General features: G+C 38.4%; 5 protein-coding genes and 2 long non-coding RNA genes across 18 annotated transcripts; 4 read left to right on the top strand and 3 right to left on the bottom strand.

The window, feature by feature from the left end:
• The first annotated feature begins 6,655 nt into the window (after positions 1–6,655).
• LOC126616821 (uncharacterized) lies at positions 6,656–11,362 on the top strand. 2 transcript variants are annotated; one of them, XM_050284949.1, is made up of 12 exons: positions 6,656–6,833; positions 6,938–7,027; positions 7,183–7,305; positions 7,564–7,728; positions 7,817–7,897; positions 8,031–8,167; positions 8,474–8,518; positions 8,824–9,594; positions 9,854–10,033; positions 10,134–10,265; positions 10,450–10,551; positions 10,644–11,362. In XM_050284949.1, the coding sequence occupies exons 1-12, from the start codon at positions 6,813–6,815 to the stop codon at positions 11,284–11,286; spliced, it is 2,490 nt and encodes an 829-aa protein (XP_050140906.1). In that variant the 5' UTR covers positions 6,656–6,812; the 3' UTR covers positions 11,287–11,362. The 2 variants fall into 2 exon arrangements, with proteins under 2 accessions (XP_050140906.1, XP_050140905.1); XM_050284948.1 differs by having other exon boundaries at positions 6,657–6,833; positions 10,131–10,265.
• A 2,337-nt stretch (positions 11,363–13,699) lies between these two features.
• LOC126616822 (protein PLASTID TRANSCRIPTIONALLY ACTIVE 16, chloroplastic-like) lies at positions 13,700–16,383 on the top strand. The gene is made up of 5 exons (XM_050284950.1): positions 13,700–14,471; positions 14,666–15,118; positions 15,225–15,293; positions 15,521–15,579; positions 15,670–16,383. The coding sequence occupies exons 1-5, from the start codon at positions 14,022–14,024 to the stop codon at positions 16,211–16,213; spliced, it is 1,575 nt and encodes a 524-aa protein (XP_050140907.1). The 5' UTR covers positions 13,700–14,021; the 3' UTR covers positions 16,214–16,383.
• Positions 16,384–38,383: 22,000 nt separating this feature from the next.
• LOC126616820 (zinc finger protein 11-like) lies at positions 38,384–38,989 on the bottom strand. The gene has a single exon (XM_050284946.1). The coding sequence runs from the start codon at positions 38,987–38,989 to the stop codon at positions 38,384–38,386; it is 606 nt and encodes a 201-aa protein (XP_050140903.1).
• Positions 38,990–59,855: 20,866 nt separating this feature from the next.
• Positions 59,856–62,458, bottom strand: LOC126616819 (uncharacterized). 5 transcript variants are annotated; one of them, XR_007621266.1, is made up of 6 exons: positions 62,212–62,458; positions 62,031–62,128; positions 61,850–61,947; positions 61,669–61,766; positions 60,851–61,493; positions 59,856–60,668 (listed from the first exon to the last, which is right to left on the bottom strand). It is a non-coding gene; the product is annotated as an uncharacterized LOC126616819 (long non-coding RNA). The 5 variants fall into 5 exon arrangements; XR_007621265.1 differs by having other exon boundaries at positions 60,851–61,766; XR_007621264.1 differs by having other exon boundaries at positions 60,851–61,947.
• Positions 62,459–68,486: 6,028 nt separating this feature from the next.
• LOC126616816 (tropinone reductase homolog At1g07440-like) lies at positions 68,487–133,420 on the top strand. 5 transcript variants are annotated; one of them, XM_050284942.1, is made up of 6 exons: positions 68,502–68,694; positions 69,191–69,398; positions 70,957–71,173; positions 71,650–71,756; positions 80,930–81,004; positions 133,049–133,420. In XM_050284942.1, exons 1-6 carry the CDS (start codon positions 68,621–68,623, stop codon positions 133,160–133,162), a joined length of 795 nt encoding a protein of 264 aa, XP_050140899.1. In that variant the 5' UTR covers positions 68,502–68,620; the 3' UTR covers positions 133,163–133,420. The 5 variants fall into 5 exon arrangements, with proteins under 5 accessions (XP_050140901.1, XP_050140899.1, XP_050140900.1 ...); XM_050284943.1 differs by lacking the exons at positions 80,930–81,004; positions 133,049–133,420 and adding an exon at positions 99,878–99,941 and having other exon boundaries at positions 68,509–68,694; XM_050284940.1 differs by lacking the exon at positions 133,049–133,420 and having other exon boundaries at positions 68,510–68,694; positions 80,930–81,369.
• LOC126616815 (uncharacterized) lies at positions 82,149–84,511 on the top strand. The gene is made up of 2 exons (XM_050284939.1): positions 82,149–82,439; positions 83,355–84,511. Exons 1-2 carry the CDS (start codon positions 82,322–82,324, stop codon positions 84,416–84,418), a joined length of 1,182 nt encoding a protein of 393 aa, XP_050140896.1. The 5' UTR covers positions 82,149–82,321; the 3' UTR covers positions 84,419–84,511.
• LOC126616818 (uncharacterized) lies at positions 88,811–90,436 on the bottom strand. 3 transcript variants are annotated; one of them, XR_007621261.1, is made up of 5 exons: positions 90,138–90,436; positions 89,677–89,743; positions 89,494–89,561; positions 89,157–89,283; positions 88,811–89,047 (listed from the first exon to the last, which is right to left on the bottom strand). It is a non-coding gene; the product is annotated as an uncharacterized LOC126616818 (long non-coding RNA). The 3 variants fall into 3 exon arrangements; XR_007621259.1 differs by having other exon boundaries at positions 89,157–89,259; XR_007621260.1 differs by having other exon boundaries at positions 88,813–89,047; positions 89,157–89,259; positions 89,677–89,726.
• Positions 133,421–144,179: the final 10,759 nt, after the last annotated feature.

Below are 144,179 nucleotides of genomic sequence, written 5' to 3'. Positions count from 1 at the left end.
TTCAAGGCGTACTAAAGATCAACAAAAGTTTGAAGAATGAAGTGGATGAGCTGTAGAGCATCCATGTTGGTCTGCTCGAGGAGAATGATCAGCTGAAAGGTGAAAAGGCTGGGCTCGGGGTTTCAAAACCTTCTCTATTTCTCCGGAAGACTTGCTTGATTTTACTTTTGAGGCTTCCATTGGTGAAATAGTTGGAGAAGTTAGTGCCCAGGCTGGGGCAGCTGAGAGTGAAGCGCCGGATGATACCGTTGCTAAGAGCGTCGCGGCTGCTGAAGGTGTGGCGACCGAGTAGTCATGGGATGTCCAAGCTGCTATAGTCTTCTAAGTAGCAGGATTTTATTTGTTTTTCCTTGTAGCTCTTGTTTTGCTTGAACTCATTCGGCCTTTGCTAGTTGTTTATAAACATGTTTTCCTTCATTTTTCTTCATCTTCGCTTCTTTTGTTCATGCCCTAACCTTTAGACTTGATAGACCAGTGACATGCATACTACTTTTTTATAAGCAGACAAGCCCGCGTAGCCTATGCAGTCGTAGGTGTTGGTGTAGAACTTTGCAAAGTTGTTAGCCATAGGGTTAGCAACCATATGCCTTACTTACAGAAGCAGACAAGTCCGCGTAACCACTAGGTTGTTAACCTTGACTTTCTTGAATTCCGTAGGTTGCGTAGCAAGTATCATAACACTTTAGGACTTGGTGTAGGTTGTTCCGCGCTTGGCAGAGGTGAAGCTTATCGACTACGTAACATGTCGGCAATGGATAAAACTTCGTATATGCGTGCTAACTTGTTTAACCTTTCACAAGAATGTGCAGTTGTATAAGTCTAGCGCGGCTTTACTGCTCGAAGGGCAAGCCGTAGGCAGTCTTCCGAAATCCGTAGGCTACCTTAGTGCACTCGGTAGCAGCTTTAGGGTTCCAGGGCAGCCGTTTATAAGGCGTACTGCGTAATGTGCCCTATCCGTCTCTAGGGCCCGGTTCCCTGCGGATTAGGCCAAGAGATCCAAAATCCTTCAGTAGCTAAGCCTTGAAAAAGACCATTGTGGCTAATTCTAGGAATCCCGGCGCAAGCCATCGTGCATCTAGTTATACTAGGGTAGCCAGGCTCATCCACGTCTGGATATTCGGAGTGTAAAGTTTATCCTCTCGTCTTGGAGAGCTGACCCATATGGGTGTCGGGGAATTAGTTTACCCTCTTGCACTGGAGAGCAATTAGTTTACCCTTTCGCACTGGAAAGCATGGTTGGTCACTCGGGGGGCGCAATTCCTGCGATGGGTCCCTAAGAAGGGCACAGTCTTCTTTTGAAGTACCAGAGTAATTAGTTGTTGTAAGCATGCAGCCGAGCCAAGTTGTGATTACTTCTGAATTCCTCATTGAAAAACGAGTGAAACGAATGAGAACTTAGTTGTAAGGTAGGAACTGCATAACAACTGGATAACCCTCGACTTGTGAGGTGGTGCCCATCGAGCTTCTTGAGTCTTCGGGCTTTGATGTAGTGGGAGGTCACACATGATACTTCTTCAAATTGTAGGCGCTCCACTACTTTTTGATCTTTTTATCGTTTCATAGTGAGGAGGGTGTAATTACTCTTGCCGCCTATTTTGCTGATCTTGTACGGACCTTCCCAGATGAGATCCATCTTTTTGGAGCCTTATTTGTGGGCAATGATGAAGGCTTTTCTTAGGACTAAATCTTTGGGCTGGAACTGCCGGATCTTGGCCCTTTTGTTGTAGCTGGAAAAGAACTACTGCTGGTAAGCTACGATGCGGGTGATAGTCTGCTCGCACTTCTCCTCTGCCAGATTTAAGCTTGCGGCTATCTCTTTTTTGTTGCTCGTCTTTTGGTGGTGCGATTGCCAAAGTTAACTTTTGAATTTCTAATAGCATCGATGAAAGCTTTTAAATTGTAGAATACAGGTAGTCGGGCCCCTAACTCTTCTCGCATGATAATAGAGCTTATTGCTGCTCTAAATACCGTTAAACACGTGAATAAGTCATCCGCTGCTTCTGGTTTGGATAGTAGGGATGTGACGTCGGGTACTTCTTCAAGTCTTTGAATGTGCATTGGCGAGCCTCGTCCTAAAGTGCATGCTTCTCTGCCAGAGCAAAAGAGTCTGCCAGAGTTAGATATGCTTTCATGATCAATTTTCTGAATAGCGGGTGGTCTGCTGGAAGTCCTTTTTGGAAGGTTGCTCTAGTTATCGAGTCGTTGCATCCGACTATCCTTGCCTTCTCTACTTTGAACCTCCTCACATAGTCGCGAAGCGACTCCTTTGGGTTCTTCTTGACGTCGAACAAATGGTCAGACTTCTTTTTGATCGAACGATAAGATGAATATTCTTTGGTGAAAACCAAAGAAAGTTTGTAGAAATTCCGAATGGATTGTGGCGGCAGGGTGTAGAACCAATCTTGCGCCTCGCCTTGTAAAGTGGTGGCAAATATCTTGCACATGAGATCATCGTTGTTTCGATAAAGGATCATTACACTTCGGTAGCGCTTTAAGTGTTTCTCCGGGTCTTCATCCTTTTTGAAAGATGTGAAATGTGTCATGCTGAACTTGTGTGGAGGCTTTACCTGCTTGATCTCGTCCGTGAAGGGTGACCTGGTTATGTTGGTCATGTTCCATCGTAGTGCCTCGTCGGTGACCTCGTTGCGTTGGAAATCGTGCAATCGCTTGGTCAAGAGTCTCTCTACTTCTTCCTGAATGTGCCTTTGTTGGGGGTAGCGGAGCTCTTAGCTGCCCCCAGCCATGACTTGCTGGGCTAGGCTGCTCTTCCATGTGTTTGGCTCGTCTATACCGCAGATGCAGTGTATGTGGTGCGTTCCTAGCAGGCGAGTGAGTTCTTTGTAGGCTGCTGGTTGAACTTGAGTTGGATTGAGTGACTGCTTCTCTCTGTCCGTCATGCTGCATACTTCGATGTGAGGTGGAAATGCTCATTGCGGGCTTAGCCACGAACGAACACTTTGCCCGAAAGGTTGCTCATGTTGACTATCGGAGTGTGACCCTAACCGTGAATGTATGCTCATTTGTGGGCCTCGTCGAGAGTGCACGCTCATCCGCGCGCTAAAACGGGAGTATACGCTATCTCGGGGGCCCAATCGGGAATGTACAGTGCCTGAACGCTTGGTTCGTGGCTGGTCGAATGGCTGCTTGCGGGGACGCTGCTGGAAAGGTTCGTTTGCCCTTGTCCTACTTCGGGATACCTCATCCAGGGCACGTTGGATCCCGATGCGTTGCAAAAGTTGATTCACCAAGGTTGTATGTTGTGCAAGGGCGCTCGTCAACTCTATGACTTGTCGAGACAAGTGTTGTTCGCCATTTGGATTGCAAGAGCTTGGAATGAATGCGCCTCTTTGGGCAGTGGAAGGGTGGTAGACTCCGTGCGCGAGATTTAAGTTGGGAAATGTTAAATCCGCGAAAAAATATGGTGAGAATGCCCCCGGCTCGATGGTAAGTTCGGATAGTTGAGATAGTCTTGGACCAACTTGGGCTGCTTGGAAATCCACGGGAGCAGACTAGGCCGCGGGAGTAGGCTGGGCCATGAGAGCAAGCTGGGCTGCGAGAGTGGGCTGCTCGTCGGGAGGAGGCTGGGCCACGAGAGCAGGTTGGGCCATGAAAGTAGGTTGGGCTGCGAGAGTGAGCTGCTCGGCGGGAGCAGGCTGGACCATGGGAGTGGGCTGCCTATCAGGAGCAGGCTGGGCCACGAGAGAAGGTTTGGCCGCGAGAATGGGCTGCTCGGCAGAAGCAGGCTGCTCGGAGTGTGATGCACATAGGTGCGAGGCTTGGGCTTGGCTTGGCAACGCATTGAGTTCACGTTGGGCTTGAAGTGACATGGCTTGGGTCGTGGCCTTGGTGCCGTGAACCTTGGATGGCACGGCTCGGGCCGTGGTGAAGACACCATGGACCTCGCCACGGGTGGCTACCGAGGTAGCCACCGTGGTGGTTCCCGTGGTGGAAACTCGTGGTGGTGGTGCCGCTCCACTTATTGTCGCATTTAGCCTCACGGATCTCCGTAATCCCATTTCTTGAATTTTAAAATTTTCACTTGTGGAATTTTCTAAATTTCTAGCCATTATATTTTGCTTATAAGTTTTATCAAAGAACATTTGCAAGTAAAAAATTCTAATAATAAGAACGTATGAAAAATATTCAAATGGACTAGAAAATAAAGAAAAAACCTTTTTGTGCGAGAGTCTTCTACGAGTATGGATTTCAACTCTCAATGAAAGTACCAATTTGTGGATGCAAATTTCTTCCTCATTGATCTTGGACAATTTTGCACCTTAGGTTAAGGCCAAGAGCCTCACGCGCCCACGATGAATGGGGGGGCTTTGGCCGAAGAACCTCCGATGCCAAAGTTAGAATTTAGAGAGAAAGAGTGTTTAGAGAATTTTGGGATTTTTGCCAAAGTGTTCGCCTTACCATTTGGTGAAAATAGGAGCCTATTTATACGGCTAGGTTGGTTCACTTTAGATAGGAATGTGGCTTGCCACTTAGTAGGGTTTTTAGGTTTTGTTTTTGTTTAATTAGGCAATTAATTGGCTAATTAAACATAAAAGGAAATGTTTTGGTGGTTATGGAATTTATTGGCTAATAAAAATGAAGAAATGGCGAAAAAGGTAGAAAAAAGTGGTAGGCTCTTTTTGGATGGGAATGGTCGGCCCTTGGTGTGATTTTTGGGGTATAATGGGTGATTAATTTGGTGATTAATGAATTAATTAGGAATTAATTCATTAATTAGCCAATTAATCTCTATTTTTATGGGATAATTTATAGGTTATGAAGTAATTACCTATAATGAGGATGGATGAGATAAATTGGAATTGGTTACCTTTTTTGGAGCATTTTTGACTTGGTTGAGGATGATTGTCCGCCGCTCATGTGTAGGAATCTTGGTATGCCTTAAGGGTATTTTTGTCCTCTTTTACCAAAAAATCCACGTGTCGCCTTGTGATTATTTTTGGTTCCACACTCTCCTATTGCCATGATAACTTCACCGATCACACAAAGAGAGAAGGTATCCTCCAATGCATGAGGTATTATAAAACAATGGAGCATCATTTGAAAACTATAGTGAGTGAGGTACCTCATGCCCGTCGTGAATGCTTTGAGGGCTTTCTTGTCATCTGCTTCCGAGAGTACTCGTGGCTGAAGCGCTTTACATATTGAACGCAATTATTTGTCTCGCTACTAACGAATGGGGTATAAGTTGTCTACATATAACTCTGGAAGATATGTGAGGCAACAAAGAAGGAATCTACTGTCTCGAGTTGCAGATGGTAAAACCAATTGAGGGATCTACCAGAGGGGCAAAATAAGACAATGTCCTTCATCATTGTGTCTTCAATATCGTCACGCTCTGGATCCAAAATCGGTGAAAAATATAACCCGCATCCAGTTCGCAAATAAAAAGTAAAATAAAAACAAAAATAAATGAAATACGAGATTGAAAAGAAAACAAAAATATATAAAAAAAAATCTTATACAAATAACCAAAAATCCTTATAGGTGTACATAAAATAGTAGAACTCTCAAATCCCACATCTAACACAATACCATCTCGTCTAGCCCTAGTTTTGTCAAACAACCACTATCGCCCAATGAGTATAATATATAATATATCACCCAAGCGATGCCGTTTGACACACTCTAGAAAATAGAGTACTTATATAAAACCATATATCATATAATTCCATATCTCATTATCTTTTCACATGTTAGTTATACTTCATAATATGTTAATGCAGGGTCCTTTTCAACCCCAAGAGTCCAAGGAACACCGGCCCAAGGACACACATGCCCAAAGGAAGACAATGCTCGACAAGATTGAGAGGACGATCTTGAGGCCTATAGAAGACCGCTAACATTCTAAATTGTCTATCAACAACAAGGCCAAGTGCTTCCCATAAAGTACCTTTTGACCGCCAAGGGCAAGGTGGTGTACATACATGAGGTCCTAGGAATAGAGAGACATGCCTACTTAGAAATCAACTCCAGGATATATGGAGGCTATCCAAGAGAACAAAAGCCTATGAAAGGACATAAAGGCTGACAGATAGGTCATTTAGGTGTGGGTTCCCACCAACTTCATATTTGAGCAAGGCGTTCGACATGAGTGGTCCCAAGAAAGCATGCAAGTGAATCTGAACAGATTTCACTTCGTTGCCATGTGCTGGCCAAAGAACGAAAGGGCATCTAGCATATTAGGTTTACGTATTCAGCGCGTTAAATGTAAAGGCGGTGAAAGGTTTGAGCTCAGGAACTTAGGGCTCTTTGAGGGCTTATATAAGGACAATGGATACTCTTTATAATGGGGTTGGACAAATTGAGAGAGAAAAGAGACTGTGTTAAGCCCTGAGTCCCTAATAAAAGAAGAATGATACTTCTTTGAACTCGTGGCTAGTTGAGTTCTTAATATACACCTAAATTTAATAAAAAAATAGACGGCATTAATGAAAAACGCCATGGTACAACACATTATTAAATTCGAAGTCTTAAAAAAAACCTAATACATAAGAACTCAAATTAAATTACGGATAAAATTCAGAAATCATTTCTACAGTTAGAAGCATTGGTAATGGTATACTTTCTCCCAACTTTCTCAATTTGGGCCGTTGGCCCAATACAGTCTCCCAATTTATGAGGTCTCTCTCGAGTCTCTCGTACCGACCCTATTCCCAACCGTGAGAATAAGTTCCCCCACTACCCACAAACATGGCGTAAAGCTCAACTACACACCGGCCGCTCTGCTACCATCTTTCTCTCTCCCCTCAATCTTCACAGAAAGCCTTCAGCTTTCATTGTCGCAGACCCTGAAAATGTCTGGTGGGTTCTTCAGGGTAAGTCGAATTGTATCGGATTTCGACTCAATTAACTAACCCAGATCTTCTAATTCAGAAGCTCTAATTTTGCTGATTGATTTATTTGGATTGTGTTTGTTCAGGGTACGTCCGCCGATCAGGACACTAGGTTTTCCAATAAGCAAGCCAAGCTACTGAAATCTCAGAAATTTGCACCTGAATTGGAACATTTGGTTAGTCTCTTAATTTTTTTTTGTTCGAATATAATCGAAATTTGAATTTGCATATAAATTTTGTTAATTTTTGAGAATTGGGTATTGCTTAAGAGTTGTCGAAATCGGGCTTGACCAACTGGTGTGGTTAATTGTGGATGAATTATGTGTTGTAGGTCGATATGTCGAAGGTGAGTATGGATGTTATGCGCCCGTGGATTGCTAATCGGGCAACGGAGCTTCTTGGGTTTGAAGATGAAGTTCTTATCAACTTTATTTATGGTCTTTTGGAAGGAAAGGTAATTTATTGCTTAGCTGGTAGGTTTACTGTTAATTATGGCTTTTCGTTAGTGCATAAGTATGTCTAGTTAATAATGAGGGTGAGCTATATGATTTCCCATAGTGATAAATGTTGTCATGGCCCTTCACCTAGATGTCAACTTGTGTTCATTTTGATTATTTATTGGTAAGATTTGTTGGTATGAGATCCCTGGGTCTGTGCATTTGTGGTTAATAGTTATGTTGTTTGAACTGCATATGTTTGCTACAATTTGTAGGTGAATGGGAAGGAAATTCAAATATCGCTTACCGGATTTATGGAGAAAAATACTGTGAAGTTTATGAAAGAGCTTTGGACGCTGCTTATCAGTGCGCAAAACAATGCTAGCGGTGTACCTCAACAATTTTTGGATGCCAAACAAGAAGAAGCACGGAAAAAGAAGGTTATTATATTTTCAGTGTCAAATCGTGTTCCAAGTCTGTTGAGATGATACAGCTTTATTAATGATATTGTGTTATGGATTCTTGCAGGAGGAGGCAGACAGGTTTGCAAACGAAATTCAGAAAAAGAAAGAGAAGGAGAGGATAGATCAACAAGAGATGTTGAAGATGGTAATAATATTTCATGCTGGAGTTCCATTCTCTAGAGCTGGGTCGTTTTGTTTTAACTTCTGTTTGTGTTTTCATGCATTCAGCTAGCTTCTGCAATTATTTGGGTTCATTCCTTTTCCTCAAACTACTGTAGGAAGGAGGGGCTGGTAAGAAAGCTAACAATGCTGCATTGGAGCCAAACACAAAGCATATGTCACCAAGGGATTCAAATGATCGTTATGAGGATGAAAGAGGAGCTGAAAAGAGGAATGGTGTGAAGGCAAGGAACAAGTAAGAAATTTGGAATTGTTTTACCATTCATTAGTGTTGTTGTTACGTGTGCTGTATAACTATGCTTTGCACTTATGCTTGACAGACTTTTCTGTGCATGGGAATTGTTGAATTGTTTCTTTTCGGTACTAGTAACCATTTGTCTAATCATACTATGCTTCCTTGTTCTTCAACTATATGGAATACTGTAGCCATATTGTTTTGTTGTCTACACAATTCGATGTGAAAGTTCTCTCACTTCTTTTGTTAATTTTATTGTGTAGAACCCATAGTCGTTCTAAAGATTATATGTGTAATCTCCTGCAGGGTTTCCAGATCTCCAAATTCAGAAAATTCATCTTTGTCTCCTCGGTGATTATCTTGACTATCATCTTCCGTCATTAATCTTAAATATACTGCTTGGTTGCTATAAGCAAATAAAACTCTTGTAATTTATTCTCTTCTGGTTTAAATTTCCCTAGCCGACCTCACTTAGTGGGAAAAGGCTTTGTTGTTGTTGTTTGTTGGTTTAAATTTCCCGTTTTGATTTTCATTTCTTAACTAGACTAACATTTTTTTTAGATATTCCATTTATCAAGAGTTTCTCATGTATACATTGATAATTCAATTTCGATTTCTTGGCTTTTTTGCGTCTCACAATAATTATAATTATTTAGTGAAAGACACCGATCACGAAGTATTTCCAAGTCGCCAAAAGCATCGAGACGATCCATTTCTTCTGAAAGTGATCGCTCTCCACCAAGACGGCCTATTACAACTGTTCGGAGGCATTCACCTGAGGGTTCAATCTCCCCAAGAAGAAGATCACCTTATTCCAGGCAAAGATCTAGATCAAATTCCCAACAAAGATCACCCTCTCCGTATCGGCGTAGAGTACGTTCTCCATATTGGCGTAGACCCTCACTTGTCAGGCACCGCAGATCACCCTCACCTGTCCGGCGCCGCAGATCACCCTCCCCTGTGCGGCGCCGCAGATCACCCTCCCCTGTCCGGCGTCGCAGATCACCCTCCCCTGTCCGACGCCGCAGATCACCCTCCCCTGTCCGGCGCCGCAGATCACCCTCCCCTGTCCGGCGCCGCAGATCACCCTCGCCTGTCCGGCGTCCCAGATCACCCTCACCTGTGCGGCGTCGCAGGTCGCCCTCTCCTTTGCGACGTTGCAGATCTCGCTCACCTGTGCGTCGCAGATCACCCTCACCTGTACGACAGTCGTATCGAAGATCCCCATTGAATACACGGGATCGGTATGTGTCTCCCTTGCAGCATAGGTCACCAGTTCGTAGCAGGAGGTCACCAACTCCTCCGCATAGGTCTCCGTCTCCACATGATCAAAGTTCATCTCCTATTCAGCATGATTCCCCTTCGCCAATCAGGAGAACATCAAAGCTTCAAAGATCTCCCTCACAATCTCCTCAAGAAAGAACCAGGTTTATATAAGTCTGTTTTTTTAAGAATTCTGTTTTTTTTTTCCTGACCCATAGGCTTATGTTTGGTGCATTGCATGCCAGATTTAAGCTCATTAGAAGTTCTGTAGTGGTACTCATTTTGTGAGATTAAGTTATCGAGAGCTTTCCTTGTAGGGACTTCTGTTGCATATTGTCAATTAGTTCTTAGCTACCTGTTTAGATATTTTTTTATAAGGCATGTTGAGAAAAACAGCGATTTTATAAAAACCAGTGTTTACAGGTCCCTTGAAAAAACTTCTTCCGTGCCACACCGGTCTAGCTCGCATGGGTCATTGCAGAGGGAATTAAAGAATGGGAATGATTCGCGTAAAAGAGAAACAGATTTCTTGCCATCACCAGAGAGGTCTCGCATACTCTCAGAATCTCCACCAGGCGTAAGAAGTTCTAGTGAAGAAAGGAGGTATACATTTTGGCTGCTTATTTGATTCATATGATCTCACAACGTTAGTCTTTGATTATTTTGTTAGTTTTGTACTTACTATTTCATGCTGCATTAGAAGAAGTTTGTCTAGCCCAGATGAGAGTCCAGTTAGACGACCAAGGGAGCAAATGACACGTAATGTTAGCTCAAGTCCTCCAAGGAAACTAAGAGAACAACAACTTCGTCGTGGAAGTCCAGACACAAGTGAAGAGTAAGAACTGAACTATACTAGGTTCATTTGAATTTGAAAATTTATCAGAATATCGTGATATACTCTTTGTTATCATTTATCATGGTATTATTCAATTCAAAATAAATAAATTATCATAGCATTAGAATATTTTCATTCTTTCAATTTATCTTTACTAATTTTGGATTTTGTGGTGTGGTATCAGTAAGCCGAAAGTTTCTCCTGCTAAGGTTCGTAACAAGGAAGAGTACTCTAAGAATCGCCTGGGTAATAAGGACTCCAGAAACAAAGAGCAGGAGATGAAGAGGTAAATATGCCTGCAACACATTTTATAATGCATATATGATTTTACTTGGATGCACTTAATTTGTAGGTCTGACATGGTTACACTCCTGACAGTGGGAAATCTTCTGGGAGGGGGGTTCCTGAAAGTCCTGATCAACAACAGTCTCCGACCATATATAAGGACTCTCTACATGGTGAGACGCAAAATCCCGATGATGGTAGAAAGTCTGATGAAAAGAACCGCTCTCATTCAAAAAATTCCAAGGACAGTGATAGGCATCGTAAACCTGGATCTGTGCATTCATCAGTTGAAAAGGTTGATCATGGTAATCGAAGTGGTACTGTTGAATCTGGTTCCGAGGAAAGTGAAAAACACAGAGGTGGGGATAAGGGAAAAAGAAAGAATAAGAGATCAGAGAGGCAAGAAGTTACTTCAGAGGACGATTACAGCAATGATTCTGAAATAGACGAGAGGAAGGATGCTAAAAGGAGAAGGAAAGAGGAAAAGAGATCAAGGAAGGAGAAGAAGCGCCGAAGACGCGAGGAGAGACGTCACAGAAAAGAAGAACGTCGTGCAGAGAAGCTGAAAGGGAAGAATTACAGTGGTGCTTCTGCTTCAGATTGTGAACATGTAGGCAGGAGGGAGCTTCATTCAAGTGACAATGAAGAGACGGAGGCTATTCAGAAGAAACTTGAGATTGAGTTACGAAAGAAGGCTCTCGAATCACTTAAAGCAAAAAAGGGCATTAGTCATTAAATTTGTTGCTGTGTTTGGATACTGATGTTTAAACTTTTCAATTATATTAAGCAATAACATTTCAGATTTGGTATGAGTATAATTTGTTTGAATGCGAGTATTTCTATGTTTTTATTACTGTTTAATGTAATCTGTGTTTACTGCTGGCAGTTTAAGTGGATAAATGAGGATTTCCTGAGCTATTCCCTTGAGTTCAATTTTATGCAGACCTTGCTGCTAGATTTTCTGGTAATGGTTGTCTTTTGTGAATTGTGTATATGCTTTGTTGTTTTATAGGATGTCATCATCATATGGATATGGAGTATTGGCTTTTGTCTGATTTTGATTTTGAATTGGGTTTTAGTTCTAGTTTTTTTAATTGTCGAACACTTGATTAAATTTTGTATTTGGGCATTGTTAGCTTGTTTGATGTGCAAAGTTGGTTATAATTTTGGGTAGAATTTGTTCTGGCAGTATGATTGGTTTACATTATTTGTTTCTTACAACGTAAAGAACCTGAAGGTCTTGTCTGTTTCATTGATGAGCATTTACTAAAACTAGCTTCCTGGTTAATTGGTAGATGAAATTTATGTCAACTAGGTGTGAACTACTTGAGCAGATCATGTGCAGATTCACATTTTGACCATTGATTCAGGTAAGCTTTTCTATGCCTTTATGGGCTTTTTTAGAGGAACAACTCAGTGTCTCTAGGGGAATCCTCTTTCTACCTCTTTCAATCTAATAATCTCTCTCTTTTCCCCTCCTAGTTTGTATATTGTTGTTTCTTTCTTACTTCATATGTGTTTAAATTTTAAGGTTGGCAGCTTGAGAGTTGTTCCTGGGACTAATTTATCTAAAATTGTCCATGGTGCTGTGGTCTGGATTTGTCCGGTCCTGATGTTGATACCAGCTATAAGGTTGATTGGGATGGTAGTCGCATTTAATTTTGATAGGAAAATTTGTTGCTTGGATAATATTTTTCTGTCGTTGGGCAGTACTGTTGAAAAATTGTGATTTTAATTGTTCATTTAGACATATGGTATGTGAATCTTTGGCTGCAGTTTTTACTCTCATTTCCTTTCAATAGTTAGTCATAAGTATTTTCTGCATCTTGGCATGGATTTCTATTCATTTTCAGAACTACAATGACACATCTATTTTGATGTATTACCGCCATTTGCAAAAGGATTTGTTTTGCGGTATATGATTAACTTTGAGGGTGCGAGATGATTTCCGTTGCTAAAGTAAATAGTTTGTTACCGTGGATGCTAGTAGTCTATGCTTAAGAAGCTTAAGAATTAGCATTTAAATAGCAAATTGATAGTGTGAGTTTTGTTGGAGATGTGAAGCATGGAGTTGTATTTGTAACGTGTTGTCTGACTTAAGCACAAGTAGATGCGGCTTATGGTTATGGACTTGGATGCTGATAGCAACCCTCATGGAAGGGGAAGGAAGGATGAGAGCTCATCTGTTTTGTAGTGAAGATCTCGGTGAGCATGCTAGTACGCGAGTATATTTTGCTTGCCAGGTTGTGTTTAGGTTTTAGGTGGGCTTCGACTGAAAATTTGTTTTTGTGTTCCCTGAGTTAATATGTTTTTCTGGGTTGTCCTTTTTGGTTTCCCACCCTCACCCGTCCATCCTTCACTTTTCGCAGGTAGTCCCGAGCAAAACTCCCATTCAATAGGTTGTAATATGTGGCATCCCTAGAAAATTTTCAGGTTATTCAATATTCTTTATTTGATTTACTAGCTTCTTTAGGAGTTCTCCAGCTCCCATCTTTTTTATTTTTCCGTTGATTTTTTAGTGAGTATGGTTGATTGAAATCCTCTGTTTGAATACGATTTTTGTCGATTTTAATCTATTTGTAGTTGTTACCAGTATGGCATGGCTTGATTATTGTTGTGAGGTTGTGCATGCTGCAATACCATTCTGTTTTGTTAGCTTGGATTCCTTGTTACTCCCTAGAATTTACCACGGCTGAATGCCCTTTATGGCGTGCCGTTGAATGTCGCTTTTCGGTTGTTTTGCCAATGAATTAGTCCTGGGTTACATCGACCTACTTGCTTTAGGCTTCGAGTCTTTTGGTACTTCTGTTAAAGAGCAGATAACCTCTCGCCGGAGATTTTGCTCAGTAACTAGGAAAACACACCCGTGTGTTGGCATCTCCGGTGAGAGACATGGTTTTTGCTATCCCACCGGCGTGTTGCCATTAAAGTTCCCGAGATCTCTGCTTGCACACTCTCTTATGGTGCTTCAACGACACTGACAAAATTATGGACATTGAGTTATTTAGACCATATTATGGAATTCAAATCCCCTTCCGACTCTGTCTGGAGGTGACGGACTAAGGAATTCGGGCTGTTCAAGAGAGAGAGATCCGAGTTGTTCAAGGGCTTGGTTTTGTAGGGGCTAGTGGAATGCGCCAATGAGAGAATTTTCCGGTCCATTGGGTCTGGATATATTCGGAGAGGATCTGAATTCCATACTATGCATCCGCGGGCCATCCCTATCTTATTATTTCTTTGGAATGTAGAAATATCATGGCTGTATGTCATTTTCTGGAGGCCGCCATTAAAATCCTTGGTGTCCAATTTTCCTCAAGTAGATAGACCGTGCCACGTGGCGCCGTTTCATTCGCCTGCTCCCATACCCTCCCATCCAGATAATATTCTTGCCCAAGGCTCGTACTGTCCTGGAGCCCGTCATGGATATGCAAAAAATCTGAAGTGTGAGGGAAAGAGCCACTCTTTGCATCAATGGCTCCAACTCTCACTTCCAATTCGTTTCTTCTAACCTCCACACCCAATCCATCAAGAGCAACAAACCTCAAGAACCCGAGGCTCTCGGTCTTCGCCAAGAGGGCAGGACCCTTGTGTGCGTTTCGGTTTGGTAAGTCCGGGGACGATGGTTCAGTGTCGGACGAAGGACAAGCTGATGGCTCCACCAATTCCAGCCCTTTCCGGTTTAATTTCGGCAAAATGCCCGACGTAAAGTCTTTGGTCCCCGTTGTGAGTCGGCCTTCGTTAGGTCTGTCATTCGGGAACCAAAGAGCAAAGGACCCTGGAACTGTGTTTGTTGCTGGCGCAACCGGGCAGGCTGGGGTTCGGATAGCGCAGACCCTTCTACGTGAAGGTTTTAGCGTACGGGCTGGTGTGCCTGAGCTTGGTGCTGCTCAGGAGTTGGCTCGAGTTGCTTCTAAATACAAGGTTAGCTTCTCAAACCAATTTTATGAACAATGTCAGTTGCAACACTTTCGTACCAAACTTTCTAAAATTAACCATGATGATTTTTTTGACGGGAATTATAACGCCTTCTTAAACAATGAAATCAACATTATTCGTATCGATTGCTTTAGTGGTAGAAGACTTATCTTTCGCTATGCAAGCATTTTGTACACTAGATCATATCGAATGAAGAATCAAAACGCCTCAACGCGGTCGAATCCGTCTTCCAAGATGCTGAGTCCATTGCCAAAGCCATTGGAAACGCCAGCAAGGTAGTCGTCACCATTGGCCCTGCCGAGAATGGTCCAACGACGGAAGTCACCCCATTTGACGCCTTGCAGGTGATTCAAGCTGCCCAACTGGCCGGCGTTGGCCATGTGGCGATAATCTATGATGGAAACTCAGTGGGATCATCAACGAACAATGTACTAGATGGCATATCTTCATTCTTCAACAACCTCTTCTCGCAAACTCAGTTGTTGACAGTCGCTGAGTTTTTGCAAAAAGTCATTGAAATGGACGTTAGCTACACCTTTATAAAGACAAGTTTGACGGAAGATTTTTCGCCGGAGAGCTCTTATAACATTGTTATGTCAGCTGAAGGAGGCGGAGGTGCAAACGACTACAAAGTAATGTAATGTAATGTATGCAATATTAGTGTTATGCTTTCGTTTTTATTTTTTGACATTAAACTTTCGTAGTTTGTCCTGATAATATTGAACATTACACAACTAGGTAGCCAAGTCTCAGATTGCAGCCCTGGTGGCAGATGTTTTCTCAAATACTTCCATGGCGGAAAATAAGGTACACAAAACTGAACACGTTGCAGATCACATCTTTTGCCAATTGGGCTCTATCTATCTCAGCCGGTTTGACCGTTGTGATAAATGTGATCGATCAAACATTACTTCTTTTTTTTCTTCCCATATGTATATTCAAAGTTATTACATACATTGATTGGTTACTAGTATATAGTATTTTTCTGTTGGCTTCCCTATTGATTTAAATTATTTATTTTTATGATTGGCAAGGTTGTGGAAGTATATACCGATCCATCTGCACCCATGAGGCCTGTAGATCAGCTTTTCGGGTAGAACCCTAGTCATGTTTTCTTATTCAAAAAATTACTTTATATGGAAGATTTTCTAACTGTGGTGCATGCTTTACTGGCTTTATATAGTACCATCCCTGAGGATGGAAGAAGGAAAGCTTATGCAGAAATGATTGCGAAGGCAAAGGTGGAAGAAGAGGCAATAATAGCTGCTGAGAGAGCCCGCGAAGCAGCTGAGGCGACGAAGAAACTTGAAGAAGAGGTAAAAAAGCTGACCGAGCAAGAAGCTCGCGCCTCAAGTTTAGCTGAAGATGCTCAAGTGAAGGCTGATACTACAGGGGCCTCAATAGATGGCCTTTTGAACAAGGCAAAAAACATTGGCACAAGGATGTCGTGGGAAAAGTTTAGCACACAAGTTGTGGATACAGTTCAAAAGTCCATAGAGACGCCAAAATCAAAAGTGCAGATTGCGACCGTCAGAGGACAGTCAAAGGCTCGGACTTTATCTCCGCAGAAAGCAGTTTCCAAGCCAGTTTCAACTCCAAAACCAGCTTCTTTGAAACCTAAGGAGCAGCCAAAGCCTAAAGCTAAACAAACAGATGCGAAGAAAGAAGTGAGGAAGGTGTTCGGGGGCTTGTTTACGCAGGAAACCGTGTATGTTGACGATGAGTGAGACGATTAATTACTTGCCAAGTAATAGTCTTTTCAGACTATTTTGGTGAAAGAATGTGTAGTAGATTGTGGTGTAATTGAAATTTGGAAGATGTTTAATTTTACACGAGTTCTAGCAAATAATTTTTGTACTGGTTAAAGTCTTTTCTCAATGAATAATGAATTACTCTCTTTCGACTTCTTAATAATCCAAACCTTAATTAAGTGAACATTTGCAAAAACACCATATGAAAAACTAATTGCAGAAACTTATGACCTAAGTTACACTAAACTTAAAGCAGACGCGGTCCGTTTAAAGCACTTAAAACACAAAACTAAAGTGAAACATAACGAAATGATTCAAAACACTTACCAAATGATCCCGGATCAATCTCAAAACTTGGAATACATACGGTGACGTATATATTAAGATCACATTTCCAGTCGTCTGGTGCTGATTGTAAACCATTGAAAGATTTGGTAAGAACTGTTATGCAGAGAGTGAGAGAGAAGAAGAAGATTGGGAGATTTTAGAGAGAGAAGAGATCTTTGGAAATGTATTCTTTCTTGTTAGTTACAACTGTTTATTAAAAGCTGTATTTAATATCTATAGTAGCTTGCACTCTAAGCTACAATCACAACAAACTTAACTAACTTTGTAATCTATTGACACATGTCAATTCCATAGCCATAGGATCTTAATACTCCTAATATCCCCCCTCAAGCTCAGGAGAAGAGAAATTGAGCCTGAGATTGGCACAATGTGTCTGAAATAGTGGTGCAAAGAGCCCTTTAAGTATATCATCAAATTGTTCATTCGAAGACACGAAATGCACCTGCAGTTGCTGTTTTGCTACACTCTCCCGAACCAAATGCACATCAATCTCAATGTGCTTAGTGCGTTGATGCTAAATTGGATTGCAAGTAAGGGCTATTGCAGATAAGTTGTCACAAAAGAGGTGAGGTTTATCAGAAATTGGAACATGCAGAAAAGCCAACAATTGTTTGATCATATCGATTTCAGTTGCTGTAGTCGACAAAGTCAGATATTCAGCCTCAGTTGATGATCGAGAAACAATGTTTTGTTTCTTAGATGACCATGAAATGTGATTAGACCCCAGAAACACAACCATTCCAATGGTTGGTCTTCTATCATTAAGGTCCCCTGCCCAATCTGCATCACTATATGCAGTGACATCCAGTGAACCTTTGACATAATGAATACCACATCCTTGAGTAACTCTTAAGTATCTGAGAATTTTTTTAATAGCCATGAAATGGGACTCCATAGGGCTTTGCATAAATTGACATAGCTAATGCAATGTCATGCCTAGTGAATGTTAAGTATTGGAGGACACCAACCAAGCTTCTATATAATGCAGGGTTATTGTAAGGCTTTCCATCATCTTTGAGTAATATGTTGTAGGGCAAGCATGGAGTAGCACATGGTTTAGACAACAACATTTCAGACTTGGTTAACAAATATGTGACATACTTGTCTTGAGATAGGAATACACCATCCTTCTTCTGCATAATTTGGATCCCAAAAAAATATTGAAGTGGTCCAAGTCTTTTATATCAAATTCCTGAGTGAGAGATTGAATAACCTCAGTGATTGCTTGTGTTGCACTTCCTGTTATAATGATGTCATCAACATATAATATCAAGATCACCACAGAACTGCCAACTGCTTTCACAAACAATGATGAATCTGCATCTGTGGATTTAAACCCCAAAGATGGTAGAAAATTAGTGAATTTCTCATTCCAGGCCCTTGGTGCCTGTTTCAATCCATATAAGGATTTATGTAATCTGTAAACATAGTCTCGATGTTTAGTATCAACAAATCTACCATGTACACCTCTTCGTGCAATATGCCATGTAGAAAGGCATTTTTCACATCCAATTGTCTCAATGTTCAGCCAAAGTGTGTAGATAGGGCCATAACTAATCTCACTGTTATAGGTTTAACAACTGGACTAAAAGTCTCTCCATAGTTAATACCCTTTTTCTTGATTAAACCCTTTAGCCACCAGTCCTGCTTTATATCTCCCAATTGAACCAACAACATTCTTCTTGATCTTAAAGACCCATTTACAACCTACTAAGTTCTTGTGCTTTGGTAGAGGAACCAATGACCATGTACCTTGGTTGTGTAAAGCTGAAATCTCATCTTTCATAGCCTTATGCCATATTGGGGATTTTAATGCAGACTTATATGTTGTAGGTTCAATTTGATTCAAATCAACTCCTCCATTTTCATGTATAGCAGCAAGTAGAGCAATTTTCTTTGGGATGCCACTCTTTGACCTTGTATGCATAGGGTGAAGATTGATTGAAGGAATAGATAAAACCACTTCTAGTTGTGCATGTTGGAATTCAAGTACCACATAGAGTGTAGGAGACAAGGGCTGTGTTGTTGGTGCAGCAATGGATTGACTAAAGCTTGAATCTTCTGAATTTGAACTTGAAACTGTAACTGGAATTGTAGTGGAGTATTTTGAAGCTTGATTGATAACAATATTTGGCATGAAACTAGGTATAGGGACTGAACCTAATTGTGTGGGACCTGGTGAGGAACTCAATGTGGAGTGATTTTGTGGTTATGGCAAAACAAGGACATTATTGTGATCTGGTATTGGAATTTGTATTTGTATGAGTGATGGTAGTGGTGTAGTAGTGACAGAGTGATGTTTGGGAACCAAAGATTGGTAAGGAAACTCTATCTCATTAATTATCACCTGTCTAGAGATATATAAAAAAAATTCTAGATACATCATAGCAGAGATACCCTTTATACTTAGATGCATACCCCAAAAAGACACACTTTGTTGCTATGGGTTCTAATTTGGTGCTGTTATATGGTCTTAACCAAGGGTAACAAGAACAACCATATACCTTCAAATGTTGGATCTTAGGTATTGAATTATGCAGCAATTCAAATGGTGATTTATTGTCTAATGTAGGGGATGACATTTTGTTGATTAAGTATACTGAGGTTTGACAAGCAACAGACCAAAACAAGGATGGTAATGAAGCAGATTGTAACGAAGTGATGGATGTTTCAATAATATGTCTATGTTTTCTCTCTGCTATCCCATTCAGTTTTGGTGTATGAGGACATGACATTTGATGGCTCACTCCTTTATCAAAAAGAAACTTTGGAAATGCTTTACTTATATATTCACCACCATCACTTTAGAGAGTTTTTATGGATGTATGAAACTGGTTTAAAATGAAATTGTAAAAGGAAACAAATGTTGCAGAAACATCATTTTTATTGCATATGGGGAAAATCCAACAATAATTGGTACAATGATCAATGAAGGTCACATAGTACTTGAATCCTTTTAAAGACACACAAGGAGTAGGGCCCTACACATCAATATGTACAATATCAAAAGGTTTTACACACTTTGCAACTGAAGGAGAATATGACAGTTTACTGAATTTACCCTCTAAACATGTTTGACACAGTGAAGGTGTACTATCAGCAACACATGAGACATTTGAAGTTCTTAAAACTTAAGAGATTATTGAATTAGAAGGATGACCTAGTCTCTTACTGATTGTAACTTGTTTTCCAAGAAAAGCTGCAAGTTGCCCTTTATTGATTACTCCATGAGACCTTGGTGAGATGATAAGGTACAATCCATTGTTACATAACCCTTTGTAGAGTATCCTCCATGTGGCTTTGTCATGATTCCAAAATGAAAATGCATTGAAAATCAACCAACAATTATTATCCAAATAGATTTTATGCACATACAATAGGTTTTGAGACATTTTTGGTACATAAAGAATAGAATTAAGCTTAATAGGCTTCATTGGAGTTGTGAGGAGAGTTGAACCAATATGAGAGATGACTAAACCTTCACCATTATTTGTCTAGATTGTCTCATTTGATGGATATGGGGTTGCTAATGTGAGATTATTCAATTCTGAAGTCATGTGATTATTGGCATCTGAATTAGTAAGCCAAACTTGTTGATGTGATGGTGCAAATGGCACTAAGAATGGAGAGTAATGACCATTAGATGTGGTAGCATACATGGCATTCATTGGAGAAGGAGAAGGAGAAGTCTTCTGAAAACATGTTTTTGCATTGTGATATGGATTCCTACATATTTGACAACATGAAGAAACACCTATATTTCTATATCTGCAAGTATCAACAAGATGGTTGTTCTTGCCACAAATTTGACATCCCTGTGATGAATTTGTATTTCTGAATCGGCAAGTAGAGGCCAGATGATTGTTTCCCCACAAATTTGGCAAGTTTGAGCTTGAAAGCCATATTTTTGTGATTTTGGTGGCGATGTACCAAGAATTCCAGGAGCAGGACTTGAATGAAAATTCTTGTTGTTGCTAAATTTCGGATTGAAGTTGGAATTGAACTGATTTCTACACCTATATTTCTATATCTGCAAGTATCAGCAAGATGATTGTTCTTGCCACAAATTTGACATCCCTGTGATGAATTTGTATTTCTGAATCGGCAAGTAGAGGCCAGATGATTGTTTCCCCACAAATTTGGCAAGTTTGAGCTTGAAAGCCATAGTTTTGTGATTTTAGTGGCGATGTACCAAGAATTCCAGGAGCAGGACTTGAATGAAAATTCTTGTTGTTGCCAAATTTCGGATTGAAGTTGGAATTGAACTGATTTCTACCTTTGTTGTTGTTATTAAAAGACTTGTATGCATTAGAGTTGGGACTAACATGATTGCCACAAGAGTTGGAAAAAGACTGATTCTTGGAAGTAAAACCATTGTTTTGTGCCATGAGTACATATAACACAGGTGATGTAGATACATTTTAAAGCAAAGTTTCTTCAACAAGTAGTTGAGATCGAAAATCTTTCAATGATATCACAATCTCACGACCCCTAATCATAGATCTTATTGTATTGAATTCAGCAGACAAACCATTTAGTGTAAGAATCACAATATCATCATCATCAAATAATACATCAGCAACAGTCAAGAAATCTCTTGCCTCTTTAATTTTATGCAAATATATTGTGATGGAATCATTACCCTTCTTTATAGTCTGAAGCTCAAATTTGAGTTGAAAGATGCTTGTTCTTGTGACTGTAGAAAATTGTCTTTAAGCCGAGTCCACAAATCTTTGGAACTAATACTGCCAATTGCCCAGGAAATTGCAGTAGGAGACAAAAGTTGTAGTGATCAACTGCATTAATGCTTTATCATGCATCTTCCAAATCTTGTATTCATTTGATAGAACCCTTATGGTAGAATCACCAGATAAGACTGCAGAGTTATCAAAAGATTCTTGACTGAACTGGGCAAGATAGGGTGTTGAACCATCCACAAACCCCATTATGCTATGACCTTAAAGAAGTAACTGCATTTGGAAATGCAAGGCCAAATAATTGAATCATCCAATTTCATGTTTATCGAGCTGGAAACAGATGAAATCAATGATGTGATTGGAGATTGGAGAATATGTACGTAATTGAGAAGTTGTCACCATTGTTGCAGATTGTGATGAAATCGCGAAGTAATCTTGACAAAAAACAAACCACAAACATTTGGTGTGTACACTTTGTAGAAAGCAGAATCAGAAGAAAGGGTGAAGACGAAACACCCAAATTTACCATAAAGAATCACAGTATTACAAAGGAAACTTGAGATGTTAACGGACGCAGATGAAACCAAGATCGAAGAACTGTCAAGTTGCTATGCTTGTTCCGATTATGATACCATGTAAACCATTGAAAGATTTGGTAAGAACTGTTATGCAGAGAGAGAGAAAGAGTAGAAGAAGATTGAGAGATTTTAGAGAGAGAAAGAGATCTTTGGAAATGTATATTCTTTCTTGTTAGTTACAACTGTTTATTACAAGCTATATATAATAGCTATAGTAGCTTGCACTCTAAGCTACAATCACAACAAACTTAACTAACTTTGTAATCTTTTGACACATGTCAATTCCATAGCCATAGGATCTCAATACTCCTAACACTGATTAGGTGCCACTGAACTCAAGGAAAATGTTTTATTAGTCATAAACATTATGTTATACAGTTGGCTCTTCCATATCAATATCTTATAATGCATCACCACGAAGATAACTTCCTATGATTAATCTGTACTTGTAGCACTGCCTTCTCCAAATAATAATGACTTTAGTATTAATCGACCCTTCCTTTGGGGAACAAGAAATTGTAGCTTGCTAACAAACCCTTTAGCCGGAAAATGGGCTTAAAATTCGACAGGAAAATTATATTTTCTTGTAGTGATAGAAAGATTATTGTACTAGGAAACACTTTTAGCAAACGATACTTAATTGCCATGGTAGTAAAATTTTAGCAGATTTTTACTTATAAGTTTTGTGTATTTAAGTGTTGACACACACGCACAAAAAAATGCTACGAAAATATTTACAGATTGGTCATCGGGAACTCAGTCAAAAACAAATTAAATAAACTGAAAAAGTTCATAATTCTTTGAAACCCTAACCATAATAAGGTTCATCAGAGCACTCAATCACATTAGTTGTGGTATAAAATGTTTTACGTTAGTGCCTCTAGTATTACTCATTAAGAAAATAAACCAAACTTATTCCTCACGCCGACTCCAATGGTTGGATTAAAACCTAAATTTTTAATCCAAAAAATTTAGGTTCTAACACAAAAACAATGTTTCTCCTCCAATGCTTTTCACTAAAAACTTTTGTTTGAAATTATTAAAAGACAATTTAGCCAAATTTATTTTGGGTCTTAAAAAAAAAATTATGTAGATTATCCTAATTTATTTTTAGGAATTTTTTTACCTAAAAAACATTTAAATTTTGATAAATAATGAAAAATCACTTACCTACCACATTCTTACACATATGCACCACATGAAAGGTAATGGAAAACCACACATCCTACTCCATTCTTAAACACAAATGCATAGGTTGGTAGAGAGAAGAAAAAAAGGAAGAATTGTTTGATGAAAGTGAATTTTGTGTGGATGTTTGAACAAATATATAGGTATTTAAAGAGTTTTTGGGTGGATTTGATCTAAATATTTTTTTAATTGTTTTAGCCATAGGATTTGATTTTGGGTTGTTAGATCTTTTTTTTTTAATTTTTGAATTTGCTCATATTCGATCTCAACCATTGGATTTAATGCATTTATAAATTTGACTCTTAAAAAAAAAAAAAGATTCTAGACCATTAGTTCAACCAAAGTGGGTCTTTCGATAAAAAAATAGTTGTTCGTCTTTCCGTAAGTGGCCAACATCATTAGAAATTGAGTCTCAATTGTCACATCCCAGCCCGGGCCCCCACCACATCCCGGGCTCGACTCCACCGTAGCACGATATTGTCCGTTTTGGGCCCCGACCATGCCCTCACAGTTTTGTTTTTGGGAACTCACACGAGAATTTCCTAATCGGTCACCCATCATGGGATTGCTCTCGTGCGAACTGGCTTAACTTCGGAGTTTCGATGGAACCTGAAGCCAATGAGCTCCCAAAAGGCCTCGTGCTAGGTAGAGATGAGAATATACATATAAGGCTTAGAGGATTCACTCCCCTGGGCGATGTGGGATCTAACACTAACCACTAACTTCGGCTCATTTGCTAGGTTAAATTTGGCCTAAAGATAAGTTTTAACCCAAACCCTTTTTTAGCCTAGTAATTGGAGAAGCTTTGAGTGAGTTTAAAACTTAAATTTTGAGTTTTAACCCAAAAATTGGAGTTTGTCTCACAAAACTTCAAAAGATATCTAAGTCATGAAGTTGAAGTTAATAAGTTAGCTCCAGCCTCTAGGGCTCCATATATATATATGTGTGTGTGTGTGTGTGTGTGTGTGTTTACAATGAATTCATTGAGATATCACCAAATAATTAGCTCATTGTTGTAAAATCGACGGTATGTGTGCAGTGGAACATAAAGTAGATAAGACATAATATTTACAAGGTTCGGCAACTATGCTTACGTCCTCGGGGCAGCAATAGTACTTTATTTCATTATGTGAAATAATAGGAGTACAAAGATAACTCTTACTATTTTCTCTCTTCTATCTAATTCAGCTCACTGGTATTTTATTCTGTTTCTCTCTTCTTTCTCTTCTTCTTCTCTTCTCTTCTTTTCTTTCTCCTTATGTTTCTTCCTCCGTATGCTTTTATTTTATAGGCAAAAGCTTACTGTAACAACACTATTTGCTTTACAAACTTTCTTCATATGAATGATAACCCATTTGATTTTTCTTTGGATGAATAGTAACAAACTATTCATGTGGGCTATCCACATATTACATTACAACACTCCCCCTTGGATGGCCATATGTCAAGTTCGGTTGCCTCGTTAAAACCTTGATCTGTTTTGGATGCTCCCCCTGATGAGTATTTTCCCCTAATTTTGAATTCTTTAATCTGATTGACTACTATGTTGATGTAATCTGATATTATTCATGGTAGTTGGAGTGTTTGCTTTTAAAGGTGGTTCACATGCACTCCAAATTTTAATGACCATAGGTTTTAACCAAACTCCTGTATTTCTGAGAGATATGAAGATGTAGCAATGAATGTTGCTTCCTTGATCGTTGTAGGATCAATTTATTTCCATATGTAAATACAAATCATTTCTAAGAGCGATTTGTATGCAGGCTAGAGAGATATTCAGATTTTTGCTTGCCCAATAAGACCATGGCTATTAGTGAGTTCTTTGGAATAGAATAAGCACATGTCTATAATTTCCTGGAGTTATCAAAAGATAAACTTTACTTCATTCCAATACCATATGTTGGTATTGTGTTTCATAGAAAATGTAACATCTGACTCAGTGTATAGTACTAAATACTGTAAGACATATACCTTACTAAGATATGGTATTCCTAGACCAAATATCAATTCATCATTTCCCTCACGAGGATGAATGATCTTTCTTAGTGTCTTAATATTGGTTAATCATTTGAGTATTCAACTTGTTGATGCACAAAACCGGAGGGGTCTTGGAACAACGTAAATCCGACTGTGAATCTGCAAGAAAGTAAATAACACAAGATGTATTGTGGTTCACCCCAATATTTGAGCTACATCCATACTGATATTGTATTTATCTGAGAGGATTGTGAAGGAAAGAGCCTCTGTAATGTGAGAGTGAGGCTATGAGAAGGTCAGGGGGCTTCTGAGGGTGAAAGAGCTCTTCCCTATAGCCTAAGAATTGGCATCTCCCAATGAGGAGAGTGAGGAGTCCTTTTATAGAATAAGGGCTCCTCACTTATTACATATTTGCCCCTTCATTTATTACATAATTATATTTGAGTCATCCGAGTATTTATACGAGGTCTAAATACGGAGGCCCTAAGTATGGTATAAACAGTAGTCCCCCAAGTCTTCAGTCAAGAGAGTCTTTTGGCTGGAGACTTGAAATTCAGTCCATGTGTGGGCCAAAGCAACTAGATGTCGTCTAGAATTGATACTCGATATGAGGTGGTACCCAATCTGAAATGATGCTCAACCAGAAGTAGTACATGTTGCAAGGTTGCTCTGCTTGTGGCTTATGTTGCCTTGATTGGTTCGGCTTGTGGCGTTGAAGGTGAGGGATTCCCTTTTATAGAATAAGGGCTCGCTCCTCAATACATAAGTGATGGGCTAAGAGTTGATGCTCACAGCGAGACGGTTGCTCAGTAGGCGACGATGTTATCTAATGATGGTGAGGGAGTCCCTTTTATAAAATAAGGGCTCGCTCCTCAGTACATGAATAATGGGTTAGGAGTGATGCTCGCGGCGAGGCGATTGCTCAGCTGACGACGATGCTCTCTAATGAAGGTGAGGGAGTCCCTTTTATAAAATAAGGGCTCGCTCCTCAGTACATGAATAATGGGTTAGGAGTGATGCTCGCGACAAGGCAGTTGCTCAGCTGGCGGCAATGCTCTCTAATGATGGTGAGGGAGTCACTTTCATAAAATAAAGGCTCGTTCTTCAGTACATAAATAATGGGTTAAGTCCCCCAAGTATTTTTCATGAGGCCCAGTTGAGGCCCAATATATGGTACATAATGTAGTCCCCCAAGTCTTCGGTTAATAGAGTCTATTGGCTGGAGACTTCAAATTGAATCCATGTATGGGCCAAAGTGGTGGTTGTTCGGAGGCGGTATTTGTATACCCTGCATTGAAGCTTTGTAGGTAAAGCTTTGCAAGTGAAGGTTTTGAAGCTAGAGCTTTGTAAATTAAGCTTTTGAAGTTGGAGCTCTCGAAGCTGGAGCTCTGTAAATGAAGTTTTCGAAGCTGATTGACATGAGCAAGAGCTCTGTAAATGAAGCTTTCGAAGCTGATTGACATGAGTGATGCTCATAAATATTTATGTTGATTGACATGAGTGATGCTCATGAATGTTGATATGAATGATGGTTATGAATGTTTATGTATGATTGACATGAGTGATGCTCATGTGTAATTTTGGAGTACTGGACGTACCTTTGATCACCTAGTGGGTGATAATAGCGGCAGGCTGACGAATAATTTTAGAGTACTGGGCGTACTTTTGATCACCTGGTTGGTGATAATAGCGGCAGGGAGCCAAATAAATTTGAAGCCATAGGGCTTGGCTCTTTTGGGCTTGTCATTTTTTTTTTATATATTTTTTATTACCCTGATGGGGTTTATTCAGATGTCTCCCAAAGATAAGAAAAATAAATTACATCATTCATAAATAAATTTGACCCTCTGCTCAATAGGTCACGCCCATAATTCCTTTTTTTGCATGTCATCACCACCGTAATTATGTCTGCTTCTTTTTATCTTCTTTTGCTTTCTGCTTTTGCTTTTTGCTTTTGCTTTTGTTTCCCTTTTTCTAAAATATTCTTTCAACAACATCATGATCTTTTTCTTTTTCTATTCTGCTTTACTTTTGTCTTCGAGCTGGTTGCTGCTGGGACCTTGTAGTGGGATGGCAAACAGCTTGGCATCATTAGATGTCTGAATTCCTTTATCATCGTGGTCGCCAAACCACTTTCCAGCTATGTGTTTAAAGGAACCTGCTTTACCTTCACTGCTTTTCTAGTCAGATGTCACCCAATAGCTTCGAAATCCAACCCGGAATTTCATACTCCCGCCTCTAAACCTTCTTATACATGGCGATCAAATTGCTATCGTCGAACGACAGGCGCCCGGCGAGCAGAACGAAGAGGATGATGTCGCACGACCACGCATTGGCTTTTGAACTGTTGTAGCCGTGCCGGTAAACAGTTTGGGTGCCGTGTACGAGGGGGTTTCACAAACGACACTCAACACTATTCTTAGACCTAGCACTTGGTCGTGCAGGCCTTCGATGGGTTTCACCAGAACTAACTCCACGGCCTCTGTTAGGTTGATGTGTTGATTCACGAGAATTTCTGCGCTGGGCTGGGGAGTTGGCAAATCTTAGGTTATTATTCTCCCAGTTTTTTCTCTGTTCATGAACTGGTTTTTTTTTGTTCTGCTCTAACTTTTGGAGGAGAAGATGCAGATATGTCAGAAACTGCAAATCTCTGACAATTCTAAGACCTCACCACCACCGTCAATGTTGTTGCAAATAGGTACTTTCTGCTCAATCTTTTCCGGGTCGATTTTAGTTTTCAAAGAAATGAAAACTGGTAGCTCTTCTTCCTTGAAGCTGCTTTTTTTTATCTGGATCTAGTATTGGCTCGTGTTTGAATAACGACGGCGTCGAAGACTAAGGTGGATGTTTGGGTTTTGGTGTCTCTGAAAGCACTTCTTTCACTGTCTCTTCGTTTATTGGCGGCGGCGCTCTGCTATCCCCGACTGCGTCAGATCTTAACTCTTCAGTTTCCGCCAACGAATGGTGGTGCTTCTGAGGAGCAAAAGCGGGGGACTTTCTGGCGTCTGTGGTACTCAAACAATAACCCATTTAAAAAATACAAACTTTCAATCGAGATTGCAATCAGATGCTAAATTGGAGAAGGCATTGTGGGGTTTCTGTTGCTGGAATTTAGGGTCACATGGCATGCAACAATGGTGGGTGAAGGTCTTAGTTTGGTAGTTATACAAAGCAGGAGAGACAGAAAGAGGGAGTAGAGAGAGAGTCTTTTCCGAATATGGAGTTTTTAGAGAGAGAAAGTAAGAGGGAGGGACAAGCGGCTTTGTGTTTGTGGGGCTTTTCTGGAAAAGCCCAAGGAGGGAGGTTCTGGGTTCTTGCAGATTCATGGTGAAGGTGAAAAAATGAAAGAGAACCGACATAGCTTTTCGTGCCGTTTCCCACAGACGGCGCCAAATGTTGATGCATAAAACTGGAGGGGTCTTGGAATAACGTAAATCCGATCGTGAATCTGTAAGAAAATAAATAACACAAGATGTATCGTGGTTCACCCCAATGTTTGGACTACGTCCACACTGATATTGTATTTCTCTGAGAGGATTGTAAGGGAGAGAGCCTCTGTAATGTGACAGTGAGGCTTTGAGAGGGTCAGGGGGCTTCTGAGGGTGAGAGAGCTCTTCCCATGGCCTAAGAATTGGCCCCTCCCAATGAGGAGAGTGAGGAGTCATTTTATAGAAAAAGGGCTCCTCACTTATTACATATTTGCCCCTTCATTTATTACATAATTACATTTGATTCCTCCGAGTATTTATATGAGGTCTAAATACGAAGGCCCTAAGTATGGTATAAACACAACTCATAAGCTTCAATCCATATGGTTTTTAATACCATAAACATTTTTGATAAGATTTTTGTTGGCATATTGTTCGATCTGTAGCTCAAGACAATATTCCTTTCAACACTTTATAATCTTTCTAGACTCTTCAGGAGTCCCAATTTAATATCAACTCTTACAAGAGATTTAGTATGTTGCAACAATATCATAATGATAATACTCACTAAGGTAATTTATATCATCTATTGGTATTGAGTACATAATTTATGCTTTACCCTTCCATGGTTTTCTTCAAGCAATTTGAATCATTCAGGGATTTTTTACACTTCATGACACATTTTCCTTTGGAATTTATACAGAGCAACTTGCTTCCATGTATACTTGAGGGATCTACTTTTGGAGATATGCTTCGGGCATGTATAATTCTCCACTGAAATGAACAAGCTTCACAATGAGAAATCATGTTTTCAGGAGTGTATTACAATTTCAGGTTTCAATTGGAAACCTTGTGTCATATCATGTGAGTGTATTTCATTGTATTACAAATGCCCATATGTAACCTTCTAGGTTCAACATTATTTGGTGATTTGTATTATAGGTCAATTTTTCCATGTTCTTGATAAATTGTAATGGAATTGACTTCTCCATTTTTGGCCAATATTTTTTTTTTGTTGACGAACTAAAGAACGTGGCTCAATATCAACATAACTTATTGATGAATTTAGTAGCTATTGAAAACCAAAATTATCATTGGTAATCGTCAATTTGTGATCCCATAATTCTCATGTGCTTGTGCATGCATATTTATAAGTATTTTATTACTTTGGATATCCTTGCCTCTTCAGGGGCTTTACCTTGTCTCTTATAGGGCATTCATCTCTTATTAGATGAATTGTTTGAAAATTTGGATCATAACCTCCTCTAGAGCATTATAAAGCTTGAATTTTTAGTTTCCACTTCTGGGGAGTTGAATCATTGGAACCTACACATCGATCATGCTTTAGGCATAAAATATATTAAAATTGCCCTGTCCATGGAATATCCATTTTGGAACTTGAATCCATGTGCGCGACTGTCATGCTTCGGGCATGCAACATTTCAGTAGTGCCAAGTCTGTGGATAGTCTGACTAAGACTTTAATTTGTGTGGCATCTCTGTAACTTATAATCAATTAGTAATTTTCATTACCTTTTTGTACATCATGTGAATTATATAAACTGGTAGTGTTTGTTGGGGCTACGAGTAGGATTCCCATCATTGAACTTTTTTTCTTCCATTCACTCAGTCAGCCACCAATTTTCTCCTTTGGATTTCTATGGGCTCATTGTTGATCATTCTGCTTCAGTCTCTTGCCCAATAGAAGTTGTGTGCAACTTTTGCCCTTGGATGGTCCATCACTTCTTGGTGACTCATCCATGCTTGGCAGCTTCAATGTAAAGAGTCAACAGCGTACCAATTATTCTGCGGTGTTGGTGACTTGAGATCCGGCTTTAACAACAGTTGAAGATGACTACTTGAGAGAAATGCAAGGTAAATAATGAAGAAAGGTTCCAGGCAGTCGGTTCTGAGCGAAAGTTTGATTTCAGGTTCCGACTTATTGCTTTCTTTCTCTTTGCCTTGCATGTAAGAGTAAGGGCAAAGGAAAAGACAGGGAAAAAGCATGATATGAGATGCTCTTGCTCTCGACCCTAATGATATGAGATACTTTTGCTCTTGAAGAAAGACAGTAGAATGATATGATGTTGATGTAAAGCTTCTCGATCAAAAATATTTCTTGCTGAGAAAATGAGTTTGGCATTTTGAGAGACTTGGTTGAAGATGTATTTTCAGAGAGAAGGAAGACTGAATATGTTGAGAGGTTTGGTTGCACATGCATTTTCGGCAAGGAAGATGAGCTAGGTATTTTGGAGGTATGCCTTGCCATGAAGGACGAAGGTCGACATATATGGGGATTTCCTAATAGCAGGTAGTGGTGCGAATGTGGCCTATCACCCACGCTTGTCGGCAACAGTGGTGTAGTTGGAATAATGAACTTTACTCGTTTTAACTTTGCCAGAGATATTTTGACAGAGTTGTCCTTGATATCCGGAAAGCTAAGATTGCGTATGAGAAATGTTGACGAACTTTATTCAGGAAAATCCAGCTTTTGAAATTCGGAGAGCAGCATCTTGATTTTTTTGAACAAGCGGCTGTGTTGCCTCTCATTTTATAGAGGTATCAATTGTATCCAAAATGCATGCTTTGAAGATTGCTCGCCTGTGAAAATTGTCTCCATTGTATTTCTGAGATTTCACTCTATCCAACCCTTTTGTTTCATGATTTCTGAAAATGGCTTGCCCATCTAACATTTTTTTTCAATTTGCGTCTCGAGGAGATGCACACGAGTCACGTCAGGATAATATATGACGCCCATCATTTTTATCTTCTAATGGCCATCTTACAGTTGAAGACTCTGTGATGAGGGATGATATAACTGCTATAGTAGTAGCTAGGAACCTTCTCATTCCTAGAGATAATTGAATACTTTCAAAGAGGTTTGATGAATTGGTTGTTCAAGACTTTTTAACTTTCAATGTTCAATGTGTGGGTTCTGTATCCAACATAGGCTATCGTCTACTTGCTCGAACTCGCCAAGTCAAAACATTAATAGCTGAGGTGGCAAGTTTTAGACAAGAAATTAGAAGGCTCAAGCACGAGAATAAAGATTTGTACAAACTTGAAAATATTTACTCGACGAGCATGAAAAGAAAGCTCGACCAGATGCTGGAATCCGAAAGTCGGATTCAAAGTGATCACCAGAGATTCGTGGCTAGATTCCCTAGGCAATTGGTGCCTTCCCCTTCTGGTGTTTTGCCAAGTTTTAAGGCATCACATGATCAATCTCCAGTGTCTCCTCCTTCTAGGGTATTGCCAAGTACTGAGGCTTCACATGAGCAACCTTTGTGAAGGCCCTCCCTATTTGTTTGTTTTGTAGTTGTAACTTAAGTGTATGTATAAAAAAAAATATTTCTCCCATTTGATTTTATACATGTCAGAAAGCTTCTACTTTAGCTTGTTATATATGGGAACCCATGGAAACTTCTGGTTCCATGAATATGATTCAATGAGCCTTTAAATATAGATATTTTCTAATGTCATATGTTTCCACATGAGTTTTTCAGCATTACGAATTCATGAAAGTATCTCTTGTGTAAGTTGTTGATGATCACATAATCGAGTTTTGCTAAGTTCACCTTTTTCTTATTCCCAAGAGGAAGAAATTCAAGTATGATGGAAATTGCGATAATTAACTCATACCACATATAACATATGTCTATACAAAATGTTAGAACTTCAAGTTCTTAACATTATTCATATTTTGAACTTCAGGTCAAAACATTATTCATATGTACTTGAAATTTATTCTCAAAATCAACATCATTAGAACCTTTAGGTTCTTATTTTTGGAATTCATACCCATACTTAATCTATACATGGATTAAGGAACTTATGGTCCTCATTTACATGAATCAAGGAACTTTTATCCCTCATTTAATGGTTTGTGGACTAAGGCACTTATGGCCGTCATTTTAATTTAATTGAGGAACTGCTGCTCTCTCAGTTGATTCAAAAACTTCAGGTTTAGATTTGATCGAGGAACTTTGGGTCCGATCCTTTTTTAATGGTGGAACTTCAGGTCCAATCATTTTACATGACGAGGATCAAGAAACTTCAAGTTCTAATCTGATCAAGGAACTTCGGGTCCTTTTATATACTCATCATAAAATGTGGTACACTAAATAAATTAGAGCAATATGTGGTAATTCTAGCCATGGTAAATAAATTGCTTTTAAGTAAATAAAGCTTGTGACAAGAGTTTTAATTAAGCACCATTCACATAAACATGCCAAAACAGAATAGGCAATGATTAAGTCTCCATTTTTTTTTTCTTTTTCTTTGCATGCCACTTTCTTTTGTTTCATCCTTTTTATTTTATTTTCATTTTACAGTTCTAAGTCCTTTTAGTTACCCAGGAAGTAATAGTAACAATAAGTCCCAATTGGTGTTCCTCCTCCGGTGAGTTTCGAAAAAGTTGAAACGGTTCCCATAAGTTTTGGAGTCAAGAGTAGTGTCTGCAACTTATGAGAAGATCTAACCGTTAGATTTAACTCAAAGTTTAGTATGATATGGATAAGAGTATACTAAACAACTTTTTGTGAAGAAACAGTTTCGATCTGAGCTACTGAAAATTGAGTTTTTGTACTCATAAGATGGATGTCCAGTTTTTTTGCGGAATTGGAAACTGAGTTGATGTTTAGACATCTGCAATGATCGCACTATTGGAATTTTCTGAAATTTTGATATAGGTACTGGGTAGATGAACAACTTTCAAGAAGGAAATATCTCAATCCAAGGTTAGCAAGTTGAAGTTCAAATGATATTTACATGGCTGTCAGATTTTCTGTCAATAATAATGATAATAATTATATAACCAAGTGTATATTTACTTTAAGAAAATAAGTTATAAAGCGTTATGAAGATGAAATGAAAAGATTTTCTTATCTATGAGATTCCAGACGACAGAGGTGAGAGGTAGGTAGTGCTTCACTGGATTTATAACGTTGTGATTTCCACCGACACAAGAGCTTCTCGTACTGATAACGTGTTGTAAAATTGATGGTATGTGTGCAGTGGAACATAAAGTAAATAAAACACAATATTTACGAGGTTCGGCAAGTGTGCCTACGTCATCGGGGCAATAGTAATACTTTCTTTCATTATGTGAAATAATAGAAGTAAAAAGATAACTTTCACAATTTTCTTTCTTCTCTCTAGTCCAACTCACTGGTATTTTATTTTGTATCTCTCTTCTTTCTCTTCTTCTTCTCCTCTCTTCTTTTCTTTCTCTTTCTATTTCTTCCTCCGTATGCTCTCATTTTATAGGCAAAAGATTATTGTAGCAACACTATTTACTTTACAAACTTTCTTCATATGAATGATAACCCATTTGATTTTTCTTTGGATGAATAGTAACAAACTATTCATGTGAGCTATCCACATATTACATTACAACATCTTTTGAGATGCTGTAAAACAACAAAAACTTTATTTTAAAGAGCCAAATTCAAAAAGTTTATTTTCAAGAAAGGAAAATGAAAAGTCACTCTTTAAATTTAGATAGCAATTATTCACTTACTAAATATTAAAAAAAAAACATAAATGGACCCTTGAGCAAGGAAAAAAGAAAGAAAGAGAAAGGTGTTCTAGAAAATGAGTGGGTTGGATTTAAATTGTTAATAATAAAATATTCAAAGTTTGTTAAAATTTAAAATTTCTCTGGGAAACGCTCTTACATCAAAATACTATAGTCTCTTACATCAAAATACTATAGTTTGCTTGTCAAATGGGTTATCATTCGGGTGACTTCATTTCTCTAAAATTTGGTTCCTCCAAAGAACTATTAGGAGTCAAACGGAGAGTGTTAAATAGCACTATAAGCAATACCCTAACTACACACAGATACCTAATCCTACTGTAGGTTTTTGGGTCTGATTTCCGTCCCTGATGTGGTTTTGGTCGGTGCAGCTATGAATGCCTTATCAGTTTATTGTATAATGACAATAGTTACTTTCTTTTCTTATCAGTCCCCATCTATTTCGAAATTAAAACTATTCATATTCAATCCCAACACAGTTTCCCATGTTTTTACTTCTTACTCTTCCATATATTATATTTGTTTACCAACCAGATCTTATCTTCTGATTTGAACACTAACATATAATAGGATGCCCTTTGCTTTGATAACTTAAAGTCAAAGCTCTTGTTCTATTGGGATGGTTCTTGAATTACATCACTATTTGCTATATGTATAAGGGGTAATGTTAGGGAGATTAAATTTGTAGACAAAATTTTTTAAACTAAATGACATAGAAGTTGATGATTGAGTTTTACTTAAGCGTTGACAAACGTACTTATTCCTATTGATGACAAATCATATAGTTTGCAAATTTAGTCTACAAATTTAGTCTCCCTAGCATTACCCATGTATATTTGTATAAACTGTGTACTTTCTCTATTGGTGTTAGGTGTAAGAATATTGTAATATTTTAATGTGGCTCACGTGATACGGTTTATGTTTGATATACTCAGTTAATGAATATTGTTTTGGAAGCAATCTTATTAGTCAAATTATGAGAAATGGTTTCCTATTTTATTACTGTGATGGGTGGTACTTAGTTACGGGCTTCATTATAAAACATTTCATCTATTTGCATATAACACTGCACATACCCATCTAATGTGTACACTAATGAAAAACATGTATTAGTGTTTTAACGTGCAGGTAAAGATATATTGTAATATTTTAATGTGGCTCACGTGATACGGTTTATGTTTGATATACTCAGTTAATGAATATTGTTTTGGAAGCAATCTTATTAGTCAAATTATGAGAATTGGTTTCCTATTTTATTACTGTGATGGGTGGTAATTAATTACGGGCTTCATTATAAAACATTTCATCTATTTGCATAGAACACTGCACATACCCATCTAATGTGTACACTAATGAAAAACATGTATTAGTGTTTTAACGTGCAAGTAAAGATATATTGTAATATTTTAATGTGGCTCACGTGATACGGTTTATATTTGATATACTCAGTTAATGAATATTGTTTTGGAAGCAATCTTATTAGTCAAATTATGAGAATTGGTTTCCTATTTTATTACTGTGATGGGTGGTAATTAATTACGGGCTTCATTATAAAACATTTCATCTATTTGCATATAACACTGCACATACCCATCTAATGTGTACATTAATAAAAAACATGTATTAGTGTTTTAACGTGCAAGTAAAGATAGAGAGAGAAACCTATAATTTCCTCCATAATGGCTCATCTATAGATCGTTCAAGGTAGAGATTGTACATGACATTTAACAGCTAATTATCAAGGTATGTAATTTATGTATTCTGAAAGTAATCGTTTGTGAAAATCATGAAGTTCAAGATCTTGGCTCATAGATTAGGTCTTATGATTTTACCTAATTTTAAAGTTTACATCAGGTACAACGAGATGAAGTTTAGGAGAATGATTTACATGGAATGGATTTATTGTTGCCACAGTATCTCGATCTAATAATACAATGCTACATATAAGTTTCTCTATCCACATGACATTGAATTAGTAAATTAAGACACCGTGTGACAAAGCTATGTGGTGGTGAATCCATTTCATATAAGTAGCTCTCGAAGTCTAAAAGTGCTTGCAACGATCAAAATACATAGCATATAAACATAGTATACGACTGTAGATATGGGAGAACAAAGTAGGGAGTTTCAACATAAATGTAGGATATGTGCTCGACTATTGAGTATGAATATCATGGCAAGTATATAATGTGAGGTCGTGGAGTGTTGTCCCACATGAGAAAGTTAAGGGACATTGTACGTGTTCATAATAAGAAGTTCAATTAGTATTCCTTTTTTATTGCCAGTTGATTTTCAGGTGAATTGTAAACTTCTCTTTTATGAGATTGAGAGTATGTTTGTGCACATTTGAAGCCTAACGTCTGCATGTACTCAGTAGTTAAAATTGTTCACTACTAAGATCAATAATTTTGTCAAACATGAAGGGGCATTTAAAGATGTGGAGTGTTGTCCAACATTGGAAAGTTAATGGTCCTTGCATGTTCTTTTAAGAAGTTTGATTACTTTCTTATTGCTGATTAGCAATAAAATATATCAAAACTAACATTATTCTTGATTTAGGGTGGAATCTCAACATATTTCACATATTACATTTGCCTAGTTTCGTTCTTGATACTTTACTAATTACCTCTCCATGTCAAGATATGATACAAATTTTTACAAATTTTTCAATAAAAAAATAGAACTTTTTCTACTACAGACACTAATAAAACTTGTTTACAGCATGCTAGCTTTGTACTTTTCTAGATTTTTAAAAAGCTTATGTAAGCATATTTCCCAGTAATATGACCAATATCAAGAATTCATTCGTCAGACAACCGGATGATAGCTTTTGATGCTCTTCTGATCCCAATTCTTTCATGCTCTTCTTACATATTACATGGAGTTATTAGATCCTTTAATTGTTTGTGCAGAAGTGCATGTACACTCCATTGAGTGAGTGAGCAAAAGAAATCGAACAAGAATTATAGATTTGATTGAAATTTTCCTTTTAACAAGTGCTAAACAAAATAGAGGAAGAACATAGCAAAACAATGTATGACGAGCCAGTTCAATGTACCATGAAAAGACATTGAAAAATTCACTCCTTTTACAATGCATATAGTAAGTAATTGCTCGTTTAGAAATACATTAAAATGGTTGAAAATACTTTTGGTGAAAATATTTTTGAAACCAATTCTTAGTAAATATACAAGTAAATTCTGAAAAAGCGCTTAAAGTATTTTCAGCAAGAAGCACATAAGTGGTGTCAAAAAACAATTCAAGTGCCTTTAAAACCCAAAAACATTTTCTCAAAAAACACTTTCAGTCATTTTAAAAATACTTTTAAACGAGCCTTATATCCTTTTCTGTAATCCTACTATAAGTACATATTCATGCTAACGGACTCACACACATATACAAACTGCTAATATGCTTGTCAATTAATTAAAATGATTAATGGCAAAAAAATAAAAAAAAAATTAACATCTCGAAATGTATATAAGTACACACACATGTATATATATAAAGAGAGTGAGAGAGAAAGAAGGTATTCAGACAATAAGATGCTGAGTATTTTAATTACGCCATATATATCGACAACAATATATTTGCACAATGTATGTAGTATTTGATATGTATGCGCCTAGAAAAAGAAAATCGATAAAACTTAAGAGAGGCATAATATCAAATTAATTAGTCCATGTATTGGCTACATTACTAAGCATATGACTCTAATTTTTCATCATCCAAAGCACCAACTGGGTCTTTCTCTTAATATGCATCCTTTTGCTTAATTTGAAGATAATAGAAATTTAACTCTTCCTATATCTCCTCACATCCTTTACAAAAACAAGAATTGGCAAGTCATGATTTTTTGAGATGCGGGCAAGCATACAGCGCGCATAAGCCTTGGCTACATGCATCTGGCTAGGGTTCTGTCAAATGTCTTCAGCAACATCAGACATTTGTAAACCCTAATTTCTACACAACAAAGGCATGCGTATATATAGCTTTTTCATATTTCCTTGCATACTGATTCAATGTATTTATAAACACGGTCTATCAATCACTAAAAGGGAGTTTTATTCGCTTCAATTACTACTTTCAGTTCCTCGACCGATCATTAAGGCTAAATAAGGTATATAATTCGGTCAAGGTGCATGCGCCTTGAAACTCATAAATATATAAAATCTGGAAAATCTTCAGTTTCTTTATTAATTTTGAAGATTTGAACAATCAAATTGAACCCTTCCCAACAACACAAGGTTAATTATGTACGAACTCAAATGAAAATTCGATACACAATACCAATAAATTATGAATCAACAACATAATGAATAAATAAATTAAAATGTATAAACATGAAAGAAATTAAGATACCCGGATTGAAATAGAGTAATTTCAGATTCATCAGAAGAACTTTCTTGTAGTATTTGCCGTTGATGACGATGAATTTTGAGGCTCAGGTCCTAGTCTAAGCTCAAGGTCTAACTCCGAACCAGATAACTGCAAACTGTTTTCAAGTTGATCCCCGTGAACTTGTGGTGTACCTGGATTTTGATGATCTTTGTTATGTGATGGTGTCTGAGAAAACAGTGCGAGTTGTTGCATAGTGGTGTCACTTTTTTCACTGATCAACCAAGGCCATGGTGCCCTTATTGTGTTTCTATCAATATCACGACCAATAGGCTTATTGTGTTGCAAAGAATTGATGGTAGGGAGTATTGGAGAGTCCAAGGATGGCATCTTTGGGAAGTCCAAAACGTTTTGTTTTTGTTGTTGTTGTTGGTGGTGTTTAGTTTCGATAGTATTAGATGAGGAGACTTGCTTGAGCTTGGCCTTGTCTTTTCGGTGAATGTTCATGTGCCCTCCTAAAGCTTGTGCATTAGTAAACCCTCTTTTACAAAAATTGCACTCATACGACTTTGCTGCTTGTTTGCTTGCTCCTTGTTGTTGTTGATCATCCGATGTCATCACCTGGTCTGAATTTTCTTGATTTGCCTGACTAGAATCCATTGCCAAAACCAAACAATTAACCGAGAGAGAGAGAGAGGGAGAGAGAGAGAGAGATAGAGAAAGGGGGAGAGAGAGAGGGAGAGATGGGACAACTTGTTGGTGGCGAAGAATAATATTTATTTGGGGAGGGAAGGAAGGCCTGCATTCTAGATATTAATTACTTGGAAATTATTTAATTTCTTTCATAGTCATAGCATGTTATACAATTTAAATTGTACCAAGGACAAACAAATTACAAAACTTAGTCATGTTAAACTAGACTTATTACTCTCTAATTACATATATACAAACACTTCTGAAAAACAAGTATTTTGGTTATCATTATATGTTTGGATACCTGTAAAGAAACCAACAAAATTAATTTGTATCTTTTCTTTTATATTTATTTCCAACTTGTTTTGCCTTTGGTGTTTCATAGTGGAACTAATTTAAGCAGATATGCCTTACATTACACTATATGTAGAATCTAGCTAGAACACATATAAAAAACACTAGTCACTTTTTCTTTCTTCACTTTTCTTTTCTTTCTATTTTGGATGAAGTGATAACAACTCTTGGACAATCCTCACAAAATGATAAATAAGATGATTTTAAATAAGCTTGATATGATGACTTCAGTCTGGTTCTTTGTTTTTCTTGTTATATCGATCATGGCAAGAAGTATTACTAAAAATAAGTTCCATTGTTTGTTTTGGAGGGGAAGGGGGTGGGGGATTGTTTAATAGTTGATACTTGATAATTCAAATTACATAAGATCTTTCTCTATGAGATTATAAAGAGAACAAAGGATTTATTCTTATTGTGACATGAGATTTTAACTACCACTTTTCGTGCGCGCCTAAATTTTCATGAAAATTATATCTATAAATATTATTGAGAAATATCTTAAATTTATCATGCACGCATGCCAAAATACGTCTTTTCTTAATATTAAAATTTGAATTCTACTTATACATACCTTTTTTTTAATATTACTGGTGCCAAATTTGAATTCTAAAATAAAACTGTAAGAATACATGCATGCATGAATTATCAATGGATTAAGACTAATTGTATGACCTAATAGTATTAATTAAGAGAATTGTCATTCATGATGACAAACTTGTCTAAAAACATCACCACCTTAATGTTTGATTGATTCGAACTTTTCCATTCCAACAATTGTTTACTAATTGTGAGGTCCTAGGAGAGATTTTTCAGTGTGACCGGTACACGGGGTGATACACCACGTGTCACTATACAAATGGTGAGATATGTGTGTTAAAAAGTTAATAACTTAAAAAATAAAATTTTCCACCACTCCTATTAAAACATGTGGTGTACCACTTGTATTCCCATCACAACTAAAAATTTCTCCATAATTAGGGTTTTGGCCGACCAGGCTGCAGCCATATGGTATCTACAGTGTTATAAATATTTATATTGCCATTTGACAGCCAAAGCCTTGGTAAGACTTTGAAGGTAGAGATAATTGTGAGCAAGTCGGCCAAAGTCCGACTAGTGAGTCCAACCTGGTAATAAGGTTTCATGTGTCATATAATGTAATTAGCACTCGCAGAAATGAGAAAAACGAAGCTGGCAATTAGATTTAAGTCTTCTTAATAAGAACCAACTGACATCATCTCAGCCCTAGATATTTGCCACGTGGAAGCATAAGAACGATAGCTGCTTGATTTTTCTAATCAATTCTTAACGAATACAATTAAACTTTTATAAACTCTTTGCATGTTTACTTGTTTGGTAAGGAATGTGAATATGAAAGATTGAGATTGAGAATGAATGAGTATGAGATAAACATCTTCTCCTAAAGAGATTTTGAATTTTCAGGTGTCTCTAAAGTGTTAGTAAACAAAGGATATGAAATCAATAGAATTTTACGGGCTCTTAAATCTTAAATGAATGCACTATAAAAAATTATTTAAAAATCTGATTAAATACTTGTAAATTTGTTAAAACAAAAATAAATATATAAGGTCCCTCAAAAAGCCCAATTCAGTACCCTGATTTGATTTTTTTATTTTTTTATTTTTTTTTCTGTCTTCCAAAATTTGGACCCTATAATTTCGTTTGTTTGAAAAGGGGTTTGGGAAGCACATTTGTTTGAAAAGGGGTTTGGGAAGCACTTAGAGAATGTAGGCTTTTTATTTAGGCTCTTTCATGGGCCATGGGTTCATACTTAAGAGAATTATGGCTTTTGTTTGCGCTCTCTTTTATGAGAAATTCATGAGTTAAGTAATGGTTCTTACTGGAGGAATTTCACTGGCCCTTGCTGAAGTTGTTTTTTTAAATTTTTTTTTTATTATTATTAGGGGGATTGTTCAAAATTATTACAATAATTCATGAGAAGGACGATTTTTGAATGATAGAAACTTTAACACCCTATCTACTAGAATATTGTACCACATGCTCCTTTGCTAAGTTGATCCAAGGCATATTATGGAAAAGCACCAAAGCTAACCTTTTATTTCATTGTTTTACAACTAATTGTGTGACAAGTTCAATAAAAAAAAAAAGATTCTTCAGATATAGGGTTTAGGGTTAAATTGAATTTGAAGGGAAAAGTTGTATTTGCCATATATGCCATCATAATTCTGAGAGGTAAAGTAACCGGATCGTAATCGTTCATTTTTCTCATATTATGGTTATCAAACAATTAAAGAAAAATGGAGAAAATTTGACAAAACAGAGATGGTGAGAAGAACCGAACATTAAACGGAAACAAAGAGATGAGTTTGAGAAAAAAAATGATCCTTATTTTGGATAAGCTGTTGGGTTTATAGTGATAGATATAGGGACAATCTTGCTTATTTAGTGTCCTTTAGCTCTAAACATTTTAGGATTACAAATAGAATACGAATTAAAGAAATAGAAATTTCCAAAAATACTCGGTCTTAAAATTTCGTTTTGCGCTAGTAAACAATGGAATTCAAATATTTTCTGCTAAGGGAGCGTTGCATCTTGTTTGCATTGTCCTTCTCTTTGAAACGGTGTGTCAAAGGGTCCAAATTGAAAACCGGAGCTCAAATTTGTAATGTTTTGACTTTGATGCTAATTTTATGTCTTTTTAATTGTTCTTTTTGTCCTTTCACCGTCTGATTTATATCAATAAGTGTTAATGCCTCAAAATACAAAGTCATGGCTAAACTTGGTTGGTTCAAGTCATAGCACTCGTGTTAGTGACACACTCAGATTTGGATATCCAAGTGGACACTACAATCGAGGCATGTTGGCAAACATCCGAAAGGGACAAAGTCATAAAGTGAAAATGATGAAAAATACGAATAAATTAAAGCTAAGTATAAAAATAAAATAAAGAGGTATTCATCAATTTCCCCCTGAACTTGTGACTATTGGCCAATTTCCCCCTCTCAACTTTAATTTTGGCCAATTTCCCCCCTCAACTCTCATAATTAGTCAATTTCCCCCCTCAACTTTAATTTGGCCAATTTCCCCCCTCAACTCTTATAATTAGTTAATTTGCACCATACTGTTAATTTTTTAATTTGATCATAATTAAACAAGTGTGTGTAAGAAACTAAATAGGGTGTATGTTAATCATTTTCCTATGTCTTTATCCTATTACAAATAGATTAAAATTTAGAATTTTACAATTTATCATAGATAGTATTATTAGTCATAATAAATCAGTATGGAGTAATTTTATTTGATTTTTTACTATAAAAAATTGATAACGAAAAGGATTGATGTGTACATTTTTGTATGTGAATACAATTTTCTTTATAAAAGTGAAAGCTAAGTTCAAGTAAATTGCGGAGAATCGAGCTTTAGTGCAAAAATGGCTAGTCAATTCATAATTTTCGACTCCTTATTAAGAATAACCAATTTTATTGAAATAGGTCTGATCCATGAGTTTAGGATTATTATTTCTTCTTCTACATGCTTTAAACCCGATTCATAACTTTTTCTTATAATCAACCCATATCACATACTAATTGTATTATGTTTTTGTACATTTTACCCTATATTATGTAGGTGAGTTTATGTTAATTTTAGTACTTTGTTGGAAGTTATTAGAAAGATTGAAAGAAAAAAAAAAAGAATAGATGGAAAATTAAAAAAAATTAACAGTAAGGTGCAAATTGACTAATTATGAGAGTTGAGGGGGGAAATTAGTCAAAATTAAAGTTGAGGGGGGAAATTGGCCAATGATCACAAGTTCAGGGGGGGAATTGATGAATACCTCTAAAATAAAAGAGTAGAGTATGCAGTGAGTGTGATGAACCATAAATTAATATATTATGTATGTAATGGAATCTAGAGCATCTAAATATCTACATCAGAAGTATACCACGTAAAACATCCGAAGTTGTTACTTACAAAGTAAGAATAGTCCCTCCACTAATAAAGGAAGATTATGCGACCACGCCTTGACGTCAAAAACTCCAACACTTACTAAAAGGGGTGTAACCCAAAAATGTGAGTAGGCAAAATAAAAATTTCTAAAAATTATTTAAAATTTTCAAACATACTAACTTCCCGTTGCAAAAACCCGTATAATAGTAATATAAGTATGAAAAACCAAGCATTAATTTGGAAACAGTTATTTCAAGAAATCAAGTAAATCTCCTGAATCCTCAATATAAAAAAATCAACATGAAATATCTAATAGATAGAAATCACAGTTCCAAAGTATCATATTGTAAACCGTATACATACGGAATACTATGGTATCAGTGAAAATCAAGTATAACTGGAAGTTGGTTTAACACAATTATCAATAAAACAGATATGTTATGCTTATCATATAATGTAGACAACCGAGCTCATGTAGAGTATTTTGACATGAACATGCTGGGTGTATAAATCTACACTCTAGTAGTATATACACGTGAAGTTTGAGCTAAGCACATTAATACAAGTCCTAGTTGCCTAATGCAAACTATTACAGACTAATGCCTATAATGAATCTAGTGTGTAACAGTGCATGTGAACATACACATGCAGTTTGTCCTGGCACTCGACAGTACTGTAGACATCATGTAAGTATTCATGATGAGCGGATAAACCACATGAAAGCATGCCATGAATAATCTCTCAAATCACAAGTGCACAAACCATAATATCGCATGAAGGATTTCATAGTAGCAAAATGTTCCAAGGTGGGGTTGACAAGATTATAAATCGCATCACCGTCAACACATAAAAGATTTGCATTATCTGAGTAAAAGTAAAGCATGATATAAGCCCACTTACAAATACACGTGGTAACCGCCATGCCTTGCACACTCTTGTAATACTCGAGATAACTTTCCAAAAATTAAAAACAACTTTTATCTAGAGCATCTTCAAATGAGATGTCAAATTATCCAAATCAGTACTAAGGGTAATAAAAGACAGCATTAATGTTTTTCAACCGAAAAGCCAAATCTGATGTGACATGATATGGATTGACATATTTCCCCCTTGCTGCCAAATTTGACAGCACCTTCAGATTTTTTAATTAATTATTAAATGCTTTTTATTAATTTTTTTTTATTGGTTTAAAGCATTATCCTTTTGTTTCTTTTCATTCCCAATGCAAAGAAAATTCATATGAATTATTATTTTATGTTTAAAATTTGACATATCAGTTGTAGAGTAAAAATTTAAAAGATGCTAAAGTACCACGTAAGCCTTCAAATTTAAAATTTAAAATTTTCTTTGGAGATAATCTTAGTAGCTTAAATACTACAAAGATTATTGAAAAATGGGGCTCGAACTACCATTTCTAGCCATGAAAACTCCTGTTCGATGCCACAGCCCCGTGCAAGCAAAAGGTCGGCACGCACCGCCACACACCTGCATGCATTGACACGTGCCGGGAGGTGGTCGCCTCCTCCCATCAATTTGGATTTGAATCCCACATTAATGGGAGAAGGGATCTTGCATGCATGGGATATAAATAAGTTAAGCTACTCCGCATATTGTCAATTGTTTTTAAGGAAAACTAATGAAAAGGGCTTGAAAACTTTGAGTTTTAATGATAAGGACAAAATAAAGGGTAAAATGAATAGTACCAGGATTGACTTTTTAGTGTAAAAATGTGGTTTTTCGTTAAAGTGAACAGTACCGGGTGCTTTTCGTTAAAGTTCCCTTGTTTTTATGGTAGAATCTCAGCTTTCTTTACGATCTTAGAGCAAATTGTCTCACGTGTGAAGCCTAACGGCCACCCGTGTTCCATGTCACTCCATTTATGTTATCCATGTGTTAGACTTGAAAATTCATTACGTGAGAAGGCGTGTCGAGAGTGAATCCCACATAGATGGGAAGAAGAACCTTGTAAGGACTTATAATAGGTTATACTACTCACCATATTATCAAGAGTAGCCAAACTTACTTATAAGTCCATACAAAGTCCCTCATTTCATCAATGTGGATTCATTCTCAACAATGATAACCATTTCTTGAAGTTTGTATATCGAAGCCTACCCAATCCAATAGTGTCATGTAAGAAGATTGTGACCAAAAGCCTTCGTTCTTAGCATGGACAACGGAGAGGTCTCTTTGACGGTTAATGCATGTGATGTTAGACAAGTATTTCATAAAAGACAAAAAATCATGTTTAGAGTTAGACCACTATTGCAAATCATTTCAATTAGAAAACAATTACCAAATACAAGTTTTTACATCTCCTTACGCTTCCCAGTGCCTTCACCTTCTACAGTTTTCAACTCTACATCTCCTTATCCATGGTGGTGGTTGCTCAGTTTGTTCCTTGTCTCTTTATGTATAATTTAAGGACCTTTGCTACATTTTAGAGCAGTAAGAGCTATGCAGACATGTCTCTCAAGTCGTTAGGCGTATTTATTTTTTTATGCATTCAAAGTTATAGGTTCGATTCTTTGTTCTTATATTCGCTTGTATAAAAACCATTAAAAGTGATTTAAACTTGAAATTTCTTTCAAGATGAAAAGTTCTTTATGTGCTCCAAGTATACACCTGTTTCACCTTAAAATTAAGCCAAGCGTAATGCTAGAGATACCATTTATTTGAATGAGTAAATTACACAAAATTACCTCAACTATAGATCGAACGATACTATCATATCTCATCTTTTAAAAATAATAATGTTATACCTCATCTTACGAATTTGTACCAATGTCAAACTTCCGTCAGTTTTTCTATTAATTTTTCTGTTAAGTGATAACGTGGCTAAAGACGGGGCCTATTCACTAATCCAAATGGATTTAAAAATAATTAAATATTAAAAAATTAAAATTAAAATTATTTTTTTAAATAAAATTGTGGAATCCACCTCTCTCCTCTCTCTTGCCTCTCTCCCTTCTCTATCTCTCTCTAGGCAATATGCATCCCCAAAATCCCAAAACCCAGAAACCCTTCCCACCTGTCCCCCCTCAACTTTCCTCCACCACCCCCTCTCTCTCTCTCTCTCTCCTCTCTCTCTCTTCTCTCTCTGGGCAACCTGCATCCCCAAAACCCAGAATCCCATTACAAATCTCAAAACCCAAAATCCCATCAAACCTCCCAAAACCCATTTTTCAGAGTTCCCCCAAAACCTATTTTGCAGTGCTGCTTTTCCCACAAGTGCTTTTGTTCTGTTTCTTGAAGACGCTCAGGGGTTCTCCATGGACATAGTCAGACTTCGACCCCTCTATTTAATCCCAATTTGTACGTTTTTTTTTCCCAGCAACAATTCTTTCTCTGAATCTTTGTTTTGTTTTTTTTGTTTTTTTGGGTTTTTGTGGTGGATTTTGAATCGTTTGTTGAAGAATGTGGTGCAGAGAGGGTGGCGAGGACGGTCCTCAAAATTCTGAGAGAGCAAATGGATGACGCGGGTGGAGCGAAGGGAGTCTCTAATTTAGGGCTAAGGATTAGAGAGAGAGGGATGGAGTGTCTCTAATTTGGGGGTGGGCTTGGGTGGAGAAGGCAGTGGGGAGAATGGGTGTGTCTGATTTGGGAGTGGGCTCGGGTGAGGAGAAGGGGGTACGGAAGACGAACTGGTTTTTTTTTTTTTTTTTTTTTTTTTTTGACTTTTCTGCTTAGGTCGAGGGCCGATTTCGGCTCTAGTGTCATCCTCAGCACCTCCTCAGTCACCCACGATGCACATGAACAGGTGAGGGCGGCGGCGGGGAAGTGGATTCTGGTTTTGGTGGTGAAGGAAGGTTAGGGGAGACGGGTGGGGAAGAATTTGTAGAGGTTGATCCCACATTTTTATATAAAAAATAATTTTATTTTTAATTTTTTAATATTTAATTATTAAAAATATATTTAATTATTTTTAAATCCAGTTGAATTAGTGAGTGGGGCCTCGCCTTTAGCCACCTCATCACTTAACAGAAAAATTAACAGAAAAACTGACAGATGTCTGATGGTGATACAAATTCGTAAGATAAAGTATGACATTGTCATTTTTAAAAATTGAGGTATGATAATGTCGTTCGATCCGTAGTTGAAATAGTTTTGTGTAATTTATCCTATTTGAATCATATTTTCTAGACCACATAATCTGGTAGTTGATGGTTGAACTCCTTTAAATCATTAATAAAGACAGAATCCAACTATCAACCGGTACGTCATCTAGATTACAAAATATAATCTAAAAGAATAATCTCCCTGGCATTTTTCTTAAGACAAACACATATGTTTAGGCGCCTAGTCTCCCTGTCAAACTCAAAGCACAGCTAATCAAACTTGCCGATGTTGGTGAATCTTAATAGAATTTTTTTATACTTAATGAATTGGCTATAACTCATGGTTCTTTATCGGGTTTGTGGAGTTTAACAAAAATCATTTCAAAATCATCTTGAAATGAGTTAGACATGCATTATTGCACACGCGTATGATCTTGCGAATACTTTAATCAGTTTTGCAAAGTTATACAAAAAATAATGTTAGATCATATTTTTGTGTCATTTTGTTGCATCATGGCATTCCGAGAATGCTTTGGCACCCAAAAGTAATTTAATTTATTGTTTTTATTAGCATTAAAACTTCAATAAATTTGAGCTTAAAAAAACTCCCATAAATTTACTTATATACAAGACTCACTAAATGGTAAGGATGCTTATTCACTTATTAGAATTTTCTAACTTACTGGACAAATCACGACCACAATTATATTATCATAAAAGCTGTGAACTATAATTTGTAGTTTGATTTTCTGAATCTGATTTTCGTATTTTTGGTATGAGTAATAGTAGATTAAACTAAAATTGCAAACTAAATGATGTGTCACAAATAAAAAATGAGCTTATTTATTAATATTTAAGTAATAATATAATCATCAATTTTTATATCATTTAGTTTATCAAATCATCGTAATCAATTAAATGGCTGTGTAAATCCCTAAGGGCGCCCACCTCATGACTCTTCCAAGTTCCAAGTATCCATTTTTTATGTAGAAGATTTGATCTATAGTAGGTTGCGTTGACAAATCAATATTCCTCTCACCTATCTTTTCATCCACATATTCTCTTCTTTTCATCTCTTTCTCAATGATTTTTTTTTCTTTGAATTTGGCCCCATTCTTTTACTCACAGCGTATTTCAGATGGACCTCAACATATAACTGTTTTTGTCTGTGTCGGATAAACTATTGTTGATCCTAAAAACTATCAAGCTTATGTGGCATGCAAGTCGAGTAATTAAAAAGCTAACTACGTCATTCGGTTGTGTGTGGGGCGTGCCAACTCGATTGCCGAGCTCGGCCGGAAAGTAAAATGTGTTAATGTTGCGTTGGGCGCGCTGCTGACTTCTTGATCTTGCGACTGTGGCCGAGGAAGGAACACGTCTCAGCCTTCGGGTTCTAGAGCCTGAAGACAAGGCTGCTAGTTCTGCGAAATTCAATATCAAATTCGGCTTTCAATGTGCCGAATGTAGTAACCTATAACACATCACTTCGCCGAGAAGGCTAATGAGATGACATTTGCCAATAAGGACTTGAAAATCCTTCTTAATCGAGACTTGGATAGATAACCAGTCGGTTTCGACGCAATGCTGTTTATCCAAACTGAAGGTACTTCGCGGTTGAATGGTTATACGACTACAGTGTTGTTTATCCAAACTGAAGATGCTCACCGATTGCCTTCACAATGATGTTTATCCAAACTAAAAATGTGTTGGCGAAAAAAGAAAATAAAAATCTCAAGGTTGTTGCGAGGTTTCGTATACGAGGGTTTGCGTATGACAGTTTGTGTGTTGAATTGGAGAGAGCTTGAATGTGGTCCGTGACTCTGCATTTAAAAGCAAATGTTGTGTGGCGCGGCCAGATAATTTTTTAGAGTCCAACTACAACTCTAATTCGCGGAACTGAACTTGATCTGCATCAGAAGCCAAGGCATATCCTTCAAATTGATCCGTGGGATTTGTTCCTTAACTTTTCAAACCTAATAAAAGTTAGGCTTATCACATCACATTAGAAACCAAACCTATCTAGGCTTCTTCATAATCTTTACCATCATAATCTTTACCAATGCATGCATCGTGATCCCCATCATACTTTGAATGGACAATAATCAGTTTGCAATACACCACTTGTCAGTCAACCAAACTAATCCCACCCACACATTCACATGCCAAAACATCCAAATCAGCTTGAATTGTGCTGCCATGTATATCTCATCCTTCATAATAAATTATTATTAAAAGATAATTATGATAAAACACCATAACATTATCCTTTAATACTAACAAAATGAATTATCTCCACTTTTCATATGACGGTGTGAAACTATGCTCACTCAACGACCTTGATTGCACGGGCCGATGATGTAAATTTGGGTCCAAATATTACCCCCCAGTTTCCTTCAGCTTCGGCTCGTAAGCCAAATGTTTAAGGAAATTAGCGCAGTCCAAAAATCCCCAGTACCATCGAAAATGAAGTGATTCAGTGAAGCAAAGGACTCTCATTCCCTGACTGCTGAGCACCTCGAAGTGACAACAAGAAATATATGGTCGAGGAAAAATTCACCCCCCCCCCCTCGCGCACGCGCGCGGATGCGTAGTGTATCCATCGAGAATCATCACCAAAGCTCCATTCATAATAGCGTACAAATATTTCAACCAATGATTTTGGTCAAACTTTTATGCCTTAGTTGAATTTGGCACATTCACCTCACACATACTGCCTTTGACCGAATGCACATATCCTGACAATTCTCGAAAGAGACATCGAATTGTTTTCTTACCATTTGAGTTCCTCGAGGAACTCATGATTCCTCACGCCACATCATGTCCTCAAAAGACTGAAGCAGATCATGAAACTGATGGGCCGAGAAAAACCAAATGGGGCCGAAAGCTTGGGTTCGAAGGCTTGGGAACACCTTGGTAGCATGGTTGCCTGATGGGCCAAGAAAACTGCTATATATATATATATATTAATCCCAAAAATCTCAACCACCTATTATAATGTCCTCCTTTATTTTCTTATGCATCAGCCTGAAAGGTCTAATGGTTAAGAAAATAATATATAAAAAAAGACTCTTGGAGCTCGGCTTGCCACCAATCATAAACGTTGCAATCACTTCTTGGTAGTGACATCCTGAAGCAAGCCAACTTGTAAGCTAACCTTACTCCCTGACATCATGATCATGCTTTTTTTTTTTTTTTTTTTATAATTTTTTTAAAGGAAAGCAGCCAAAGGTGGGAGAAAGTATGCACCATTTGTTTTCAACAACCCATCTATGAGATGGCAGAAAAGTTAGTGGATAGCAGAGAGCAGAAAAGGGGAGAGAGATGCTGAGGTTGAGAAAAATTTGGAGGGTTGCGAAAAATTGGGTCGAGATCGAGAAAACCATTCTTGGCAGCTCGGCCTATCATCAATTAAAGTATTGGTTTGGTACTGAGGTATTTTTATAAAAAGTGGATATAAAAAAAGCTTAGCTAAAAAATGTGTTTGGTAAACATTAAAAAACAGCTTATTTTCATAGTTTTGGGTGAAAAAAAAAACTGAAAACATGAAGCAGCAAAAATGAGCTTATTTTCACAGCACAGCAGAAGCATTTTTTTTTTCAAAGCACAACAATACCAAACCAACCCAAAGTCAGCAGTTGCAACAAATAATCTCATCCGCCGATCATACCAATGTTGCCCCCTTATTTTCTTATGCATCGGCCTAAAAGGCCAAATGGTTGAGAAAATATTTTATTCATCTGTTTTCTTTTTCTTTTTTTTCCTTTTTTTTAGCAAAAGAAAATAAAAACGGCTAAATCATCATCAGGAGGAGGCCAACGATGCTTTATTCCAAGTCGAAATCTTTTTATATCAAAATGCTCAATTTGATTTTGCTCTAGGCCGAATAAAGAATCACTTCCAAATACTTTTGATTTGGAAAAATATTTCTTATTTTTGACTGCCGAATGTATTGAAAAATTAAGCTTCCCGTGCATAATTATTTCACCAATTTCGACTTTTAACTCGAGCAACTTAGCTGAACGGGATTTCTCCATATTGGCAATCAATTGGCGTGGCTTTTTCAGCTAGGCCTATGTCTCGGCCTTGTTCGTCATTGGAGCATTCCTTTGACGAATCATTTTCTCAGTCAATTTTTGTATTTGGCTCAGGAACTTTTTCTTCTAGGCCTACCAAACTTGCAGTCTCGACCGAAAAAACAGGTGGCCTAGGTTCTTCTTCGGTCGTCTTGACAATCTTCTTAGGCTGAATGTTGGTTGTGGTCGAAGCGAAAAATTGCCCCCTAGCCTTTTGCCTTTCAAGAATTATACACCACTTCTCAAGGAGTTTTTCTTGCTTCTTTAATAGGCGACAAATCTCATCCAATGAAGCCTAATCGAGATATATCATGTGAACTTTGTAGTTTTAGCATTGGGTCCCACTAGGCGTGCCAAAATGTTGACCTTAAAAACTACCACGCCTATGTGGCGCGCAGGCCGAATAATTAATAAGCTAACTACGTCATTCGGTTGAGTGGGGGCGTGCCAACTCATCGGCCGAGCTTGGCCGGGGAGTAAAATGTGTTGATATGGCGTTGGATGCACTGCTGACTTCTTGATCTTGCAACTACGGCTGAGGAAGGATTACGTCTCGGCCTTCGGGTTCTAGAGCCTGAAGACAAGGCTGCTAGTTCTGTGAAGTTCAATATCAAATTCGGCTTTCAATGTGCCGAACGTAGTAACTTGGTAATACCTCACTTTGCCGAGAAGGGATGAGATGACCTTTACCAACAAGGACTCAAAAATCCTTGTCGACCGAGACTTGGATAGGTAATCAATTGGCCGAGAAGCAGTGTTGTTTATCCAAACTGAAAGTGCTCATTAATCGGTTGATTCTACGGCTCCAGAGCTGTTTATCCAAACTGAAGATGTTCACCGGTTGCCTTCACAGTGATGTTTATCCAAATTGAAGATGTGTTGGTGAAAAAGGAAAATAAAAATCTCAAGGTTGTTGAGAGGTTTCGCATAGAGCGAGAATTTGCGCAGGGCAGTTTGTGTGTTGAATTTGAAGGACACCCTTCCCTATTTATAGCAATCTCTCATAGCCGAGCTAGAACCACATTAGATTAGGATTCCCTAACCTAATCTAACCAGGACTCGGCCAATCCTAATTCAACTGGGACTTTGAACCCACCTTTTAAACAAGCCAAATTCATTTCCTAAGTCCTAGCATCCCTAGGACTCCTTATCATACCAGGTCTCGACTACTTCACCTTTATCCGAAAACAAACCTCCTCATAGCAGGAGTCGGCCAACCTTGATAAGGCCGGCCCATGACAAGATTCTAAACAAACGCCTTTGGGCCGAGGATATTTTTGAGCTCGAGCTCGGCCCAAAATAACATTTTGGATCCAAACAACCATATATTGTTGCATATAAAGTAGCAAATAATTATAGATTAAAGTTGGCTTGCATAGTGGTAATTTATTTTGGCATATAATTCAAAATTGCAGCACCGTTCTTGATAGCAGTACCATCTATACTTCCAAGCCAGGTAATAAGAGGTCAATATACACATATAGGTAGTAATATTCACATTATTTAGAGCAAATGTGCTTTTTAAACTTGAATTTCTATTTCAATACAGGATTTCCAATCCTAGCAGGAAAAGGAGGGAAACAAATACTCAATTTAAAGTGAGTAAATAGAATTTCATACTCTATCTCATAGATACATATAGAATTCTGTATCGCTATATTAATAGGTATGTTCTATAATATTCAAATATCCAATATGTTTGGAAACTATAAAATTCTATTTTCTATTCTTCCTTATTTTTTATATTTATATTTTTCTATATATCATATTTCTTATGAAATAGCTAAGAATGAACAGTTAATATCTCAGTAGTTTACTAATGCTTGTATAAAATAAAATAAAAATATATCTTTACTAATTTTTTTTTCAACATATATGATAAAATTTGATTCGCTAACATTAATTTTCTCAACATATACGTCAAGTTTTCCACATCAAAACAAGCAAATAAAACCGTGTGCTTTCTTTTTGGGTAAATTATATTTTATCCCCTCAGGTTTGAGGTTGATTGCAACCTCATATAATATCTTTAAAACATTTCAATTTCATACATTTACTTATTGTTTGTACCATACTTGACCAATCCCGAAACTACCGAGCACCGGCCAACGTTATACTGTCAAGGACCCAGAAGAGTTCCCCTCCGACCAGGAGGCCAATCACTACTCGACACGTGTCAAGATTAGAAGCCAATCAGAGCGCAGCATGTGTCAACATCAAGAACCAATCATAACATGACACATGTCAATGTGACAAAGCTACAAGTTTTTCTATAAATAGGGGTCATTCCCCCACAATATTTCCTAATGCCATTTTGTGTTAAATCATTCACAAGAACTCACTAAATTGAGAGCTTGATCCTTTGTACTTGTGTAAGCCCTTCACTACTAATAAGAACTCCTCTACTCCGTGGACGTAGCCAATCTGGGTGAACCACGTACATCCTGTGTTTGCTTCTCTGTCTCTATTCATTTACGTACTTATCCTCACTAGTGACTGAAGCAACCAAGCAACCAAGCGAAGGTCACAAAACCTGACACTTTCTGTTGTACCAAAGTCTTCGCTGATTTTGTGCATCAACATTTGGCGCCGTCTGTGGAAAACGACACTTATTCCTACTCTCTTCAGCTGTGTCAAGCTGGTTTCTATCATTCGTACACTTTCTTTTGATCAGGCATCCCTCTCCAACATGGGAAGCGAAGGAAGCCACAGCACACAGAATGACACCCCCCTTGCACATAGTGCGAAACAACGAAAGAAGGAAGGAAAACGAGTTCTTCTTCAAGCTAAAGTCGATGAGTTGGAAGCTCAGAACAACAAGATAGCAATGAGGAATGAGGTCCTCCAGGAGCAATATGAGAAGCTCTTCGAGACACTCCACAAAGCTAGGCAAGCTCAGACACGCGAGCTTGTTGCCCCCGTGGGAGAGCTTGTTGCCCCCGTGGAAGTCAACCATCAACTGGGTGCCCTCCAACATGGAGTGTCACATGCATTCGACATAGATATCCCTGATGGGGAACAGATTACCCCTCGACTTGATAATCAACATGAGGCTTCTCTTAACCCAGTTGCTTCGACCCGAACCATGAGAAGTGGAGGGAGACACCTCTTTGCTGAAGGGGCAGAAGGATCGAAAGCCGTCTTTCGCGATTGTCGGGATTTCCTGAAGCAACGTCGAGAGAATTCCATCCATATAAGCTCAAAGATCAATGACCCAAGGATTTCTGAGCGACTCGGTCCCCTGCCACGGCCCAAGCCGGCCACCAATTTGGGGAAGGGGCAACAAGTCCTAGAGAGACATGAGGGTACAGGGGACTCAGAGGTGTTCCGACAGACATACCCTGGAAGCCAGTACAGCGAGTCCAGGGAAAAATCACATGCCCTTGATCAAACCTTCCTAATTCCAATAGGAGATGGAGATTTACGAAAGAAAGCTCCAGTGACACATAACTCCGCTCAGGACCCCCTTGTCCTACAACTTCTTGAGGAAGTAAACAAGTTGAAGGCTGAACGTCAGGCTAAAATACCTGACTGGAACCAACCCAGGCCTGGCCCTCTTACAAGGAGGATCCTCAACACCCCCCTTCAAGCAAAGACAAAGCAAAAGCTTGGCTTGCAACTTTATACTGGAAAAGAGGACCCGATTGAGCACCTTAACCTCTTTGAGTCCACCATGGCATACCGGATGCACACCGACGAAGAGCGATGTCTTCTCTTCCCCTCCACCCTCTCTAGTGGAGCTCTAAATTGGTATTGTCGTCTTACACCTGAGACGGTAGACTCATTTGAGGAATTGAGGAAACTATTTGTTTCCCAACACATTTTCCAAACCGATCGCTTGCACTCTGCAGATGACTTGTACACTATCCGCCAGAAGCCAGACGAGTCATTACGTATGTATGCTGGCCGCTTCAGCCATGAATACTCCCGGTGTGCCGAGGCAGACGACAAGACTGCCCTCAAAGCCTTCACGGCAGGCCTACGTGATTGTTTCTTTAAATACATGATCAATGCCAATACTTGGAAGACTTACTCTGAGGTGATGGCGCAGGCTTATAACCATGCCTCCGCCGAGGCAAAGACATATCAGGAGAAACCCCCTACAACCATCCTTTATCAACAAGTGGGAGGTGGAAGCCAGACTCACCTAAATGAGAAGACCTCGACTTTCCAAACAGCAGTGGCACCTCCCCATGCCTTGCATAATGCTTCACCGAATCAACAGACATATCAATTTCAAGGCAAGAGGAAGGATTTCCATCCTCACCACTCTCCTTTCAGTAAAAAGAGTAAGGGACACTATCCCGATAACCAAGGGTATCGCCACAATAACGCTCGCCCCCAGGCAGTCAATGCAGTGGGTCAAACCCGCGTCAAGATACCCCCTACCCCAAGGTATGAGACATACACGCCCTTGAATGCCACATGCGCGGCCATTTACCCCAGCATAGCTCACCTGATACCAAAGCCAAAGCCGAGGCACCCAGATTACACGCCCCCGAATAACGCGGGCATGTTTTGTTGCTACCATGAGCATAACGGCCATGATAGCGAGAAATGTATCATCCTCCGTGATCGTATTGAAGCTTTGGCACGAGAAGGAAAAATTGATCAATTCCTCCTTCACCCTCAAAGGGATAACCGTAACCAACGCCAGGTGAATGTCATATATTCCATAAGCGGCGGCACACCCATATCTGAATCTTCCAATAGGGCCATGAAAAACAGTGAACGAATTCTGAGGCCTGGTCACCAAGTGTTTCACGTGGAAGACATCAGGGGAGGGAAGTATCAAAAGCCTAACTGGGATCCGATATGTTTCTACCCTGAGGAAGAAAGAGGCATCATCTACCCTCATAACGACCCATTGATCGTGGAGGCTCACATAGCCAACTTTGATGTTCGACGAATCCTCGTAGACACAGGGGCTTCGGTCAATATCATGTTTGCCGAAGCTTTCAGGGCACTCAGTGTAGCTGAACACTTGCTCGATCGCTCGATTTCTCCTCTGATAAGCTTCTCCGGTGATATCGTGCAACCCTTAGGGAGCATACATTTACCCTTTACTATTGGTACAGGCCCTTACACGGCTACCATTACCACTAACTTCCTAGTGGTTGACTGCCCAACGGCATACAATGTCATATTTGGGCGCACAGGCATCAATGATCTCAAGGCTATGGTATCCACGCATATGCTGTTGATGAAATTTCCAACCCCCCATGGCAACGGCTACATCAGAGGAGATCAGCTTAGTGCACGATCATGTTACAACACTTCAGTTAAGCAACAACACTTGCCCGGACCCAAGGAAACCCTGTCTGTACATGACCAAGTCACAAAGACCAGCCTAGATGAAGCGAACTTGGATCTTCCTGATAGCAACAATCAACCCGATGATCCTCGAGATGACTCTTTCACCCAGCAAGCCCAACCTGCTGAAGAGTTGGAGAAGGTACCTATCTCAAGAGATTATCCAGATCGCATGGTGAAGATTGGCACCACATTGTCACCACCCCTTCGGTTAGCATTGATATCTTTTTTGAAAGAGAACACTGAAGTCTTCGCCTGGTCATACGAGGACATGCCAGGCATCTCTCCCGATGTCATCTGTCATCGTTTGAGTATTGACCCCAAGATCAAGCCGGTGAGACAGAAGCGAAGATCTTATGACGCTGAACGATACGAGGCAATGAAAGCAGAAGTTGAAAAACTCAAAGGCATAGGCTTTGTCCGCGAAGTCAATTACCCGACATGGGTAGCAAATGTGGTCCTTGTTAAGAAAAATCCGACCAAAGAAAGTCTTTTGCTTCAAAAGGTCTTGTGGAGAATGTGTGTTGACTACACCGACCTAAACAAAGGGTGTCCGAAAGATAGCTTCCCTCTTCCTCTTATTGACAGACTTATAGACTCTACGGCCGGGTGTGAACTCCTGAGCTTCATGGATGCTTACTCAGGATACAACCAAATCCTCATGAACCCTTCGGATCAAGAACACACAGCCTTCACTACCGACAGAGGACTATACTGCTATAAAGTCATGCCTTTCGGCCTAAAGAATGCAGGAGCGACTTATCAGAGACTAGTCAACTCAATGTTCGCCGAGCAGATTGGGAAGAGCATGGAAGTTTACGTTGATGATATGTTAGTCAAGAGCAAACATGCTGACCAACACATCACCAACCTATCTGAAACTTTCACTATTTTGAAGAGGTATCGAATGAGGTTAAACCCCAACAAATGTGCCTTCGGCGTAGGCTCTGGTAAATTCTTAGGTTTCATGATTAGCCAACGAGGCATTGAAGCTAATCCCGAGAAGATCAAAGCAATCCTCGACATGAAGGAACCGGTAACTTCAAAGGACATCCAGAGCCTTACTGGCAAGGTGGCAGCCTTAACCAGGTTCATTTCTAAGGCCACAGACAAATGTGCTCCCTTTTTTAAAGCACTTAAGGGAAGTAGGAAGTACATTACATGGACTGATGAATGTGCCGAGGCATTCAAAAACCTCAAGGAGTACATGAGTAAAGCCCCTCTACTCTCCAAGCCCGAGGTAGGAGACATTCTCATTATCTACCTATCAGTATCAGCTTCAGCCGTAAGTTCCGTTCTCATTCGAAAGGATGGGAATATTGAGCGACCTGTCTACTACGCTAGCAAAGCCTTACAAGATGCGGAGACACGGTACTCTAACATTGAGAAATTGGCTCTGGCATTGGTCATGTCTGCTCGAAAACTCCGCCCTTACTTCCAAGCGCACTCCATCACCGTGCTTACCAATTATCCTCTTCGACAGATACTCCAAAGTCCTGACACTTCAGGGCGAATGATCAAATGGGCAATAGCGTTGGGTGAGTTTGACATCTCCTACCAACCAAAGCCAGCTGAGAAGGGCCAAGCAGTGGCAGACTTCATTGCCGACTTCACATATCCGGTTGACATTGCTTCTACACCTGAAGCAGTGGCTTCATTACCCCCGGAAGCTCAGAAGATAGAACCAACAACCCCAGCATGGAGTCTGTATGTTGATGGCTCATCCAACCAACAGGGCTGTGGAGCGGGACTAGTCTTGACTACACCCGACAAAGTAGCAATGGAGTATGCTCTTCGTTTCAAATTCAAGGCATCAAATAATGAGGCCGAGTATGAAGCCCTTCTAGCAGGATTACGTTTGGCCAAACACCTCGGGGTTAAACAAATTGATATTTTCAGTGACTCCCAATTGGTGGTCAACCAGGTTACCAACAACTTTGATGCTAAGGACAGCTCCATGGCAGCATATCTTGCGCAAACACAACTTTTGCTCAAGCACTTCCACTACCAGATCACCCAAGTTCCTCGAGCGGCAAACAGTCATGCAGACGCCCTGGCTCGCCTCGCCTCGGCTGTGGAAGACAAGATTGGAAGAAAAATTCATGTCGAACTGTTGGCAACACCAAGCACCATGGCCGCAGAAGTATGCAACTTACAACAGGGGGATAGTTGGATCACCCCGATCTATAATTTCCTTGCTCATGGCACCCTCCCAAATGATAAAGTCCAGGCTAAGCAAATTCGATACAAGTCTACCCGCTACCTGATCATCAATGATCAACTCTATAAGCGAGGTTTTAGCCTGCCATACTTAAGGTGTCTTACGCCTGCCGAGGCGGAAATCGTCCTTCGGGAAATACATGAGGGAGTCTGTGGAGATCATGCTGGATCTCGGTCCCTAGCACACAAGACTTTTCGCCAAGGATATTACTGGCCAACACTCCACCAGGATGCCATCAAAGTATCCCGCTCATGTGACAAATGTCAACGATATGCGGCTATTCCTCATTCCCCTCCAGAGCCTCTTACTCCTATGATCAGCCCTTGGCCCTTCGCCCAGTGGGGACTTGATTTGATCGGCCCAATGCCGGCAGGGAAGGGCAAAGTCTGTTACGCAGTCGTTGCAGTGGACTACTTCACAAAGTGGGCCGAAGTAGAACCCTTGGCAACCATTACTGAGGCAAAGATAGAAGACTTCGTGTGGAAGAACATCCTTTGTAGATTCGGCATTCCCAATGCGATAGTCACTGACAATGGGCGACAGTTCGACAACAAGAAGTTCAGGTTGTTCTGCTCTAAGTTCAACATCAACTTATGCTTTGCCTCTCCAGCTCATCCCCAGTCTAATGGACAAGTTGAGGCCATCAACAAAATAATCAAGCGCACTTTGAAAACCAGCTTGGACAAAGCTAAAGGCTGTTGGCCAGAATTTGTACCCCAAGTTCTTTGGTCATATCGCACTTTATATCGGACTTCAACAGGAGAAACTCCATTCTCACTTGCCTTTGGCACAGAGGCGGTTGTCCCTGTTAAGCTCGAGCAAGCAACATTCCGAGTCCAGAACTACATTCAAAGTGAAAATGACAAACAACTCACCCTCAACTTGGATTTAGTCGAGGAACACAGAAACCAAGCTCACTTGAGGAATGTCGCCTACAAGCAGCGCATCTCCAACTATTATGACTCTAGGGTCAAGCCTCGTTCTTTCAAAATAGGAGACTGGGTCTTAAAGAAAAGATTACTCTGCGACAGAGTCCCGAGTGAAGGCACACTTAGTCCAAACTGGGATGGACCGTATGAAGTCATTGGCATCAGTCGCCCTGGCTCTTACACACTTAGAAGCTCCGATGGCAAGACCCTTGGCCATCCATGGAACGCTGATCACTTGAAGTACTACTACAAATAGACTCACGATGTACAAGTGTTGAGCTATAGCCGTTTGGCATCCTATGTAATGAAGGCCATTTGGCAATGAATTCAATAAAGAGGTAATTTAGCCAACTCAGCCCTCACTCTTTTACATTCATAGCCAACTCAGCCCTCACTCTTCTCAATCAGAAAGCAATCCGTCTTCCACAGTCACTACAAAACAAGCAAATGAAGACCGTGTCAAGCGCCAAAAAAAAAAAAAAAAAAAAAAAAAACAGCTTCATCCAAAAAGCTTCACCCGAAAAGCTTCACCTCCAAAGCTTCACCTAAAAAGCTTCACCCGAAAAGCTTCACCTCCAAAGCTTCACCCACAAAGCTTCACCTAAAAAGCTTCACCCACAAAGCTTCATCTAAAAAGCTTCACCCGAAAAGCTTCACTTAAAAAAGCTTCACCTACAAAGCTTCACCTAAAAAATCTTCACCTAGAAAGCTCCCTCTACATACTTTCACCATCAAAGCTTCACCCACAAAGCTTCACCCACAAAGCTTCACCTAAAAAGCTTCACCCAAAAAGCTTCACCATCAAAGCTTCACCTAAAAAGCTTCACCCAAAAAGCTTCACCTAAAAAGCTTCACCCAAAAAGCTTCACCTAAAAAGCTTCACCCAAAAAGCTTCACCCGAAAAGCTTCACCTAAAAAGCTTCACCCAAAAAGCTTCACCCGAAAAGCTTCACCTAAAAAGCTTCACCCACAAAGCTTCACCTAAAAAGCTTCACCCAACAAGCTTCACCCGAAAAGCTTCACCTCCAAAGCTTCACCCACAAAGCTTCAACACCAAAGCTTCACCTACAAAGCTTCAACACAAAACCTTGCTCCAAATAAACAAATTTTGTTCACAAAACCCAAGATGCCCTTGAACTTGTACAAAAACACTTGGGTAAACATAAACATTTTTTGTTTTACACCCACAAGGGCCCAAAATTTTCCTTCTTACTTATTCACTTATATATGTTCTCAAACATATTATAATAGATCCAACAACAAGCCAAAGTCCCAAATTTCATAATGGACAAAAGTACAAGCAATTCATCAATAATGAAGGTGCTACAAAAATTGGAATCTGCCCCAAAATAGAAATCCAACCCAGGAGACTTTTTCTCTCTCTCCCTCTTCCGCCTCCTTTCATCTATCAAATTTCTGCAACCTCTGCTCTTCTCCAATGGAGCTGAATTTTGGACACCCTATAGTTCTTGAGCATATGAACAACTTTCAAGAAGGAACCATTTCTGTTTGAGCGACGGAAATTAAAGTGTTGAAGCTCCAAACATGATAGTCGGCTTCTTGCAGATTTCGAAGCTGTTGTGATGTTTCGAAGATCTGGAAATATTTAACCGTTAGTTCATCCTGAATTTTTGATATGTTATGAAAGAGTCGATGAGGAACAACTTCAATGAAGAAAGCATACCGATCTGAACAAGAGAAAATGGAGTTTCGAAGCTCACAACAAATCTGACGGGTTGACAGACAAATAATAACCAGTCATTCATCATACCTGAATTTCTTGAGTTATACAGCTCCGAGGGATCTCAAATTTGGATATGTTATAGTTCACAAGCTGAGGAACAACTTCAATGAAGAAAGCATACCGATCTGAACAAGAGAAAATGGAGTTTCGAAGCTCACAACAAATCTGACGGGTTGACAGAAAAATAATAACCAGTCATTCATCATACCTGAGTTTCTTGAGTTATACAGCTCCGAGGGATCTCAAATTTGGATATGTTGTATTTCACAAGCTGAGGAACAACTTCAATGAAGAAAGCATACCGATCTGAACAAGAGAAAATGGAGTTTCGAAGCTCACAACAAATCTGACGGGTTGACAGAAAAATAATAACCAGTCATTCATCATACCTGAGTTTCTTGAGTTATACAGCTCCGAGGGATCTCAAATTTGGATATGTTGTAGTTCACAAGCTGAGGAACAACTTCAATGAAGAAAGCATGCTGATCTGAGCAAGAGAAAATAGAGTTTCAAAGCTCACAACAAATCTGACGGGTTGACAGACAAATGATAAACAGTCACTCATCATACCTGGATTTCTGGAGTTGTACTGCTCCGATGGCTCTCCAATTTGGATATGTTGTAGTTAAGGAATTAACGAACAACTTTCATGAAGACAACTTTGTGATTCGACCTACAGATGATGGTGTTATGTTGAAAAACAATTCCGGTTGTTAGGGGAAATGAAAAACAATTCCACCAAAGAAACATCATTATGATGTTTCATCATTATGGTGTTTTCATCATTATGATGCTTTCATCATTGTGATGCTTCCATCATTGTGATGCTTCCATATGATGTTAATGCACCAACGGTTACACCTTCTGCAATTCCACTTATTCGGGCCTAGCAACCTTCATAAACAAAATCTATGAAGAAAAAGTCCGGGGCTACCACTTAGAAAACAAAAGAATGAAGTTTTGGTACTTACGACATGGACTATTAGCAAGACACCTCATTCGTCAACTCCCTCGACTAGAGACTTGGGGGACTCCCACCATATGCTACTACGCCTTGGTACTCAAAAGTTCGTGACTACTCAGTGACTTGGATTTTTCAAGTCTCCAACCGAGAAGTTTTCCTCACTCGGGAAATTAAGGGAACACTACCTCAAACTACATGCTTTACTCACAAAGCTTCAACAATACAGGTTTCAACAAAAGCAAAAATTCAAAGAACTTTATGAAGAAGGCTTTGGTGTATTTAACACAATATGTTGAAATGAAGCAAAGCTTATTTATTAATATTTTCGATAAGCCACAAATATGTACATATACATGAGTCAAAATAAACAAACAAAAGGGAGCCTTCACAAAGGTTGCTTAGGGGAAGTCTCAGCAGTCGGTAGAGCCCCAGAAAGAGAAAGCACCGGAGGGTGGTTATCCGGAGCCTCAGTACTTGACAAAACCCCAGAAGGAGGAGGCATTGGAGGTTCATCATTTGAAGCTTCATTACCAGGTACAGCCCCAGAGGACGAAGGCAATAAATGCCTTTGGAACAAACCCACAAACCGCTGATGATCAAGTAAAACCTTACCATCAGATTCCTTCATCTGGTCAAGCTTCCTCTTCATGTTTGTAGCATAGTCATGGGCGAGCCGGTGCAACTGCTTATTCTCATGCTTGAGCCCTCTAATCTCCTGTTTGAGACTCATCACTTCAGCAGCCAATGATTCAACTTGGCGGGTTCTAGCAAATAGGCGTTGGGCCATATTAGACACAGAACCTGCACACTGAACACTAAGAGCCAGAGAGTCCTTAACAGCCAACTCATCAGACCGTTTGGAAAGTAGTCTGTTATCTTTGGGAGTGAGAAGGTTCCTGGCCACCACTGCAGCGGTCATATCATTCTTCATCACAGAATCCCCAACGGTAAGAGGACCAGTAGGGGATATGAAGGATGGGCGCCATATGTTGTCTGGAGAAGGCATGGCTGTCTCTTCTCCAAGGTTCAAGTCAAAACGACGGTCGGAGGGTCCAGACATTTTCAAATGTGTTGAAGAAGGAAGAGGTCAGACAAATCAAGATCTTAGAAGTGCAAGAAATGAGCTTCTACTGGTAGAGATTCAAGTGTGCTGTGGAACTTAATGCCAGCCTCTATAAAAATCTGCACTCGACGGAGCTTCAGAAATCGAAGAGGCGTTTGCTTTCTCAAAAGCTGGACTGCTCAGAGACCACGAGGGCCGATCTCAGAAATCGAAGAGGTGTTTGCTTTCTCAAAAGCTGGGCTGCTCAGAGACCACGAGGGCCGATCTCAGAAATCGAAGAAGCACCTGCTTTTTCAGCCTCGTCAGCACCTGTCACATGCACAATCAGCTTTGCGGAAATTACGGGCACTCTGTCGAAGATTTCTGGTGAAGTAGAAAGCACGTGAATCTTACTGATCAATCACCGCTCTCCATATGCACCATCAACTCCTCGGGTACCACATATAACTTTGTCAAAGATTTCTGACAAAGTTTAGGCACGAGAATTTCGAAGTTCCAGCTACCCTACTATTACCCATAAGGGTAAAGGAACAGCACCACTGCTTGACAACTGGAAAGTCCCTATGTGTGTCGACCTCCGTGTTTTGCGGCAAGACAGGTTGGCAAGAACGTCCAACCTTTACTCACATTCGAGAAAAGACTCCCAACATAATTACTTTCTCAAAAACCGGAGTAGCACCGCTTTCCGAATCTCGAGAGTCAGATCCTCGACGGGATTGCTTGTTCGAAAACCGAAGAGGCACAACTCTCAGAACTTCGAGAGCCAGATTTCCTTAGATAAAGCTTGTCTGTAATCTCCACACGTAATATCAGCTTTCCAGATACCACATACCACTTTTTCAAAGTGCTCTGACAAAATTAAAACACGTGAAGCTGGCAGCTCCCACTACATTGCTGTGACCAAGAAGGGTAAAGGAATAGCATTACTACTTGTTATTGGGAAATCCCTATATACATTGACCTCCCTCCTCAACGGACAGGCAAACCTGCAAAAATGCTCAACCCTTTCTCGCATTCGAAAAGGCACCCTCAACATAACCTCTCGAAATACTCAGCTTTATTTCCCCCCGATAATACCTCAGCAAATAAGCCACACCAAGAACAAGAGTATCTCATATCATCAGGGTCGAAAGCAAGAGTATCCCATATAATGCTTTCTCCCTGTCTTTGTCTTTGTCCTTGTCCACACCTGCAGGACAAGGAGAAAGAGAGCAGTCAGTCGGAACCTGAAATCAAACCTCCAATTTGGAACTGACTGCCTGGAGCCTTTGCCTGGTTGCTTACTTAGCATTGCTCTCGAGTACTCATCCTCAACTGCTGTCAAGGTCACGAATTCCACCGGCAAATACCTCATGACAGTTGATCAGATATTGGCTCTTTACATTGAAGCTGCCAAGCGTGGATGAGTCACTATGAAGGAATGTTCTGAAGGACCATTTAAATGCAAAGGTTGCACACCACTTCTGCCATGCAAAAGATTGAAGCAGAAGGTTCAACGGTGAGCTGAAACAGATCACTACAGCACGACACCTTTCCATACCACATTCATTATTCCGTCAACAGCAAAAGTATCCCATATCATCAAGGTCGAACGTACTCTAGATTTGATGGACTTGTTTTGACCCTCAAATTTTTAAGTCGGCCTTATACTCTGAAGGGCACCAGAACACCCTCCAGCACAGTTCAAGAATAAGCCTGTGGAAAGTTACTTCTTCAAAAGCAAAAGTATCTCATATCATCTCTTATCCATTTGCTTCTCCTTATCCTGGCAGTTGAATGAGAGACAAGGAGAATGAGAACAATCAACCGGAAGCCGACGTCAAACCTCTGATCCTGGGTTGCTTACTTGGAAGTTTGACTGCTTACCTTGTCTGTCACCTCTTTCGGCAGATCTCCTAGCTCGGCGACTTGGGGGACTCCTACTATAGGGTTTGTATCACACTTGACTAAGCCCGAAACTACAACTAAGCTTCAAGTGAAATTGATACATTACCTTGTGCGTCAACATCAGCTAAATACACCATTCCCGGATGGAGGAAAGGTACTTCCAGAGAAGGGCAGATGAAGATCAGACCACACTTCGGTACTTAGAAGTTTCGTGATTACTCAAGGGATTGGATCTTGCAAGTCCCCAACCGAGGAGTTTCCCTCACTCGGGAACTTAGGGGAGCACTGTTTGTACCATACTTGACCAATCCCGAAACTACCGAGCACCGGCCAACGTTATACTGTCAAGGACCCAGAAGAGTTCCCCTCCGACCAGGAGGCCAATCACTACTCGACACGTGTCAAGATTAGAAGCCAATCAGAGCGCAGCACGTGTCAACATCAAGAACCAATCATAACATGACACATGTCAATGTGACAAAGCTACAAGTTTTTCTATAAATAGGGGTCATTCCCCCACAATATTTCCTAATGCCATTTTGTGTTAAATCATTCACAAGAACTCACTAAATTGAGAGCTTGATCCTTTGTACTTATGTAAGCCCTTCACTACTAATAAGAACTCCTCTACTCCGTGGACGTAGCCAATCTGGGTGAACCACGTACATCCTGTGTTTGCTTCTCTGTCTCTATTCATTTACGTACTTATCCTCACTAGTGACTGAAGCAACCAAGCAACCAAGCGAAGGTCACAAAACCTGACACTTTCTGTTGTACCAAAGTCTTCGCTGATTTTGTGCATCAACACTTATCATTTTATTTCAATTTCATACATCCGTTAGAAAATCCATTAAGTGATGACGTGGCAAATATAGGATCCACATTTGTGCTTATGTGGCTGCCAACTTTGTGCCACGTGACAAAAATAATAATTTTTTAATGCATTTAAAAGATAGTAATTTACCCTATTAAAAAAAAAACCCAAAAACCCATCTTCCCTGACCCATATTCTTCCATCCCACTGCACCTGCCACGCAACCACCCATCCCACCCCACCCCCACCTCCCCTGCAACCCCCCATCCCACCCCACCCCACCCCACCCCACCCCACATTCTTCTCTCACTGATTTAATCGTAATGTGCAATATTGAACCCCAAGGCCGAGTCTCAAGGAGGAGGTCGTCTTCAAAACGTCACCGTAAGGCTGCCTCTTCTGCCTTCTGAATCCGACAATGGCGTCATTGTTCCTCACCGCCTCAAAGCTCGGGAGGTCACTTCTCAGTACATGTCATCCTCTTCTTCTTCTTCTTCCTCTACTTGTTCAAATTCAAGGCGGTGGTTGTCGCCGTTGCCGTCCAAAATCGGTTGTTCGACAGCGGCGACGCCATTGTCACAGTCTATGAAGTGCTCACAATCGGTGAAGAGGATGAGAGTTGTCAACCTTATCTCCACCTTCTCCCGTTGTCGACGAGGTCGTAGGTGGAGGTGACATTGGAGAGGAAGTGGTCGGAGTCGGCCTTTACGATGTCGAGAACCTTGGAGGACTTGCGGAGGGCGAAGATCTGCTTGTTGAGGTCGGAGCACTGGGAGAAAAGGTTGTCGAGGTCTAGATCTAGGGATCGCTGGGGTGAGGGGGTTACAGAGGAGGTGGGGGTGAGGTGGGATAGGGGGTTGCGAGGGAGGTGGGGTGGGATGGGAGAAGGTGGGTCAGGGAAGGTGGGTTTTGGGGGGTTTTTTTTAAATAGGGTAAATTATTATCTTCTAAATGCATAAAAAAAATTTTGTCACGTGGCACAAAGTTGGTAGTCATATCAGCACAAATGTGGATCCTATATTTTCCACGTCATCACTTAACGGTTTACTTAATGGATTTTCTAACGGATGTATGAAATTGAAATAAAATAATAAGTAAATGTATGAAATTAAAATATTTTAAAGATGTTGTATGAGGTTGCAATTGACTCCAAACCTGAATGGGTAAAATGTAATTTACTCTTTCCCTTTTGTTTTTGTTTTTGGTTTCCCTTGTTTCTTCTTGGCGAAATAATTTTGTCGTTGGACTCTAGCAACCCAAATTTGTTGTGCTAAGCGTCAAATATGAAACCAATATACTAATACATCAAAATATGACAAGACAAATAATCTAAATGACATAAGAATTTATACTAGTTCAACGCTTACGTCCAGTTCAGAGACGACAAGGAAATTCCACTAATATCAAAATGAAAATTACAAATAAAGTTCAACTCTCAAATCCTAAATCCCACATACACTCATAACTCACACTCAAACAAAGAACAAATGAAGATGAAAACATATACCAAATCTCTTCTCTCCCAAAAACTACAAAATGTAGCACAAATATCTTTAATTGAGTGATCACTAACAAAGAGGGAAAGCAGCAGCTCTATTTCAAATGGGAGAGCCGAATGCTCTCTCCTCTACTCACAAATTGGAGCTGTCAAGACAGCTCCACTTCTCTCATCTGCTGCCGCTCCTCTTCTTTCGGCTTCTCTTCAAACATATGGCAGTTGCTGCCTTTGAAAATACCAAAAGAAAAGCTCTTGACTTTTCTTCCCCGAGCCAACATCCTAACAAATTTCATCATTGCTGCCTTTTCTCTTTTTTGCTTGCTTTCGGCTGCACTTTCTTTTCTGCTACTTTTCTGCTGTTTTTCTGCAGCTTGTCTGCTGCAATCAAAGGCAGCAATTGCCTTATGTAAAACGGGTACCTTTTAATCAAACCCCAAAGCCACTCACGTGGCATTCAAATGGAAAATCGAGAAAGGTCAAACAAATGGGGGTTGTGACAAAACAAAGGGCCCAATTAGAATTGAGCCACAAAATCATCATTCAAAGTTCAACGCAAAGACTAGTAGCAGTGCTTATTGTGTTTGTATTCGGATTATCAGGATCCAGTCAGCAATCAAGTAGGTGCATGAAACAGCTGCCGCGTGTAGCTTGTCCTGGCTACCCACTATCTGATAATAATCAAAACCAGTGCTAATAGCAGCATGCAGAGAGATTAGAGATTAGAGATTAGAGAATAGAGAGAGAGAGAGAGAGATGAACAGAAGAGACAGAAGATGGTCGCTTGAGGGAATGACAGCTCTTGTCACTGGTGGAACCAAAGGAATTGGGTTAGCTTCTCTGGATAATTAAGACCACTAATCATTTTTAATTTCGATTTTTCTTTTGCATGCAATGTAATATTCTCTTTTATTTCTTCAATTGTCCCCTGTTTTCTTCGATCTGTTTTACAATTATGAGTTTGAATCAATTTTATGAGAAAATTAGAATATTAGTCTCTGAATTTTGACTAAATTAGAATTTTGGTCTGAATTTTGGCTCAACTCCTTTTAATCTCTAAACTTATCACAACATAAAGCAATTTTTTTATTTTGGGTAATACTGCTAGAACATGGGTCTAAAATGAAGGATAAGTAAGGGAAAATAAGTGCAAAAATAAAGGACAAGGAAGGGAGTTACCCATTAAGACCATTGCTCCACTAACAAGTTCAGAGATGGATGCCAACAAATGTTTAATCTCCAATTTAACTAAAATTCAGGGGCCAATGCTTCAGATTTTTCTTAATTTTGCTGCTCTATGTTAAAATTGATAATGTAATTATACAGGTATGCTATAGTGGAGGAATTGGCAGGGCTAGGTGCAATTGTGCATACTTGTGCCCGAACTGAAGTTGACCTCAATGACTGCCTGAGTCAATGGGAGAAGAAGGGTTTTCAAGTTACTGGTTCAGTCTGTGATGTGGTGTCCAAAACCCAAAGAGAGGAACTTATAAACAAGGTCTCATCACTCTTTGATGGGAAACTTAACATCCTTGTAAGTACAGGACTCCTTGATTAATTGAAAGTATTTTCGAATCTCACTTTACCTTCCAAAAGTCATTTTGACCCATTTGGCCTTTAAACATATTTTCATGTACCATTTTGCTCCCTTCCATTAAGTCTCTTAAATATTCTGTTAAAGATGTTGAAAGTTTTGGCAACAATTTCATCAAAGATAATGTTAGAAGTTAATTAATACAACGGTTGGCATCTAGAGAGGTCAATACATGATTAAGTTAGAAGATTAATGTGTGTTCATGAATTTGAAGGTTAAGATGAGTTTAGGGATGAACTCATTTGAAACAAAATGAATCAAATATTAGTCAATTCTCCACAAGAAGAGTTTTCAAGTAATTAAGCGAGTGTAGGAGCTATGTGTAGCCTTTGAAATTCACACTTTCTCCGACAATATACCAGTGTATGAGATGCACCGATATTTGAACTATCACATCCCGGCCCGGGTCCACCACATCCCGGGCCCGTTCCACCACCGTAGCACGTTATTGTCCGCTTTGGCCTCCGACTACATCCTTACGGTTTTGTTTCTGGGAACTCACGAGCAACTTCCCAGTGGGTCACCCATCATGGGAGTGCTCTGGTCACATTCTCGCTTAACTTCGGAGTTTCGATGGAACCCGAAGCCAGTAAGCTCCCAAAATGCCTCGTGCTAAGTAGGGATGAGAATATACATTTAAGGATCATTCCTCTGGGCGATGTGGGATGTTACAATCCACCCCCCTTAGGGGCCTGACGTCCTCATCGGCACACTTCCGGCCAAGGATTAGCTCTGATACCATTTGTCACATCCCGGCCTGGGTCCACAACATCTCGGGCATGTTCCACCACCGTAGCATGATATTGTCCGCTTTGGACTCCGACCATGCCCTCACGGTTTTGTTTCTGGGAACTCATGAGCAACTTCCCAGTGGGTCACCCATCATAGGAGTGCTCTGGTCACCTTCTCGCTTAACTTCGGAGTTCCAACGAAACTGGAAGCCAGTGAGCTCCCAAAAGGCCTCGTGCTAGGTAAGAATGAGAATATACATTTAAGGATTATTCCCCTGGACGATGTGGGATGTTACATGAATAATTAGATTAAAAGTATCAAACTGTACAACATAAAAGTAGGGAGAAAAGAAGAGAGAAAATTTGAGATGGGTGGGGTGGACGGAAGATATAGAAGATGGACAGGGACGAAAGAGTTAGAAAGGGCTGACGGATTAAGAGACAAAATTGGGAGGTTGATGGACAACTTGATTCGTTTTTCATCTAAGTTTTTAAAATTTTTTTCTAGTCTTTTTTTTCTTTGATTACAAAAAATATATAAGAGGAATAATTTTTAAATGGGCTTTTAAAGTCTTTTTATATAAGGTTAAATTTCGTATTAAAAATTTCATTAAAAATTGCGTGAAAAATAAGACTATGAGATGGCATATCAGCACTCAAAGTTAATTTGATAATTGTGATGATAATGATTGTGCTAATTAGTCGTCCAATCTATGGATAAAATTGTTGTGTATAAGCTAAACCTTTCCAAAATTGTGTGGCTGTAGATAAACAATGTGGGGGCTAACAGACCAAAAGCAACACTAGAGTACACAGCTGAAGATTACTCATTCTTAATGAGCACCAATCTTGAATCTGCTTACCATTTGTGCCAACTTTCACATCCTCTGCTCAAAGCTTCAGGATCTGCTAACATCGTTTTGTTGTCCTCCATTGCTGGTGTGGTCTCACTAAATATTGGAACTATATATTCTGCAACTAAAGGTGCTTGATTATTTTCCTTATATAGTTTTGAGCTTTATATGAAAACAAAATCAATGGATCTGTGTTCTGCATGCTGTTGAACAATTGATGCAATGTATTAAGGAGGTTGATTAAGTAGGGATCTTGATATTCGGGATGATCCTTTAAGTTAGTAATCAAGTATTTAGAATATTGTGTTTTTTAGTTATATGGTTCGGTTGGAACTTTGGTGATTATTATTTCCTATGTTGTAGTGGACTATGAGGTTGTGCTAGTGTTTAATTAGGTTGTTGCTAGGCCTATTAAAATGCTAGAATGGTTAAGTAAGGAGGAACTAAGTGTTTTGAATGATTCTATGTAAATAGAGACCAGTTCTCTATATATTCCTTAGGTCTAGTTATGCTTGATATTTCAATAATCCTCCCTCTGTTTTCCTCCCCACATTAAGTTAACAATCAAGCTTAAATTGTGTGGCTTTTCTATATTGTCTCTCTCAGGTGCAATCAATCAATTAGCAAGAAACTTGGCATGTGAGTGGGCAAAAGATAACATAAGGACTAACAGTGTTGCACCTTGGTTCATCGCCACTCCCCTCGGTGATATGGTAAGATCATTATCATCACGTGCTTATGCATGCTTTTTTATTTTCATTTGTTTTTAGTTTTTAAATACAACCGACATTGGGAAGAAAAATCGACACAGAGCATAAGGAATATAGGTGAATTCTCTTAATTACTTACGTTCCAAGTTTTTTACATCTAATGTCCTTAAGCATGCTTTAACTTCAACCCCGTCAACAATTCATTAATGGGATCTTTCAAAAGTCCGTAGTCAAATCAGAATAAGAAGTTGGATTGTGACTAAAAAACATGGAGGAATCACAACACTAGTGGGGCTCGTACACAATGAGGAATTCAACTCTTGACTTTGAAAGAATTGGATTTGTTTTTGGATGCCGTCTAATATTATAGTGGATAAGGTGTTGAGTTTCTACTCATGTATCCTGGATTTAAAATTCCCTTTTTCCTAAATTATTGTAATAGTTTCAAACTCTCCATTTCCCCTCACAACAACAACAATAAAGCATTTTCCCACTAAGTGGGGTCGGCTATATGAATCCTAGAACGTCATTGCGCTCGGTTTTGTGTCATGTCCTCCGTTAGATCCAAGTACTCTACGTCTTTTCTTAGGGTCTCTTCCAAAGTTTTCCTAGGTCTTCCTCTACCCCTTCGGCCCTGAACCTTTGTCCCGTGGTCACATCTTCGAACCGGAGCGTCAGTAGGCCTTCTTTGCACATGTCCAAACCACCGTAATCGATTTTCTATCCTCTTTCCTTCAATTTCGGCTACTCCTACTTTACCTCGGATATCCTCATTCCTAATCTTATCCTTTCTCGTGTGCCCACACATCCAACGAAGCATCCTCATCTCCACTACACCTACGTGTTGATGCTTCACCGTCCAACATTCTATGCCATACAGCATTGCCGGCCTTATTGCCGTCCTATAAAATTTTCCCTTGAGCTTCAGTGGCCTACGACGGTCACACAACACGCCGGATGCACTCTTCTACTTCATCTATCCAGCTTGTATTCTATGGGTGAGATCTCCATCAAATTCTTCGTTCTTTTGCAAGATAAATCCTAGGTAGCGAAAACGGTCGCTCTTTGGTATTTCCTGATCTCCGATCCTCACCCCTAACTCATTTTGGCCTCCGTTTGCACTGAACTTGCACTCCATATATTCTGTCTTTGATCGGCTTAGGCGAAGACCTTTAGATTCCAACACTTCTCTCCAAAGGTTAAGCTTCGCGTTTACCCCTTCTTGCGTTTCATCTATCAACACTATATCATTTGCGAAAAGCATACACCAAAGAATATCATCTTAAATATTAAGTTTGTGATCTTCGCTAGATTGCTCCGGTCATTAGTGTGGATAAGTATGTAAATGGATAGAGACAGGAAGCAAACACAAGATGTACGTGGTTCACCCAGATTGGCTACGTCCACGGAGTAAAGGAGTTCTCATTAATTGTGAAGGGTTTACACAGTATATAGGTTCAAGCTCTCCTTTAGTGAGTACAAGTGAATGATTTAGTACAAATGACATTAGGAAATATTGTGGAAGAATGATCTCGTAATCACGAAACTTTTAAGTACCGAAGTGTGGTATCGTCTTCACTTGCCTTATCTGTCTCATAGGTAGATGTGACATCTTCTTTGGAAGTACTCTTCCTCCCTCCAGGGGTGGTATCTTTAACTGGTGGAGATGCACAAGGTAATGTATCAATTTCACTTGACGCTTACTTGTAGTTTCAGGCTTGGTCAAGTGCGATACAAACCATGTAGTAGGAGTCCCCCAAGTCGCCGAGCTAGGGGATCTGCTGAAAAATGTGACAAACAAGGTAAGCAATCAGAGCTCCAAGCAATCAGTCCCAGATCAGAAGTTTGATTTCGAGTTCCAGCTGATTGTTATCCTTCTCCTTATCTTGCAGGTAGCATGAAGGATAAAGATAAGAAAAGGAGAAAAGGTGATATGAGATACTTTTGCTTTTGAAGAAGTAACTTTCCACAGGCTTATTCTTGAACTGGGCTTGAGGGTTTTCTTGTTTCCGCCAGAGTATAAGGCCGACTGAAGAATTTGAGGGTCAAAACAAGTCCATCAAATCTAGAGTACGTTCGACCTTGCTGATATGGGATACTTTTGCTGTTGACAAAGTAGTGGATGTATCGGCACGTGTTCTGTTGCGCTTGTCTCCACATGCTTCCTTGTATCCTTCTCACTTGCCCTATTTGTTCATCAGGCAGATGTGGTATCTTCTCGGGAAGCATAAGATATTGAAGATAAGTACTCGAGAGCAATGGGGTTCCAGGCAGTCAGTTCCGGACTGGAAGCTTGATTCCAAGTGCTGACTGATTGCTCTCTTTCTTCTTGTCTTGCAGGTAAGAACAAGGCCAAAGGAAAAGACAGGGAAAAAGCATGATATGGGATACTCTTGCTTTTAACCCTGATGATATGAGATATTCTTGCTCTAGTGTAGCTTGTTTGCAGAGGTATTCTCGGGGGGAAAGAAAGCTGAGTATTTCGAGAGGCTTCGTTGGGAGTGCTCTCTCAGATATGAGGAAGGGTTGAACATTTTTGCAGGTCTGCCTGTCCGTTGAGAATGGAGGTCGACATATATAGGAGTCTCCCTAACAATGAGTAATACTATTCTTTTACCCTGCTTGGTCATAGCACGGTAGTGGGAACTGTCAGCTTCACGTGTTTTAACTCTGTCAGAGCACTTTGAAAAAGTGGTATGTGGTATCTGGAAAGCTGATGTTAGGTGTGAAGATTACAAACAAGCTTTATCCAAGGAGATCTGGCTCTCGAAGTTGAGAAAGCGGTGTGAGGATTACAGACAAACTTTATCTAAGGGGCTCTCGAAGTTGAGAAAGCGGTACCTTTTCGATTTTTGAACAAGCAATCCTGTCGGGGATCTGTCTCTCGAGATTCGAAGAACGGTGCCTCTTCGATTTTTGAGAAAGCAATCCTGTTAGGAGTCTGGCTCTCAAGATTCGGAGAGCGGTGTTTCGTCGCTTTTTGAGAAAGTAATCATGTTGGGAGTCTGGCTCTTGAGATTCGGAGGACGGTGCCTCTTCGATCTTGAAGCAAGCAATCTTGTTGGGAGTGTTTTCTCGAATGTGAGTAAAGGTTAGGCCTGTTTGCTAGTCTACCTTGCCACGGAGCACAGAGGTTGACCCACAGGGACTTTCCAATTATCCAAAAATGGTCATGTTCCTTTACCCTTGTGGGTAATAATATGGTAGCTAGACCTTCAAAATTTATGTGTCTAAACTTTGTTAGTGCTGTTTCTTTGCTATTCTTTTACCCTTCTTGGTCATAGCGATGTAATGGGAGTTGCAAGCTTCACGTGTCTAAACTTTGTCAGAGATTTTTGGCAAAGTTATCTGTGGTACCCGTGAGCTGATGTTGCGTGTGGAAAGTGAATGATTGAACAATAACATTCACGTGCTTTCTACTTCACTAGAAATCTTCGACAGAATGCCCGTAATTTCCGCAAAGTTGAGTGTGCATGTGACAGGTGATGACAAGGCTGAAAAAGCAGGTGCCTCTTCGATTTTTGAGATCGGCCCTCGTGGTCTCTGAGCAGCCTAGCTTTTGAGAAAGCAAGCGCCTCTTCGATTTCTGCGATCGACCTTCATGGTCTTTGAGCAGCCCAGCTTTTGAGAAAGCAAACACCTCTTCGATTCCTGAGATCGGCCCTCGTGGTCTCTGAGCAGCCCAGCTTTTGAGAAAGCAAACGCCTTTTCGATTTCTGAGCAGGTGCCTCTTCGATTTCTGAAGCTCCATCGAGTGCGGATTTTTATAGAGGCTGGTATTAAGTTCCAAAGCACACTTGAATCTCCACCAGTAGAAGCTCCCTTCTTGTATTTCTAAGATCTTGATTTGTCCGACCTCTTTTCTCTTCAACACCTTTGAAAAATGTCTGGCCCCTCCGACCGTCGTTTTGACTTGAACCTTGTTGAAGAGGCAGCCACGCCTTCTCCAGACAACATATGGCGCCCATCCTTGTTATCCCCTACTGGTCCTCTTACCGTTGGGGATTCCGTGATGAAGAATGATATGACCGCTGCGGTGGTGGCCAGGAACCTTCTCACTCCCAAAGATAACAGACTACTTTCCAAACGGTCTGATGAGTTGGCTGTTAAGGATTCTCTGGCTCTCAGTGTTCAGTGTGCAGGTTCTGTGTCTAATATGGCCCAACGCCTATTTGCTCGAACCCGCCAAGTTGAATCATTGGCAGCTGAAGTGATGAGTCTCAAACAGGAGATTAGAGGGCTCAAGCATGAGAATTAACAGTTGCACCGGCTCGCTCATGACTATGCTACAAACATGAAGAGGAAGCTTGACCAGATGAAGGAATCTGATGGTCAGATTTTACATGATCATCAGAGGTTTGTGGGTTTGTTCCAAAGGCATTTATTGCCTTCGTCTTCTGGGGCTGTACCGCGTAATGAAGCTCCAAATGATCAACCTCCGATGCCTCCTCCTTCTAGGGTGCTGTCCAGTACTGAGGCTCCGAATGATCCCCCTCCGGTGCCTTCTCTTTCTGGGGCTCTGCCGACTGCTGAGACTTCTCCTAAGCAACCTTTGTGAAGGCTCCCTCTTGTTTGTTTATTTTGACTCGTGTATATGTACATATTTGTAACTTCTTAGATATATCAATAAATAAGCTTTGTTTCATTTCAACGTATTGTGTTAAATACACCAAAGCCTTCTTCACTAAGTTCTTTGAATTTTTCTTTTGTTGAAGCTTGTATGTTGAAGCTTTGTGAGTGGAGCATGTAGGTTGAGGTAGTGTTCCCTTAATTTCCCGAGTGGGGAAAACTTCTCGATTGGAGACTTGAAAAATCCAAGTCACTGAGTCGGGTCGGCTATATGAATCTTATAACGCCATTGTGCTCGATCCTGTGTCATGTCCTCCGTTAGATCCAAGTACTCTAAGTTTTTTCTTAGAGTCTCTTCCAAAGTTTTCCTAGGTCTTCCTCTACCCCTTCGGCCCTAAACCTCTGTCCCGTAGTCGTATCTTCTAACCGGAGCGTCAGTAGGCCTTCTTTGCACATGTCCAAACCACCGTAACCGATTTTCTCTCAGTTTTCCTTCAATTTCGGCTACTCCTACTTTACCTCGGATACCCTCATTCCTAATCTTATCCTTTCTCGTGTGCCCACACATCCAACGAAGCATCCTCATCTCCGCTACACCCATTTTGTGTACGTGTTGGTGCTTCACCGCCCAACATTCTGTGCCATACAGCATCGCCGGCCTTATTGCCGTCCTATAAAATTTTCCCTTAAGCTTCAGTGGCATACGACGATCACACAACACGCCGGATGCACTCTTCCACTTCATCCATCCAGCTTGTATTCTATGGTTGAGATCTCCATCTAATTCTCCGTTCTTTTGCAAGATAGATCCTAGGTAGCGAAAACGGTCGCTCTTTGGTATTTCCTGATCTTCAATCTTCACCCCTAACTCATTTTGGCCTTCATTTGCACTGAAGTTGCACTCCATATATTCTGTCTTTGATCGGCTTAGGCGAAGACCTTTAGATTCCAACACTTCTCTCCAAAGGTTAAGCTTCGCATTTACCCCTTCCTGAGTTTCATTTATCAATACTATATCGTCTGCGAAAAGCATACACCAAGGAATATCATCTTGAATATGTCCTGTTAACTCATCCATTACCAACGCAAAAAGGTAAGGACTTAAGGATGAGCCTTGATGTAATCCTACAGTTATGGGGAAGCTTTCGATTTGTCCTTCATGAGTTCTTACGGCAGTCTTTGCTCTTTCATACATATCCTTTATAGCTTGGATATATGCTACTCGTACTCTTTTCTTCTCTAAAATCCTCCAAAGAATGTCTCTTGGGACCCTATCATACGCTTTTTCCAAATCTATAAAGACCATGTGTAAATCCTTTTTCCCATCTCTATATCTTTCCATCAATCTTCGTAAGAGATAGATTGCCTCCATGGTTGAGCGCCCTGGCATGAACCCGAATTGGTTGTCCGAAACCCGTGTCTCTTGCCTCAATCTATGCTCAATGACTCTCTCCCAGAGCTTCATTGTATGACTCATTAGCTTAATACCCCTATAGTTCATGCAATTTTGTACGTCGCCCTTATTCTTGTAAATAGGCACCAAGGTGCTCTTTCGCCACTCGTTTGGCATCTTCTTCGTTTTCAAAATCTTATTGAAAAGGTCAGTGAGCCATGCTATACTTGTCTCTCCCAAGGCTTTCCACACTTCAATCGGTATATCGTCTGGGCCCACTGCTTTTCTATGCTTCATCTTCTTCAAAGCTACAACCACTTCTTCCTTCCTGATTCGACGATAAAATGAGTAGTTTCTACACTCTTCTGAGTTACTCAACTCCCCTAAAGGAGTACTCTTTTCATATCCTTCATTGAAAAGATTATGAAAATAACCTCTCCATCTGTCTTTGACCGCGTTCTCTGCAGCAAGAACCTTTCCATCCTCATCCTTGATGCACCTCACTTGGTTTAGGTCCCTTGTCTTCTTTTCCCTTGCTCTAGCTAGTTTATAGATATCCAACTCTCCTTCTTTGGTATCTAGTCGCTTATACATATCGTCATAAGCCGCTAACTTAGCTTCTCTCACAGCTTTCTTTGCCTCTTGCTTCGCTCTTCTATACCTTTCACCATTTTCATCGATCCTATCCTTGTATAAGGCTTTACAACATTCCTTCTTAGCCTTCACCTTTGTTTGTACCTCCTCATTCCACCACCAAGATTCCTTTTGGTGTGGAGCAAAGCCCTTGGACTCTCCTAATACCTCTTTTGCTACTTTTCGGATACAGCTAGCCATGGAATCCCACATTTGGCTAGCTTCCCCCTCTCTATCCCACACACACTGGGTGATTACTTGCTCTTTGAAAGTGACTTGTTTTTCTCCTTTTAGATTCCACCATCTAGTATTTGGGCACTTCCAAGTCTTGTTCTTTTTTCACACTCTTTTGATATGTACATCCATCACCAACAAGCGATGTTGATTAGCCAAGCTCTCCCCCGGTATAACTTTGCAATCCTTACAAGTTATACGATCCCCTTTTCTCATTAGAAGAAAATCTATTTGTGTTTTTGACGACCCACTCTTGTAGGCGATCACATGTTCTTCTCTATTCTTAAAGAAGGTGTTGGCTAAGAAGAGATCATATGCCATTGCAAAATCCAAGATAACTTCCCCATCCTCATTTCTCTCCCCAAAACCATGGCCACCATGAAAACCTCCATAGTTGCCTGTCTCTCTGCCCACGTGTCCATTTAAATCTCCTCCTATAAATAACTTCTCTATCTGAGCAATTCCTTGCACCAAGTCTCCAAGGTCTTCCCAAAATTTCTCCTTCGAACTCGTATCCAACCCTACTTGAGGTGTGTACGCACTAATCACATTGATGAGTTCTTGTCCTATTACAATCTTAATTGCCATGATTTTATCTCCTACCCTTTTGACATCTACAACATCTTGTGTCAAGGTCTTGTCCACAATGATGCCAACACCGTTTCTCGTTCTATTTGTGCCCGAATACCAAAGCTTAAACCCTGAGTTTTCTAGATCTTTTGCCTTAAGACCAACCCACTTAGTTTATTGTAGGCACATAATATTTATCCTTCTCCTCACCATAACTTCCACTACTTCCATAGATTTTCCCGTTAAGGTTCCTATATTCCACGTTCCTAAACGCATTCTACTCTCTTGAACTCTACCCTTCTGTCCTACCTTCTTCACCATCCCCCGTCTAATAGGATCAAAGTACTTCTTTTGTGTGTCCTGTGTAAAGTTGATAGGAGCATATGCTCCCAAACAACTTTGAGTGGAGTCGTTCGAAAAGAAGTTTCTATGGCCCCCTTGCTCATTTAACACTGCATCCGGGTGCCGATGGAGATACAGTGACCCTTGCTCACTTATCACTGTGCTCAGGCCACACAGCGCGCCACTTACGGGTGACGTCCTAGCTTTAGCGCGATTTCGTTCTGGATTCATTGTCATAAGGATTCGACGTAACTGTGGAGTGCCGGTTGTCGACTACCTGACGCCCTCCCCCTCCTCCTTTATCCGGGCTTGGGACCGGCAATGTAAGATAAACTTACATAGGCGGAGTTAAACTCTCCATTTCCCCTAATAATAGTAAATTTAAAAAAAAAAAAAATTGGATTTGCTCGTGGGAGTAAGAAACAAAACAAAAATATATATATATGTATATACTTTTATCCATTATGTATTTATTAGGTTAGTACTGTAAGTGAAGTAATTGTGAATTCACATTAAGAGAATAACCATGCTCAAATTAAAATCAAAGTTGTAGGCCTAAATTTAACCGAAGGAGAGAGAGAGGGAAGTGACAGCAAAGAGATAAACGTATGATTAGGAAATTTAAAATAGACACATTAGGTGTTAAATGGACTTTTAGGAAAAACAAATCCAATTCTTTCAAAAATCTATTTTGAATTTCCTAATGTATCTATTTTGAATTTAAAACTCCTTTCCTCAAATCAATGTTGTAGGCAAAACAATCTATGATTAGTTCAGACCAAAAGTCTATTTAACACCTAATGTATCTATTTTGTGCAATTGAAGTCACTCCTCTTCCTCGTTGTCATCTTTTTTCGCCATGAACACATGCCTCACCAATTTTGTTGGAGTACATAATGGGTACAAATTTACAATACTTTTTTTTTATGAGTTTAGCATGTACCCATATATGAGTTGAATGCATTTTTTGGTCACATGGGTATATTTTATGCAAAATGTTTTTTTTTTTTGCACTTCTTGTTTTGGATCCGTGTCATGAGGACCAATGTTATGTGTACGTTGTTTTTTTTATGTGTTTAGAATGTACCCGCTTGATTCTTGGTAGATTAATGTTGCGTTGGTTTCAAATTTTACTGTGTATTGTGTGCCTTTTATATTTTTTTTAGGGAATAATTTATTACAAAACTCGAAGTCCATAAATTAAGGAATTTTAAAAAGAAATAGTTGATATGGAAATACATTAATATCAATATGATGCGATGCGCAAAGGCAAAGTACTTTGATAAAAAACTGAAAACTAATAAGATTTACGTGAAATAATATTGATAACTAGAGACCACATATAAAGGATCCCTTTATTTTTTTATTGAAGGGCTAGACAAGTTATTAAACAATTACTGATATATTACATCCATTCTCTCTTCTGTACATGCAGTTTCTCGGAAAGGAAAAGGCATTGGAGATGATAAACTCTCGGTGCCCTTTAGGACGTCCTGGGGAGCCAGAGGAGGTGTCTTCGCTGGTAGCATTTCTATGCCTGCCTGCAGCTTCTTATATTACTGGGCAAACTATTCTCGTCGACGGCGGGGTGAGTGTCAATGGCGTGCTCTTCCAAGGAGTATGAATTGGAAACATGTCTCATCTATCGAATTCCAAAGTGGTTGTGCTTTAAGCTTACGTGAAAATAAGCCTAATAAGGTGACGTTAATGTTCTAATGAAATAAGCAAGTAAAAAGATCGCCAACCATTTGGTCAGCATCTAGTTTTCACTCTATTTGAGGAGCTCTCAAACCTCGTTAGTATTGACAATTGGTTTGAAACTGTAATGTATTAAGTGGTTTTACTCTAATTATATTAAGGTCTTTTGTGATTAAACTTTTTATGTTTGGTTAAGTAGTTAACCTGTGACAATATTGGTGTCTGGTTTATTAGTAGTGCCTGCTGCAGTCCCTTTATAAAATCTTGACAGGAAAGAATGTCAACTTTCAAATTTTTTCCAAACTTAAGTAGAAGATATATTAATCATCAAGAAAATATAATCCCTAGAAGTTAATATCCATTTATTCATTCAACGTATACTAAAATATAGTGAGTTATCCAATCTAATCATAGGCATCAAACGAAATTCAAATCACAATGTGTGAGTACATATACGAACGATTTGATGTTTCTATTTTTGTTTCTGAAATGATGCTCATCTCAATACTTTTTTTTAGGAAAACTAATGAAAATGACTTGAAAACTTTGAGTTTTAACGATTAAGACAAAATAAAGGGTAACGTGAATAGTACCATGCTTGACTTTTAAGTGTAAAAATATGTTTTTTCGTTAAAGTAAATAGTACCAGGAGCTTTTTGTTAAAGTTCTTTTTTTTTTTTCTGCAGCAAACTCATTCCACGTTATCTCATATTTTATACATCCAACTTCAGCTGACCCCTCCAAAGATTACGTAACCCCATATTAATATTGTCTGGACAATTTGCTCGTCAAGTATTCTCAAAACTTCATATGTTTCGGGCTTTTAATATATCCAATTTTTTTTTTTTTGGAAACATTACATATCGAGAGTTTATGAACACATATTCAGATACATATTCAAACGCGGATGACGTATTAAAACTTCAATGGAGTTGAAAGTTGTCTCCCTCTCTCTATATTACTTTCCATGTTGTAAATGATGGATATGTTTGCCCACATGTGTATAGTAATGTGTATAGTAAAGTATCACATGTGTACTATATACTCATAAGCTAAATAGTAATGTTTTGTAATTTTCCATTGAAGTAGCTCTATAAATAGAGCAATTCAATTGTGCAAAGATTAGTGAATGAGAAGAAGAAAGAAAAGAGAAATATATCTAATAGCAATAATATACATTACTTCCTCTGCAACAGCTTGTGTCGGTATATTACTCTGCAACTGCTTCGTTCCTTCACCGAGTAAAGGTTATCTCTCTATGAATTTTGCCTATTTATAACACGTTATCAGCACGACTCTCTAATCTTTTTCTCATTTCCTTTCACCGAAAGAAAAAAAATGTTTCCTCTAAGGTTTTTTCTGTTCTTCTTCTTCCTCTCCCTCAATTGCTGGGTATACCCTCGCGAAGAACTGTTTGCACCATGTTTACTTCTAGTTCTCCAACTAACTGTCACTTATATCTTTGATTTCTTGTTTGGTGTAGATATTGACTACTAACCCACTGATTATTTATGCAATCCAAGATTGTGCGGTTCTATCGCCTATCTTGGACTGCAGATCTAATTTTACTGCAAATTTTAAGTGGAGCGGTATAATCGCCCGCTCTATCCTGCATATTTAAATTTTTCCGTTATTTAATTTTATCGCAATTTTAGGTGGTGTGAAATAATCACCCACCCTGCTTTACATATTTAATTTTATCGCAATTTTAGGTGGTGTGAAATAATCACCCACCCTGCTTTGCATATTTAATTTTATTGCAATTTTAGGTGGTGCGGTATAATCGTCCACCCTGCTTTGCATATTTAATTTTATTGCAATTTTAGGTGGTGCGGTATAATCGTCCACCCTGCTTTGCATATTTAAATTTTATCGCAATTTTAGGTGGTGCGGTATAATCGTCCACCTTGCTCTACATATTTAAATTTTCCTGCTGTTTAAAGTAGTGCGGAATAATCACCCATCCTATACTTATTTCGATGAGAATGGTGCGGTACAATTGCCCTTCTCATTAATTGTGTAAATCTCGAGCCTGAAGTTTCGAGTACTTATCATTTTGGCCTGAAGATCAAAAAAATTTTGTAAGAACCAGAAGTTCTAACAATATATTTCTCCAGTACACATATTACTGCAAGTTCTTACACACCTCATTTTTCTTTCAGAAAAGAAAATGGCAAACTTAGCAAAGCTTGATTTTGCTGCCCTGGACATTACTGGAAAGAATTACCTTACATGGGTACTGGATACCAAGATCCATCTGGAAGCAGCAAATCTTGGAGATACCATCAAGGAAGAAAGCAGTTCATCCTCTCAAGATCGAGCAAAGGCCATGATTTTTATTCGTCGCCATCTTGATGAGGCACTAAAGAGCGAGTACTTAACGGTTGAAGATCCGTTAGCCCTTTGGAATGCCTTGAGAAGCAGATACAATCACCAGACAACGGTGATTCTTCCAAAAGCTCGCTATGACTGGACTCACCTAAGGATCCAGGATTTCAAATCAGTGGCTGAGTACAATTCGGCGTTGTTCAGAATTACCTCTCAGATGAAACTCTGTGGGGATACTATCACTGAGGAAATGTTATTGGAAAAGACTTTCAGCACATTCCACGCCTCTAACATGATACTGCAACAACAGTATAGAGCGCGAGGCTTCACTGAATACAACCAGCTGATATCTGTGCTCTTGGTGGCTGAACAGAACAATGAGCTTCTCATGAAAAACCATAATTCCCGACCTACTGGATCAGCACCGTTCCCAGAAGTGAATGTTGCGTCCCTTGAAAGAAATACCATATCCTCCCGTGGCAATAATTACAAACGAGGACGTGGTCACAAGCAAGGTCGGTGGAAAGGAAAAAGCAAGAACCATGGTGTCCAGTTTCACAACCAGGTTCCAAGGTATAATCCAGGCCCGAGCTTTAAAAATACCAATCGCCAGAAAGGAAAAGCTCATGTGAACACTCCTAGAAATCATGAAGGAGGTTGCCATAGGTGTGGTGGCAACGGACATTGGGCGCGTACTTGTCGCACCCCAAAGCATCTGGTGGAACTATATCAAGCCTCTTTCAAGGAGAAGGGTGTCGAGATCAATTTCCTTAACCAGGCTAAACCAATGGAAACCCCTGATCCAGTGACCAATTTATCAGGACAGTTAAACACAACCCACCTGGATGCTACAGACTTTATTAATGAAAGAGGGAATGAAGTTTATGGGTCCGATTGAATTATTTATGTTTAATGTACTCATGTTATTTGTACCTGTGGTTTAATGCTCGCATTTTCAATTCAATAAAAGTAGTATTCCAGTATGAATAAACTGCTTTTTCTTTACTCAGAGATCATGGATAAAAATTATGGTTATTCTCAAAACAAGATCAATGGCGGAGACTTTTGTCTTGCAGATAGCGCAACCACGCATTCAATACTTCGAGACCGAAAGTATTTCTCGAATTTGGTACTTGCAAAAGTAAAGGTAACAACAATATCAGGACCATCAGATGTAATTGAAGGCTCAGGAAAAGCCCAGATTATGTTACCAAATGGAACAATATTGTCTATAAAGAATGCATTATATGCTACTCGGTCCATTCGAAATTTGTTGAGTTTTAAAGACATACGTTTAAATGGATACCACCTTGAAACGAAAAGTGTAGAAAATGTGGAATATTTATGCATTACCTCCAACGATACCCAGAAGCGTATATTGGAGAAGTTGCATGGTTTATCGAGTGGATTGTATTGTACATACATAAAGACAGTTGAGGCATATACTGTCATGAACCAGAAGTTCATTGATTCAAAGGTTTACATGCTTTGGCATGACCGTCTAGGTCATCCAGGATCCACCATGATGCGTAGAATCATTACCAACTCTAATGGACATCCATTACTGAGCAGACACATTAATGTCCCGAATGATAATCCTTGCAAGGCTTGTTCCCAAGGGAAGTTGGTAATTAGACCATCACAACTAAAGGTTGATGATGAATCCCCATCATTTTTGCAAAGAATTCAAGGGGATATTTGTGGACCTATTCAACCACCTTGTGGACCATTTCGATATTTTATGGTTTTGGTTGATGCATCTACCCGATGGTCACATGTTTGCCTATTGTCTACTCGAAATGTAGCTTTTGCGAGACTTCTTGCTCAGATAATTAAGTTGCGAGCACAGTTCCCAGATCATCCCATTAAGTCCATTCGACTTGATAACGCTGGTGAATTTACGTCTCAAACCTTTGATGATTACTGTATGGCACTGGGCATTAATGTTGAACACCCTGTTCCTCATGTCCATACTCAAAATGGTTTAGCAGAGGCATTTATCAAGCGGCTTCAATTAATAGCCCGCACTCTGCTCATGAAAACGAAATTGCCAGTTTCTACATGGGGACATGCCATATTACATGCTGCATCATTGGTTAGATTGAGACCCATAGCCAACCACCAATACTCATCAATACAACTCGTGTTTGGACATCAGCCAAATATTTCACATTTACGAGTTTTTGGTTGTGCTGCTTATGTGCCTATTGCACCACCACAACGAACTAAAATGGGACCTCAGCGCAGATTGGGAATTTATGTGGGTTTTGATTCACCATCTATCATTAGATATTTGGAACCTTTGACTGGTGATGTGTTTACAGCTCGTTTTGCTGATTGTCATTTTGATGAGACAATTTTCCCGTCGTTAGGGGGAGAAAAGACCGTTCCAGAAGAACGACAAGAGCTAACATGGGTTGTTCCCACCTTATCTCATTTTGATCCAAGAAGCACTCAATGTGAAAACGAAGTGAAAAGAATCGTTCATCTTCAAGGTATTGCTAATCAAATGCCAGATGCATTTAATGATGCTTCGAAAGTGACACAGTCATATATACCGGCTGCAAACGCACCTGCAAGAATTGATGTCCCTGTTGGACAAAATAAAGTGGCAGCGAATGATTCATCCAGTGCACGCCTGAAGCGTGGTAGACCCCCAGGTTCAAAAGATTCAGCTCCTCGAAAGAGAAAGATGAGGGCCCAATTGAACCCAAATGATATCATTCAAGAAAAGGAATTGAATGATAAATCCACAATTCGTGACTCTGTACTTCCAGAAAAAGAAAATGTCCTTGATGAGACACATGTCCCTGAAGAGACAGAAGTACATGAAAGCAAAGAAATATCCATAAATTATGCATGTACTAATGAATTGTGGGATCGAAATGAAATAATCATCGATGACATGTTTGCATTTGCAATAGCCACTGAAATCATATTAAGTGATGATATTGAGCCCCGCTCTGTTGATGAATGCAAACAGAGACAAGATTGGCCTAAGTGGAAAGATGCAATCCAGGCAGAATTAAAATCCTTGGAAAGACGAAGTGTTTTTGGACCAGTAGTCCAAACCCCGCCTGGTGTGAACCCCGTAGGTTATAAATGGGTATTCACAAGGAAACGCAACGAGAAAAACGAGATTGCAAGATATAAAGCACGACTCGTTGCACAAGGTTTTTCACAAAGACCTGGAGTTGATTATGAAGAGACATACTCTCCTGTAATGGATGCAATTACGTTTCGTTACTTAATAAGTTTGGTGATTTCAGAAAAACTTGACATGCGACTTATGGATGTCATCACCGCGTATCTATATGGAGAATTAGATACTGACATATATATGAAAGTCCCAGAAGGACTTAAGTTGCCTGAAGCAACTAACAAACCACGGGGTATGTTCTCAATCAAATTAAGGCGATCACTATATGGGCTGAAACAATCTGGGCGAATGTGGTATAATCGTCTCAGTGAGTATTTGATTAAAGAAGGATATGCCAACAATGTCATCTGCCCTTGTGTGTTCATTAAGAAATCAAATACTGGATTTGCTATAGTGGCAGTATATGTCGATGATATGAACCTAGTTGGAACCCCCGAAGAACTCAACAAAACTGCTGAATATCTGAAAAACGAATTTGAAATGAAAGACCTTGGGAAAACCAAATATTGTCTAGGCCTGCAGATCGAGCATTGTGTTAGTGGAATTTTGGTCCATCAATCAGCTTACATTGAAAAAATACTGAAGCGATTTGGCATGGACAAGTCTTATCCACTTAGCACCCCAATGGTCGTTCGTTCTTTGGACATTAAGAAAGATCCATTTCGTCCAAAAGAAGATGATGAACTGGTCCTTGGTCCAGAAGTACCATATTTGAGCGCAATAGGTGCTTTATTGTATTTAGCACAATGTACTAGACCAGATATAGCTTTTTCAGTTAACTTGTTAGCCAGGTACAGCTCTGCTCCAACAATTCGTCATTGGAAGGGAGTCAAAGATGTTCTACGATACCTTCGTGGGACAACAGATATGGGTCTCTTCTACTCAGACAAGCCCACAAATGAACAAATCCTTGTTGGATACGCAGATGCTGGTTTTCTCTCCGATCCGCATAAAGCCCGCTCACAAAATGGATATGTGTTCACTAATGGATATACTGCAATTTCATGGCGATCAACAAAGCAAACGCTAGTTGCAACATCTTCCAATCATTCGGAAATAATTGCTTTACATGAAGCAAGTCGTGAATGTTCTTGGTTAAGATCAATGATCCATCACATCCGGAATTCATGTGGTCTACCTTCAAAGACAGACACTCCAACTGTCATCCATGAAGATAATGCAGCCTGTGTCGCCCAAATGAAGGAAGGATTTATCAAAGGTGATAAGACTAAACACATATCTCCAAGATTTTTCAGCGCACATGAGCTTCAGAAGGCTAAAGTTCTTGAAGTCAGACAAATCCGTTCCAATGAAAATTTAGCAGACTTGTTCACCAAATCTCTACCAAAGTGCACATTTCAGAAGTTGGTACAGGGAATCGGATTACGTCGGCTTACAGATTTGAAAAATGCGGAATCAGGGGGAGATACAATTCAGGGGGAGCATCCATGATACATGCATGTTGTACTCTTTTTCCTTCGCTTAGGATTTTTCCCACTGGGTTTTTCCTATCAAGGTTTTAACGAGGCAACCTAAGCATGCTCAACACCATCCGGGTAAAGTTGTACTCTTTTTCCTTCGGTATGGTTTTTTCCCACAGGGTTTTTCCAAGCAAGGTTTTAATGAGGCAACTGATGTTGATATGTGGGCATCCAAGGGGGAGTGTTGTAAATGATGGATATGTTTGCCCACATGTGTATAGTAATGTGTATAGTAAAGTATCACATGTGTACTATATACTCATAAGCTAAATAGTAATGTTTTGTAATTTTCCATTGAAGTAGCTCTATAAATAGAGCAATTCAATTGTGCAAAGATTAGTGAATGAGAAGAAGAAAGAAAAGAGAAATATATCTAATAGCAATAATATACATTACTTCCTCTGCAACAGCTTGTGTCGGTATATTACTCTGCAACTGCTTCGTTCCTTCACCGAGTAAAGGTTATCTCTCTATGAATTTTGCCTATTTATAACATTCCATTTGTTTTCTGATTTCTAGTCCCAATAGCGTCTTTGAAATAGTGGTCCTTTAATCTTCAATTCTTTATATAGTCAATTTGCAAGTAGTCCAACTATTTTATAAAAAATATTTTTTAATGTCAAATTCATGTTCTTAACACATTTTTCTAAGTAACACGTCTTGTTATAGAAACATAAAATAAAGATGATTATCATCTCTAATTATACAGGCAGTAATTTAAAGTATTAATCTAGAATTTGTAAAAAACAAGTAATACATAACAGAGAAAATCCTTATAATTTAGCTGCAACTAAAAGCTAAATAAAAAGTATAAAAACAATCCAAGAACTTCAATTGACCTTGATACACTTGACGGTTCTTCATATCATGAACTCATATCGTCGTCCTGTTGATAATTTAATGCATTCAGTTAAAATCAAATATTAGCATTATTTGTAATTGAATTGCATTAAAAGTTGAAAACGGGAATTAAACATTAAAAGAAAGAATATAACCTTATGTTGAATTTGAGGGAAGCAAAATATCTTTGTATACAACATTCTTTGTGAAGACTCCTTCACTACCAATTAATAGTCCAATAGTCCAAGTCTGTAAACTCTATTTAAGATTGCCAAAATGAAACTAAAAATGAATTATGGTAAGTATACATATATGCACGTCCAAGTTTGTAATCCCTATTTAAGCTTGAAGTTGAGAATTGAGAATAAAAGATTGAGATTGAGAGTTGAAAAGTTGTACCGAGCAAGACTCTTTCTCAACCTGACATGCATGATGCTGTTATAACAATATTATGCCAGTAGAATGCAAACAGCAAGAGAAGGAGATACCTACCACTGGAGATACTTTTATTTAGAAACATCGCTTGGAAGTATTTAACCCGCTCTCACCCGAATGTATTTCTGGCATATCGAAAACAACAGAAAAGAACATTCCTATTAATTTCACTATTTGTGATAATAAAAATTGAAAACAGATAACAAATGTTGGTCTGTAGAAGCACCACATAGCAGATACCTTTGAAGTCATCCGCAAGAATTTTCTTCCAACGCTTCGATTTCCATTTCCTGCTCTTGTATATAGTCTGTAAACATAGTAGTAAAACACACAGTTAAGTAAATTCCATAGCTTGAAACATAATTTAGTAAAATTTCATAGCCTTATGATATAAATCACACATTTCGATCAAATCCCATATTCTGAAAACCTCAAAAAAAAAAAAAAATTATATCAAGATCAGTGACAAACTACAAAAAAGCTTCACTTTGTACTCCCAATCCTTTTCACGAATCTGCAAGGAAAAAAAATGAAAAGAGTGGAAAATCAAAACTGGACTTGGGGATTTTCCGTGGCTCTGTAGATGCCCAATCTCTTTTAACACACACAATCTCACCCATTGAGTAAGATAGTCACCATTCCCAAATTAACTGACAGAAAGAAAAAAAAACCCTAGTTTTTTAAATTGGGAAGTTGGGTACTTGGAGAAGATGGCACTGAAGACGCCGGGGCGTAGGTGGAGGAGAGAGAATTGGTAGGAAGAAAACTGATTATTTTCCTCCGGATGTGGTTGGAGGTTAGAGAATTGGTAGGAAGAAAACTGATTCTTTTCCTCCAAGTGTGGTTCTTGAGATGAGTGAAAGAGTTCCTCCAGATGTGGTTCTTGTGCGGGACGACGACGGTTTCTTTTGCTTCCATCATGCGGATTCTTCTCGCAAGATAGTGGGAAGAAAACTGCTTCTAATGCTTTGTAATTTTTTTTTGTTTTATGACAAAATTATCCCTGTTATTTTGTTTCTATTATTTTCAGCTAGTTGTGGATTCTTTGTTTGAGGGGCTTTATAGTCCAATTATTTTATGTGAAGCCTCCCTTAAGACACCAAATTGGACTTCTGACTTTCTAATATTAAAGATTAAAGATTAAAGATATGATTACAAGCAAAATCAAGAGTGCGAAAGAAAATAATATGTGCTAAAATCATTTCTTAAAAGGAAGTCCTTCTACGTGGGCCTGAAGAAATTCATTTCATAGCCCAACTTCTAAATCCAACTTGAAGATACATCGGGTAATTCGGGTCCATTTGCCGTATGGTTAGAAAATGGAAGAACGTAAGAGTATATTTGCAAAGTTGATGTCTAATTTTAACCTAAAGATGTGACGTACAATCGAATAAAAGGTTATGTTTTTAAACTTGATTTAGGGCAAAATAATTCAGTACTCGAAAAGAAAAATGTACTGATTTTTCTGTGTGTGTATGCACGATTAATTTCTTTTGGGATACGGTTTAGGGGGTGGAAAATTGGAAATTCCGACAAGTATTTACTTGAATTAGTTGAAAAAAAAACCGAATTCCGTAACTAATACATTAAATTTGAATTCTTGATTACGATAATTGTCTTAGACATGGAAGTAGGCCTGACAATTCCCGACACGACCCGATAACTCGACACGACACGACACGAAATTAACAGGTGTTCGGGTCAACACGATAACGAAACGGGTCGTACCGATAAACACCTGTTAAGATAACGGGTTGGTTCCGGTATACACGTGGGTAACACGATACACGATAAGCAGAATATTAATTTAATAATTTTATAACCCTAAAAAAATACTATAATAATTATATATATTAATTTAACAATTTTATACCCCTAAAAACTAAAATAATTATATATACATATATATATATTAAATTAACTATAATAATTATAATAATTATATATACTATAATAATTATACCCCCAAAATATTAACTATAATAATTATATTTATATATACATTAAATTTTAAATTAAATTTTATACCCCTAAAAACTATAATAATTATACATACAAAATAAATAGATTTAAATCTACTTAATAAATAAATATATATATATACACACACACACCATTGAACTTCATGGGATACAAATTATACGAAACTAATTTCAACAATCCAACCGTCAAACTTGTTTGTATATGCTTCGAGATCGCATCAGCAAAAAATTACAAAAAACAAACATTCACAGATCAAGTAACGAGACAAAACTTTTCGACGGTTATAAACAAAAAATCACGATTTAACAGTTATTTTAACTCCGATTTTGATGATTTTTTTACAGCTACACTCCTTGACCCTATATGAAGACAATGAATGAATTTGATCTTCAATTTAAAATATTTACACTAGTGGATACCACAAAATCTTATGTTATACTTGATGAAAGTATGAATAAACTCTTAAGTGTTAGTGAATCTGATGGGATACGCATTCTACGAAACTAATTTCAACAATCCAACCGTCAAACATGTTTGTATATACTTCGAGATCGCATACGCCAAAAATTGAAAAAAAAAAACATTCAGAGATCAAGTAACGAGACAAAACTTTTCGACGGTTATACACGAAAAATCACGATTTAACGGTTATTTTAACTCCGATTTTGATGATTTTTTACAGCTACACTCCTTGACCCTATATGAATACAATGAATGAATTCGATCTTCAATTTAAAATATTTACACTTTTATACTTAATGAAAATATGAATAAACTCTTAAGTGTTAGTGAATCTATTGTTTTGATGAGATACGCATTTTGCGAAACTAGTTTCAACGATCCAACCGTCAAACCTGTTTGTATATGCTTCAAGATCGCATACGCCAAAAATTGAAAAAAACAAACATTCAGAGATCAAGTAACGAGACAAAACTTTTCGACGGTTATAAACGAAAAATCACGATTTAATGGTTATTTTGACTTCGATTTTGATGATTTTTTACAACTACACTCCTTGACCTTATATGAATACAATGAATGAATTTGATCTTCAATTTAAAATATTTACACTAGTGGATACCACAAAATCTTATGTTATACGTAATGAAAATATGAATAAACTCTTACGTGTTAGTGAATCTATTGTTTTGATGAGATATGCATTTTGCGAAACTAGTTTCAACGATCTAACCGTCAAACTTGTTTGTATATGCTTCGAGATCACATACACCAAAAATTGCAAAAAACAAACATTCAAAGATCAAGTAACGGGACAAAACTTTTCGACGGTTATAAACGAAAAATCACGATTTAACGGTTATTTTAACTCCGATTTTGATGATTTTTTACAGCTACACTCCTTGATCCTATATGAATACAATGAATGAATTCGATCTTCAATTAAAAATATTTACACTAGTGGATACCATAAAATCTTATGTTATACTTGATGAAAGTATGAATAAACTCTTAAGTGTTAGTGAATCTATTGTTTTGATGGGATACGCATTCTACGAAACTAGTTTCAATGATCCAACCGTCAAACATGTTTGTATATACTTTGAGATCGCGTACGCCAAAAATTGAAAAAAAACAAACGTTCAAAGATCAAGTAACGAGACAAAACTTTTCGACGGTTATAAACGAAAAATCACGATTTAACGGTTATTTTAACTCCGATTTTGATGATTTTTTACAGCTACACTCCTTGACCCTATATGACACACCCCGATCCTAGAATCAAGGCGTGCTGGCCGTCACGTGAGTGTGACGTAGCCAAAAATGCGACACGGAAGCAAGATATAACAGAAATATGAAGGAATTTAAACCAACCACAAGCAGCATAACCTACTAGCAAACAAGAGAGAGTTATAAAGTAAAACACACGAATTCAGAGCGTAGGTATAAGTGCAGTCAAGTAGGACCATAATTAAAGTACAACACCCGCAGGTGAGTCCTACATGCAGAATGTCTGTCAGAATGCCGAAAAAGACCTCGTGAGCTACCAACTGCTAACTAGAACCTGGAGGGGCGCAAAACAAAGATGAGTGGGTCAGTAAAACCAAAGATTTTTCCAAAACATTTCATTTAAAACATTTCTAACCCCTCACCGTAAAACCTGTATACTTTCCCAGAAAAATAGTATATAAACATATATATATATATATACAAATATCATCAAAACTCAGCTTACCATCTATCAACATAACATCTCAGAAAGAATATGCTATGTCATGCCAAAATATAATATGAATGCATCAATATAACTCAGGTGAAATAATAAATCAACCGGAGACCCTGCAGTGGTCCTGTACGGCTGATTCTATAGTTCAATATCCCATCCAGCCGGAGTCACCAACTGTGACATGTACGGCCGTGCTGGAGTCACCAACTGTGACCTGTACGGCACTACACTGCACATAAGTCGGAACTACCTATAGTAGTCTGTACGACTAATATGGTGAAATAATACGCTCTAGTGCTTCTCTCATCAATCATATGTGCACATAATCTAAAGTCACCCACCAGTCAGAACCCCTTTAATGGTCTGTACGACTGGCATGTCGGAACCACCTCTAGTGGTCTGTACGACATCCACCTACTTGGATCCAAGGCGAGCGTGCGGTGTGGTGAATACTAAAAGCACTAATACCAAAGGTGCAGTTTATGAGCTCACAACGCAATCACATCATCATTCATTCATATAAACCATATAAACTCACCTGATACTCACCTGTGCGTCCACGGCACCAATTCACACATATATATGCATCAATTATCAATTCATAACTCAACAATTACATGCATGGCAATTTAAATCATATTTTCATATAAACGCATTTTCTAGGAAAAACAGTAGTATATAGGTAATACGAAAACAAAACTGCCCACTCACTGGTAAGTCGATGGGTTGTAACCCCCGTGACGTCCCTGGATGCGCTCGTCCTCGGGATAAGTGTCACCTATATGCGAAACAACTATAAAAACGTTAATTTAAACACATAACCAACAATTCGAAATAACTTCTCATACGATGCTCAATTTGGGTATATGAATATACCACATCGACCTACTCGACGTCACGGACGTCGAGAAATTTTTAGATAAATTTTTGGAGGCCGCACGCGCCCCCATGCGCCGGGACAGACATGGGGACACGCGCCCCCACGGGCATCATCCCTAACCTCGGCTCGCCGGACTGAACTTTCCGACGGCCGGTTTCTGGCCAACTTTGAAACTCCTTGTTCTCCTTCGTTTCTCAACCATTTTCTTCGTATTTTATACCAAAATGAAGCCCCAAACATGTAGAATCACGATACACTACTTTTAAGCTCCAAAAACAACTAAATCTCACCGGAAAATTCCAAGCAAAACCGGCCAAAATCGAACCTAGTGATCCCGACGTCCAAAACCTTCAAACGAAGCACTCCGACCTTCCTTGGGACCTCACTAAGCTCACAATAAGCTTAGAATTCCCTGAAACACAACATTTCACGTGTGCATGAACAGTGACAAAAAATGAGGGGTTCGGGTTCACGTGATATCGAAGGTTCCACGTCCTAAAACTAGCACTAATCAACTCAGAACATCACAAGGATGAAGAATCTTACCTTGTTTGCTTCAATCCACTGAGTTTTGGATGGTTTTGGGTCTCGTCCGTACACTTCGAGAGTGAGAGAGAGAGAGAAAGCCGTGAGGGAGGAAAGAGAGAGTGCTACGGGAAGGGAAAGAGAGCAGGGGGTTTAGATGGTCTAACATCCAATCCTCACCCTCCATCATCTAATTCCCTAACCAAAATTTTATAAAACTAAAATTTAAATCCAAAACTTATATAGAATTAATCCAAATAATGTCACACACACGTACCTTAGCCCCCGCTAAGGGCAAATCCGACATTTCACGTCCTTAATAAGAAAATCTCGGGATGGACTGTGACACTATATGAATACAATGAATGAATTCGATCTTCAATTTAAAATATTTACACTAGTAGATACCACAAAATCTTATGTTATACTTGATGAAAGTATGAATTAAGTGTTAGTGAATCTATTGTTTTGATGGGATACGCATTCTACGAAACTAGTTTCAACGATCCAACCATCAAACATGTTTATATATACTTCAAGATCGCATACACCAAAAATTGCAAAAAACAAACACTCAGAGATCAAGTAACGAGACAACTTTTCGACGGTTATAAACGAAAAATCACGATTTAACGGTTATTTTAACTCCGATTTTGATGATTTTTTACAGCTACACTCCTTGATCCTATATGAATACAATGAATGAATTCGATCTTCAATTAAAACTATTTACACTAGTGAATACCACAAAATCTTATGTTATACTTGATGAAAGTATGAATAAACTCTTAAGTGTTAGTGAATCTATTGTTTTGATGGGATACGCATTCTACAAAACTAGTTTCAACGATCTAACCGTCAAACTTGTTTGTATATGCTTCGAGATCGCATACGCCAAAAATTGCAAAAAACAAACATTTAAAGATTAAGTAACGGGACAAAACTTTTCGAAGGTTATAAACGAAAAATCACAATTTAACGGTTATTTTAACTCCGATTTTGATGATTTTTTACAACTACACTCCTTGACCCTATATGAATACAATGAATGAATTCGATCTTCAATTTAAAATATTTACACTAGCGGATACCACAAAATTTTATGTTATACTTAATGAAAGTACGAATAAACACACTAGTGGGTCACTTTCATTAAGCTTTAAGTTCCATTGGCAAGGTTTAAACTTTTGAGAAAGGCTTCACAACCTTGAAAACAAAAACGCTTTCATTTTGCATATCCTTGCACATTTAATATTTGTAATAGATTAGTAGTGTATGGATGTGTTTTTTATGAGGCTCTTATTTTCGAGTGTAGATGTAGTACTTAAACGACAAATGTGTTTTAATGTTTTGAAGTAATATTTATGTGACAATGTGTGGTATGTGCAAATTTAAGAAAAAAAAAATATTTTTCTTAACGGGTCATAACGGGTCGGGTCACTTTACCCGTTGGGTAAAGTGACCCGACCTGTTAAGGACCTGTTAAGATAACAGGTGTGACACGACACGACCGGTTAAGATAACAGGTGTTACACGAAAATGACACGAACACGACTGAGATGACCCGTTTGCCAAGCCTACATGGAAGAGAATTTTATGAGGATTAATATTGAACGACAATTTTTCTTGCTAAAGAGTACAAATCATCTTTTATTAACCAGTGGCATCGCCGCCTACTGAGCGACCGCTTCGCCGCGAGCATCAACTCTAGCCCATATTTATGTATTGAGGAGCGAGCCCTTATTTTATAAAAGGGACTCCCTCACCTTCAAATGCCACAAGCCGAGCCAACCAAGGCAACATAAGCCACAAGCAGAGCAGCCTCGCAACATGTGATACTTCTAGTTGAGCATCATTTCACTTTGAGCACCGTCGCATATCGAGTATCAGTTCTAGACGACATCTAGTTACTTCGGCCCACACATGGACTGAATTTCAAGTCTCCAGCCAAAATACTCTCTTGACTGAAGACTTGGGGGACTACTGTTTATACCATACTTAGGGCTTCCGTATTTAGACCTCGTATAAATACTCGAGGGACTCAAATATAATTATGTAATAAAGAAAGAGGCAAATATGTAAAAATGGGAGGAGCCCTTATTCTATAAAAAGGCCTCATCACCCTCACAAACCTCAAGCCTCTCCTATCCAGAGCAAAGCTCTCAAGCTCTCTTTCCCTCACAATCCTCTCAGAGAAATACAATATCAGTGTGGACGTAGCCCAAACATTGGGGTGAACCACGATACATCTTGTGTTATTTACATTTCTTGCAAATTCGCGGTCGGATTTCCGTTGTTTCAAGACCTCCGGTTTTGTGCATTAACAAATTTTACAAAAAAGTGGAACGTCATGGAAAAGGTTGTATAATTTAGAAGGTCGTCGATTGAGCTAAAGATGTTAAAGAATATGCGCTCTTAACGCACATGCAACACTAGACAATCATGACAAATGATCAAGTATCCATAATAAATGTTTCTTTACTTTGTCAGCGTGCACATGTGTCTTAACCGATGCTTTGGACATTCTTGATGACTCATGTACGACTTTTAGCAGTTGGGTTGAGATCAGTATGAAAAGGCGATCCAAACAAAATAAAAATAAAAATAAAATAAAAATTTGTAGCATTTGAAAAGCTGGAGAAAAAGTAAATAAACTATAAATAATGCCCAATCAATTATGCGCGACAAAGATCGAGAATGTGAATAAGTTTGTGCTTATCTAAGGAGAATCTAATGAAAGCTAATTTAACCTGAGCGAAAACGATAGAAGAGGTTTTCGAAGAATTTGTGCTTATCTAAGGAGAATTTACTAAAACAGCTAATTTAACAATAGCTAAAACGATAAAAGAAAATTTCAATGATTTTCGGTGACTTTTTGAACATGTTTATCTAAAAAGTACATATGGTCGTAATTACTTTTACTGGAAGCTCTTTCGTTGGGATCACTTCAAAAAAAATTATTAAAAAAATTAAAATTTCATCTAAATTGACTTGTAAGCATTTATGTCAAATGTTCTTAAAAGCGTTTTAGTTATCTAAAAGATGTTTTAGCCATTCTAAAGTCACTCCTAAATAGCCTGTTTGAAAATGCTTATGTGAGAAATTTTATGAGGATTAATATTGAACGTCAATTGCAAGTGGCTCTTTACTATAGTGCTAGAAAGGTGTTGAAGCTTTGCATGACGGCGTTGGTTTAAACCCCAACGGTGACTAATTTAACAAAATCTATCGTATGACAAAAAAAAATATTGAACGTCAATTTTTCTTGCTAAAGAGTATAAATCATCCTTTATTAAATAGAGTTAAATAATAAATTGTATGCAAATGTTTTACTAATATTTGTTGATGATTTCATTTAATTATCACTTTTATAAACTTGGAAGAAAATTTTATTACTGAGATGTGTAACTAATTACTACTTTCGCAGTTAGAGAAGTGTCAATATAGTTTTTGTCTAAGACTCTTTTGCGACTAGGTTAGTAAATGCGAGGGGGGAAAATACAAGTCTTGAAAGTTAAGGAGGGGAAAAAAATTAGATTTGCTCGTGGGAGTAAGAAACAAAACAAAAAAAAAAAAGTATATACTTTTATCAATTATGTATTTATTAGGTTAGTACGGTAAGTGAAGTAATTGTGAATTCACATTAAGAGAATAACCATGCTCAAATTAAAATCAATGTTGTAGGCCTAAATGAACCGAAGGAGAGAGAGGGAAGTGACAGCAAAGAGATAAAAGAGAGGTAGGAAAGTTCTGCGTTTGTTATTCCCCCTATTTTGTGTCTTTAGTTATAGTAAAGATAAAAGGCTTACTTGCTCTACAAGTAAGAAAATTCTAAGATCTTCTCGATTACATAAGGATCCTAAACATAATCTACTTGGATTTATACAATCATGTGCTATAATTAAAAACATGAAAATGAAAAGAAAAAAAAAACTACTTCTAATCTTTTTTAAGATAAATTAAGATCCAGTCTCTATCCACTAATATTTATTTATTGAAACCTTATTGATTTATGATGAAAGTCCTTTGACTATCCATTTTTGCATTTAAACATGACATGTCACCACTTTGTTTTTTTTATACTTTATTTTCGGTTAAACTTTATATCACCAATCAAATATAATTAATTCATTTACTTCCCAAATTTTCATAAGATTAGTTAGATCTAATCAATTCCTACATTTAGGCAAAACAAACTATGATTAGTTCAGACCAAAAGTCTATTTAACACCTAATGTATCTATTTTGTGCAATTGAAGTCACTCCTCTTCCTCGTTGTCATCTTTTTACCCCATGAACACATGCCTCACCAATTTTGTAGGAGTACATAATGGGTACAAATTTACAATACTTTTTTTTATGAGTTTAGAATGTACCCATATATGAGTTGAATGCATTTTTTTGGTCACATGGGTATATTCTATGCAAAATGTATCCATATATATGTGTGTGTGTGTGTGTGTGTGTGTGTGTGTGTCAAGAGGATCAATGTTATGTGTACATTGTTTTGTTATGTGTTTAGAATGTACCCGCTTGATTGTTGGTAGATCAATGTTATGTTGGTTTCAAATTTTACTGTGTATTGTGTGCCTTTTATATTTTTTTAGGGAATAATTTATTACAAAACTTGAAGTCCATAAATTAAGGAATTTTAAAAAGAAATAGTTGATATGGAAATACATTAATATCAATCTGATGCGATGCACAAAGTCTAAAGTACTTTGATAAAAAAAAAAACTAAAAACTAATAAGGTTTTGATAATTAGAGACCATATCTAAAGTCTCATTTTATTTTTTTATTGACGAGCTAGACAAGTTATTAAACAATTACTGATATATTACGTCCATTCTCTCTTCTGTACGTGCAGTTTCTCGGAAAGGAAAAGGCATTGGAGATGGTAAACTCTCGGTGCCCTTGAGGACGTCCTGGGGAGTAAGAAATAAAACAAAACAAAAATATTTATATACTTTTATCCATTATGTATTTATTAGGTTAGTATTGTGAGTGAAGTAATTGTGAATTCACATTAAGAGAATAACCATGCTCAAATTAAAATCAATGTTGTAGGCCTAAATTTAACCGAAGGAGAGAGAGAGGGAAGTGACAGAAAAGAGATAAAAGAGAGGTGTAGGAAAGTTCTATGTTTGTTATTCCCCTTTTTTTGTGCCTTTAGTTATAGTAAAGATAAAAGGCTTACTTGTTTTTCTTAGTTTTATTCTTGGCGTGTATTAAATCTGACAAATGTGTAAGACATCCATTGTGCTCATGTTTAATAAAGCCTCTCACACACATTATATAGCCAATTAAAAGAGAACTAAATGTATTTATAAATAAAAAAAAATAGAAATGAATAAAAAAGAATATGAAAAAATGAAGGACATGTAGAATTTAGAAAAGCCTATATTAAATAAGGCAACATAAACAGTTCATTAGCATACCTTCATAGCTGTTGTTTTACATGTAGACAACACATTGATAGAGAAACAAAGGAAAACCTCAAATTGCACGAATTACGTATTTTTTCATGACAAGTTTTTAGAACGTGCATGATAAAGAAAAGGTCTCTCTCTTGCACAATACATTAAAAATATATGTTGACAATTACAATAAGAAACAACTAACACAAGCCATCTTTAGAGGCGTAGCGCCTGTGATTAAAAAAATGCCCCTCGCATGCGCGTGAGCATATGCTGAGAGGCTAGTGGAATGAAAAGGTGGAGGGAAGTGTTAAAGTAGTGGCATTTGGATATCGAACATGGTGGGGAGAAGAGAGAGAGAGAGAGGGGAGTCCGGGAGCCAAGGCGAATTATGAGGAGGATGGTGGGGGCAAACAACAGCGATCAGAATAGTGTTTAAAAAGATCATAATAAAAGATTTGTAATCTTTAAGAGCAATTCCACCTCTAAAAAAATACGTCAGCACCTTGCCTATTTAATTCACTCAGTAAACAGTGATAAACACCAATAAACAGTAATAGGCCAAATGCATGTCCACCCTTAACAAAAAATTGCCTAGTCAATTTTATTAAAATATTATTATTTTTATTATAAAATAATAAAATAATAATTTAATTTTTGATTTCTAACTATATAAAAATATAAAATAATAATAATATTATTAAAATATTTTTATTTTCTCATCTTCCACCTCTTCCTCGTCCCCACCGCCGTCCACCCCTCCACTTCCCTTCCATTCCCACTGCCGCCTCCAAACCTCCTCATCCTATCCTCCGACGCGTCGACCTCCTGTCCTTCAAATCCCAAGCCGACCTCAACAACAAGGTCCTTCGACTATTGCATCCCCACACCTCATATCTTTCAAATATTTTTAATTTCTGCATCTCCACACCTCTTCATTGTCCGTTTCGTTTTCCCGTCCTTCTCCCTCTGTGGCCCCTTCCCTCACGACACCCTCTCCCGCCTCGACCAGCTCCACTTTTCAACCTCCACAACAACTCCCTCTTTGGCGCAAAAAAAAAAGGCTGACGTCAGCCTCCGTCATGTAGGCCGTCTCATGGATATGTCAATTCTGGGCCGGTCTCTTGCCTAGCGTAGGCTAGGCTAGAGGGTTTTAGCTAGGTGCCGGGCTGTTTGGGGGACTGGGTGCCAGGCTATCAAGCCCTGGTGGAACTGCTTTAAGGCTGCCAGCTGTGGGACACTCAGTGACACAAAGGCATATGCGTTACTGATAGAGACATAGGTAAAGCTTAAGAGAGTGTACTTACAAGAGTTTACTGAAGTTAGAAAACATAAAGAAGTGTCACATAACACGTTTTCTCATAGTATTTAGCTGATTTTTTTTTCCGTGAATATGTACCTCCCTACCGATTTCTCGAGATTATTTTATTGATTTCTTCTATGAACTTTGTTAGCAAAAATCCGTTGTTTTCAATTTTGACGAATTTGTTTTTATAAAATAAATAAACACATTTGATCAAAGATCAAAATCACGCGCCTAATGTATGTGATGAAGAATGGTTTATTTATAGGAGCTAAAGCCAATCACATGTGTAGAGTTTGACATGTCGTGTGTCAATATCCGGTTGGTCAAGGTGTGTTATTTATAAAACGGATAAAATTTATACATTTACATCTTTGATGTGAAACGTTGCAATATCCTACGACGGAAGTTGCTTTCGAAGTTAGTATCCTTGCTAGGAATAGCTAGCTAGTTTTACATATATACTAATTAATATGTCATTCAATCTGAAATAAAATGTCTTCCAAATCCCAATCAACATGGCTGAATATCTCTCAGATAATCTCTGTCCCCACCATTGTAAGAAAAAAAAAATACTCAACTCATGAAGAAAAATGGAGTTTTTACTATGAAGAAGTTAAACTGAAAAATTATTTCGAGTTGTAGTAAGTAGTAAGCGGTAAGCACTATTAAAGTGACACACACTGTGAGCATTTTTTAGCCTTAGGGATCAAACTTGGGAGAGATTGTTTTGTGTGCTTAGAACACGGGCACATACGTCATACGTCATTATTCAAATGGAGGGATACTTGAAAAAAGAAATTCCGTCCACTTATATAACGACGGCATACCACCCTATGTTCCATGCATGTGTGGAAGAAAAAAAAAGGGGAGAGCAAGTCGGAAATTTAGTTTTTTTTTTTTTTTAATATTAGTTTTTTTAGTACATCGATATTTTTACACTAAGGGGATGAGAGTTCGGCTAAGCCATACAATGGATAGCCTAATTTGGCATCGAATTGGCCATCCACGAGATTCGAACCTAAGACCTCTTACTTCCAAGTGAAGAGGAATACCACCAAAGTGTAGTGCTGAGTGGTAAAAAAATAAATTATTAGTTTTAAATGTTGTATTTACAATTTTTGACCTCATTTAATTTAATTTTGTTTCTCAAATTTAGTTTGAGCAGGGATATACTTGGAATTTTGTAAAGAGGTTGACAAGCTGCTGCTGAAATCTCTCCACCGCCGACTGCGGCAAGCATGCAAGTACAAGAATTCCATCTTCTTCTTCATTTCTGTGCTGAACATACACGTTTATCAGATTAAAAAGTTTGTATTTTTTTATAAATGAGTACTGACCATTCTTTGGAGGTGGTCAGGTTTTCTTTTGTACACCGGATTCACAAGTTTGTTTCCGAACTGAATGAGGTTAGGAGAAAATCTTATCGGATTTCTGAGTCTTTGTTGTTTTCTGGAGACAGTATAGTTTCCTAGTCTTATTTGAACTAGGATACCAAAATACAAATGGGATTCGGAAATCAAGTATGTGAATGTGTATATATACACACACATATATAGCTTATAGCTATGTTCTTAATTTCTGAAGCGAATCATATATGTATTTTGCTTCCTAGGGTTTCGCTCTTGTTTGTGCTTGGGTGCTCTCTTCCTTCAACCTTTGGGCGTTTTACAAATTTCAATCTCTTGATCTCGTTGCCCTTTGTCTATCGTAGCATCGTATTTCCGAGAATTGTCTTTCCGGTTGATTTTTAAGGATTTCGAAAACTGTTAGGTCATTCTGAATCTGATCATAGAGAACAGGGAAGGGATGTCATTCATTTTACTATTGTTACTCTCAAATTTACTCTTTCCGCTGGCCGATCAGAGTCTGACTACCCTTGTTAGATTTATGAGGTCTCCTACTTTTCCTATTGAGACAACGGAAAAATGGTTTTTATATGCCACGAGAGTTTTTCTAGTCATATCAGCATTCTACTGCAAGCTGTTGTCTCTAAATTTTGTTCAGCAACTTAGGGTTAGGGCATTGCGAACATACAAAAAACTAAATAGATATTGTTATTCAGAATTAGAAGGAGTAGCAGCAGTTCCGAACTAGAAGAGAGCAGCAGCACTTGTTGGCCTAAACAAGTTCCAGAAGATATCATGCAATCGATTCTACAAAAGCTATGCATATTTGATTACGATTGGATAGGTGCAGTATGTCGTTCTTGGAAAGACAGTGTTAATATGTCAATTTCAGGCACGCTGTATAGTCCCGCTCCCCAACTTCCGTGGCTCATGCTCTCATTTCATCCAATCTCCACCCAGGACAATTTCTTTTTAAGCCTGATCGACCAGCAAGTTTACAAACCAAATCGCAAGCGCTCTACTCATAATATGAACAGGCTTGATTGTGTTGGGTCGATTGAGGGGTGGTTGATCATGGTGGATAACGCTCTTTGGCGACCGGAGGCTTTTATTATTAATAATAATACTGTTCGCTTCTTCTTTCTGAATCCAGTGTCAAAGGCTAGAGTGATGCTTCCATCCTCCAAATCCACCCTTCCTTGCAAATGCAGCAGCAAGACACCTAGCTTTGTCCCTATCAAAGCAGCAGCCTCTTCAATACCAACGAGCCAGCATTGCTTTGTGGCCAGCCTTTGCTCAAGGGGTCATGTGGCTTTCTGTAGACCGATTGATCAATCATGGACCCTCGTTGAGGCCCGGGGGGAGGGGCAACATGCACGTTTTTGTGATATAGAGATACTTGACGGGAAATTATACGCTGCAACTAAGGATGCGTTGGAGTTTTTAACAGTGATTCAAATCCAAGATGCCAACGATGGCGGCCCGCCTACTTATACTACTGAAAGGTTGGTTGTGCATCATTCCGAAGGGATAGTTCCTCCACTGTTCCTCGAGACGTGGAGAATGAATGGAATCGTAGAACAAATAAGCGAAAGTGTTTCTCTTGCAATAGATTCTAAATCAAAGGAGCTGTTTATGGTTTTACATAGAACTGTATATAAGATCGTGGAAGATCCAACAATTCCTTGGTATGTGGTCTCCGGGACTCGTATTCAATTCGAATCTCCACCTCGTACTCAAGGATTTCGAGTGTTTAAGTTGGAGCAGAATACCGAGGGTCTTCCTCAGTGGGCAGAGGTTGTTGACCTTGGTGATCGGATATTGTTTATGAGCAAAGCCGGCAACAAACTCATCCCTGCCAGCAACGACCTCAAGAATAGCGGTCTCCGCGACAAGACATTGGAGAAAGACTGCATCTATTTTGCTTATGATAGCCTATGTTTGGTATCACCGAGGAAGGGGTATGATGTTGGGGTGTTTTCTTTCACAAACAAGAACATCAAACGCTTCAATTTCCCCCATGATCATCCTGGTACCATTTTATACACTCAGCCTGTCTGGTTCACGCCAAGTCCTTGGTAGCTTATATAGCTTAACCTCTATGTAATTTAATTTGGGTCCATAGGGGCTTTGCACAATACAGCCAAGTCAATTTGTTTGAAATTCATCATAACTGCCGGTTAAAATTCTAATTTCTGCATTAACCTCTTTTGATGATTTTAATTGAAAGTCTGAACGCCCGCAAAATAGGAGAAAATTGTTGGTTCGGTCGTATACCACCAAAAATACGAATTATTCCAGAATTTATTTTTGATATTCGGTTAACTAGGCCCGAATAACACACGAATTCCTTTTCTTTCTTTTTTTTTCCTTAAACCTTTTACTGTGAAATTAAACCATACTAAACCCCCGCACCTGTTCATACCTGCCAGTATTTTTGAGTTCTCGATTTGCCCCTACTAGCCAAAAACACCTAGCTCGCTGGAGGCCATCTCTGGCAGACGTCTACCATCCTTCCCACTACTCCCTTCCCCTGCATCTCTCTCTCCCCCCTTTTTTCTCCTCCCCTTTCTGTGTGCCGTGAAGCCCCTGCATCTCTCTCTCCTTTCTCTCCCTTCCCCCTCCCACCTGATCTATCCTGCGAGTCCCTCTTCTTACAAACGACATAAAGAGGCCGGGGACCTTGCCGGCCTCCATACTATATATTATGAACTATGTAAGGAACCCTAGCTATGAGCATGTGGAGTTGTAAATACGAGTGGCATTCAAATATGTATATATTGTATATTAAAATACATTAGCAATAGTGTATATGTATATATTGTATATTAAAATATGTATTATTGTATATAATTTTTTTAAATTAAGTTTTATTTATTTTTATAGTATACTATAGGCAAAGACTAAGATTAAAAAAATAATAAAACACATTAAAAATAAAAATATCAAGTAATTTAAAAATACCAAACACATTAAAAAATTTATTTTAATTAATTTACTTCTTTAGAGGGGTTCATTTTTTTTTTTCCCTTCTTCTTCTTCTTCCTCCTTTCTTCTCTTCAGAAGAGGGGTTCTCTTCCTTGCACCCATCCTCTTTCTTCTGCTTCTTCCTTCCTTCTCCAGAGGGGTTCACGTTTTTCTTCTTCTTCTTCTTCTTCCTCTTTTCTTTTCTTCAGAGGAGGGGTTCTCTTCCCTACACCCATCCTACCCGCACACCCAGAAACCAAAATACCAAACCCCCCAAAAATAAAAACTCTTTTTTTTTTTCTGCAGAAAAATCAGTTTCAAGTAAAAAAGCTTCAATCTTTACTCTACCCAGCCGGGTTTTTCTCAAAATTTTCAAAAACCCATCTCAGGAACTTCAAGAACTGACATGATTTGATCCAAAAATTGAAAAGAGCAAATGGGTTTTCTCTCAAACCCTGTTTCCAATTTCTCCTTAATTTACACTTTAGGTATGACTCTGGGACGAAAAAAAAACTTGATGTACTAAATGTTGAAAACCATGAAACATGGGGGTAGTAAACAGAGATTTACCCAATAATTTAATTCGACACATCAGGTGGAGATAAAAAAATTAAAAGATGTCAAAAAGTAACACGTAGGCTGTCAAATTTAAATTTTATGTTTAAAATTTGACATCTCATTTGGAGATGGTCTAAGAAGTTTGTTTCCAAACTGAAGGGTCGGCATGCAAATTAACAAGAAAATCTTATCAGGTTTTCGAGTCTTTGTTGTTTTCTGCAGAATGTGGTTTCCTAGTCTTAATTGATTTAGGATACCAAAATACAAATGGGATTCGGAAATCAAGTATATGTGTGTGTGTGTGTGTATATATATCCATATGCACACAACTTGTAGCTATGTTCTTAATTTCTGAAGTAAATCGTATATGTATTTTGCTTCCTAGGGTTTTGCTCTTGTTTGTACTTGGGTGATCTCTTCCTTCAACCTTTGGGCGTTTTACAAATTTCAATATTTTGATCTCGTTACCCTTTGTCCATCATAGCATCATATTTCCGAGAATTGTGTTTCTGGTCTGATTTTTAAGGATTAGAGAACAGGGAAGGGAAGTCAATCATTTTGTTACTTTTACTCGTATCTTTACTCGTTCTGCTGGTCGATCAGAGTCTGACTAGCCTTGCTCGATTTATGAGGTTTCCTACGTTTCCTATTGAGACAAGGGAAAAATGGGTTTTATGTGCCACGAGAGTTTTTCTAGTCATATCAACATTCTACTGCGTGTCGAGAATACCGAGTATCTTCCTCAGTGGGCAGAGGTTGTTGACCTTGGTGATCGTATATTGTTTATGAGCAAAGACAGCTCTCTGCCAGCAACGACCTCAAGAATAGCGGTCTCCGCGACAAGGCGTTGCAGAAAAACTGCATCTGTTATGCTTATGATAGTCTAAGTTTTCTTTGTACAATACAACCAAGTCAATTTGTTTGAAATTCATCATAACTGCCAGTAAAAATTCTAATTTCTGTATTAACCTCTTTTGATGATTTTAATTGAATACACCTCAGGTGACATTTCAGACCCAAGGGCCAAGTCCACTGGAAGTCTGAACGCCCGCAAAATAGGAGAAAATTGTTTGTTCGGTCGTATACCACCAAAAATACGAATTATTCCATAATTTATGTTTGACATTCGGTTAACTAGGCCTGAATAAAACACGAATCCTAATTTTTTTTTCCTTAAACCTTCTACTGTGAAATTAAACCATACTAAACCCCCACACATGTTCATACCCGCCATTACTTTAGAGTTTTCATTTTCCCCCTACTAGCCAAAAACACCCAGCTCTCTGGAGGCTATCTCTGGCAAACGTCTACCATCTTTCCCACTACTCCCTTCCCCTGCATCTCTTTCTCCCCCCTTTTTTCTCCTCCCCTCCCTGTGTGTTGTGAAGCCCCTGCATCTCTCTCTCCCTTCTCTCCCTTCCCCTTCCCTCCTCTCTCCCGCAAGTCCCTCTTCTTACAAACGGCATAAAGAGGCCAGGGACCTTGCCGGCCTCCATACTATATATTATGAATTGTGCAGGGAATCCTAGCTATGAGCATATGGAGTTGTAAATACGAGTGGCATTCAAGCATTTTCCATGCAGAGCCTAAACTCACATAATAATGGAGAAAATGCCATGGCATTTGAATATATAGAATTCACATTATCATTTCAATTTCAAGCTAAAAAATTGCAGAATGCAGAAAAGTAACTTGTTAGCTATAGTCTCAGTAGAAAATTCATGGTGTGTCACCAATCATGAAATTATTCACAACAAGTGCCTTGCTTGCTCATTCGGCGCAAGGTCAAGCAGAAACGTTATGAACATCTTCTCGTAGATTTCGAATGAATCGCATAGTTGGTTTCTGGATTTTATCTACTATCTACTCACAGAAACATATTCTTCAACAACAGATACTTGGTTTTTGGATTCTATCTCTTATCTATTCTTACGTTATGAACATCTTCCCGTAGATTTCGAGTGAATCGCATAATGGGTTTCTGGATTCTATCTACTATCTACTCACAAAAACATATTCTTCAACAGATACTTGGTTTTTGGATTCTATCTCCTATTTACTCTTCCATACACGATTCACAGAAATATAGTCCTCAACAGATACTATGTATACTGAAAAAGAAAACTATTCTTCGCATACTTGTCTGTGGACATAAATGCAGCTGCCCAGAACATAAATTCAAAGTTGTCCAATTTCACTGTCTGCAAGTAAATAGAATAACAAATTTTCAGTGAAATGAACCCTAACAAAAGATTATAACTAAGAAATCCATAAGCACAAAACCCTAAACCCTAAACCTTAACCCCATATAAACAAAAACAGAAAGATTAAAGCTTTATGTTGGAATAGTATTCAGTCGACGTAAAGTTTTTTTTTCTAAATGGCTCAAGCCAAGTTTTTCATTCAAGAGTCACTAAACCCTAGCATGTCAACTCGTATCACAAGGCTCCAAGCAATTTGTCAACCGCCAGTTTCCAGCTTTCTTTCCTCTTTGATTCAAGGCACTTAACTTGTTGTTTACTTCTTAGTCTTGGGTTTGATGTAAATCACCTTAAATTAAGGAAAAATGTGTGTCCCAAGTTTACCCGGTCTTTAGGGTTTCATGTAAAGATGGTTGCTTGTAACCATTTTCTTTTCCTGTCTACATATATTGTCATGTACACTTAGAACATTATGAATCAGAAATACTTTGAAACTAAAATCTACATGGTATTAGAGCAGTGTCATTCTTGACCTGTCTCTGCCCGTTTTTTGTTTCCGCTGTTATTCTTGTGAGCTTCCGTAATTGCTGAGGAAAGCTCAATTAATCTTGAGGGCGAAAGGTCTCAGGTAGCTCCTTCGAGTTTCTTAGACTCTAAAGTCAATACCAACCAACGTCTATGCTCCGTGGTGTTGAATGAGCTCAACTACTTTTCTTGGTCTATGGCAGTTTCACTCGCCTTAGGAGGAAAGGGAAAGTTAGGGTTCATCAATGGTAGTGTTGAAACTCCAGAGCCTTCTTCTTAGGCCTATGAAGCATGGCTATGCAAGGATCAGTTTGTCATCTTCTTGCTGCTCAACCCATGGAGAAACATGTTGCTGAGATATTTAGCTATTCTGAATCCTCACAAGATTTGTGGAAATTTGTGAAACATATGTATGGAAATCAGAATAACTATGCTCGTGTATTCTAATTGAAGAGAGATATCGCTTGTCTTCAGCAAGAAAAGAAGTCATTTGTTCAACATCTTGGCAGCTTGAAGACTATGTGGAATGAGCTGGATGTATATCTCCATCACACTACAGATTCCACTATTCTTCTTAAAAGAGCTGAGGAGGATAAGATCTATCAACTGTTTGCAAGTCTCAGCTCAGAATATGAGGATCTCATGAGTCACATACTAATGAGTACGGAGCTACCACCATTCAAGACTGTTTGTGCTACGGTACAACGTGAAGAAGCAAGAAGGATGGTGATGAATATGGAGTCTAATCTCAAGCTATCAGAGACTCGAGGATATGTTGCAAACCACAAGAGCTATGAGTCCAAGGTATACAAAGGAAGGAATCCACACCCAGTGCAAGTACTGCAATGCTGTTGGACACACAGAAGATAGGTGTTGGGAGTTACATCCTGAGCATAAACCCAAGTTCAAAGACAATGGAATGATGGTTTCAAAATCCTCATCAATGGTTCATTTTAAGGCCTAACATGCTACCAACAATGCTATCAGCTCTCTCAACCATGGCTTGGTAGACTTCACAGCCAACCCTGTGACTCTTATCAATGAGTTTGCAACCTACTTCCAAACTAAGAATCATGGAGAAGCTGCACAAGCATCAAAGGGTGAAGGGAACAACCATACTGCACTCATTGGACAATTTGTTTGATTTCTAGCTGATCATGATATGTTTCACAAGATGTAGCTCCAGGTATTTTCAAAGCATTCTCAACTGCACTACAAACTAGTAGTAATCATGATTGTTAGATAATTGACTTGGGTACCTCTGATCACATGACAAATAAAGCCTCAAATCTACATGATTTCCAAGTCTTGTCAAAACCATCTCATGTGTCGGTTGCAAATGGAAAAAATGTATCTGTCATGGGAAATGGAAAACTAGGTTTAGTCTCAAACACCATAGAGTCTACTGCCTTATATGTACCATCTTTTCCATTCCAATGGATGTCAGTAGGACAACTCACCAACACTCTAAATTGTCTAGCCATATTCTCACCCACAAATGTCATTTTCCAGGATGTTCTCACCAACAAGAGGATTGGTGAAGGATTCTATCAAAATGATCTTTATTATTTCTGCACCAAGCCTTTTTGGCCAAAAGCCCTTCAAGCTCAACCAAGCTCTTCTAAGGACCAACAACTTTGGCACCAAAGGCTAGGCCATCCATCTGAAGTTGTTTTGTCAAAAAATTTTCCTAAGTTTTGTCACCCATTGACCAAGTGTGATACCTGTCATTACTCAAAGTTTGTTAGGTTACCTTTTGGAACCTCAGTGTCTAGGTCTAGCATACCTTTTGAACTTGTTCACACTGATGTATAGGGTCCTATTATTGAATCAATGGAAGGCTATAAATATTTTGTCATATTTGTGGATGATTGCACTCGTGTCACTTTCCTTCATCTCATGAAAGCTAAAAGTGAAGTGTCAACAATCTTTCAAGACTTTCATACACTTGTGTCAAACCAATTCCATCCAACTATTAAAACACTAAGATCAGATAATGGTATTGAGTTTTTATCTAATACTATGGTTCAATACTTAAGTTCATAAGGAATTCTACATCAAACTAGCTGTGTGGGAACCCCACAACAAAATGGGATTGCTGAGCGAAAAAACCGAGATCCCCTTGAAAAAGCTCGTGCACTGATGTTACATATGAATGTTCCAAAGAGGTTTTGGTCCTATGCAATTTTGACAGCTACATATCTCATCAACCGACTCCCAAGTCGGGTTCTAGGGTTCAAATCTCCTTATGAAACCCTAGAAAAATGACCTATCAAGCTGTCTTACTTGAAGGTGTTTGGTTACTCATGTTTTGTTCATATACAACACCAACATCGTGACAAATTGGATGCTAGGGCTAAAAAATGTGTGTTTGTGGGGTATTCATCCACACAGAAGGGATATAAATGTTTCAATCCTTTTTCCAAAAAATGTATTGTCTCCAGAGATGTGGTATCTTATAAAGCCACCTCTTTCTTTCAACTAAAAAGGCATGCTTCTTGTGAGGGGGAGTCACTACATGATCTGTTCCCGTTACCTATGTGCATTGATCAAGATGATGATGTATCAACAGTACATGACATTCAAGGTAATAAAGAAGTACACCAAGTCACAAATTCTTAAGATTCACAGGTTGTCCCACAAGGGGACATTGAGCATCGATGTGAACATCAAGTTGACAATGCACAACCATTCCAATCAACACAAGATGTACGAAGAAATCCTTCTTGTGTAAGAAAACCTCCAGCAAAGCTATTGGATTATGTAACTTATGCTTCAAGGTACCCTATCACTGATGTGCTACATTACTCGAAGTATTCAACTTCGCACCGTGCCTTCCTCACTGAAGTTTCTAAGATTGCTGAACCAAGAACATTTAATAAAGCTTCTTCTGTGCCACATTGGAAACTTGCTATGGTTGAAGAACTGAATGCTTTGGAAGAAAATAACACCTAGAACATTGTCAAGTTGCCTCCAGGAAAGAAGGCTGTTGGAAGTAGATGGGTTTACAAAACAAAGCTCAAGGAAGATGGTTCAATAAAGAGACACAAAGCCAGACTAGTGGCTCGTGGCTTCACTCAGACATTCAGGGTTCATTACAAGGAAACCTTTGCCCCAGTGGCTAAGATGAACACAGTTAGAGTATTGTTTTCTATGACAGTCAACTGTGGTTGGTCTTTGTACCAAATGGATGTAAATAATGCTTTTTTTCATGGAAAACTTTAAAAAGAAGTCAACATGCAACCTCCACCAGGTTATATTCAGGTGGCAAAAGGAATGGTTTGTAAGTTACACAAGGCTATATATGGATTAAAACAATCTCCAAGGGCATGGTATACCAAGCTAAGTTCTGTCTTAGATAAGGCCGGGTTTGTAAGAAGTAATGTTGATTCCTCCTTATTCATTCGAAATGGCTCTAGTGGTAAACTTGTGGTTCTCATCTATGTCGATGATTTGATCATCACTGGTGACAATGAAAGTGAAATTGATGCCTTGAAACGTTCCCTACATTACACATTTTCTATCAAAGATCTTAGGAGATTAAAGTATTTTCTTGGCATTGAGATGGCCACCTCTCACAAAGGGTTATTTCTCAATCAAAGAAAGTACATTGTTGATCTACTCACCGAGGCTAATCTCACTGATTGCAAGCTTGCCACCACACCTATTAACAGCAAACTGAAGATCGGCTTGACTGGAGAACTTCTTACCAATATAAGCCACTATCAAAAGTTAGTGGGTAAACTTATCTATCTTACTATCACAAGGCCCGACATCAGCTATGCTGTTAGCTTAGTCAGTCAGTTTATGCATGCTTCCATAATGCAACACTTTCAACTTGTCAAACGCATCATGCGTTACCTCAAAGGTTCCCCGGACAAAGGCATTCTTATGTCCAACCATCAGTCCACAGAAATTAGTGCTTACAACGATGTAGATTGGGCAGGTAGTCAAATTGACAGAAAATCTACCACTGGATATTGCACTTTTGTTGGAGGAAACCTTGTGACATGGAAGAGTAAGAAGCAAAACGTTATTGCTCGATCTAGTGCTGAAGCGGAGTATCGAGCAATGACAGCTACTGCATATGAATTAATCTAGCTTAAAAGTTTTGTTTCAGATTTAGGGTTTCCACATCACACTTCTATGTCCCTCATGTGTGATAACCAGGCTGCCATGCACATCGCAGCTAATCCTGTTTTTCACGAACGAACCAAGCACATCGAAGTGGATTGCCATTTCATCAGGGCTCAAGGCCAAACACAAGTCATTCAAACTCAGTTCACTCGGAGTCAAGACCAGTTGGCTGACTTATTCACCAAGGCTCTACCTTCTCATCAATGTCACCATCTTCTGAGCAAGCTTGGCTCGACTTCACTCCACGATCCAGCTTGAGGGGGAGTGTTGGAATAGTATTCAGTCGACCTAAAGTTTATGTGCTAAATGGCTCAAGCCAGGTTTTTCGTTCAAGAGTCACTAAACCCTAGCATGTCAACTCGTATCACAAGGCTCCAAGCAATCTGTCAACCGCTAGTTTCCAGCTTTCTCTCCTCCTTGATTCAAGGCACTTAACTTGTTGTTTACTTCTTAGTCTTGGGTTTGATGTAAATCACCTTAAATTAAGGAAAAGTGTGTGTCCCAGGTTTACCCGGTCTCTAGGGTTTCATATAAAGATGGTTGCTTGTAACCATTCTCTTTTCTTGTCCACATATATTGTCATGTACACTTAGAACATTATGATTCAAAAATACTTTGAAACTAAAATCTACACTTTATGAACAATTTTGCTAACAAAGCATAGGTCAGAGGTGAGGAACTAGAAAAATACCAATTAGAATGTTGAATTGAAATCAAAATTATCCAAGAATCGGAACAGGGTTTAGGGGCGTTGCCAACAAGAAGACGAACTTAAAACACTCGAACATCATAAAAGCATATGAAATCACCATCAGCTGGACGTGTGCCGTGTCCTTTCCCAACGAGAAGTTCAATGGACTTGGAGAATGAGCAGCACCAAGAAGCTGAAGGAAAATCTTGGGTAATTGGTTAAGAGATGGTGGTAATTGACAGCAAATTCGGGGCGAAATCTGTCGTCGAATTACTCTTTGAAAAAAGTATGGGTTAGGGTTGGGGGTTTCTTGGTTTTCCGTCGGAATGTCACTGGAAGTGATCGCATACAAGGCGATGAGGGAAAGGCATACAACAAGACTGGATTTGGGAAGGAAGGAAAGGCATACAACAATGGTGAAAAGGAGTTTGGGATTCATGGTTGGTTTCGTTGCTTTGGGGTTTGGGAATGAAGGAAAGAGATAGATAACAAAGCGGGAGGGAAAGTTGTTTCGAGTTTAACTGATTGTTGTGCGTTTTGGGGTTTCTTCTTCTGGACGTCAAGCTTTTATATTTGTTTTTTTAACACAATAATAACAAGATTGGATTTAAAATCAATCCGGGCCTTTGGCAACGTGGCCCAAAATAATAGAGTAATGCTATTCATACCATTTTTTTGTACCACATTTTCATACCACCTTAGGTGGCATTTGATGTGGACAACCACATCATTTAAATTAATCATATTTTTAAATTTAGTTCATTATTTAATAAACTAATAATTAAGAAAAACTAGTTAGTTAAATGATGATTGTGGTATACGAGGAGTCTTTCTCCCTCCTTTCCTTGGGTTTTGCAAATTTTTCAAATGATGTGGCTGTCCACATCAGATGCCACCTAAGATGATATAGAAATGAAATAGTTTTCTTATTTTTTTACCCATAAAAGATGTATTAATATTGGGCCCCTTTATTGAAATAGTTTTTTTATTTTTTTAATTTTTTTAATTACATCGAGATGTCGGGTCGAACAAACAATAAATGATTTTTTTTTGGACCCAACAAAAATATCTATATAGGAGGTAGACCTGACAATTTCTTACAGGATCCATTAATACGACACGTAAACGACATGAAAATAACGGGTTTCGGGTCGATACGATAACTAATCAGGTTGTTATCGAGTCACACGATAAGAACCCGTTAATAACGGTTTCTTAACAGGTTTACACGAGAGTGACACGCAGGTGACCCGTTTCGACATGTTAAGAAAAATGTTATTTTGATGATTTTTTTTTAATTTTTTAAACTACAAAAAAAAAAAAAAAACTTGCTATAAAGTAAAATAGTCATAGTGTATAAGTATATGTTGTATATATTCTATATAAATAGTCATAGGCAAAGACTGAGATTAAAAAATAATAAAGCACATTAAAAATAAAAATATCAAGTAATTTAAAAATATCAAACACATTTAAAAAATATTTTAATTAATTTACAAGTGCAAAAAATGTGAAAAAATATACAAACGTTTATGATTGCATCCTCTACGCTTTGAGGATGGGTACATCGTCGTTCGAATTTTTAAACAAACCCTCATGAATAGTATTTCTAAGGGAGTTCAAAATAAACTAATATCATTTCCCTTAGGGATTGATGAAAATTGAAGGGTTTTATTGTCAAAATCATGCAAGGTTTCCTCAACTTGAAAATTGCAATTGATAAAATGTTATATGCGACATGATAGCATGATAGAAGCAAAGCGGTAAAATTTAACTTTGTTCTCTTCCATTCATCATTCAACATGAATACGGCAACTTGGTAATGAAAGGTTGCTGAAATACAGACATAGACCCTTGTACATAGGCCTTTATTTGCATCGATATTTTTTATATATAGAACCTCGGTGGTACAAGGGAAATTCATTGATATGAAAAGAAAAAAAAAGTTACACTTAATCAGGAGATATAAATCATAATCATATCCCTCATAAAGCAAGAAAATCAATATACAAGAATAGACGAGGGACACTTAGTCAAGGGAGATATAAACCGTATCCCTTGCAAGAAAAGAGGGGGGACATATACTTATTTACCCCTCTTTTTTAAGACATACACTTACTTACCCCTCTTGAAAAAGAAAGGTAACAAGTTGGATGGAAGAATATCAAACTAAAATATCTAAAACCTTATCAACTTATCAGTGTTGACTTAATCCTAACAGGTTTAGTGTTATCCTCAACCGGTTCCATAGTCATTCTCTTAAGCTCCTGCTGAAACCTCCCCACCGCCGATAGCGGCAAGCATGTTAGTACCAGAATCCCATTTTCTTCTTTGTTTTTGTGCCGAACATACATGTTTATCATATTAACGCACCTGGCCGGTCCAGCAAACACCGGCTTCGCCCATCCGAAATCAACCTCGCCAAAACCAGCACGCGTTGTGTCACCAACCACAAAGTTCCTTGTCGAAGAAAAATCAGGTCGTCCAGAAATATATATATATATATATATATATATATATATATATAATAAAAGTTCATAACCATTACCGTTACAAAGGTGCCAGCTAGATGAATTAGGATCAATCTTTGAGTGGATTTTGTGGTTCTAGTAATGAGCTGTTGGAATTCAGGGAAGAACCTCTTGCAGCCTTGATGAATTAGAATCTGGATACTGGATTGAGAAATAGTAGTAGGTTTCTTGATCAAAACTGTGCACCTCCCGTCCATCTTCGAGTAATTTGGGCCTAGATTTGAGCACGAACTCAGATGGGGATTCACCAGAGGACTCTGATTTTAGTAATGTAGTTCTCAAGTATATTAGACAAATTCTTATGGAAGAAGATAAAGAAGAAAGACCGAAATGTATCATGAGCCTGCAACACTTCAAAATGCAGACGCAATCGTTTTATGAGCTTCTTGGAGATAAGCATTCTTCTTCCCCTTCTGATATGACAACTTATGTTGATCAGAACCATGAATGCGGAGATGACATTCATCCTTCATGTTCCAGTCATTACACTACTACCTCTCGCACTAACAGTAGCATTAAGGATAGTCAGTTGTGCAATTTAAAAGAGGCTTGAGGAAGCAAGTAGGTTTCTTCTGAATGGTAATAGTCTGATAGTCCATTTGGAAAGTAAAGCGTTCTTATTTAAGGATGGGAAGGTAAAGGCTATACGTATGGGAGCTGAGGCAGAGAAGAAGAATGAACACTCTTCTGATCGTTCAAGGGAAAGGAAGAATCCTCATCACGAGGAAGAATATAGGCCAGAATGCTATACAATCACTATCAAACAATGTGGCCAGGAATCTTCTATTCCTGTTTTTGGTAAAGAGTCCTGTCGTCAACATGTCATTCCATTTGCTTGCCATGATAACCAAAATCAAAATAGAATTAGCACGCTATCCTTTACTCATCCTGGTTATTAATCAAGCAAGTCTTAAGACTCTCAAGTCTTAACCAATCCATCTATAGTGTACGTTATAGTATTTATCATGTGATGCGGCTTAGGTAGACTATAATCTCCTGTTGCCAAAGTTTGGAGATTTCCTTGCAGGGGATATAGTGTGCAAGGTCCTAAGAATTTACCAAATTATCATCTTTGGAGTTATAAATAGAAAAGAAAACGGAACCCACATAAAGTTTTTTCCCAAATTTATAAACGAAATAAACTTGTGACAGAACCAAAGAGCTAAGATTCATTTACGCAAATGCTCATACCATCTTTTAGTAATCCATAGGCATGATTCTATGAAACATTTACTTCTTAACAAGAAGAAATACATGGCACACGAAATCTACTTTTATACACAGGAACTCAATTCTTGCACACAAAGACAACTCCTTAGCTCACATCGGAACCCCTACTTTCCACAAATATAAATGCCGCAGAAGACGCTCCTACAAAAACTCTAAACCTATAGTGACCAATATCTTTGAGTTAGGATGGACTGTACAAGTGGTGACTACAAGATTCGTTCTTCCACAAAATTTTCTCAATCATGTGGGCAACGTGATCTGTCTCATTCAACTTTCCAGTAAGAAGCAAAATAATAAGAACAATGGTGACCACTACATGAAAGAAGCTACTTAGCTAGTAAGCATTCGAATAAGCTGAACTCTCGGAAGCAGAAACCTAAACGCTACCAAGATGGTCTATTATTCAACAAAACTTCACATGCTCATAGTAAGATCATAGTTTGAAGTGAAACCAGATCAAAGTGAGAGATCCGACCCCCGAAAACAATTACAATTACATCCATGTGCACTTCAATGCAGAATTGCAGAGACAGAAAAAAACATAATCCAAAGTTTATGCACTCATGTTGTTTTTGTAGAAACTAATGAATCTGAGAGGGATTGAAGAAAGAAAGAGAGAAAGATTGTAGAGAGAGAAAGTAATTAAAGTTGTGTATATTTCATATCTGAAATGAATAAGTACATGTATAAATACATATAGTATTAGCTGAGTCATCATAACTACTAACAAATATTACACTCTTATCTTAACAGCTAAGATTTAATCTGGTGGACCTTCTTTATCCTTAACACACCCCCTCAAGCTAAAGTTAGAGGATCTAACTGCAAGCTTGTAAGTCAAATCTACAAACCGATCAGCTGCTAAGGATTTAGTGAAGATATCTGCAACTTGATGCTAAAAAGCAACATGAGACACTGTGACATGACCAGAGAGAAACTTTTCACGAATGTAGTGATAGTCAATCTCTACATGTTTAGTCCAAGCATGAAAAACCGGATTGAATGCTAAGGCAATAGCACTTTGATTGTCACAGAAAATAGCAAAAGTTTTCAGTAAAGGAAAGGAAATATCTTGCAGAATTTTGCACACCCAAGTAATTTCAGCAGCTGTGTTGGCAAGAGATCTATATTCGGCCTCAGTAGAGGATCAAGCAACCGTGGGCTGTTTCTTTGCACTCCATGAAATGAGATTGGGACCAAGAAAAACGCAATAACCACTGGTGGACCTTCTGTCTACAGGGCAGCCAGCCCAATCTGCATCAGACTAAGCAGTTAAGTACTCAGAGCCCTTAGTGAACCATAAACCAGAATCAAGTGAACCTTTTAAGTAACGAATAATCCTTTTCACTGCCTACAAATGAAGGGTCATCGGAGCATGCATGTATTGACAAACTTGATTAACTGCAAATGCTAAATCAGGTCGGGTCCATGTCAAATATTGAAGAGCACAAACAATAGATCTGTAGAAGGCAGGATCAGAAAGCAATGTGCCTGAGTGATCGAGTTTTATAGAACTAACAGGGGTAGAACACGGTTTAACTCCAACCATATCAGTTTTGGAGAGAAGATCCAATGCATACTTAGATTGGTGCAGAAACAATCCCTTGGCAGTCCTATGAACTTCAATGCCCAAAAAATAATGAAGATCACCTAAATCTTTAACAGGAAACATAGTCTGCAATTGAGAAATAATAGATTGACAAACATAACTAGAGCTGCCAGTTATGATGATATCGTCGACATAAACCAAGATGAAGGTAATAGATGAATCCCTCTTAATGAATAGACTAATATCAGAAAAAGATGGAGAAAACCCCAATGATAAGATGGCAGAATAGAACGCATCATACCAGGCCCGAGGTGCCTGCTTAAGACCATAGAGATACCTCTTAAGTTTATAGACATGAGTTGGCCGAGAAGAATCCACAAAACCAGGAGGCTGGATCATATAAACATCTTCTTTCAAGGAACCATGCAAGAAGGCATTACTCACATCCAGTTGATGAACAAACCAATCATAGGTGACAACAATGGACAACAGAATCCGGATAGTGGCAGGTTTTGCAACAGGGCTGAATGTCTCAGAGAAGTCAATACCTTCTTGTTGGTGAAATCCCTTAGCTACTAACCGCGCCTTATACCTTTCAATTGATTAAGAAAATCCTAAGATTTTCTCGATTACATAAGGATCCTAAACACAATCTACTTGGATTTACTCAATCATGTGCTATAATTCTAACTAGAACAATCAAAAGTATTAAAAACATGAAAATGAAAAGAAAAAAAAAACTTCTAATCTTTTTTAAGATAAATTAAGACATTTCTTCAAAATAAATAAATAAATAAATTAAGATCCAACCCCTACCCACTAATATTTATTTATTGAAACCTTATTAATTTATGATCAAAGTCCTTTGACTATCCATTTTTGCATTTAAAAATAACATGTCAACAATTTCCGATACTAGGGCATAATAATGACTCTACTCTAGTGTTCCTTGAGACCGCCACCTCGCTTCTTGGTGTTAGGTGACCCACAGGTAACGAAGGAATCCACATATCCACCCAAATCCTTACATCCCTACCACCCATGATTTTCCAGTGAGCCCCCCCTCAACAATAAGTCTCTGCCCACTAACAAATTGTTCCAAGCCCAAGAAGCCCGACTCCCACGTTGAGCATCCAGGAAAGAACAATGAGGAAAATACCTGGCCTTCAACACCGTTGCCCATAAAGACGTTGGGTCATGGAGAAGTCTCCAACACTATTTTGCAATGAGAGCATCATTGAACTCATTGAAATTCGTAAACCCCATACCCCCCAAATTCTTCGGCAAACCGAGAGTACCCTTAGCCACCCAATGTATCTTCCTTTCCTCTCATTTCTGCCCCCCACCAGAACCCGAATATAAGAGCATCTAACTCATTACAAACCATTGTGGAAAATTTGAAGATATTCATCGGATAAGTGGGAATGGCTTGGGTGATGGATTTGATCAGTACTTCCTTGCCTGCTTGTGATAAGATACTTTGCTTCCACCCTTGGATTTTTCACATAACTCTTCCCTTTACGTAAGCAAGCCCCCGCTTCTTAGATCGGCCCCAAAAGGCTAGTACCCCAAGGTATGTACCAGGGTCACCAACCACAGCCATACCGAAGATACACCATAGCTCCATGGTAACAGAATCAGGAGTATTAGCACCAAAATATACACTAGATTTATGTAGATTTACTTCTTACCCATAAGCATTGCAATAGGCCCTTAACAAATTAACCATATTCATGCAGTTAATCTTATATGCCTTCAAAAAACTAGCATATCATCGGCATAGAAAATATGCGAAATGACCAGGCCACGGGGGTTCATCTGTACCCCGTCCAGCAACCTCTTCTCCACTGCCAACTGGATCAACCTGGACAACACTTCACTTACAAGGAGGAATTGATAGGGGGATAGCGAGTCACCTTGCCGGAGACCTCTGGAAGGAGCAAACTTATTTCCAGGCCGATCGTTGATAATTACGGCAAAATTAACCGATCTAATGCATCCCATAACAAGCCTCCGCCAAGTAGGATTAAAACCCATTTTTTCCATAACTGTCTCCAAAAAATCCCACTCGACCCGATCATAGGCTTTTTGCATATCCAGTTTGATGCCAAGCTCGAACTTAAATTTAGTTTTCCTAAGCTTTAGGAAATGGAAAATCTCATGAACGATGCCAATATTGTCCTAAATCTGTCTTCCCGCCACAAAGGCATTCTGCATAGGAGAGATAAGGTGCGGCAGTATGGGTTTTAGTCTGTTTGCAAGCACCTTGGATAGGACTTTGTAAGAGTAGTTGCAAAGACTAATTGGGCGGAATTGAGAGACAGACTCCGGGTTTTGGACTTTTGGTATCAACACGATATGTGTAGCATTAATTCGACTAAGACTGGAAATTTCGTTCATCAAAGCATGCACCAAATCATTAACATCCAAGACAATGTCCCCCTAAAAAAGAATGGTAAAAATACCTTGGAACCCATCCGGCCCCGAAGCCTTTAAGCCAGCCCATTTGAAGCGCCGTCGCTTTAATTTCCTCAATCGATACCGAAGCTGTCAGAGCCACATTCATCTCCTCAATGACGGTTGTAGGAAGACAATCCAAAACAAACCCCCCATCTCTATTCCTTGAAGATGTAAACATGTTGATAAAGTAATTATCAACCATCGTCCTAATCCTGCTTGGGTTTTCCACCCAATCCTCATTCTTCTCCATGATCTTCATCACCTTATTTCCTCTTCTCCTTTGTAGAGTTGATTGATGGAAGAATGAAGTATTGGCATCACCCTCTTTCAGCCACTTTACTCGAGACCTTTGCATCCAGAAGCTCTCATCTTGATTGCTCAAGTTATCCACTAACATTGAAATCTCCTTTATTTCATCAATATTTTCGGCCCAATTCAATTGTAACTTGCCAAATGTGTCTAGTAGCCCATCAATTCGCTGACCTCTCAATTTGAACTTTTTCCTACTCGAATGAATGAGTTTTGATCAGCAGCTGTTAAGCTTTCTATGACATTTTTCAATCGCAACCCCCCCACTCTGCCTCTGCCAACACGCGCGCACCACATCTCTGCAATCCTCATCCTTTGACCAGAAAGCTTCAAACCAGAATAATCTCCAACCACCTTTCAATCTGGGCTCACATTGAATAATGATCGGGCAATGATCCGAGCCTAATACCGTACCATGGATGGTAATGGTATTCTACCAAATCTCCTGCATTCTTAACCTTATTTCGATGCACGTTTTTTAAAGGGAGTTTTAACCCAAAGCCCACGATATTATTCACTTTAACGAAAAACCACATTTTTACACTAAAAAGTCAAACCTGGTACTATTACTTTACCTTTTATTTTGTCCTTATCGTTAAAACTCAAAGTTTTCAAACTCTTTTCATTAGTTTTCCTTTTTTTTAAATGGCTGTGTGAATCCATTGATGGCGCCCACTTCACAACTTTTCTAAGTAATCATTTAAGATTTGATCTTTTTAGCAGTGAATTGAGATGACATATCAGTATTCCACTCACTTATCTTTTCATGCAGTTTCATTTGGGTCCCTCAACTCCCACATATTCTGTTATTATCATCTATTTCTTAACGATTTTTTTTCTTTGAATTTGGCCCCTTCTTCTACTCACATCATATTTCAGAGTGACCTCAATATATATTTGTTTATGTCTGACTCAAATAAACTATATATTGTTGCATATGAAGCAACATGTAATCATAGATTAAAAGTGGGTATGCATAGTGGTAATGATTGTGGCATATAATTCAAATTAGAACACCGTTCCCATGGTAATTTGGCAATTGAATCCCCTCCATTGAATAGTAATTGTCTTTAATGAACAATAATTGTCTTTTGCATCTCTACTCCTAAACTGAATAGTCATGGCAATAGCCAATAACATATATACTATTTTTTATTTTATAAAATAATAAAAAATAATTTTATTTGTAATTTTGGATAGGATTTTTAATCGGTCTCGTTACACCACGTGTCATTATCCAAAAGTACAATTTTTTATGATAGATTTTGATAAGATTTTTATTCAATTCCGTCGCGCCACATGTCGTTACCTTCTTAGAATCGTTGATGATAGATTTTGATAAGATTTTTAACCAATCTCGTCGCACCACGTGTCACAATCTGTTTAGAATCTTTGAGAATAGATTTTGATAAAAATTTTAACGAATCACGGCGTACCACATGACATTATCTACAACCTAATCCTTTCTTTTTTTTCTCCATATAACCCACCATTCATCTTAAGAAATCACACACCAAAATCAAAATCTCTCAAAATCTCTATGCTTATACATAGATTCTCCTTCCTTCATATAATGTCTTCTTCAAGGATGTTTTGGGAAATCAATGAGCAAGATACATAATTGTTTAAGCAAGGGGAAGAAATTTTCAATCTCCAGGAGAGAGGAAATGAGATGGAAAAGGATGAGGATGAGGAGCATAGAATGAGAGATGACGAAGCAAGAAGCCAAAGAGTCTCACATTCCCATCGAGTCATCCAAGATGTGGCTGAGATCTCCAGGCCCAGGTGTTCTGCAAACATTGATAGAAGCAGGCAACGACAAGGTACAGATCTCATGGAGAATTATTTTGACCATAACAGTGCATTCCCTTATGTGTACTTTAAACCTCATTTTAGAATGCAACGATAATTGTTCAATAAAATCATGATTGTTGTTTGCAACCATGATTCTTACTTTGTGCAAAATAAGGATGTTTTTAGTGTCATGGGTCTCCTTCCTAAGCAAAAAAAATTAATGTTACCTTGCGGATGTTTGCATAGGGAGCATATGCAAACCAAGTGGATGAGATAGTGAGGATGGGAAAATCAAGCATCTGCAAACACGATGAACAATTCCAAAATACAAATATATTGTGCTCATGAGGCCACTGAAGAACCCGTGCAATACGAGTCATTAGAAAGGGATGGATGTTACAATGAAAGGCTCATTCAACGATATACTTCACTCAAATCTTCATACTACCACAAAGCCCAGCAAAGTGACTTGATAGAGCACTTGTGGAGATTGAAACAAGCTCAAGAAACTTAAAAACAAGCTTGTGGTGGAAGAAGAATGCTCTTAGTTTGTTTAGTGTGTTTTTGAAGTTCATTTAGTGTGTTTTTTTTTATTTGGTATGTTTATGTAATTTTATTTGGTGTGTTTTTTAAGTTCATTTCTCGCAACTGCATCTCATTACCCGTAATCAGATCATGAGTAACTTCAACCTAGCTAGAACACAATGCAACATCTTCAATAAGCGTCCAGTTTGTACCTGCATCATTAGCCTTTTTTTTTTTTTTGAAACAAAAGTATATAGAAACTTTGAGAGAAAGATTGGAATGTGGTTGAAAGTATTTGAGAAAATATGAAAGTGTGGTGTAAGGTGGAAGTTAAAGGTAAGGTATTTATAGAAAAATAAAAAATAAAAAATTTAATTTTTAAATTTTTTTTTTCAGATTTTTTATTAATTTTAACATTTTTAAAATTTTTTTATTAACTTAATTAATTTCTACCGTTGGATTATAGAAAATTTGAAATTCAACACTTCAGATTGTGACACGTGGCATAACAGTAACGTATCATTTTTTTTAAAAATTTTAAAGCCGAAAAAGGTGGACCGTTGATCTGGAATTGAATGGCTCAGATTGTGCCATGTCATCTAGTCCTTGGGGGAGTTTTGAAAAAAAATTTGATAGTTGGAAATCGATCGGTCTAGAAAAAAAAAGTCGTTGAAATTCAACGGTTGAAAGGGTGCCACGTTGCACCCAGCAACAACTACAGACAGCCTGTCCAGCGCAGGCCCCATCACTTGCAAACCCTGTCGGTGACACGCCCCCAATCGCGTTGTTAGCCATGCGCTTGACGTAATTTTTTTTTTTATAACGTGGCTGACGTCAGCCTTGCATCACTCTTCCCTCAAGCACTCGGGCCTTGGGTTTGTGCATGAGCTGTCCCTGGGGCTCCCCCTCGGCCCAATAGCCCAAATGGGCTGGAATCATTTGGCAGACAATTAGGTTGTTGGAGCAGCCTGTCCGCAGGGCTAATATTGTTGCATATGGAGCAGCCTATCCACAGGACTAAACTATATATTATTGCAAATGAAGCAGCATGCAATTATAGATTAAAAGTGGGTATGCATAGTGGTAATGATTTTGGCATATAATTCAAAATTACAGCACCGTTCGTTGATAGCAATATCATCTATACTTCCAAGCCAGCTAATAAGGAGTCAATATGCACATATAGGTAGAGATATCCATAATGTTTATAGCAAATGTGCTTTTTGAATTTGAATTTCTCTTTACAATTTTGATTAAACTAAGTTTGACTTCGCTTGTATAAAAAATAGAAAAAATAAGTCTTTACTAAAACTTTTTTCAACAAATATGATAAAATTTGGTTCGCTAACATTAATTCCTTAACATATGAGTCAAGTCTTTACTAAAACTTTTTTCAACAAATATGATAAAATTTGGTTTGCTAACATTAATTCCTTAACATATGAGTCAAGTCTGCCACATCAAAACAAGCAAATAAAACTGTGCGCTTTCTTTTTTGTTTCTGTTTTTTTCCCCCTTGTTTCTTCATGGCGTAATAATTTTATCGTTGGACTCTAGCAACCCAAATCATCATATAACTACAAAGTTCACCGCAAAGACTAGTAGCACTAGTGGTTATTGTGTTTGTGTTGGGATTATCAGGATTCAATCAGCTACGCCCCGTGTAGCTTGTCCTGGTCACCTACTATCTGACAATAGAGAGAGAGAGAGAGAGAGAGAGAGAGAGAGAGATGAACAGCAGAGGTAGAAGATGGTCGCTAGAGGGAATGACAGCTCTTGTCACTGGTGGAACCAAAGGAATTGGGTTAGCTTCTCTATATCTGGATAATTAAGACTATTAATCTTTTTTAATTTCAAATTTTCCTTTACATGGAATGTAATATTCTCTTTATTTCTTCAATTGTCCCTTGTTTTCTTCGATCTATTTTACAATTATGAGTTTGAATCAATTTTACGAGAAAATTAGGCTATCAGTCTTTGAATTTTGACTCTCAACTCCTTTTAATCTCTAAACTTAAAGCAATTTTTTTTTATTTTAGGTAATATTGCTAGAACTTCCGTCAAAATGAAGGACAAATAAGAGAAAATAAGGGCAAAATAAATTGGAATTTTGACTAAATTGGAATTTTGGTCTGAATTTTGGCTCAACTCCTTTTAATCTCTAAACTTATCACAACATAAAGCAATTTTTTTATTTTGGGTAATACTGCTAGAACATGGGTCTAAAATGAAGGATAAGTAAGGGAAAATAAGTGCAAAAATAAAGGACAAGGAAGGGAGTTACCCATTAAGACCATTGCTCCACTAACAAGTTCAGAGATGGATGCCAACAAATGTTTAATCTCCAATTTAACTAAAATTCAGGGGCCAATGCTTCAGATTTTTCTTAATTTTGCTGCTCTATGTTAAAATTGATAATGTAATTATACAGGTATGCTATAGTGGAGGAATTGGCCGGGCTAGGTGCAATTGTGCATACTTGTGCCCGAACTGAAGTTGACCTCAATGACTGCCTGAGTCAATGGGAGAAGAAGGGTTTTCAAGTTACTGGTTCAGTCTGTGATGTGGTGTCCAAAACCCAAAGAGAGGAACTTATAAACAAGGTCTCATCACTCTTTGATGGGAAACTTAACATCCTTGTAAGTACAGGACTCCTTGATTAATTGAAAGTATTTTCGAATCTCACTTTACCTTCCAAAAGTCATTTTGACCCATTTGGCCTTTAAACATATTTTCATGTACCATTTTGCTCCCTTCCATTAAGTCTCTTAAATATTCTGTTAAAGATGTTGAAAGTTTTGGCAACAATTTCATCAAAGATAATGTTAGAAGTTAATTAATACAACGGTTGGCATCTAGAGAGGTCAATACATGATGAAGTTAGAAGATTAATGTGTGTTCATGAATTTGAAGGTTAAGATGAGTTTAGGGATGAACTCATTTGAAACAAAATGAATCAAATATTAGTCAATTATCCATAAGAAGAGTTTTCAAGTAATTAAGCGAGTGTAGGAGCTATGTGTAGCCTTTGAAATTCACACTTTCTCCTACAATATACCAAATGTACGAGATGCACTGATATTTGAACAATTAGATTAAAAGTATTAAACTGTACAATAGAAATCTAGCCGCTCAAGGAACCAAGCATTCCATACACCGATATACTATAGAACTTTCACAAAGTACTCAGTTTTGGCTTTATTATTATTTTGTTATGGATTTTTTGTCATGGAGAAAATTAAATTGGTAATTTGGTAGTAGCAGACAAGATGTCTTGGATCCTATATAGTTCGAGAAAAGTTCACTTTCTGGGAAAAATTAAGAATTTGAAGTTAGTAGAAGTTTAATTTTCTTCTCTAATCTATAATGGTCGTCCAATAATAATTTGAATCAACCAAGTTGAGACCATGATAGTATATTAATTTTTATTTATTTATGCGGTGAAAATATGTTATTTGCAAGTGAATGAACGTGATCATTCTCAAAAAGAGAATGCAAGTTATATTCTTGTTTACCATAAATTGTAGAAATAGTATTTGAAAATAGGATCATCTACTTGCGTGATTTCCCCCCTCCATAATAACCTCGTTTAGACAAGAGACCAATTACAGCATGACCACAATTCTGACAAAAAATAAAAGGACCAGTACAATTAGATTGGATAGCATTTGAGACCGGGGTTTTAGTGGCCTAAAAAACGTTAATAGTCACGTTATATTTTCACATTATAAAAGTTAAAAAAACCAAACACTCTCTTCCTATCCATTTAGTTTCCTAAAATGGAATAGCTACGAACGTCTATGGTCAACCCAGCCGAAGGCAACCACAACCAGGCACCACATATGACAATAAAAACTCCTTTTCTCTTTACCATTAGGAAAGTTATCTTCCTTTTTTTTCTTTTTTTTCTTTTCTCTTTTCTTTGTTTCTCTCTATCTCTTTGTTTCTCTTCCTACCAGATCTGAATTTAAGATTCATATCCATGTTTATTCCCGAGTTTCAATTTAGAATTAAGGTTTGAAAAGTAGGGACAAAAGAAGAGAGAAAATTTGGGATGGGTGGGGTGGACGGAAGATATAGAAGATGGAGGGGGATGAAACAGTTAGAAAGGGCTGAGGGATGAAGGGACAAAATTGGGAGGTTGATGGACAACTTGATTCGTTTTTCATTTCAGTTTTTAAAATTTTTTTCTAGTCTTTTTTTTCTTTGATTACAAAAAATATGTAAGAGGAATAATTTTTAAATGGGCTTTTAAAGTCTTTTATATAAGGTTAAATTTCGTATTAAAAATTTCATTAAAAAGTGCATGGAAAATAAGACTATGGTGTGGCATATCAGCACTCATAGTTAATTGGATAATTGTGATGATAATGGTTGTGCTAATTAGTCGTCCAATCTATGGATAAAATTGTTGTGTTTATACTAAACCTTTCCAAAAATGTGTGGCTGTAGATAAACAATGTGGGGGCTAACAGACCAAAAGCAACACTAGAGTACACAGCTGAAGATTACTCATTCTTAATGAGCACCAATCTTGAATCTGCCTACCATTTGTGCCAACTTTCACATCCTCTGCTCAAAGCTTCAGGATCCGCTAACATCGTTTTGTTGTCCTCCATTGCTGGTGTGGTCTCACTAAATATTGGAACTATATATTCTGCAACTAAAGGTGCGTAATTATTTTCCTTATATAGTTTTGAGCTTTATATGAAAACAAAATCAATGGATCGTCTGTGTTCTGCATGCAGTTGAACAATTGATGCAGTGTATTAAGGAGGTTGATTAAGTAGGGATCTTGATATTCGGGATGGTCCTTAAAGTTTTTATATCTAGTTAATATACCTAGTAATCAAGTATTTAGAATATTGTGTTTTTTAGTTATATGGTTGGGTTGGAACTTAGTGATTATTATTTCCTATGTTGTAGTGGACTAGGAAATTGTGCTAGTGTTTAATTAGGTTGTTGCTAGGCCTATTAAAAGGCCAGAATTGTTAAGGAATGAGGAATTATGTATTTGGAATGATTTTATGTAAACAGAGACTAGTTCTCTATATGTTCCTTAGGTCTAGTTGTGCTTGAGATTTCAATAATCCTCTTCCTGTTTTCCTCCCCGCATTATTTGGTTATTAGAGCTTTGCTACACTCTTTGGGTAGCTTCGGCATCATTTATCTAAATGGCAACAAGGAACGTTAGAGGAAGGTGTGATTACCATGTGCAGGAAAATCACAGGAATGCGAGTGACAACGAAATTCAAGAGCTATGACGACAAGTCGAACTCCTAACCATGCAACTTGATCAAGAAAATGTTAGCAACAAATCTAGAGAGTTAAAGCCAGGTTACTCAAGTGATAAAGCTAACTTCTTGAGTTCAAGTTGTGGAGGTTATTTTGTTGTGTCAGATTCATTGATTGTAAATCTACCACCAATATTTGATTGTTTCCTCGAAGATGATTGTGAATTGTTTTCTAGTAAGCAAAACTGAACAATTTGGGATTGATGAATTTTGTGGAGTTGAAGAAAAGAATTCGGCAGTTGTTCATGTGGATGCAAATAAGGAGTTTTTCAAATTGCTTGATGAGGTTGACGGAGGTTGTGTCAACTTTGGTGATATGATTGGTAGAGTTCTTGAACGTGCAACTGAATATGAGAGAGCCATTTGCGAGCTCCACACCAAGGTAAATTGCATTAGTGAACAAGGGGATTTTATTGGAGCTTATGCCTTTAGTGTGAAGTTGCCCAAAAAACTAGTTGTTGTTAATGAGATGAAATATGGTGAAAGGAATCTTTGGGTGGCAAAGCCAAATAAGATAGAGGATTTTTGAAATCCAATAACAAGCAAATTCTAAATATCCTTTTCATTGGAGTGGACAGTGCCAATTTCAAACGAAGAGGGTCAAGAAACAAATTATGCGTAATCGAAGACTGCTTGGGATTCTCTTCAACACACGACATGAATTCGAGGACAAATTCTTTCCAAGCAGAGGAGTCTGATTTAGTGTATTAAGGAGGTTGATTAAGTAGGGATCTTGATATTTGGGATGTTCCCTTAAGTTTTCAAATCTAGTTAATATCCCTAGTAATCAAGTATTTAGAATATTGTGTTTTTTAGTTATATGGTTGGCTTGGTTTGGTGATTATTATTTCTTATGTTGTAGTGACAAGGAAGTTGTGCTAGTGTTTAATCAGGTTGTTGCTAGGCCTATTAAAATGCTAGAATGGTTAAGGAAGGAGGAATTATGTATTTTGAATGATTTTATGTAAACATAGACTAGTTCTTTATATGTTCCTTAGGTCTAGTTGTGCTTGAGATTTCAATAATCCTCCCTCTGTTTTCCTCCCCGCATTAACAATCGAGCTTAAATTGTGTGGCTTTTCTATATTGTCTCTCTCAGGTGCAATAAATCAATTAGCAAGAAACTTGGCATGTGAGTGGGCAAAAGATAACATAAGGACTAACAGTGTTGCACCTTGGTTCATTGCCACTCCCCTCGGTGATATGGTAAGATCATTATCACCACGTGCTTGTGCATGCTTTTTTATTTTCATTTGTTTTTAATTTTTAAATACAACCGATATTGAGAAGGAAAATCGAAACAGGACCTAAGGAATATAGGTGAATTCTCTTAACCACTTACATTCCAAGTTTTTTACATCTAATGTCCTTAAGCATGCTTTAACTTCAACCCCGTCAACAATTCATTAATGGGATCTTTCAAATGTCCGTAATCAAATCAGAATAAGAAGTTGGATTGTGACTAAAAAACATGGAGGAATCACAACACTAGTGGGGCTCATACACAATGAGGAATTCAACTCTTGATTTTGAAAGAATTGGATTTGTTTTTGTATTTCTTTTTGCATGCCGTCCAATATTATAGTGGATAAGGTGTTGGATTTCTACCCATGTGTTTCGGAAACTCCCTCTTTCCTAAATTATTGTAATAGTTTTGAACTCTCTATTTTCCCTAATAATAGTAAATTTAAAATAAAATAAAAATTGGATTTGCTCGTGGGAGTAAGAAACAAAACAAACAAAATATGTATACACTTTTATCCATTATGTATTTATTAGGTTAGTACTGTAAGTGAAGTAATTGTGAATTCACATTAAGAGAATAACCATGCTCAAATTAAAATCAATGTTGTAGGCCAAAATTTAACTGAGGGAGAGAGAGGGAAGTGACAGCAAAGAGATAAAAGAGAGGTGTAGGAAAGTTCTATGTTTATTATTCTCCCTATTTTTGTGCCTTAATTATAGTAAAGATAAAAGGCTTACTTGCTGTATAAGTAAGAAAATCCTAAGATCTTCTCGATTACATAAGGATCCTAAACACAATCTACTTGGATTTACACAATCATGTGCTATAATTCTAACTAGAACAATCAAAAGTATTAAAAACATGAAAATGAAAAGAAAAATAAACTTCTAGTCTTTATTAAGATAAATTAAGATATTTCTTCAAAAAAAAAAAAAAAAATTAAGATCCAACCCCTACCCACTAATATTTATTTATTGAAACCTTATTGATTTATGATCAAAGTCCTTTGACTATCCATTTTTGCATTTAAACATAACACTTTGTTTTTTTTTTTTGTACTTTATTTTCGGTTGAACTTTATATCACCAATCAAATATAATTAATTCATTTACTTTCCAAATTTTCGTAAGATTAGTTAGATCTAATCAATTCCTACATTTTAGGCAAAACAAACTATGATTAGTTCAGACCAAAAGTCTATTTAACACCTAATGTATCTAATTTGTGCAATTGAAGTCACTCCTCTTCCTCGTTGTCATCTTTTACTCCATGAACACATGCCTCAACAATTTTGTAGGAGTACATAATGGGTACAAATTTACAATACTTTTTTTATGAGTTTAGAATGTACCCATATATGAGTTGAATGCATTTTTTGGTCACATGGGTATATTCTATGCAAAATGTATCCATATATATATTGCACTTCTTGTTTTGGATCCGTGTCATGAGGACCAATGTTATGTGTACATTGTTTTTTTTTTATGTGTTTAGAATGTACCCGCTTGATTGTTGGTAGATTAATGTTATGTTGGTTTCAAATTTTACTGTGTATTGTGTGCCTTTTATATTTTTTTAGGGAATACTTTATTACAAAACTTGAAATCCATAAATTAAGGAATTTTAAAAAGAAATAGTTGATATGGAAATACATTAATATCAATATGATGCATTGCACAAAGTCCAAATACTTTGATAAAAAAATAAAAATAAATAAATAAATAAATAACTGAAAACTAATAAGGTTTCTGTGAAATAATATTGATAACTAGAGACTACATCTAAAGTCACCCTTTATTTATTTTCTATTGAAGAGCTAGACAAGTTATTAAACAATTACTGATATATTACATCCATTCGCTCTTCTGTACATGTAGTTTCTCGGAAATGAAAAGGCATTGGAGATGATAAACTCTCGGTGCCCTTTAGGACGTCCTGGGGAGCCAGAGGAGGTGTCTTCGCTGGTAGCATTTCTATGCCTACCTGCAGCTTCTTACATTACTGGGCAAACTCTTCTTGTCGACGGCGGGGTGAGTGTCAATGGCGTGCTCTTCCAAGGAGTATGAATTGGAAACATGTCTCATCTATCGAATTCCAAAGTGGTTGTGCTTTAAGCTTACGTGAAAATAAGCCTAATAAGGTGACGTTATAATGTTCTAATGAAATAAGCAAGTAAAAAGATCGCCAACCATTTGGTCAGCATCTAGTTTTCACTCTATTTAAGGAGCATTCAAACCTCGTTAGTATTGACAATTGGTTTGAAGCTCTAATGAATGTATTAAGTGGTTTTACTTCTAATTATATTAAGGTCTTTTGTGATTAAACTTTTTATGTTTGGTTGAGTGGTTAACTTGTGAAAATTTCGGTGTCTGATTTATTAGTAGTGCACCACTGCCTGCTGCAGTCCCTTTATAAAATCTTGACAAGAAAAAATGTCAACTTTCAAATTTTGTCCAAACTTAAGTAGAAAGATAGATTAGTGATCAAGAAAATATAATCCCTTGAAGTTAATATCCATTTATTCATTCAATATATATTAAACTCTAGATAGTTATCCAATCTAATCTTAGGCATCAAACGAAATTCAAATCACAAGGTGTGAGTACGTATACGAACAGTTTGATGTTTCTATTGCTGCTCATCTCAATTTTTTTTTTTTTTTCTGCAGCAAACTCATTCCTCGTTATCTCATATTTTATACATCCAACTTCAGCTGACCCCTCCAAAGATTACGTAACCCATATCAATATTGTTTGGACAATTTGCTCGCAAGTATTCTCAAAACTTCATATGTTTCGGGCTTTTAATATCCTTTTTTTGGGGGGGAAACATTGTATATCGAGAGTTTATGAACACATATTCAGGTACATATTCAAACGCAGATGACATATTAAAACTTTAATGGAGTTGAAAGTTGTCTCCCTCTCTCTATATTACTTTCCATTTGTTTTCTGATTTCTAGCCCCAATAGCGTCTTTGAAACAGTGGTCCTTTAATCTTCAATTCTTTATATAGTCAATTTGCAAGTAGTCCAACTATTTTATAAAAATATTTTTTAATGCCAAATTCATGTTCTTAACACATTGTTTTAAGTACACTGTCTTGTTATATTTGACGAATTTTCAAACTTAACATATGAATGAGTCTTTCATATATTATATTTCAAAAGTTCAATTTACTTTTGAAATTATCCTGATCACACGTCTCTCCATACTAAACTCATCATGCATTATAAAGTTGCATATGACATTTTTGTTTTTGTTTTTTTGGTCGAAAATAAACCCAAGATCATGATAATTGTCATTAACACTCTTGTTTTTCTCTTCATTAAACGGCCTAAAGTGCATTTGATGGTTCGAAAATGAGTCCAAACAGGTACATAGGCCGAGTGTGCAAAAAAGGATCAAAACAGGTATGCAAAAAAGAAAATTAATTCAAAGAAGGGCAATGACTTTCACACTTATAGACTGTAATTCCGTATGCATCACCTTATTTTTACCTTAATTTCTTTTTAATTAATTCAATTATTTGACTACAAACAAAATCAGGAGTGCGAAAGAAAATAATATGTGCTAAAATCATTTCTTAAAAGGAAGTCCTTCTACGAGGGCCTGAAGAAATTCATTTCATGGCCCAACTTCTAAATCCAACTTGAAGATACATCGGGTAATTCGGGTCCATTTGCCGTATGGTTAGAAAATGGAAGAACGTAAGAGTATATTTGCAAAGTTGATATCTAATTTTACCCTAAAGATGTGACGTACAAACGAATAAAAGGTTATGTTTTCAAACTTGATTTAGGGCAAAATACTTCAGTACTCGAAAAGAAAAATGTACTGATTTTTCTGTGTGTGTATGCACGATTAATTTCTTTTGGGATATGGTTTAGGGGGTGGAAAATTGGAAATTCCGACAAGTATTTACTTGAGTTAGTTGGAAAAGAAAACCGAATTCCGTAACTAATACATTAAATTTGAATTCTTGATTACGATAATTGTCCTAGACATGGAAGAGAATTTTATGAGGATTAATATTGAACGACAATTTTTCTTGCTAAAGAGTACAAATCATCTTTTATTAACTAGTGTTAAATGATAAATTGTATGCAAACGTTTTACTAATATTTGTTGATGATTTCATTTAATTATCACTTTTATAAACTTGGAAGAAAATTTTATTACTGAGATTTGTAACTTGTTGATGCACAAAATCAGCGAGGACTTTGGTACAACAGAAAGTGTTAGGTTTGTGACATTCGCTTGGTTGCTTCGATCACTAGTGAAGATAAGTACGTAAATGAATAGGGACAGGGAAGCAAACACAAGATGTACGTGGTTCACCCAGATCGGCTACGTCCACGGAGTAGAGGAGTTCTCATTAATTGTGAAGGGTTTACACAAATACATAGGTTCAAGCTCTCATTTTGTGAGTTCTAGTGAATAGTTTAGTACAAAATGACATTAGAGATTATTGTGGGAGAATGATCCCTATTTATAGAAGAGAGTTTCTAGTTTTGTTATAACATTGACACGTGTCGTGTTGTGATTGGCTTCTGATGTTGACACGTGTCGAGCTGTGATTGGCTTCTGATGTCGACACGTGTCGCATTGTGATTGGCCTCCTGGTTGAAGGGAAGCTCTTCTGGGTCCTTGACGGTATAACGTTGACCGGTGCTCAATAGTTTCGGGATTGGTCAAGTATGGTACAAACAGTGCTCCCCTAAGTTCCCGAGTGAGGGAAGCTCCTTGGTTGGGGACTTGCAAGATCCAAGCCATTGAGTAATCACGAAACTTCTAAGTACTGAAGTGTGGTATCATTTTCACGTGCCTTATCTGTCTCATATGTAGATGTGGCATCTTCTCTGGAAGTACTTTTCCTCCATCCATGGGTGGTATCTTTAACCGATGAAGATGCACAAGGTAATGTATCAATTTCACTTGAAGCTTACTTGTAGTTTCGGGCTTGGTCAAGTGCGATACAAACCCTATAGTAGGAGTCCCCCAAGTCGCCGAGCTAGGAGATCTGCCGAAAGAGGTGACAGACAAGGTAAGCAATCAAACTTCCAAGCAAGCAACCCAGGATCGGAGGTTCGACTTCGGCTTCCGGTTGATTGTTCTCCTTCTCCTTGTCTCTCATTCAGCTGCCAGGATAAGGAGAAGCAAATGGAGAAGAGATGATATGAGATACTTTTTCTTTTGAAGAAGTAACTTTCCACAGGCTTATTCTTGAACTGTGCTGGAGGGTTTTCTGGTTCCCTTCAGAGTATAAGGCCGACTCAAGAATTTGAGGGTCAAAACAAGTCCATCAAATCTAGAGTACGTTCGACCTTGATGATATGGGATACTTTTGCTGTTGACGGAATAATGAATGTGGTATGGAAAGGTGTCGTGCTGTAGTGATCTGTTTCAGCTCACCGTTGAACCTTCTGCTTCAATCTTTTGCATGGCAGAAGTGGTGTGCAACCTTTGCATTTAAATGGTCCTTCAGAACATTCCTTCATAGTGACTCATCCACGCTTGGCAGCTTCAGTGTAAAGAGTCAATATCTGATCAACTGTCATGAGGTATGTGCCGGTGGAATTCATGACCTTGACAGCAGTTGAGGATGAGTTCTCAAGAGCAATGCTAAGTAAGCAACCAGGCAAAGGTCTTAGGCAGTCAGTTCCAGATTGGAGGTTTGATTTCAGGTTCCGACTGACTGCTCTCTTTCTCTTTGTCCTGCAGGTGTGGACAAGGACGAAGACAAGGACATGGAGAAAGCATGATATGGGATACTCTTGCTTTCGACCCTGATGATATGAGATACTCTTGTTCTTGGTATGGCTTATTTGCTGAGGTATTATCGGGGGGAAATAAAGCTGAGTATTTCGAGAGGTTATGTTGAGGGTGCATTCTCGAATGCGATAAAGGGTTGAGCATTTTTGCAGGTTTGCCTGTCCGTTGAGGAGGGAGGTCGATGTATATAGGGATTTCCCAATAATAAATAGTAATGCTATTCCTTTACCTTTCTTGGTCACAGCAATGTAGTGGGAGCTGCCAGCTTCACGTGTTTTAACTTTGTCAGAGCACTTTGAAAAAGTGGTATGTGGTATCTGGAAAGCTGATGTTGCGTGTGAAGATTACAGACAAGCTTTATCTAAGGAAATCTGGCTCTCGAAGTTTTGAGAGCTGTGCCTCTTCGGTTTTCAAACAAGCAATCCCGTCGGGGATCTGGCTCTCGAGATTCGGAAAGTGGTGCCGCTTCGGTTTTTGAGAAAGTAATTATATTGAGAGTCTTTTCTCGAATGTGAGTAAAGGTTGGACGTTCTTGCTAGCCTGTCTTGCCACGGAACACGAAGGTCGACACACATAGGGACTTTCCAGTTGTCAAGTAGTGGTTCTGTTCCTTTACCCTTGTGGGTAATAGTAGGGTAGCTGGAACTTCGAAATTCTCGTGCCTAAACTTTGTCAGAGATCTTTGGCAAAGTTATATGTGGTACCCGAGGAGTTGATGGTGCGTGTGGAGAGTGGTGATTGAACAGTAAGATTCACGTGCTTTCTATTTCACCAGAAATCTTCGACAGATTGCCCGTAATTTCCGCAAAGCTGAGTGTGCATGTGACAGATGCTGACGAGGCTGAAAAAGCAGGTGCTTCTTCGATTTCTGAGATCGGCCCTCGTGGTCTCTGAGTAGCTCAGCTTCCGAGAAAGCAAACATCTCTTCGATTCCTGAAGCTCTGTCAAGTGCAGATTTTTATAGAGGTTGGCATTAAGTTCCACAGCACACTTGAATCTTCACCAGTAAAAGCTCCATTCTTGCACTTCTAAGATCTTGATTTGTCTGACCTCTTCCCTCTTCAACACCTTTGAAAATGTCTGGCCCCTCCGACCGTCGTTTTGACTTGAACCTTGGAGAAGAGACAGCCACGCCTTCTCCAGACAACATATGGCGCCCATCCTTCATATCCCCTACTGGTCCTCTTACCGTTGGGGATTCTGTGATGAAGAATGATATGACCGTTGCGGTGGTGGCCAGGAACCTTATCACTCCCAAAGATAACAGACTACTTTCCAAACGGTCTGATGAGTTGGCTGTTAAGGATTCTCTGGCTCTTAGTGTTTAGTGTGCAGGTTCTGTGTCTAATATGGCCCAACGCCTATTTGCTAGAACCCGCCAAGTTGAATCATTGGCTGCTGAAGTGATGAGTCTCAAACATGAGGTTAGAGGGCTCAAGCATGAGAATAAACAGTTGCACCGGCTAGCACATGACTATGCTACAAACATGAAGAAGAAGCTTGACCAGATGAAGGAATCTGATGGTCAGGTTTTACTTGATCATCAACGGTTTGTGGGTTTGTTCCAAAGGCATTTATTGCCGTCGTCTTCTGGGGCTGTACCGCGTAATGAAGCTCCAAATGATCAACCTCCGATGCCTCCTCCTTCTGGGGTTCTGTCCAGTACTGAGGCTCTGGATAACCACCCTTCGGTGCTTTCTCTTTCTGGGGCTCTACCGACTGCTGGGACTTCCCCTGAGCAACCTTTGTGAAGGCTCTCTCTTGTTTGTTTATTTTGATTCATGTATATGTACATATTTGTAACTTATCGGAAATATCAATAAACAAGATTTGCTTCATTTCAACGTATTGTGTTAAATACACCAAGGCCTTCTTCACTAAGTTCTTTGAATTTTTCCTTTTGTTGAAGCTTGTATGTTGAAACTTTGTGAGTGAAGCATGTAGGTTGAGGTAGTGCTCCCTTAATTTCCCGAGGGAGGAAAACTTCTCGTTTGGAGACTTGAAAAATCCAAGTCACTAAGTGGTCGTGAGATGTCCGAGTATCAAGGTGCAGTAGCATATGGTAAGAGTCCCCCAAGTCTCTGGTCGATGGAGTTGACGAATGAGGCATTTCCTTTCTAAGTGGTAGCCCAAAACTCATTCTTCATATATATTTGTTATGAAAGTTGTTAGACCCAAAGAAGAGGAGGCCTAGGAAATTTTTATTTTTATTTTTTTTGACTTTTTTTTTTTTTTGAATTTTCAAATTTCCGGATTTTTGAATTTTTGAATTTCCGAAAAAAAAATATATATATATATATATATATATATATATATATATTTAAAAGCTTTGTAGGTGAAGCTTTGGTGTTGAAGCTTTGTAGGTGAAGCTTTGAGGTTGAAGCTTTGTTGGGCATCATGAATTGATTTTGCTTCACACTATCTTGATGAAGAGTATGTGAAGCTTTTATATGTTTTGGTGTTGAAATTTTGTATTGTAGGTGAAGCTTTGGGGTTGAAGCTTGATAGGTGAAGCTTTGGTGTTGAAGCTTTATAGGTGAAGCTTTGGTGTTGAAGGGTTGAAGCTTTATAGGTGAAGCTTTGGTGTTGAAGGGTTGAAGCTTTATAGGTGAAGCTTTTGGTGTTAAAGCTTTATAGGTGAAGCTTTGGGGTTGAAGCTTTATAGGTGAAGCTTTTGTTGGCACCATAAATTAATTTTGCTTCACACTATCTTGATGAAGATAGTGCAAAGCTTTTGAGATTGATATTTGTCCTCCATTGATGAAGCTTTTGTTGGCACCATAAATTGATTTTGCTTCACACTATCTTGATGAAGATAGTTCAAAGCTTTTGAGATTGATATTTGTCCTTCATTGATGAAGCTTTTGTTGGCACCATAAATTGATTTTGCTTCACACTATCTTGATGAAGATAGTGCAAAGCTTTTTAGATTGATATTTGTCCTCCATTGATGAAGCTTTTGTTGGCACCATAAACTGATTTTGCTTCACACTATCTTGATGAAGATAGTGCAAAGCTTTTGAGATTGATATTTGTCCTCCATTGATGAAGCTTTTGTTGGCACCATAAATTGATTTTGCTTCACACTATCTTGATGAAGATAGTGCAAAGCTTTTGAGATAGATATTTGTCCTCCATTGATGAAGCTTTTGTTGGCACCATAAATTAATTTTACTTCACACTATCTTGATGAAGATAGTGCGAAGCTTTTGAGGATTGTAGTTGTGTTCCATTGATGAAGCTTTGTTGAATTTCCCAATTTCCAATTTTTTTTTTTTTTTTTTTTTTTTTTTTTTTTGGGAAAACTAGAAATTTGAAAATGTGGGAGAGACAACGTATACAAATTTTGCTTCCATACTGTTAAGCGAGAGATTGTGATGCAAGCCACATCTTGTAGTAGTCGAAGGTTTGGATGAACCATATAAATTGAATTTGCTTCGAACAGTCTTGATCAAGAGCGTTTGAAGCTTTCTATAAGTTGTAGTGTTTGCATTGTTACAGGAGGAGAAATGTCTGAAGCAGATGCAAGAGGGCTGAAGAGCTTAATCTTCGTATACCATGCACTGAAGCCATTGTTGGCTTGCAATAAGACTTTGTTGGTGACTATAACTCTTGTTAGGCATAAGTGATCCCCTAGTTGAGTTGTAAAGCTTGATGGTTTTTTATTATTTGTGAATGCTAGGAGTTCACATGTACAAGTTGTACCACTTGTCTTCTGGTTAGTGGAATGAATGGTGGGTTGCTTTCATCACTTGGTTGGTGGTACAAATGTGAATTCCTTAATCACCTTTCATCACATTTCATCACCTGGTTGGTGACATGAAGGAGAGTACGCGTTGTACATTTCATCACCTGGTTGGTGGCATGAAGGAAAGTACGCGTTGTACATTTCATCACCTGGTTGGTGGCATGAAGATGAGTTCCTTCTTCACCTGATTGGTGATAAGGGTGGCAAGTTTCCAAATAATATTAGAGTACGGGTTGTACATTTCATCACCTAGTTGGTGGTACGAATGTGAGTTCCTTCATCACCTAGTTGATGAGAATAAGGGCAAGGTGTCGAGGCACATTGTGGCAAATGTCGAATGACACAAAGTGTGTTGAACCCTTTCGAAGCACAGTTGGCTTATGTATAGATGTGTTGGAATGTATGATGTTTATGCATGAATGTGTTGGAATGTATGATGTTTATGTATGAATGTATTGGAACGTATGATGTTTATGTATGAATGTGTTGGAATGTATGATGTTTATGTATGAATGTGTTGGAATGTATGATGTAGATCCTTTGTATAGTCTTGTTGACACATACTTAGATTTTGTTTTGTATTGGAAACATTTGCGTTGAAGCTTCAACACTTGAGTGTTTCATTGCTCAGAATGTAAAAGAGTTTATGGCCGAGTTGGCTAAATCACCTCTTTATTGAATTCATACCAAATGGTCTTTGTTACATAGGATGCCGAACGGCTGTAGCTTAACACTTGTACAATGTGAGTCTATTTGTAATAGTACTTCAAGTGGTCAGCATTCCATGGATGGCCAAGGGTCTTGCCATCGGAGTTTCTGAGCTTGTAGGAGCCAGGGCGGCTGATGCCGACGACCTCGAACGGTCCGTCCCAGTTAAGACTGAGTGTTCCTTCACTCGGGACCCTATCACAGAGTAATCTTTTCTTCAGTACCCAGTCTCCCACTTTGAAAGAGCGAGGTTTGACCCTTGAGTCGTAGTAGTTGGAAATGCGCTGCTTGTAGGCGACATTCCTCAGGTGAGCCTGATTTCTGTGTTCCTCGACTAGATTCAGGTTGAGGGTGAGTTGTTTGTCGTTCTCACTCTGCATGTAATTCTGGATTCGGTATGTTGCTTGCTCAAGCTCAACCGGGACAACTGCTTCTGTACCAAAAGCAAGTGAGAATGGAGTTTCTCCTGTGGAAGTCCGATATGAAGTGCGGTATGACCAAAGAACTTGGGGTACGAATTATGGCCAACAACCTTTAGCTTTGTCCAAGCTAGTTTTCAGAGTGCGCTTGATTATTTTGTTAATGGCCTCGACTTGTCCATTAGACTGGGGATGGGCTGGAGAGGCAAAACATAAGTTGATGTTGAACTTAGAGCAGAACATCTTGAACTTCTTGTTGTCGAACTGCCGCCCATTGTCCGTGACTATCGCATTGGGAATGCCGAATCTACAGAGGATGTTCTTCCATACGAAATCTTCTATTTTTCCCTCAGTAATGGTTGCCAAGGGTTCTACTTCAGCCCACTTTGTGAAGTAGTCAACTGCAACGATTGCATAGCGGACCTTGCCCTTCCCTGCAGGCATTGGGCCGATCAAATCAAGTCCCCATTGGGCGAAGGGCCAAGGGCTGATCATAGGAGTGAGCGGCTCGGGAGGGGAGTGAGGGATAGTTGCGTAGCGTTGACACTTATCACATGAGCGAGATATTCTGATGGCATCTTGGTGGAATGTTGGCCAATAGTATCCTTGGCGAAAAGTCTTGTGTGCTAGGGATCGAGACCCATCATGATCTCCGCAGACTCCTTCATGTATTTCCCGAAGGACAATTTCCGCCTCCGCAGGTGTAAGGCATCTTAGGTAGGGCAGGGTAAAACCGCGCTTGTAGAGTTGGTCATTAATGATCAGGTAGCGAGCAGACTTGTATCGAATCTGCTTAGCTTGGACTTTATCATTTGGGAGGGTGTCATGGGCAAGGAATTTATAAATTGGGGTGATCCAACTATCTCCTTGTTGTAAATTGCACACTTCCGCGACCATGGTGTTTGGTGCTGCCAACAATTCGACATGAATTTTTCTCCCAATCTTGTCTTCCACTGCCGAGGAGAGGCGGGCCAAAGCGTCTGCATGACTGTTTGCCGCTCGAGGAACTTGGGTGATCTGGTAGTGGAAGTGCTTGAGCAAAAGTCGTGTTTGCGCAAGATATGCTGCCATGGAGCTATCCCTAGCATCAAAGTTGTTCGTGACTTGGTTGACCACTAATTGGGAGTCACTGAAGATATCAATTTGTTTAACTCCAAGATGTTTGGCCAAACGTAAGCCTGCTAGAAGGGCTTCGTATTCGGCCTCATTGTTCGATGCCTTGAATTTGAAACGAATAGCGTATTCTATCGCCACTTTGTCAGGGGTAGTGAGGACTAATCCTGCTCCGCAGCCCTGTTGGTTGGATGAGCCATCAACATATAGACTCCATGTTGGGGTTGTTGATTCTATCTTCTGAGCTTCCGATGGTAATGAAGCTATTGCTTCAGGTGTAGAAGCAATGTCAACAGGATATGTGAAGTCGGCGATGAAATCTGCTACTGGTTGACCCTTTTCGGCTGGTTTTAGTTGGTATGAGATGTCAAACTCACCCAATGCTATCGCCCATTTGATCATTCGCCCAGACGTGTCAGGACTCTGGAGTATCTGTCGAAGAGGGTGATTGGTAAGCACGATGATGGCGTGTGTTTGGAAATAAGGGTGAAGTTTTCGAGCAGACATGACCAATGCAAGAGCTAATTTCTCAATGTTGGAGTATCGTGTCTCCGCATCTTGTAGGGCTTTGCTAGCATAGTAGACGGGTCATTCGACACCACTGTCATTTCGAATAAGAACAGAACTGACTGTTGAAGCCGAAACCGATAGATAGATAATAAGAGTGTCACCAACTTCTGCTTTGGAGAGCAGAGGGGCTTTACTCATGTACTCTTTGAGGTTCCTGAATGCCTTGGCACATTCCTCCGTCCATGTAATGTACTTCTTATTTCCCTTGAGTGATTTGAAGAAAGGAGCACATCTGTCTGTGGCCTTAGAAATGAATCTGGTTAAGGCTGCCACCTTACCAGTAAGGCTTTGGATGTCTTTTGAAGTTACTGGCTCTTTCATGTCGAGGATTGCTTTGATCTTTTCAGGGTTAGCTTCAATGCCTCGTTGGCTAATCATGAAGCCTAAGAATTTGCCAGAGCCCACGCCGAAGGCACATTTGTTGGGGTTCAACCTCATTCGATACCTCTTTAGAATGGTGAAAGTTTCAGATAGGTTGGTGATGTATTGGTCAGCATGTTTGCTCTTAACTAACATATCATCAACGTAAACTTTCATGCTCTTCCCAATCTGTTCGGTGAACATTGAATTGACCAGTCTCTGATAAGTTGCTCCTGCATTCTTTAGACCGAAGGGCATGACTTTGTAGCAATATAGTCCCCTGTCAGTAGTGAAGGCTGTGTGTTCTTGGTCTGAGGGGTTCATGAGGATTTGGTTGTATCCTGAATAAGCGTCCATGAAGCTCAAGAACTCACACCCTGCCGTAGAGTCT

Source organism: Malus sylvestris, chromosome 3 (assembly GCF_916048215.2).
Source record: "Malus sylvestris chromosome 3, drMalSylv7.2, whole genome shotgun sequence".
Lineage (NCBI taxonomy): Eukaryota > Viridiplantae > Streptophyta > Magnoliopsida > Rosales > Rosaceae > Malus > Malus sylvestris.
The sequence above is the reverse complement of the archived record's forward strand: the minus strand, read 5'-3'. Positions and strand labels throughout refer to the sequence as shown.

Coding starts and splice junctions, on each gene's coding strand:
- LOC126616816 (XM_050284942.1), top strand. CDS start 68,621: ATGAACAGAAGAGACAGAAGATGGTCGCTTGAGGGAATGACAGCTCTT. Junction 68,695..69,190: donor GGTGGAACCAAAGGAATTGG/GTTAGCTTCTCT, acceptor GTAATTATACAG/GTATGCTATAGTGGAGGAAT. Junction 71,174..71,649: donor TATATATTCTGCAACTAAAG/GTGCTTGATTAT, acceptor TGTCTCTCTCAG/GTGCAATCAATCAATTAGCA.
- LOC126616822 (XM_050284950.1), top strand. CDS start 14,022: ATGGCTCCAACTCTCACTTCCAATTCGTTTCTTCTAACCTCCACACCC. Junction 15,119..15,224: donor GAGGTGCAAACGACTACAAA/GTAATGTAATGT, acceptor TTACACAACTAG/GTAGCCAAGTCTCAGATTGC. Junction 15,580..15,669: donor CCTGTAGATCAGCTTTTCGG/GTAGAACCCTAG, acceptor GGCTTTATATAG/TACCATCCCTGAGGATGGAA.
- LOC126616821 (XM_050284948.1), top strand. CDS start 6,813: ATGTCTGGTGGGTTCTTCAGG. Junction 8,519..8,823: donor AATTCATCTTTGTCTCCTCG/GTGATTATCTTG, acceptor ATAATTATTTAG/TGAAAGACACCGATCACGAA. Junction 10,034..10,130: donor AGTTCTAGTGAAGAAAGGAG/GTATACATTTTG, acceptor ATGCTGCATTAG/AAGAAGTTTGTCTAGCCCAG.
- LOC126616815 (XM_050284939.1), top strand. CDS start 82,322: ATGAGAAGAAGAAAGAAAAGAGAAATATATCTAATAGCAATAATATAC. Junction 82,440..83,354: donor CGTTCCTTCACCGAGTAAAG/GTTATCTCTCTA, acceptor TTTTTCTTTCAG/AAAAGAAAATGGCAAACTTA.
- LOC126616820 (XM_050284946.1), bottom strand. CDS start 38,989: ATGGATTCTAGTCAGGCAAATCAAGAAAATTCAGACCAGGTGATGACA.